The 119596-nt window shown below is 37.3% G+C and overlaps 4 protein-coding genes across 5 annotated transcripts; 1 reads left to right on the top strand and 3 right to left on the bottom strand.

Moving 5' to 3' along the window:
* Position 1: 1 nt before the first annotated feature.
* On the bottom strand, positions 2-1343 carry LOC116178964 (enoyl-CoA hydratase domain-containing protein 3, mitochondrial-like). Its single transcript, XM_031498634.1, has 5 exons — positions 1170-1343; positions 1023-1120; positions 840-975; positions 602-792; positions 2-556 (listed from the first exon to the last, which is right to left on the bottom strand). The coding sequence occupies exons 1-5, from the start codon at positions 1206-1208 to the stop codon at positions 157-159; spliced, it is 864 nt and encodes a 287-aa protein (XP_031354494.1). The 5' UTR covers positions 1209-1343; the 3' UTR covers positions 2-156.
* A 5-nt stretch (positions 1344-1348) lies between these two features.
* Positions 1349-6579, top strand: LOC116178965. The gene is made up of 14 exons (XM_031498635.1): positions 1349-3262; positions 3343-3521; positions 3570-3781; positions 3832-4130; positions 4177-4588; positions 4643-4854; positions 4902-5062; positions 5111-5300; positions 5350-5529; positions 5582-5699; positions 5750-5912; positions 5960-6090; positions 6130-6296; positions 6345-6579. Exons 1-14 carry the CDS (start codon positions 3243-3245, stop codon positions 6547-6549), a joined length of 2649 nt encoding a protein of 882 aa, XP_031354495.1. The 5' UTR covers positions 1349-3242; the 3' UTR covers positions 6550-6579.
* A 3540-nt stretch (positions 6580-10119) lies between these two features.
* Positions 10120-114479, bottom strand: LOC116178399 (protein pinocchio-like). 2 transcript variants are annotated; one of them, XM_031497892.1, is made up of 6 exons: positions 114326-114479; positions 99032-99155; positions 72619-72669; positions 11092-11146; positions 10790-11039; positions 10120-10732 (listed from the first exon to the last, which is right to left on the bottom strand). In XM_031497892.1, exons 2-6 carry the CDS (start codon positions 99153-99155, stop codon positions 10589-10591), a joined length of 624 nt encoding a protein of 207 aa, XP_031353752.1. In that variant the 5' UTR covers positions 114326-114479; the 3' UTR covers positions 10120-10588. The 2 variants fall into 2 exon arrangements, with proteins under 2 accessions (XP_031353752.1, XP_031353753.1); XM_031497893.1 differs by lacking the exons at positions 72619-72669; positions 99032-99155; positions 114326-114479 and adding an exon at positions 26852-26993.
* LOC116178395 (regulator of microtubule dynamics protein 1-like) lies at positions 86593-87846 on the bottom strand. The gene has a single exon (XM_031497888.1). The coding sequence runs from the start codon at positions 87609-87611 to the stop codon at positions 86760-86762; it is 852 nt and encodes a 283-aa protein (XP_031353748.1). The 5' UTR covers positions 87612-87846; the 3' UTR covers positions 86593-86759.
* Positions 114480-119596: the final 5117 nt, after the last annotated feature.

Genomic DNA, 119596 nt, shown 5'->3' with positions numbered 1-119596 from the left:
ATAAGGGTTTCTTATCTTGTTTTATTTTAAGTAACATACACATAATTATTTCTGGTTAGTTATATAAATATATCCAAAATTTGTATCCATATGTAGCCGCTATTATTCTTGTTAGTGTATCCCTGTTTTTGTATACCAATAAGTAGCTATGAAAATCTATTTACTATTTAATGGGTCTGGACGGTGACACCAATTAGGTTTCTTTTTTTGCAGAAACGACTCGATGCCCTCTTGTGTGTCTCTCAAAGACAAGGTGTCGATCATTTCCTGTTCACCCAATTTAAATGCCTCCTTAATCGGCAAATCCACCTGCCTATAATAGAATCTTTTACCATTCATAATAATTGCGCGACTTTTTGACATGATGCTTTGACAAATGTGGTCGACCTCCTTGTCTATATCTTCCTCTTTGCACACTTTAAAAACCAGCCCGTTGTCCTTTGCTTCGTTTGCTGTTAAAGGTAACCCTGTAAGCAGCATGTGACGTGTAACCATAGGGTGTACACAGCGTGCAATTGCAACACCCGGTGTCGAACAGAAAATTCCAACATTTGCTCTGCAATAAGTTCTAAAATATTCAGCCTAAATACAAATCCATTACCCAGGTGTAGCAAATTTGCAATTCGGTGTGCACACTGCAATATCGCACTGCGCAACTAACTGACAACCGGCCGCAAACGCCCCCGCTTTCACCTTTCCAACAACAGGCACGGGACAATCAATTATGGCAAACATCACCTTAGATGCTAAGTGAAAAATTTCATTGTGTACCTCAAGATTATTTTTCGTAGTCTGCAAGAACGGCGATTAACTATATAATATCGATTAACTGATCGTACCATTTCATTCAGATTATGACCGGCCGAAAAAAGTGGACCTTCCGAATCTAAAACAATCACCCGCAAATCGTTATTCTCCCAATCGGCCGATAAATGTTTCAAAAGCTCCCGTTCCATTGGAATTGAAAGCGTGTTTCTGTTAACAACTCAAAGATTAAAAAATGAATTCAAACATTTTCGTACCGTGTTTCGGGGCTAGCCAATGTAATCGTTTTGATTCCATTATTAAACGTCACCTTTGTTAGAGCCTTTGTCGACATAAATCTGTGCAGATTGCCATACTAAAAAATTGCAAGTGCAACAAATTGAAGAGAGAAGAGTGGGTCTTACTCCTGCTTTTTGTAGTATCGATTTTGCAAAGAAATTCATCGTACTTGAGTCGGTTACTTCACTAAACCATCAATAAATGAACATTTAAAATGGAAATTATTTAATGATTAAAATAAAATGTATGTTGTACATCAGATGGATAGTAAAGATAAAATTTATGGCCATTACGTTAAAAGGTTAAAAAATATTATTATGAACAGCTAATGCAACAGGTGAATCATGAGTGTATTTTGAGTTGCATAAGTTTAACTGCCACAATCAGCGGCGGGTTCTTTGAGGGGATACTCAGTAGCGGCGGCATACTTGTCACAAAATTCCTTTTTAATAATTAACGGTAAATTTACACATTTATTTAGTCTTTTTTCTAACTAGGGGGACCAAATATGAAGGCATGGTTTACACTGAAAGTTTCACTAGAACTAGAACTAAATTGTTGTGCATTAATGTACTAGTAGATTCATTTTATACTGTTATGTATGGTGGGTTGCGAGATGTGCTTTTATTTTCGTTTCGCCTTTGTAACTTATTATGAATTGTAGTTGTAGGTATTTTATTAGTTATTTAATTCTTCACAAACAATATAATTTACAAATATACAAATAGAAAATACCAATGTTAAGTTAAGAAGATTTTGAGCGACCTTCTAAACCCCCATACCAAAGATCATAGTGTAGTATGATCAAAGAGTAGCCATACTCTTTGATATGATCTTTCTTTGCCCATACGAAACAACGTCTTCTTGCTCAAGGCACGAGTGTCTGTCCGTGAAGGCTTTCCATAATTTCCTGAAGAGCCACGAGAGTTGCTATGACCCTCAAGAAAAAAACTTCGGAAAATACTCATGAGAGTTCTAAACATTTTGGGTGAAACGGGATGCAGCACCTAGGGCTCTCTGGGAGTATGAAATATTGTATAACGTTTTATTTAAGTTCCAAATTAATACTAGTATTCTTACGCCATCTATATATTTCCTTTGTAAACCCGGTTAGTTTAAATTACAGCATTGTATAAAAAATTCAATGATTACAGTGAACTCTATACAAGACAGTGGTGACAATTGAGCCCGTCCGCCATGTTGTGGCAAATTCAAAAAATAGAAACCTTGATTATGCGATGTGTATAATTAATAATAGAATGTATCACGATAAGGAATTTTATTTGCTGGTTTTTAATTAATGTAAGATATATTTGAGTGAAGGTTTTCTCTTGCGATTTGCTTTTACCGACGCGTTTTGGCGGATATATTGACGGTTTACGGCCCTCTTACTTCTAGCTTATTCTTTTCTTCGTTATTGTCTACCTGATTATTGTTACCTACATCACTATTCTGTGTTGGAACCGTAGAATTTTGGATTTCTCAATATTGCACAATGTCGAATCAATCGCCTAATACCTACATTACCTGGTGACCTACTTCCATGGAAGTTAATTGTTTACACCTTCATTATTGTTCCGGTTTAACTGCAAGTATTTATGAAACCTTTTGACGCTTTTTGTTGCTACGAAGAATAGGTATATCTTCCAAGACCTGATTTGGTCTACGTTACTTTTGTCACTTCGAAGATTCCTTTGTACCACGTCTAAACCTTCAATTTGTACGGACGATTCGTTATCGATCAAAATTCTGCTGTGCTAGTCTAAAGTCATTCTAATTATTGATTCTTATTGAGTATTAAATACTGTTTTAGTATACGAGTACTTGATTAATTTCGAACTACCGCAATGTTTTGTGCCGCGCTATTGGCTATCCCTCTTATTCCTTCCTTTGTGTTGTTTCTGTTACAGATAAGGCATAAACGCGCCTTCTGAGCTCAAAAGGCCGTTACGGTCCGAGTTTCCAAAGTAATATTTTTATTTTCGACAACTCCGAATTAGGTTTTCGTGCAGTGTCTCAACGGGAGGTTCCACGACGAACCGTAATCATTGTCACAATGATAGCCTACCCAATAACATAGAAGAATTGCATTTCCTCTGTGCCAATAATCATTAAAGCCTCAAAGTCGAGAACCATCGTCATGGTGTGATCTGCTGCACCGGCCACCAATCACTGATCACATAACCTGGCCAAGAAGAATGGTAGCAAAACTAAACGAGTAAGTTTCGCCATTTACCGTAAAACAATAGCGCTGAAAACGAATTTCTGTCACTACGAATTAAAAATGACATCTAATAGAAGTTACCCCTCGGCGAGAGTATCGCAAATTAATGTACTTCAAGGATCAAGCCCTACCCTAAATGTTTCCAACTCCTCAAAAAATTCGGAGGAAAGGGTATCGGAAAGTGAATCTTCCGAAGACGAATTTCTTGTGAACTGGGGACCGGAAAGTCCTGACCCCAATATATTTTTTCCCGGTGAGTCTGCCATGTTAGAATTCCTAAGCACGTGATACTTTTTTGTAGTTGGATGGGGCTCGCATGGTTTGGAGGAGGATCCTTGGAACGATAAGAATAAACCCTACGTCAAGCTGACGCGCTATGAAGACTTGGAGTTAAACGAAATGGAACAGCAAGGTGTTTTAACGGACCGCATTCTTGCTGCCTGTTCCTCCTACTTGGATAAATCGCCCGAGACTAACGGATTTGTGCTGTGCAAGGCAAATCTTTCAAAGAAGGTTAAAAATCCACGGCGTGACTTCCCTATGTATTTAATTGCGAATTTCAGTTCCTCAAAGACATTAGGATTATTCAGTTACATCACTTTCTTCAATACGTCGATTTGTCCTATAATGACCTAACAAATGTGGAATCTTTAAGTGAACTGCCCTTTTTGATGTATCTGGATGTCTCACACAACTGCCTTGGAAAATTACTGAACTTCAACCCTCCACTTTATTTAACGTACGTTAATTACTCGTTCAATAATGTGGCAAAGATTAATGATCTCAGCTTGTTTTGGTCACTGGTCCATTTAGATATTTCCCACAACCAAATTAAGGTGATTGAAGGGCTTCAAGAACTTAAGTGAGTCTCGAGTGCCTTACCAATATTGCAATGTGTTATTCTGCAGATATTTAAAACATCTCAATTTGTCTTACAATATGATCAAGTGCATCGAAAATCTGAATCACATGCCGCTGCTGAGTTTGAATCTTGAAAGTAATGGCATAGAGACGTTTGAAGAAGGTGAAGGCCGAGGTTTAAAGACATTGCCCGACATTTTGAAATTAAACTTAGACTACAACCATTTAAGTACAATTAAATTCTGTGAAGGAATGGACACACTTCAGTCTCTCACTGTGCAAGCCAACAATCTTAGAGATCTGTTGGAGTTATCTTACTTGAGAAACTTAAATTCTTTAAGTGAAGTCGATTTTAGAGATAATTATCTGAGTAGTTTAGATCGATATTTCGACGCTTGCATATATAACGTCAACTATATCTCGGTTCTTGATGGAGAGGTTATTGATGCCGAGACTAAGGCAAGCGCTCTTAGGGCACTCAATAAATAAGATAACACTTTTTTGTACCTATAGGTGTCTGCTAAAAATGTTTTTGAGGGATCGATTCAAAGTGAAGCCTTTCGGAACGCATCTACAGCTATGTTTATACAGCAGTTAAACGATCCAGTTTTAGGTCTCCCTATTATTCCATTTGACATACCTCCCGCTCCAATTATCATATTAGTTGGTCCGCCAGGTTCTGGCAAAAGCAAGTTGCTAATCAAATTTTGCCGGTTAAACCCGAAGTAAGTAGCTTTAGTTGATGTTGAAACTAAAGAGTGAATTTATTTAGGCGCACTGTAAGAGGTGTAAGTCACACTACAAGACCCAAGCTTGAAGATAACGACCAACACAGTTGGTACTATCACGTTCATTTGGATGAGTTTTGGTCCATGGCTCGCAATGGAGAGTTTCTCACCGTGTCGCAAGTACTGGGCCATTGCTATGGTTTTGGTAACGGAAACGTACACTTCTTCGTTATCATCACGCTTGCGTTTTTAGCTCAACAAGAATTGGCCAAACCCGTGGGCAGTTCGTCTGCTTTGATACTCCACATGGATCTCAAAGGTGCCCTAACTTTGCGCGCACAAAATATGAAATGTCATCTGGTGCTGGCAATGCCTAGCTCGCAAGAAGTTCACATTAGTAACATATTAGACAAGTACCGTGTTTACAACGAGACTATTATCAGGTAGGCAGCAATACTAAGACACGAAATTGCGAACCGACTCGATTTTTAGTCGGAAAGGTGCACCAGAAACAAAAAGCGCCCCGTTGAAAGCAAAGGAATTGTTGGAGAGGTACAGTACAATCGCACAAGAAATAGAGAAAGCTGCATATTATGACAGTGAAACTTGGTCAGATAAAGTTTCACTAAAAAGTAAAGAAGAAACGGAAAGTACAACGGATCTTGAAAAAACGTAGGTAAGAGTTGACTGAAGTACCATAATTTACTACTCAGTCCAACTTCAGCGCGAAATATGGAATATTAAAGAGCTCAATTCACCGAACCAAATCCGATGGTGCACCACCGCCAATTGGCAAAAGTGGCGGCGTTACATTTCAATCCAGAATGAAGAAAAGTCGGACTGTAAATGCCTCGATCAAGTTTGCCTTTCAATAAGCATGTCTGCGTTTCAGTTACTACACTCTTCGCGCAGTGTCACTTTTAACGAAGAAACTACCTCTGGAGCTCCGACGCCGTTGAATCAGAAAAGCATTAGCGGTACAATTCTTGGGGAAACTGAAGTTTTAAGCGTGCTAAGTAACTCAAGCGCTCCACCTACTGAGGATAAGGCGCAGAGTATTTGACGTCTATCCCTGCCAATTCACTTAAAGTTGCGATTTTAGATCAGTTCCCGTGCCCGGCTAAAACCATTACTGGTCCGAATAGCATGGCATTTTGTGTTAATGAAATACTGAAAACGCGAGACTCATATTTGGCTTTCCATCAGTCGAATCCTGGAGTTCTTTTGAGTACAGTGAGTATGAGCACCGACTTAAATATTCATTGTGATTAGATTTTCACGGACAGAGAAGATGAGGCGTTGGAAAAGCTAAAAGGTCTACTGAAATACTGTATACAAGCTCAATCGAAATCGGCGCCAAATTACGAATTTAAAAAGGATTCTGCGTACCAAGCAATTGTAGGCGCGAGGTTAAAGTCATTACATCGTGAAATCGAGAAGTAGGTAGTATGTCATTCCATCTGCACTCACTTACGGACCGATTTTAGTGAAATGTCTATTGGTCAAAAGCAATTGGATGAGTTTGCTCATAAGACCAAGCAAGGAAAACCGTATGAGAGCCATTTGAAAAGGTCAACTAAAGATGTAATCGAGGTAATGCGAGCCAGGCGTAATCAGGTGTTGGGCTATAAGCTACCCGATGATGTAGGGGTAGTCAACAACCCGTCACCTTTGGATTTATTAGACGATTAAATGTTTCTTTTTCTCAAATAAAAATAGTTACAATAAGCAAGTATATATTTTATCTGGCTACTCAGATATTCACAATGGTATACTTAAGTGGGAATGAGTTGACAAACTGAAACCCTGATATGACGATCATTAAATAATGTAACTCATTTAAAAATGCAAACCACAGTTCAGTTTTGTTAAAATACACATAAAAACAAGAAACTACTTGAATTTCTTTACGCATGGCCGTTATTATTATCAATACATTTACGATACCTCTTAATCCGTATTAAATGAAAACGTCATAGAGATCCAGAGATTCTCGCGTTGTTGACACTAGAGTAAGGTCAGCGCTCTTTGGTAATTGCAGATACTTTAGAAGACATAGAAAAACTCTATGAAAAAAAATGCTGATCGACTCGATGGGATTAAATAGGTTCTCGTTTTTTTCTGCGTGTTTATCTCGCCACAGCAGACACACCGAAACAGTAAAGTTCGCTGCTACCTTGGTCTGATCCTCTAAATGTCATGTTTTTTAAATGGGAAATCAAAACTCTTTCCCCAAATTCGGTTTTAAAATCAACCGACTCGATGAGGAGGAAAGGTGTCTGAACGCTCCTTTTAAATCTAAGCACTTACAAAATGTTTTATCGCAAATAATAAGGTCGTTTAGATGCAAGTTTGATTTACTATCTACCATTTACTTTCGCAATAAGGAGCATCTGTGCCAACATTACCTAACAAAGACAGAGATATATTTTACACTGTGGTAGAACACCGCACATGCGCAGTAGCGTCCGAATGTAAACAGCTGATAACCATAGGCGTCGCAAAAATGGATCACTTCATATTAAGTTACGAAGCCCATATTTTGTAACTTACGCATAGAATGAAATTGCACTTTATTTGCTGCTACGTTCACCGCAAATTAAACGCACCATTTCAATTATTACTTTCGTAAAACCTACTCGTGTTTTCTACTGTAATGTAATAACACCGTAAACCCCTCTATGGTCTACGGAAATAACACGCCAATGAAATGTCGGTAATGTCAATTTGACAGACAACTCAGTGCGCATGCTCGGTATTCTATTGTATAGCTATCTTCTTTCCATAAACCTCTCCCCCGGACAGATTGCCGGTCACAGAACACCTGATCCCGGTCGCGTATTGGCATTCTGTACTATTATTCAGAGCAGCTGTCTGAGTCGCAGTACACTATGGCTTTACGTTATGCGCAAATTGATAATACATTATGTACTGCGATTCAGAGCACCGATATGGTTTAGCCTAAACGCTCTATATAATGGGTTTCTACAAAGCGCGTGTACCTTAGCCAAATTACACTGCAATTTAGCAAATTTATACTGCGATTCAGAAAGAATGTCAAATCGTGCGAGAGAAAAGTTTGGTATCTCTTTTGATTGTCAGACACTTACAAAAAGTGTGTTTTCATTGTTAGCTTTGCAAGAAAAGTATATTTTTTGTGGTTTGTGTGTAATCAAGGTTCTCAAACTGCACTAAAATGAACTATAAAGAGGTTTTGGTTGAAATGTTCAACGAGAATACGTTTTCAATGATCGAATATTTGGAACAGTAAAACATGGATTTAAAGCGAAACTTCAACTTGAAAAAGGGGTAAAGATATTAACAGGGGGGTTTGAGGAGACAAGTGGTTAGCTGATTTAGTAATAAAACAAACACTAAACCGAGCACTAACCCATATCGGTGCTCTGAATCGGAGTATATAATGTATTATCAAATTGCGCATAACGTGAAGCCATAGTATACTGCGAATCAGACCAGAGCTGCTCTGAATAATAGTACAGAATGCCAATACGCATCCCGGTCTACAATGTATGTGTGTTACAGTGTTTTTCTTAAGATGCGAGTGGCTTCCGGGATATTATCGTGTCAATGTTGAACGAAAATATGTAATTGGAACAGATTTAATGGCTGAACGCTATATCTATGGAAGATTGTCTCACATAGTCACCATTGACACGGCCATGGAATAACTGCCATAAGAAATACGTAGTAAACTTCGAGGCAAAAATGCAAAGTTGATTTCCAAATGAAATACTAAGAAGCAAATAATTAGTATTACAAAAGCAATTACTTGAATGTAACATAAATATAACCCCGAAGGTGCAAAATAGTTATTAACTAAGACGCTAAAGAGTTACGGAAGTTGTTTCTTTGTTGAGGGTCGAATCTTGATATCATGACCCGTTAACCCATTTCACAGCGTTTCATTGGCATGTTAACAGAAATAAATATTATTATTATATAAAAAAATATTAATAATATTGTTCTAGTTCCCCCCATTCCTTCCACCCACACATCTCCACTCCGTTCCGTACATAATACCCCTCTGACAACTATCGAACAGCTACGTCCTTGTTCTAAAATAATTCTTGAACCTCCTCTCCCCCATTCACCACACCTGCGAGTCATCGCCCCCCCCCCTTTCCTTAATTTTATTCTCTTATCTGTTCATTTACCCCATTGTTTCTTTGTATTTGATACGATAAATATTTAATTTTTTTTACCTTTTTTACTCTTTCCTCCTTGCATTTCTTTTTTCTCCTTTCTCCTTCCAGGCTTCCACCCCCTTTCCCAAATCTCATCAGTCATCACCTTCGACGTTTCTACATTTAGCTCCATTCCTTTCCTTTCTATTCGTCCCATCATTTCCTTCATCTGTTCTCTCTGTTGTCATGATCACTGCGTCGATCACGTATGCGAGGGACCATATCTTTCTTGTTATCACTACTATCCCTCCACCTTGACCCTGTCTTAATACTTTTTCTCTTAAGTAAAGATTAAATAAGTTTGGACTAAGTGGGAATCCCTGTCTTTTAGTCCTTTACATGTCCAGAACACTACAGACTCCTTCCATCCTATTCTTGTCTCTCCATATAATTTATTCACGAACTTTCCCATCTTCCACACTTTGTCCCTTTCCACTCTTTCAAAAGCTGCCATGCCAAGTCCATGAAAATTTGTTTTAAAATCAAAACCTTTTACAGAAGATCTTAAGGTTGGCTTATTTTTGTTCTCACCTATGGAGTGGTAAATTCTTTCTTATGTACCTACTCCCGTTTAACATAGTTTTTCCTACAAGATTCATGAACTTAATAGTGGTTGCGTTCTTCAATTCCTCCAATATGTTATCAACTTTTTAGGAGAATTTTTCGAAAGGCCCGTGTCCATGGAACACCGGCCGGTGAATACGCCACTGTTACGTTACAATGTTCTGTTGCATGTCTGTACGCGCCTTTAGGCTAAGCGCGCACTTGCGATTTTATGTCGCACGATTGTTCAGTCGTAAAAATAGTCACGCGCCTAAATTATTTTTTTCACGATTACGATTGCGCCCAATCGCAGACAAAAAAAACGCAAGTGCGCGCCTAGAAAAACTCACAAGTTTCTGTATCCGTACGTCCGTAACCGTCATTCAGTGTTGTTTTCTTTTTTCGCTTGTCTTTGTCTCACCCGACGTTTGAAATTTCCTTAGTAAGTATGCCAATATCATTAGCAAAACAAACAAACAAAGCTCTCTAAATGCGTCCTAAATAAGGGTAGGTATTGTTTGCGTAAATTTTTTATTTCATAATACAAAGTGAAAATGTTTACATTAGTAATATAAATTACTACTTAAGTGTATCTAAACTTCACGAAAATTATGAAATTAACGTCATCGATAATAATAATATTAAGTAATGAAGAAAATAATACGCTACACTCTTTTCAATCTTATCACAAAGAGTTTAGGACAATGTGAAGGGGTGAAAAACAGTAGCAATACAGCCTTTTGAGATTTTAAACACAAAAAGCTCCTTTTAAATTAATTGGCTCAAGTATATACAGTCAAAGTACAAAAAAGTTAAGTAAATAAATACATAATTAAAAAGGAACTTTGTGTCGCAGCAAAGTGAAGGCTTACTGAATCTTTTACGTAATTTTTTAAAACAAAATTAATTATGGAAAAATCAGTAAACCCTGTTGTAATCCTTAGCTAAGACTTAAAATTAAATAGCTACACGCTAGCATGGCGTCAAGAGTGAGCCGCCAATTTTTCTAATTTTGCACATACTTCGTGGGTGGCGGCGGTACTCGAAACGAAGCTTTTGGGTGGTTGTGGTTTCGTCGCGGCGCGTTTGCATTCACCCTCCCATTGCGCTTTGCTACTGGAATGGGTCTATAAAAGAAATTCATTCATTCTTTGGAGTTGTGACATGCAGTTTTACGGTCGCACCTTAGTAAGGTCGCGCTTCCACAGTGAACCGCAGGTACCGTCACACTTTGGACATGGCCTCTCCATTGCGTATCCGCCGCATTCTGAGCAATCGAGCGAGACGTGGTCTTCGACCCAGGATACTCCGCAGGTGAAGCAACTGCTCATTTGTAATCGCAGCTCTTCGATTGTTAGAACATGCTCCGAATTAAACTGGGGGCTGCAACAGGTGGTGATATCATCCAGACTGTAGCTGAATGACGATAAGGAACTAGAAAGTAGGCTATTAGTCAAGGTTTGAGTAAGAATTGCGCGTGACTTACCCAGAGTTGGAGTGGTATCCTCGAGGGTGGACTCCTACCAGTGACATGTTAGACACTGTAAAAAAAAATAGGTTTATTAGTACAAGGGAAGTTCAAACATAGATAAGTTGCGGTGTGATTGGGAGGTGAAAGTTTGGGGGGAATGGTTTTCACAATATTATTGAAACCGCGCAAAAATTTTCCGGCGAAACCCTCAACTTCGGATGAAAGTAGGGCGTTGCGCATTAACCGTTAATCTTTGTAAATAACGGAAACCTTTTAAAATTTGAAACGGTTCCGCGGATATTTAAATATAAACGCCGCGATACGGCGCTATCGCGTACGGCTGATTAAAATTTAAATTTAGCTGGCACCCCGACGGCAACCTTGAACTAAACTGTTAAACGCGTTTCATTAAATCCAGCTGAAACCGCGATCGACAGGATTAGAAACACGAGCTTGCGTGTGATGCATGATCGATAAAAAAAAATTCGATACGCTCTATGAGCGCGCGGGTGACCCCTGCTCGTGATCATAATAAAAGACACATGGAAATGCGTCGTTTGTCCAGAAATTATGCAACTAGGAAACGGATCCCAAACATATATCAATATTGCCTTTCTAATTTCTCAAATATCATCGTGAAAGTCATGAAAGTAACAACGCGAAATGGTTACAAGTACGTTTGGGTAGTTCCCCTATCTCATTATTGATAAAACGGTCCTTGAATGATAATGACAACGATTACCTAAGCGACAGGTAAATATCCTTAACGAGCGCAATTTGCAAACAGTAATTTTTTTGGATCTGACACAATTTCAATCGATTGTTGAACGCACTTGATAGGACAAAGTACTCTAACGGTTAATTAAATTGGAGCGCTGAACGCGCCGTCTGGACCACTACGTCAATACCATAGGCGCCGATACGCCCTCGCCACTCTGCCGCCCCTATTTTCTGCCAATGAGCCCGACGTATCGATTTTGCAAATTTTTTTGATTGATAATGCACTCTCGTAATTTCCTGATGTACTTACATGGTTTGGGTTTATAATCCGAAAGGAAGTACTGGCGCCGAAATTGGCAAAAAACTATAACTTGATCAAACAAAGACGTGTACAACACAAGAGAGCTCGGAGGCAACTAATTTAATTGAGCGAAGTACGGTTTATACAATGGGTTTCGGCTACGTCAGCGACGGCGGCGTCACGATGGCGATGGTGGGAGGAACGTTATCGGAGAAAATCGGAAAAACGTACTATGAAATTTCACGCTCGGTAGAAGTGCATGTTTTTTTTCAATTCAATACGTCTTTACCTAAATAATTAGATTCCGAAGAACCTTGAACTCAAGTCATTAGTCAGTTACGTGATTTTTGTTAATTAAAAGATAACAAAATGGGTATAAAAAACACAATTAAAATTTGCGCCAGGTGAAATATTTGTTTAATACGTCGTTGACGTCACACTGTTTGGTTTCCACTCCACAGACATAAACAATAATTAAAAGCGACCGCCTGATTAAAATGGGATTGGATGTCTGCGTCAATTAGTTGCGGATTTACAGAAATGAGCGAACCCAATATGTTCGATTAGGCGAAACGAAACGTCAATTGATCCGCCCAACAAAACAAGGGCGAAGATGATAACAACTTTTTTTAACGATCCGGAAAATTTCGTCAATTACGGGGTCATCGTCATAACCAAAAGTCGATATTGCCGTGACGTATGCGGTATGCCGTCAGAAGTGCTTCTGAATAAACTAGTAAAGCAGAAAATGCGTTCAAAATTCAATTGGAATTTCGGATCTCTGCCAAAGGTGGAGCATTCTTGATTACTCTAATACTTTCGCTAATGAAGTCATTATTGTAAGAATGATTTTTATGATAAAACAGTAAAATCCCCATCACAATCCCCGGGTTATATATGGGCACAGATTTAATCCGTGATATGGGTTAACTGGGCTAGGGAGCCACTTTCTGGGGGGCGGAAAGATGTGCTAAATTATATTTTAGCATTGGCAATTTTGTGTATGGGTATGAATTAGTTACCAGTTTCTCAATAAAACAGAGAAGACAGCGGCGTCGCATCAATTGACAATTGGATTTGTACCGTACTCGACCGTGATCGGCAGGTGAAGGAAAAGTCGCGGATATTGCCATTATTGCGGGAAAAACACGAACACTAGCTGACTAGCATAGTAATACTGTTGAAAGTAATTGTTGGCATCACTGCTACTTTAGTTTAAAATATGTTGGCAATGTAGAAAACCAATAGTTGGTAGATAAGTTGTACCTTGTACTTGTACTTATTAGGTGTGTCAAATAAATTTTACTTTACCTAAAATAAAATAATTAAAACAGGTTATGTGCCCAGACGTTTTCTTTCTAAAATACAATTATTAAAACATAAGCTGTGTGCGTTTAAAAAAAACTGTGCGTGTTAAAAAAACCCAAAAACGGATAAATTTGTTGAAAAATGGCGTCATCGTCGATAATGGGAATAGAAGATGTTACTCTAATAGATAAATTAATGGGAGCTGAAACATTCCAAGTATGGAAATTCCAGACAAGCATACTGTTTAAAGCCAACGGGTCTTATGAAATCGTAAATGGCAACAAAAAGTTTACAGACCTAACAAAGGATGATGACAAAGAAACATGGGTCAAAAAAGACGCGCGTGCACAAAAAGTGATAATGACTACTATCGACAAGAAATTAATAATGCACATCATAAACTGTAACAATTCGCATGAAATGTTTGAAAAATTATGCACTATTTTCCAAAAGGACAGTGAACAACAAAAATGTAACCTGCTACAGGAATTCTTCAACTATAAATATGAAAAAGACTCGGACATGTCGCTACATATTAGTAAAATGGAAAACTTTGCATTCCGGTTAAAATCATTAAAGCAAGACATAACTGACGAGATGTTGATGTCTAAAATATTGTCGACACTCCCGGAACACTATAAACATTTCGCAACTGTCTGGGAATCAACTCCTGTTGCTGAAAGAAACTTAACCAATCTCACTGCAAGGTTAATTGCAGAAGAATCGCGAATGAAGAAAGACTCTGAAGAAAATGTGGCATTCAAAGCTGTGGAAAAACGTACAAAGGATGCAACACCCATAAGGAAACATTACACCGAGAAGATCTGCTATTCGTGCAGAAAACCAGGCCATTTTTCAAAAGATTGTAGATCGAAAATGAAGCAGTGTAAAATATGCAAGAAAACTAATCACAGGGAAGAAAATTGTTTCTTTCGAAAAAAGGAAGAACCAGAAGACAAAAAGGAGGGAAAAGTAGCATTCTTAACAACTGGAAATCTCAACGTCAGTAACAACTTCGTGGTGGACTCTGGTGCATCTTCACACATGTCTAACGATAAGAGGATGTTCAAAAACTTAGAAGAAATTCAAAGTGAAATCTCTGTGGCAAAGAAAAATCAAACAATTGAAGCACAAGGCAAAGGTACAATTGTCGGCGAAGCTTTGTGTGTTAAACAATGTGCTGTACGTACCAGAAATAAGAAAAAACTTGTTATCTGTTAGTGCAATAACAGAGAATGGTGGAAATGTGACTTTTGCAAAAGACAAAGTAGTAATAACTAAGCTTAATAAAGTTGTGCTGGAAGGCAGTAAACAAGAAAATGGTTTATATACGGTAAAACTGTCGTCAACATCTGATGTCGAAAGTATGCTGGCCGAAAACAACGAAAAGGTACAAGATTGGCATAGAAAATTAGGTCATCTAAGTGGGGCAACAATGAAAGAATTGATTGATGTTTCCGACAACCTGAATCTTTCCAAAAATGAATGTAAGGAATTGGAAAAGGTATGCGAAATATGTCTAAAGGCTAAACAAATAAGACAACCATTTGATACAATAAGATATCGAGCCAAAAGACCGTTGGAAATACTGCATGCGGATGTGTGCGGGCCAATTGATCCAATCACATGGGACGGAAAGAAATATTTTTTAGTTATACTGGACGACTACACTCATTATTGTGCAACGTACCTTTTGACAATGAAAAGCGAAGTAATAGACTACATAAAACAGTTTGTGGAAGAAGCGGAAGCTCTTCATAACCTCAGAGTGTCTAAAATAAGGTGTGACAATGGAGGTGAATTTAAAAATGAAAATATAAAAACATGGTGTATAAAAAAGGGAATAATTCTGGATTACACAATTCCTCACTCGCCTCAACTGAATGGAAAAGCGGAGCGATTAAACAGAACAATCATGGAAAAAGCTAGGGCGTTAGTATTTGACTCGCAGCTAGCCAAGGAATATTGGGGTGAAGCAATAAGAACAGCTACGTATCTACTTAATAGAACACCTACCACTTCCTGTGTGACTAAAGTAACACCTATTGAAAATTGGACCGGTAGAAGACCTAACCTATCAAATCTCCAGCTGTTCGGGGCCGAAGCTTATGCGAAAGTTTTAGGTTACCTGAGAAAACTCGATGTACGTAGCATGAAATATATATTCATTGGATACGCTACTAATGGATATCGACTCTTTGATCCTAATAAAAAAAGAGTGGTAATTTCACGTGATGTTATATTTAAACAGAACCAAAACGAAGGTGGAAAGGAAAATGCAGTGGTTCAAGTGGTAAATGACCGTCCACACGAGAACGAAGAGAAAATACCTGAAAACATTGAATGCAGCCCAATAATAGACCAGACTGGTGATACTACAGTAAATGAAGTATACTTACAAGAGAACGCAGAGTGATTAAATTACCAAAACGCTACGAAGACTATGTTCTACTAACGTACAATGAAGCTGTGAATGGGCCAGAAAGTGAACAATGGAAAGAAGCAATCGAAGAAGAGAAGGCATCTTTAACGAAAAACAATGCTTGGGTTCCTGTTGATAAATCACAAATTGAAGGAAAGAAAATTCTAACGAGCAAGTGGATATTCAAAGTAAAATCGGATGGTCGATATAAGGCACGTCTAGTCGTGCGTGGATGTCAACAACAATATGGAGTAGATTACTTTGAAACATTCAGTCCGGTAATAAACATAAGTTCGTTAAGAATAATGTTTGCTTTAGGTGCCAAGAATAGCTACATAATGAAAAAATTCGACATAAAAACGGCTTTCCTGTATGGCGCATTACTTGATGAAATCTACATGCAATTACCAGAGGGATATGATGGAGACAATAAAATCTGTCGACTACAAAAGGCTCTTTATGGCTTGAAGCAAGCGCCATTACGATGGAATAAGCATTTCACAAGTGCGTTACAGATGTTCGGTTTAACAGCAATAAAAACAAAACCGTGTGTGTTCAAAAGTGAAAACGACGACCTATACTTAGGAATTTATGTAGACGATGGTATAATCATGGGCAATGACGAATCAAAAATCAATAAATTACTGGAAGAACTACACACAAAGTTTGAAATCGTTACACACGAAAATGTGAATTCATTTTTAGGTATCGATGTAATAACAAGGGATAACAAGGTTATACTCTGTCAAGAAAAATACACCAAATCAATCCTAAAAGACTTTCAAATGAGTGAAGCGAGGCCTGCCGATACACCGATCAACAGTGACCAGAAGGTTTTGTGCGAAAAATCAACAAAGAACTATCCGTATCGTGAAGCGATTGGCAGCTTGCTATATTTATCGAGTAAAACCAGACCAGATATATCATTACGCAACTAACTACTTAAGCAGAAAAATAGAGAACCCAAGTACAGCAGACATCTCGAATGTCAAACAAATTTTTAGATATCTAAATACAATGAAAAGTAAAGGAATTGAGTTTAGCAACGAAGATGATAATGTGCATCTTATTGCATATTGTGATTCAGATTTTGCAGGCGACGTAGAGACTCGAAGAAGTACCACCGGGTATGTTATATATTACTGTGGCGGACCAATTTCGTACGTGGTGTTCAAAGAAGCAGCCGTTGGTTTCGTTATCTACGACGGAAGCTGAATATATAGCAGCAGCAGATTGTGCGAAGGAATTGATTTATCTGAAAACGTTAATCGAAGAATTAGTGAGTGCTCAAGTGCAAATTACGTTAAACATTGATAATCAGAGTGCAATCAAATTAATTAACAATGGACAATTTACTAAACGCAGTAAGCATATAGACGTAAGGTATCATTTCCTATACGAAAAATTAAGAGAAGGTTTGCTAAAAATTCAATACTGCTCAACAGAAAATCAAATCGCAGATATATTTACTAAACCTTTGTGTAAAAATAAGTTCAACAAATTTAAAGATACTGCTCAACAGAAAATCAAATCGCAGATATATTTACTAAACCTTTGTGTAAAAATAAGTTCAACAAATTTAAAGATTTGCTTAAGCTGAATTTATAGTTCCGTACCCGCAACGCCGTACCGTAACGTTTGGAATTAAACCCTACTTGTTGCGTGTGAACATTTATAGTTCGCGTTAACGTTGCGTTAGAACGGTTACGGTACGTAGGAAATGCCCAAATTTTATTTCTTACGGTAAATCGTGCTAACGCGCTTGTCTTCGGTAGTACTCGGATAATTCAAACAGTTGAGTTTATCCTGACGTTCGTTTCGTTTATTTACAATAATTATTGACACTTTGTTGGTTATTATTATTTTGAAATGCACGTTACTCTTACTGACAGATGACATACAATGGCAGATCTCGTTTTGCATTAACGCGCAAGCTCATGTCTTACCACTACGGTAACTATAAATCGTATAATTTTCGTTAACGTAAAATTATACGGTTCCGTTTTTACGTTCTTACGGCTACGGAACTATAAATCCGGCTTTATTTGCGATGTTAAATAACCATAGAATATCTAAAACAGCTGTCATTTTGTTTTGTAATATTGTAAAACCAGTGAATCTCAACAATTAAGAGAAGGTGTTGAAAGTAATTGTTGGCACCACTGCTACTTTAGTTTAAAATATGTTGGCAATGTAGAAAACCAATAGTTGGTAGATAAGTTGTACCTGGTACTTGTACTTATTAGGTGTGTCAAATAAATTTTACTTTACCTAAAATAAAATAATTAAAACAAATACAAACCTCGCATTCAACAATAGCCGGATTCCTACGTTTTGAAAGACCAGGTCGCGCTCACTCGTGGCCCAAGCTTACCATCCGAAAGGTAGAACGCAAATATCATACATAGTCAATTGGAAAAGCAATTGAAAGTTTATTGAATACTTGATCAGAACTGTAAAATAAATCAAAAAGCCAAAAGAATTCCTACAAAATTATGTTCCCCTAAAACTCATCGGACAAAAGAACCGCGCCGAAGAAAATTCCGAATCATTGTTCACAGAGGGTAAATAGCTATAGGTGAAAAGTTCGGACCAATATCTGCAATATTCAGAAATTAACAATCCGAGGAAGTAGCTCTTGTATTTTAATAAACCGATACAACGACATATCGAAGGATCCTCAGTATTACAATCACTTTTAACGACAATTTATTTTAATCTTACATAATACATTTTAATAGTTAACAAAAATGCATCAAATTCATGTCTTGGTCATTGAGATATTCTTAATCTTGTTCCCAGCGATATCAGTGCAAGGATAACGATTTTGACACGTTTTGAACAAAATCCATGTGGTCGCACAAAAATAGATCAAATTCATGTTTTGGTCAATGAGATAATGTTCTTGGTCTTTTTCCCAACCATCTTGGTGCATAAATAACGATTTTGACATGTTTTGATCAAAATCCACGTGGTCGCCAAAAATGCATCAAATTCATATCTTGGGCATTGAGATAAAGCCTCTAGTCTTTTTCCCAATGATCGTGGTGCATAAATAATGATGTTGACATCTTTTGATCAAAATCCTTGTGACCTCAGAAAAATAATTCTAAAATCTAGCGAAAGTCCGAACTCGATACATAAACCTAGGGAATTAAATATGTTGATTTGTATTATATTGAGTCCGCAGTTTTTCCTGTTCTCGATTCACTCGAAGTCCTATAACTTTTGTTTTTGTTGAATCAGCTTCCATCAAATTTCAAAACAATCGTCCACTTTTAAAAAGAGTTAGAGCGCACACGGGCGGATGGACGGACGACAATACAAAACTATAAAGAATCTGAGGATCCTTAATAATTTAAACCTGAACTTAATTTAATACGAAATGTGATATGCTCAAAAGTAGCAAGCTCAAATAGATTTAAAAGCAACTCCACTCATTTCTCATTTGTGAAAAATAACATTCCGAAGTCGCTTATATAAAGTACATAAAACATTTTGTTATTAGCGGGAACTTTCTGCAGTCCGGAAGGTATCTGAAGGTCCTGGATACGGCAACCTTACACTGAAGTTGTATTTCGAGATGAATCAGACAGCTCAGAGTGGACGAAAATACCATAGGGAACCTCCAGAGAAAAGCAAAAAAAAAATCGTTGAACAGCGAAGAAATAAATTGACTAAAATTGATTAATTCCTGAAGCATTCACAAGCAAATTCCTACAGTTATCCCTAACCATCAAGTTTTTTTAAAGCTCAGAGTCGAGCAACGTCGAAAGATCGATATGAGGGTGCTATCTTTATTAAAGAATCCGAATCTTGTAGGGATAGTGAACTTTCATTTATATATTTTTAAGATGGTTGTCATTAGAAATCCAAGTGGTTATATTAAGCATAAGGGAAAGGGGCCCCTTTTACCCCTTTTACTTATTTCCCAGTTTTTCGATTTTGGATTTAAAGAAATGTGCCATTTTGGCGCCCTACTTTGTGAGCGCACCCTGTATAATTCCAAATATTTTTAAAATGTGGAGAATATTCAACCATATCATAATATAAAAGCACTCCATTGAAAAATTTGATCTTCAAGGCATTAAGCTACTCCGCGCAATCGTTGACTCGCCCTGTACAGTACCTACTGTTTTCGTTAAACCGGTTTACAGAATAAAGAAAGTGCTGTTGCGGTCGGTTTATATGTGTAGTTTGTTTGGTGAGGACAGAGGACTCTAAAAAAGGTCGCGAATACGAAGAAGAACCTGGAGTGGCCAGTGGTTACTGAAGAAAAGTTACCAGAGTAAGGTGTTTAGTAAAAAATAAATTTGTTCTCCGAGAGATTTTCCGCGGGTAGTTAATCCGGGAAAGTTTGAGAAGAGATTCGGTCGGGACCTACCAAGAAGTAACCACGTAATTTCGCCGCGAAATCCGTTCATTCAGCTTTGCCAGAAGAAAGTTACCATTTGTTTTCGGACACCAGAAAATCGAGTTGTGGTTGTAGATATTTTCCTTGAAACGGAAATTTATTAAACGCGTTTACAGGTAAATGAACTAATATCTGGAAGTGAATTAATTCGAGCGCTTCATGAAAAGACGATAGAATACTTGAGCAGTTGGGTAGGCGAATTACCGTCGTGTATCCAGTGAAGGACAAATCAATTAAACGTGCCAGTGGCATATTTTTCTCCGCCAGAAAGGCACTATGGTTTTCATTCGGTGCCAAGCTATTCCGGCGCGTATGGAACAATAAAAAAAAGGGGGATTTAACTTTGATCTTTATAATCGCCCGCAGTAATAAAAAAACAGAATGAAAAAATTGTTACTTGGTGATGGTTTCTCATTTTATAACACTCATTAACAACAAAACGCGTCAACACAAGAGTTCCCCTCAAAAAAACTACGCCCAGAGAACATTTGCTTCAACGGAAAATTTACCGAATGATTTTGCCGAAGGGAAGTTCTACTGTACAGCTCTATTATTTAATTTTCCGCATCAGTGTCTCCAGTCTATTGCTTGCATCAACATCGTCACCTGCAGAAGGACAGTTTTATGAGGTACCATTATTCTATTTACGTAAAATTATTAATAAAATTGCTTATCTTTAAGAAAAGTCATCTAGCTGGATTATATTTGGTGAGAGCTGAACAGATTTGTATTTTCTTAAAGATCAACCTCTGGGCAACTTTGAAGCCGTTTGTAGTGCATGTATTTATACTATTTATGAACCCATTAGAACTACAATTGATCGAAAAAAATCAATACCTTTCATGTTGTGATCCTTCGTACGTCTGAAGCATTTGACTGTTCGCGAACAATATTATTTCTACAGGGCAAGTTCCTAATTTGGAATAAATTCAGTAAATCAAGGAAGGTTTTCTTCGGAAATGTGCTCGGATACGTCCATTAGTGTTTTAGACTGCCCTTTTTTCGATGCAATAAAATTTTATACAGGGTGTCCCAAATTTTAGATAATGACGTCATTAACTATTTTTCTAAATGGCAACCGCAATTGACTATATATTCTTAAAGAGTATGTCAAGTTAGACATATGTGCCAAATTCCAAATTGTTATTTCTTATCTAATATTTCGAGAACGAAAAAAGGCACAAACCGTGGGGGGGAGGCTAAGTGAAAGCGCCCAGTATTTCCCCCAGAGCACTAATTTTAGGAATAGTGAAAGATCAACGCTAATTCTTTAATCTTTAATTATCTTTCGAGTGCGGATGTGATGTAGAAATGATAATGATAATAATGTTTATTATTCATACGCCGAATGTAAATTAAACTCGAAAGTAAATGCGTAATATTATATGTGAAATGCTTAGTGGTGGTCTTTAGAGCAATTTTAAATGCAACCTGTTTACTAAGAAGTATGAGAACGTCCAGAAGTTGCATCAATTTTATTATTGAATATTACGGCTCCTTCATAAATGGCGACTTGAAATACAAGAGTCAATCAGATGCGAAAATGGGAGGTTGTAGAAGAGATCCTTCCATGATACCAAGCGGCATCATAGTGTTCATTGTAGTGTACCACGCTGTATCCCAAATTAGCACATTTTGAATATGAAGCTTCCTTAAAATCTTCCTAAGATCATTTTTGGAAGATCTTTAGACATTATGGAAAAACAATGTGAAACCAACCGAGAGAGTTTTTAAACTTTTTCCACCGAATATGAAAAAACTATACAAAGCTTCAAAAATTTATTTAATTTATTTATTTCTCTACGTAACTTCCATCTCTACTAGGCATTTCTCCAATTGTTCCATTCCATAAAAAAATCATTTGCGCTTCTAAAGATCCGCTAAGACAAATTTTTGGAGGTGGCAGTGACTTTGACAGTTTCAACACGTCATCGTTCGCCAAAGCGTCCAAATGCCCTTGGCGAATTTCTTCCCCAATCAGAAATACAGGACAGACGGATTGAAGGTGGGAAATGAGGGTGATAACGATATACACCAGAGAATGGACAAAAGTGCGTCCTTTTACATTTACGGTAAAAGTAGAACAGAGACACCATTCGCCATCTTGGATTTTGTGACGTCACAAGGTTATTGCCTTGGATTCGCGTTAACACGCATTATTATTAAGAATTTTATTAGTGTGATCTCCTAAACTTTACGTAATTATAGTGGCATTTCTAAGATCTCTTTCGCTTGTGCATAATGTGTGTAAAATAAGAATTTTCAAACAAGAAGTAGAAAAACATTATACGTGTAAGTACAGAACCTTTTTTTTTACTTGCTTGTGCGCTTCGACGCTTTGCTTTTCTTCTTTGTAAAATTTGAAAATTTTGAAATGCATAATTCGTCATTTTTTAAGAGTAGCGTTGCCGTTTTCGCAACCTAACGCTAAATTAGACCAAAGCTTCTGAGTACAGAAAAGTCCTTTTGGTATCCTAAGGTCTTCATTCGTCGGAGAACCCCAGGACAGGGTACGACCTTGCACCATTAAACAACACCACGTCTTAATTATGTAACTGGGGAAACCCCAGACCATGTCCTTGGTGTAGAATCCAAGGCCACGATCTAGGGCCAGAATCCAAAACCACGCCCATGGTCCCAGAATCCAATTGGCCCATGGACCAAAACCACGACCTAGTGACGTCACAAAATCCAAGATGGCGCATAATTCCTCTGTTCTACTGACAAACTTACTGACAACCAAAAACCATTGCCCATTAGCAACTGTTCCAAAAAACAATTGATCATTAACCAAATTGAGACAATGAAAAAACAAATACTTTTTTGCGCGCTTTCCAACAACGCTCTACTATAAATTAATTGTCTCCTAAATATCAAGCAAATCATGATTTGCACTACTCAGAAGTTCAGTAGTCCAAAAGTAAGCAGAACACAAGTAGTAATTAATTCTAATGAAGTGCGAATAAATTTACTAACTGCTAATTAAGTATAACAGAGTCGTGTAATATTTTTAGCACATTTTTCTAAGATTTTCAATTAGTTTTATCTGTTCGTCCGTCCACCCAGTCCGTGTGAGGGACAAGGTCTCACCACTGTAGAATGGTTTGATAGATTTTTGTAACACGAAATGTTTCGAAATGTTTACAGATATTTTTATTAAAGAGCCACCCAGGTCGTTCATGATTTTGGCCTTTCCGTCCGTCTGTGCGTCTGTGTACATGATAACTTGCAAACGGTTTCGAATTTTCAAATTCTGCTTTCAGTATTAGGCAGACAATGGGCAAGGACTGATTATATCTTGGTCATTTAGACGTTCTGTCCGTACGTATGTGTTTGTCACTCGTCTATGTTGGTTTGAAACAGATTATTTATACAATTTCGTAGGGGAAACACCAAGATGACTTGATGTGCAGGAACTATATTTTGTACTGTTCATGTCTTAATCACCGGCTTTATGGCTCAGTGGTAAGAGCGTTGGGTTATAAATCCGGAGGTCGGGTGTTCGAACCTGGGTTGAGGTGAATTTTTCATCTGTGGCGGAGATGGAAATTACCTTAGACCAGTTCCGAGCATTCTACCGGCGGGGAAGGTCTCATCCAAAGCACTTTTCCTGCATTTTCAGTCCAGTGTATGGGTAACTGTTTTTCATATTTACGTAATTAGAATTAGACCTTTCTTCACGCTGACGATATGTTTAGCGCATTTTTGATTCTTAACAATGAGCTTATTATAAATTCCTTTTATAAATCAAAGATCTATGCAACGGAATATCAGGTTTTCGGCATTATATTCGTACTATCGTGTTAATTCTGCATCACTTTGTCTGAACATTGAAAGCCATTTTTTAAATTGAAAAATTGAAGGGCCGAGAGGACTTTGCTGATTGGAAATTGGCTGTATGTGTTTTACTGAGACGTCTGTTATCCTTATCACTCAAAAGACGGCTATAAATTCATTACGTTTTACAGTTGATTACGCAAATTATTATCTAATCCCCAAATACCGTTTACTACGAAAATGTTTAAATTGGGGCAGTAGTCGAGAAGAACGATTCAATATTTACGATTGCGCATAAGTAACCCAGTTAAGTGATTTTTATCTGAAGGGCGCTTTAAAAAGATAATGAGACAATCAATAGCGGTATCAAATCTGCGTCGCTAAGACTCCACCCACCCACTTGTCGTTGCTAATTTATACAGTTCTCATCAAATTACCGACCCCGGTTTGACCAAAGTTACCGTACCACAAAAGCAACCACAAACCTGCCACGAAAATACTAAAATGACCATGAAGATGTCACTTTTATTTTAATGAGAGGGACCGGTACAAAGTACAATCCCCTTATGGCTCTTTTATGTCACAGCTGTGATAAAATTAATTGTTTACCCTTCGCTATCTTTAGAGAAAAAGTACTTTAATACAAATGGAGTTCCACGTCCTTCTGATCAAATCTTCTCGACACCGAGACAGAGAAACAAAAACAAACTCTAAAATGAGTCATAAATCCCCATACAAAAGTAATCCATGCAACTAACCCCATGGTTAACATATAACACGTGTCGAAAGACAGAAGGAGTGATACATGTGTGGGTTATCTTATCTTTATCCGCGAGGTGTTTTGAAAAACTGAGCTCGATTATTACCGCAAGTCTTCTGATAAGACACGCCAATCACCTGCGCCCCCCTTCCGTTTGCTGCACGTTTAGGTATTGTCTGGGGCAATTGTGGCGGCCATATGCCTAGAATCATAATAGTCATGGTTCAAATGAAAAATTGTCAGATCCAAAATTCCTGTGTCTGGTTGTCAGTTCGTCTTGAACGATACCTAGTCAATTAGGGCAATGACCAAGCCATAAGTCCCTTTAGAACCAACCGTGGAGGGGGGGAGTGCAGTTGCTGCTTTGAAAACTACGTTTCCGACTGTGTCGAAGTTTGCTTGCGAGGTGACGGAGGACGTGGGTGGAACAAGAAGGCGATCCAATTCCATTTTCCTTTACATTTTTTTCTGATTTAAAACATGAATTTATTTCCAATGAATACAGATAATACAACACATATCTTGTGGTTAGGTTTCATCCTAAGTTCCCTATCTAAATCTTTTATGCACCATAAACTCCTGGTAATTTTCTTACAAATATTGGTATTTTTCTGTAGGTTACAAATCTTTGAAAAGGTCCCCTCCGAGAACAACTGAAAACTGGATCGCTTTTGGGGCGATATAGTTGAACTGTTGTGACTCAACCTGAACTGCTTCCCCTTTATGGAAGATTGTTGGATGAATTTTAACGCCTTCAAACCGTGCCAAATTTCTCGAAAACGTAAGTCGAGCTCCCAGTGCACAAGAATAGAAAAGTCAAATTCCGGGACCCCCAGTTCTAAATGCCCTCCGAACCATGGTAGTCAGGAGATATTCTGTACCATTAAAAACTGGCAAGTTGTGGGATTCGAACTCACCACCTGTGAGCTGACGGCAGTGTGGATTTTTTATTTTTACAGTTTTTCTCTTTATTTAATGAACGAATTGCGTGGAAAGTTTTTCCATGTACTATTTTCAAGATAGGATAAAGGGGTTGTTATAATTAACCTTTGGTTTTGGTTACGGCACATGTAAATTTCTTATTTTTGTCGCTACAATGTGGGTATAGTATACATAAGAATCTGGTCGCGAAATGAATTTTGTGTAACATGCACGCCACTGATACTTCGTGCATTTCCGGAGGTTCTTGGCCGCTATACCTAAGCGCTCTTTTCGCACCGGTGAACTCGCACGCTATTGCGATCGAGGTTAGACTTGATTCCCCTATTTCCGAAGTTCCTCCTTTTTTAATTTTTACGTAAACGGAGAATTTCCCTCAACACGCAAGCGCAAAGCACCTCTTCGCAGCTGCCCACAGGGCTTTGCCAGTTTCCGCAATTCAAATTGTCCAATCCTAAACATTTATTTTTATCTACCTTAGTGCCGAGTAGAAAATACGAAAACGGATTGAACGCAAATTTCGAGACCAAGCTAGCCTCGGCTACCACTCACACACTTTTAGCTACACACAATGGAGCTTATCTCTTGGATAAGTTTAACTGAAACATGAAGAATCCGGCCAAGTTTCAAAATTCCGTGTTGGGGAACTTCTTAAGTTTGAAATTTTAAGTACCGCTACCGGACAGTTAATTTACATGGAAACGACAGTATTCACAACGGAAGTTATCTACCTGATGTCAAATTTATCCCCCCACCATTTATCTTCTATTTCCTATGTAGGTCTATTTTAGTTTGTCCTGCGTTTTGCAATAAATGTGCGTGACCGTGATTTTCGTAAGAAAACACCATATTATCGGAAGTGTGATAGACCCAGACCAAACTTAGCGGTTCTTTCTTACTTTGTGCATCGACCACGATATTACTTCACATTTTGTACCGTGAAACCTACAGTTTGAGGATTACCCAACCAAACTGACTAACAATCGATCGAGACACAGAGAGCACAACATTTGGTTGATACGTAATGTCTTTCCACAACGAAATATTGATTTTGCCCTAAATTTGGTCACTAACATGCATGGATGAATGGATGAACAGAAAACATTTTTTATCGTGAAATATTATAATACGTACCTAATCTAATAGTTCGTGAAGTGCAGGCTAAAACTGTAAAAGAAGAATGGCGCAGGTGGATAATACTACAAAATTTCGCATGTTTTGGCTTTCTAAAGTAATCACCTTTGGCAGAAAAATATCGCATGAAATTTCGTCCGCCCGATAGTTCAGATCTCAGCACCACTCGCAATACGTTGCACAAGTTGAAAAGAATAAATGTTTCTCAAAATCACGTTTTGACCATAAAAATGCAATACCGATATTGTATACACGTGAAAGTAATGGTTTAGACACGCCTGATAAATATCGTAACTTTGTAAATTTAGTATCATTATCGGGTGTTCACGTGGAGACGAATGTTTATAATAGAAATCGGCGCACAGCCTTGAAATTTGAAATCGTGAGCAATGGGAAAGGTCATGTCTGAATTGTATAGCGAGACATGATCATTTATTAATAATATATTAATGCAAACATGTCGCTTGTCTCTCAGATAATTTTAAATTGATTTATGATTAAGCGTAGGAGCGACACGAGATGGGATCAACGCGCTCCTCAGGAAATTTGGCCCAAGATACAACAATCGTCCCCAAGCCATCTAGCCTCCAGGTACCTCTGGAATCATCTACCGCGGAAAATTCACCCAAGAAATCTGAAACACAGGCACATTCGTCTCCAGAATATTCATCCTCGAATAATTCAACCCCAATAATTGTCACACGCCCTCCCCACAAGAACTCTAATCCTCAAAGGTCCGTGAGATACTATTGCATGTTGGAAAACTTGTCTCTAGAAGAATCCCTCGTCGAAAATTTATCTCCAGTTCCTAAGTATATTCGCGCCTTCAAGAAATCTTCACTTTAAGTCTTGTAGTTCCTTGGAAAATTCACCCTCGCGATAATTCAATGCATCCGGTTACTTGATAACTATCCCCCATTTTTGAAAGAAAATTCGTCCAAGGTACATTCCCACCCTAAGCAAACTCACCCTCCAGGAAAATTCGTTTCTAGCAAAGAATATAATGCGATAAAAGGAAAAGTTGTCATATTTGCTCCCCAGATTCATTCTTTCCCAGTCGTCTAAAAAAAACTGACTTCCGGGACGTTGTAAGATTCACCCCCAAGAAATCTTTCTCTTTCGGAATAGATGAATTGGCTCAAATATACTTCATCCGGAATATCCTGGAAAACTGTACTTTGTGTCCTCGTCCCCTGAAAAACTCATCCGTAAGAACTTTCACCACTCAGCAATTTACTTCCAGAATCATCACTCTTCTCCGTATATATTCGGGCCAGGAAAATTGGACCAGTACTCGAAAGTAAAATTTTCCCCGAGTCACATTTTCCCAAAGGACTGTCGTATCAGGCTCCCAGAATAGTCTCATCAAGAAATTTGCCAGACAGCTGGTATAGGTACTCTAATCTGGAATCACCTTTTTCTGCAAATTCACTGATCCATCACGAACATGTGCCGTCCTCTTCCCTGATCCCTTCATGTGCATCTTCCACCTATAAATCTATCCTAGATGTACAAAGGTCCTCAAGTAAGTACATTCGCTCCGTAGTTGCCTATGGAATTATCCTAGCTAGAAAATATACCCCTAAACAGTCTGCACGTCATGAGCACTCACCCTCCAGATTTCTATACGATGGGCCCTTTCACCTCAGGAAAGTTCGCCCGTGTAATCACCGTACCCCGACAAATCCGCCCTCCAGATACATTAGTATGTGAAGCATTTGCTCCCATATAACAAATCTGCCCTCTGGGCACTTTTGCCACCGCGATATTCGAATCTCGTCGAAAAATGCCCTTCATCCCAGATACATTCGTATTTGGGCAGACAATTTGCCGAAAAAAATCTCGGAGAAATTATTCTTCAGGTATACTCGTCCTCGGAAAATTAATCTTTGAGATATCCACACATGGAAAATCATTTTACTAGGAAAAAACCATTGCAATGAAAACATGCTTTCTCCCAAAACAGACGTTTTCCAGAATATTCTTGTCTGAGGAAACTCATCCTAGGAAATGGAAGAAAATTCGATTTCTTATAAAAATTCGCCTGCTAGGAAGGATGGAATGCGATAATTTTGAAGAACACATGGGAAACACATGTCATATCTGTCAATTCACTTCCAGAATATTTGCGCTCTCGGTGCACTCGCTTAAGAAAAAGATTCCTCCAACAAATCTCCTTCTCGAAAAACTATCTCCTGGAATAATCACCCTCAAAAATTATACTCCTAAGAAATCTGCCCTACGTCCGTAAAAAATCAGTCTCTGGGATATTCGTTCCTGGTATATTCGTTAAAGGATGTCTGGGTACAGTCACCTACGGAAAGTTCCATCTCGTTCCCATGAAAAGCCTCTAATGGATAAATGGCAGTAGGACATTTGCAAACGAGGAATGCTCCCCAGAATATCTGTCTCTATGAAAAACTGTCGCAGAAAATTTGCCTACGGCATTTATATCTGCCGACCTCCTCTCCATTAAACCTCAGAATAGATGATTCTAGGCAAAAACACAACCAATAATATACCAAGAAATTTGCCCTACAAGTACATTCGCTGCAAGAAATAAACTTATAAAGTTGAATTCACGAAAGACGAGCCCTGCGTCACTAGTTTGTGAACCAATGTCTAACTATTTCAAATATTACCATCTCTTTCTCGCTCATGTGTTGACATGCGATAGAGCATAAAGTCCTCGTATGAAATTGGTTCATAAACTAGTGATGCATGGCTCACCTTTTGTAAATTCACTTCGCCTCGGTGCGTAGAATAAGTAGATTCACCTTGGAATATTTGCCCCTGGAATCAAAAGCTCTCGCACCCTCAGGAAATCAGAACCCGTGCTCTCTTAATAGTCACCAGCAAGAAATATGGCTTCCATGGTAGTCGCCTGGAATAAACGCTTCCAAAAAATTCAAACTCAAGAAACCAGATCTCAGACAAATTTACTTCCAGAAATTCACTCCTAGGTCCATTCGTTCCACTTGCCCGAATACTCGAAACCAAAATCATACCATCGGAAGAAACTCCCATTCCAGATACGTCGGTTTATAGAATATTTGCCCACCAAGAATTTGGCCACCGGGTACATCCGTCCCTGTAAAATTCGCACTTCAAATATTCGTCCTCCCGCAAAATAAATCTGGTCTCAGTCCAGGGACAATTACATTTGCATTATTTTCAAGCACAGTGTCAGTGTAAGCCAAAATTATATTCTATATTCCAGTGTACATTACTAGTGATCACAATATCATTTCAGATGTGCCATAATTATCGCCCTCAAGTGGTATATTTGTCTCCGAGATATTCGCACCTGGAATCCTCGTCCCATGGAAATTCAATCCTGCCCTTAGGTACATTCGCATCCCCATTACTCTGCTTTCCAGGTATATTCGCTGCAATGAATTTTTCCTCTGGTATATTCGTACCAGAAATCATCCTCCTTGCCCAAAAAATGTGCCTCCTCGGTCTTGAAAGGTTCACCTCTAAGAAACATCGGCTTTGGCCAGTGGATGTCGAAGACTACAGGTATATTCTCTCCTGGAATATTCTCCAGTCGGAAAAATTCGGGCCCAAAAACAATTGGTCATAGTAATTTGGCCCAGAAGAGCACACAATATTTATTCCTAAACCGTGCTCAACTAAATTGCTATTTCGCCTCTTCTGGTTTGGAATAAATTTGGGCTCTCATGTCCATAAAGTGTCCTTTACTCCCATTATAAACCCACGAATTCTTCCCAAACAAAACCAGCCCTTCAGGCACATTCACATTGATACCTTCAAAACACATGTGCCTTAAAATTATTCAATCTGAAAGACTCGGTGGCCTTGGTCGACTTCCGAAAATTTAAAAGAATTTACTACAGCCCTTTTGATTAACACCTGAAATAAATCTTGGGCACGAATAACATGAAAACTCTATATGGGTCGCACTTTGGATTCGAATAAACACACAATTGATTGATTAATAATGACAAAAATATCGCAACACATTAATAGTTATTTATGGTATAAGTGTGTTATATTACAAATAAGTCACGCGAGAAAAAAGTAAGCCCACGAGGCCGTCAGGCCGAGTGGGGTTATTTTCTCAAGTGACTTATTTGTAATTAACACACGTGCACCATACAAAACTTTATCCAACACCTCCTCAAGCTGGTTTAAAACGTGGAAATCTTAAAAACTGCGTGTTCCGCGAAAAGCTAGAGTGCATGGAATACAAAAGCAATAATTCGTTGCTATGGGGAATAATAAACAACAAAAAATTTAGTCAGAAAATTTATATGGATTTACTTATGGTTCCTGTACTTTATCTTGCTAGTGAGTTATTTTACGTCCATAACTCATTAGTGGGTTATATTATACCTTACTCGTTTAATTTCGTCATGATAATGACTGGATAACATAGAGGTGTTGGATAAAATAAATTAAAACAAAATCCTTGACTTGTTTGGACATATTACCCCGCATACAGCCGGTCGACAATTAACAGAGGAAATCTTAAAATTACGTACAGTTTTTTTTTCTTAATAATCTAAATAATCTGGTCGTTTCAAGTTTGTGATACAAGGCGCATTTAAAGCTTCGGTTTGTTAGAACTATAGGCGCCGCAAAGCCATCTAGAAGACGGGTATCCATCCAGTTTGTTAGAATCTGCTCAGCTGGCTTACTTGGCAGAAAATTATGTGTGCCATTGTTTCTGTCGGTATCAAACTCGTTTTGATTTCAACGCAGCTGAGCGCACACTGAACGTGTATCGACATACAAAGACCCACTAAATTTCTTGTAACAAAACACCCCCTTTTCAAAACCAATAAAGTCTAACGATGCAGATTCTGCTAACCGCGTATGTTGTCTGTGGCGCACAATTCTAACAAAGCAAAGCTTAATTCGCACACAAACGCTGACAGCTTCTGAACTTCACGTTGATTAATCACACAGAATTACATGACAAACAAAACTCACTTGGATAGGATGACAAATTGTCGGTGGCTGCTCAGACGGTAGGTACTTTTAACTTTTAATAAGAAGAAAACCTTATTTAAAGACCTCGCTGTCTGCGTCTTCAATAAAACAAATAGGTCTGATTGCCAGTAATTTACCATAAAAGAATGTACACGCTCTTCAACCGTCGCGAAAACTAGCAGCTCCGTTTTCTCCAGTATTTAAGGAAACACCACTTCCGCCATAAAATTCCCTTTTAAGAATGTTCAAATAAATCGCCCACTTCTCCACCATATGGAACGCGCAATTTTACGAAATACCTGCGTTTTCGATACCAGCACTAGAACCTGTACGTTAATTGGATTTCGCGGAACGACAAAACCTCATATCTCAGGCGACCAGATGATCTAAACTGAATAACAAAAGAGATAAAATTTAGGTAAACAGTACACAGACCAAATAGTTAAGGACGTAGGTAAAAGTAGTTATGTAGAAGTGAAAAGATTAGCGCAGTATAGGAAAGGGTGGAGGACTGCGTCCAAGCAATCCGAGGATTGTGGACTCCAAGAAGAAGTAGGACTTACAGATTTACAAAATTTCTAAAACGAAAAACAACATAGAGATACAAATTCAAAAGAAACGAAGTAATTCTGTGCTGATATTTAGTAAATAATCCCAAAATTTACTTAGTAAATTGAAATATTCTCATATACAGGGTGTCCTGTTTTTATTTTTGGTGCTTAGACCGAAATAACGTCTACATGACGTGACAATGACGCAATATACTCGTCACTTGACACCCTTACTATCAACGCGTACAAGAATTGGGGAAGTAATTAAAAAGAGCATTCTAAAAAACAAAATGATGGAACTCTACAGGTACAAATGCAAAGAAAAAAATGTATAGAAGAAATACATAACCACCGCCCGAATTAAAGTTAAACAGCATAAATATAATAAATATTGTGAAGAGGAGTTGAGAGAAAGAGGCGGAAATCAAAGAAAAGTTAGTTAAACACTAAAACCGCCCACTGTAGAATAAAGACACTTTAAAAAAAGCAACTTCATTGCGAGACTATTTAAAACTTTCACCACATAATAATTATTCTCTTTGACATAGTTCAAGTTTGCTGAACTAGTACAAAGTAGGCGTTTCTTTGTTCAGTTAGCTCCATCGAATTCATTCCTTAATAAAGGCCAAAATCTACAACAATAATTGTCCCCATATCGAACCCTGTGCAGCACCTGCTCAAGACGGTAAGAATGTTGCCTTTTCGAAGAAGTCTTCGGTATGCTTGCAAAAAACAACCGCGTTGTCTCCAGAAACATTACACATCACTTCGATTGAACTTTGTGGGTGGTTTTTCTACGAAATTGACTAACCGCAGTCAAACAATAGGCATTGCATAGGATGCATTAACCAAAGTTCAATGACAACGACACCATTTGTTTTCTCGGGAAGACGCTCGCAACTTCCAAAACGAGGAAATTGTGCGTTCTGAACGAAGTCAAGCACCTTTCAAGTTCTTAAAATACTTTTCACGCATGCTAATTTTAAAAACAAACGAAATAAAAGGAAAACGAGCAGGGAAAGGAATTTTTAGATGCACGTTTGTATAAATTAAGTTCAATGCCTCGAGTTGCAAAGCTTCAAACTGAAGAGAGAATGTTGTTGCTGTCGCCGCCATTCTTTTTGTTCTTCGCCATTCCGTGAAGATCGGCCAATTTAAACCAGTTACGTTCGGATTCAAAGTTCAATGATTGAATTTGCAAGAAAAGGAAATGGCGATGACTCTGTTTTTCAGTTACATAATTGACATTCTCACGGTCCCAACGTCATTGTAATCAATTACACTGTATCGGAGTAAATAAAAAAAATCTCGTTGAGCTAACTGCATACATATGTACAATGCATTGCCGATTGCAATCGTAGATCTTGACAAGGCCGTGTAATGAGTGAAACGTTGCTTTATTGGCGTAGCAGTGTGAGGGTGTTGTAATTGAAATGTAAGTCCGGTGGGTGGAAACGTAGCCGCCCGCGAGGCAACACTTTCATTACCGTTTGTCCATTTAGTTTTTTACGAAGTTCAATGACACAATGTGGGGTATAAATGGTGAATTAACGGGGTGTGACACGGAGAATGCTAATTAGAAAGGTGCATAATGCTTGACTAGGGTGTAGTATATGTAAATTTTGTTAGGCACAACACAAGCCTTCATTATAAGACAAAGGGTGCGGAATCTTCAAAGTGAAATAGTTAATTACATGATTCATTACCGAGATATTCCCAACTTGCAACAGTGTTTTCCTGTTTGAAATCAAAATTTTGAAATTCTAAGTAAACTCGCAAATTCTCCCTCTAAATCGGAAATTTTCTTCGATTAATTCTGAAACGGACAAACTCAAATCCTTTCAAAGAAATTTTGTGGGTTGCTAAACGGTAAAAAATATATGCAAGACTTGAAGGTTGAGCTCTTTAAGAATTTTAATAATAATAATGCTATTTCTTAATCACGTACCTAATTTTATTTTTAATTTTACTTTTTACTTGACTTATACCGCGTGTTACATAAGTGTGTAAAAAAACTTTTTCCAAATAAATCGAGAGTCCAACTATTTCGGAAGCCACCCTCAAAGAAGTAGTGAAATTTATATTTCTTCTTTAATTTTTTCCTCAGCAAACCATAAAAGTTACACGTCATTGAATAGGTTTTGGGATATGCCTTTTTCGATTTTGTAAAAATTCCTACCACGGAAGGGCGCACTCCTAAATGGGGGTACGAAAAAAATTCTGATCTCGACGAAATTTGGTAGTTGGGGGTTTTTGACATGAAAATCACGAATCTGAAATTAGTTTTTGAAAATTCGAAAAAAAATTCCACTACTATTAGGCGGGGGGACAATTTTGTCCCCCAACTCATCAAGTATGTACAGTTGTACACAATAAATTTCGTGGAATTCTCTCCATTGTCGTTGTCCGGCCAAGAAATGCAGTGGATTTTTTTTTCGAATTTTCATAAACTGATTTGAGATTCCTGATTTTCATGTTCAAAAACCCCAGATACCAAATTTCGGCGAAATCAGAATTTTTTCGCACGGGGGTGCGCCGTCTCATGGTAGGAATTTTGAAAAAAATTTGCAAAATCGGAAAGGGCATACGACAAAACCTATTCAAAGACGTGCCAATATCATTTAAAAATTTTTTTTTTCTCTTTCCTACTGCAAAAATTGTCGAACTATGTCTTTTCTGGTATATCCCTCTATTTTAAAAGTTACGAGCAAACCACGATTTTATTAACACCAACAAAATTGGAAACACTTTGCGAGGTTACCACAAGTAACCGACAAAGGGAAGGTGGTAGCCTCCGATAAGATCTTGGCGGAGTGAAAACTTCAAACACGAATTGTGTGTGAGCGGGACGTCGGAAGTGCGAGTACCGACAAACGACAAAGGGAATGTGGCAGCCCTCGACAAGATCTTACTGATTTGGTCCAAGCGAATTGAGGGTGAGCGGAATATCGGAAGAGGGTACCGACCAAGAGAATGTGGTAGCCTTTTTTCATTTTCGGTTCATGTTTTTTCAATTGCGGGCATTTGCACTAATTTCGGAGTTACGTATTCCAACAATGAAGTTTAATCCCCTTTTGTTCACTAACGGTGACGTAACTGAATTTGTTTGCAGCGAAAAAGCGTGTGTTTAGTTAGTACAGTCCTTAATCGAGCAAGACTCCAATTTATGATGGCAAAACGCGAATTGATTAATTTTAATTTACTCTTAACCACGAATCCTCATAATTTTGCCCTAAAACTATTCCCTTCTGTTCTTTATTAGTTAAAGAACGTCTACTAAATGGCTTATTAACGCACACTGCCATCTTTAATCGGGGACAATGTTTAAAAAAGGCCTTCAATACCCCATTACAATACTTTAGCCCGATCGGTTATTGAAAATGGTTTCAGAATTAATCACCGGTTTCAAAATTTTTTTAGAACTTGAAATAAGCAAAAAAATCTGATCTAAAAACTCATTTTGAGTGCTATTTATGAGCATATTAGCCCCTCCCCCGCCCAAAAAACGATATTTTACATTCCGTTTAGATTTTGACGACGAGACTGTGGCGTTAATAAATACTGAATTAACAATTTAAACTTCCAAATCGTTAAGGTAAAGTAAAGTTGTAATGAACAACAGATTTGGGAATTTTCTTTAACTGTCGTCAACCACAAGAATGAATTTTAATGTGGGAATTCGTAAATATTCCACGAGGAAAAATGAGCGAACGAACGGAACCAAATTAAAAAATAATTTTTGCACAGTCATCCCGTACTAAACAAGTTGTAAATCAGCATATGCATGATGAAAGCGCATTTTTGGTAATGTCGATCAGTATTTAATTAGCAAAGTTTAAAATTATCGATCTCACGAGTAACATAACTCAGAATAGACTAGAGCCTGCACATCTACACTATAGAAGTTTGAAGTCTATAGCTATTGCAATTGCTGAGATCTCAGCCGGACAGCCAGCCAGCCCCCCATAACGAATATAATAGCGTATTTTTTTCAAAAATGCGCTAAAAATAAAATAACAGGACATATTGGTTCAATTCAACGATTACGGCAGTTTATACTACTATTTAACGGATTATTTTTTACATTACAGTGCTATTTTTAACTGTTTATGAATTATGAAAATTATTACTTAAATTTTAATATAAAAGGTGTCCGCTTTGATAGAAAAAACTCAAAAATAATGTGTATGTATAGAAACAAGTAAAAAGGTTTTCGTCCTAAGGCATTTTCCATGTTTTTTTTTACTCGAGACATCTACGGTTTTTTTTTTCAAAGAAATATCTTCATAAATAAGAAAGTTGGCATTGCGCCTTATTTTTACTATATGCGATATCTGTGCCTTTACTAGAAGTGTCTGTGTTTAAAATTTCAACAAAATATATTAATAAATAAGAAAGTTGATATTGCGCCGCCTGCGCACGCGCATATTAATCGTCAAGATTTTTCTTGGCTCAGGTATAACAGCTATAAGCTACCGAACTCAAAAAAAAGAACGAACTAAATATATTGAAAACTGTGAGAGTAGCTAAAAGTCTCAAAACTGATTTTTCAATTTTTAGCGCATTTCCACAAAAATAAAAAAAAATGCGCTATTGTGGCCACTTTGTCCGTCCGTCCGTCCGCTCGTTTTGCGACGACTATCTTAAGAGCTATTGTTCTACTTTTTTCGCTATTTGGTTCGTTATGGTGTCGAGTCTTGTACCAAGGAAGGAATTTTTTCTGTACCGCTTACAAAAAAAGTTATTGTAAAAAAAACAAAAAACCGTTTTTTACATGTTCCATAATTTTACACTTTTGCCGTTTATTAACGATCCTAGAGATCGTTTATAATTTTGCATTGCTATCTGTCGCCTGCCGGTTGGTCTCTCCGTCTGTTCCTTTGTCTGTCTGTCCATCTATCTGTCCGTGTGAACGATAACTTTGTTTAGAAATGTTCGATCGCTTTTACATCTCCGTTAGTTATGAACTGAATTGCATGAAATTCAATATGGGCATAGCTTTAGCCATATAATACGCAATGCCAAAAGTTGAATCGAATCGATTCAAAATTCACAGTGCCCTTTTCGCATCTCGACCATTTATAAACCGAATTGCAAACTTTTTTACTTATAAAAGTATTTGAATGAAATTTGATACATAGGCACTTGGAATAAAGGAAAATCAAACGCCAATTTCAAAATTTGGTTTTGCGCATGCGCAGTGCCAACTTTTTTATTTATGGAAGAATTTAAACGAAATTTGATACATAGGCACTTGGATAAAGGAAAATCAAACGCCAGTTTCAAAATTTGGCTTTGCGCATGCGCAGTGCCAACTTTTTTATTTATGGAAGAATTTAAATGAAATGTGATACATAGGCACTTGGAATAAAGGAAAATCTAGCGCCAGTTTCAAAATTTTATTTTGCGCATGCGCCGTGCCAACTTTTTTATCTATGGAACTATTTAAGTGAAATTTGATACTTAGGCGCTTGGAACAAAGGAAAATCTAACATTAGTTTTAAAATTTAGGTTTGCGCATGCGCAGTTCCAACTTTCTTATTTAGAAAAGCATTGAAATGAAATTCTTCTCATAAACTGAAATTGAAGTAGCACGTCAAAAATGGATTGCCCATGTGCAACGCTATCTTTCATATTTGTGGCCGGATTTTTACGATTTTATCAGAAGTTGCATCTTACAAATGGGAAATGAATGCAAGTGGAAATGCGCTTTATGTAAATCGTTTACGATTACTTTTTAACTTGTTTTCTTCTGCAGTACACATAGAACTATCTAGGGTGTTTCAGAACTTTTTACGCAAAATAGCACATTGCTGAACGGTGCTGCAAACCAATTTTTGTCTTCATTTTGTGTCTGTTCTTAAATGTTTTTAAAACTGTGTAAACGTTGTACCGATATACGAAAACATAAACATTCTGAGATTTCAGCGTTTCTCCACAATCTGCGCTAAGAATTCAATATTGCTGTCAACAATAGAAAATTCCAATCTTGGAATATTGTAATTTTGAGAATGTTACGGCTTAACGTCCCTTGAAGTTTAAAAGATTGGACTGAAATCCTCCCATATTGTTCCAGAAATTGGGACGAATATAATATGTATAATGTATACACAGGCTGATTCAAATTCGAGGACCACCATGGGGATCTCGGAAACTGTAAGAGATAGGTAGGTAGTTTAAATTTGGCAAAGTTGCGTATTTTGATGCTTAACAAAATGCCGTTTTGAACACTGAAAAAATTCCGACTACTTCGGTTAACCATAATCAACTTTGTTTTTTCTTATGGAGGTCATTTTTACTTTTTGTGTCATTTGATAGAGCATTTTTTCTGATTTCTAAAATATCACTATTTTTTAATAAGAAATAGCGCTAATAATTCCTAAAAACGTTGCCCGTAGATGACTTAAAATTTAAAACTAGCATCTTGTGGAAGGAAAAAAGTGGCAATATTAATGGATCATTTATTTTGAAGTATCTTTTTGAAAAAATTTTAAAAAATTTTTCAGGATATCTCCGAACGCATTTGGAATTTTTTCAGTCTCAAAACGGCATTTTGTTAAGCATCAAAATACGCAACTTGGCCAAATTTAAACTGTGGTGGCCCTCGTATATAAAATTCCAAAATCGTGGTAATGTAAACCATTTGAAACCAATTTTATGCAACGTTTTAAAGCCTCAATTGTAAGGCAAAGAAGTTAACTGATTTTTGAAAAATATTAAAAAGTTTTAGACGTTTCGGAACATAGTTTCCAAAAGGACCAAAATGTTTCAGCAAGAGTTGAAAAATTTAGTAAAATACTAACTACTACTACGACGTCTAGGGGCCGATCGAGCGACATCATAAGCGCTCCCACTTGTGGATTGTCCTAAAAATAGATATGGCAATTGTATGAACACGAATGTAAAATACTATAATTTATAAGAACTGAGTGAAACAACTTTTTGGAAGTGGTTTTGTTGACTGATGGGAACAGCAAACAGATTCACTTGAAACCGTTCAAATTATTTGAAGAAGCCGATGGTTAAAGGTTAAAAACACATTTTCTTAAAGCTGATAAGACATAGGCAGCGACAAACAACAACCATGAATGAATGAGTCACAAACACAAAAACTAAGAAAATGATTAAAGTGAATGAGTGAGATAAGCATCAAGACGTCAAAAGATACTAGGTACTAGGACGATAAGAAAACGAAATGAACTTGAAGAGGTTTGACAATAACGATGTGGTGTTGTTACCGTCCTCGATGAAAAGAAAAATGATTAGACCAAGAATGCAGTGAATGATCGAGGTTGGGGTAACCACATTACTTACATTTCTATGGTAGATGATATTGAATGGGCCACTCCACGCTAGATTTTGGTATGGCCAAAATAACAGAATCTCTGATGTGATTTTCCACATTTTAAAAGATCTCCATCATACTTGTCGAGATTTCAAAAATCAAAGCTAAGCAATTTCTGATAGGTGCAAGATAACAAAATCACTGATGTAGATTTTGAAGGAAGTTGAAAATAATTTTTCCTACAATCTATTAACATTCAACAACTTTTCATATTCATTATACTTAATAGGCTTAACTGAATTTGGATTTTGCATCTACCAACTTTTCTTCTGCTTTCGCAACAAGCCATTGAATAGACGATGTATTGTATTTTTCAATCGAAGTCACTTTATTTACAAAGACTGTGATTTTTATAAGCAAACGTCAAGTGACATTTCCTTGGCAATCATGGAATTAAGAATAAACAACCCACTTAATTAGACAAAATATGATTTTATTTTATTTCCATTATTTTTAAATTATAATATACTTTTTGAACTTGCAAATGGTCACCAAAAGCTAAAATTTCTTGTCAATCCATAAAGACTTCGAGGCATCAAAATGTTGCATAAACGACAAGGTCTTTAAAATCCCACAGATATATGAATTAATAGTCGAGAACATGGGATTGAAGGATTTCAAACCTATTTCGTTATAGAGTCAAGAGCAACGAATAGCCATTAGCCAGAATAGAAACATCCCTAAATCTTTGGGAGATATTCGAATTCGGGAAATTTACCAATTAACATTTTCTTTTGCAATTTTCAAAAGCTAAGTTTGTATTCGTTATCAAATTTCATCCCTCATTACCAATTTTTTTAAATACGTCCTAACTTTCTACGCCGAAGAAACAATTAAAAAAGAAACTAAAATTTTGGGATTTTCAGACTCCCAAACGAGGAATTTGTGGTTCACGATTTATTTGAATCAAATTTTTATATTGGTTTTCCTCTATCACCCATCTTTTAACGGTCAATAGGGCCCATTTCTGCGGTTTTGAACTACTTTTAAAGCAATTGTCATGGGGGTTCCGGAATTGTTTGCAAATTTATTGTCTTAAGGAGGATCCCCGCATTATTCCTGAGATGCTGTTTCTGAAAGTGAAACATGCGCCAACCAATTTGTTTCAGATTTTTCATGCATACGCATGCCTTTAGTGGTACTAGAAATGGGGGGGGGGGGGGGAGGAAACATGGGATTGGAACGTCTGGAAGAAATATATCCATTAGTGATGTCAAAACATTCAGTGCCAATATCTGCAGAACGGAGTGTCTGAGAAGGATACTCTCAAAGGGCGGTTGGAACGTCTAGACGAGACATATCAAAATGCGCTTTATCTGAAGAAGGGTTGCGCAAATTTATAATTGTTTATATTGTTACCCCTGTTGTTGCCTCTATCAAATATTTAAACGAGATTACAAATTGATCCTCCAAACGGCAAGATTCCCCCGCGTTGAGATCGTTCCCGAGGCCTAAGCAGTAATATACAAAAAGTGCGGTTCCAAAACGACTCTAAAATGACTTTAACGAGGATTTAGACAACATGGGCACCACTTCTGATTGGTCTGTTTTATGGTTTTCGAGTGCCATTATGTTTTGCTTGACATTATTATTTATTATTATCCCTCTCTTGTTTTGGGCCCTCAACAGGCATGCGCCCAATTTCGAGTTCGAGTTCCATGTATTTATATCCACATTTAGAACATTAGAACACAGAAAGACATATAATCATTGAGAAATAGTATCGTCATAATGAGATGCAAAACGAGATTACATTGAATGTATCTTGAATATTTTGAATGTGACATGCTATCCATACAGCTAAAAATAGAATAATACACAATAACTCGAAAATAACACTGTGTAGTAAAAATAATCTTTTATGTAATGCCGTGAAACTTTGTAATCCTCCTTTTCTTCTTTTTTTTTTTGGTATGTGAAAAGTGCTTGGTTGCTTTCGTCCCCCATCTTTTCTAGTGTAGATAGTATTAATTCGTGCGATTTACGAATTCCCACATTAACATTTATTCTGGTTGACAACCAGCCTAAGAATACTTAAACATTGGGCACGCTGGCGTAATTTTGACGTTCAAAGTAACACCGTTTTCCGTATTTGGGGTGAGGGGGGGGGGGGTGCTGTGTTGTTCATTATTACGATTAAGAGACAATGATAATGATCCTTGGAGATCAGTCTAAGGAAATTTGAAGATGATTAGGTACAAAAGTAGCCTATCGCAGTACAGAAAAAATAGTGGCTTTTGAATTCGTAGTCAAAATCCAAATGGAATTTTGCAAAATGTTGTGATGTATCTCGCAAAGATGCGGATACCAGGCGATTATTTGGTACTTTGGCCTAACATGGTAAAAGGGAGGTCTTTGTTTAAATATTTAAATGCACACTTGGCAATTGTCTTAAACATAATATTTTTAGCTATATCGAAACAGGATTATGATTACTGCTCTATTTATGGAACAATGGTTCAAAAGCATATCGCTAAAACCGCACATTTGGTTTGTGGTTACAGAATCTTTGTGATCCCTTAATGGAAAACTGTTGCCAGTTGGATTAAGAATTTAAAACATTAATCTCTAAATAAAACAGTTCGTTCTGCACGTCTCATTGCACAACCTTTTGCCGTTAAAAGGTCCTACTCGAGTGTCAATAAAGAAGCCTTTCTACGCGAACATTTTTCAATAATGCTAGAAGAGGTACTTGGAAAAATTCTCAAATATTACATTTTCTCTTTGTTGATACTTTCCTCCAACATTTTCGAGATATTCAGGATTAAGTTGTTAATTAAGCTGTGAAGTCACCGGTACATATGTCTCGTCCTGACGTTCCACTTACCGTTTATGAGTATCCCCTTCCGATAATTCGTTTTCAATATATTCGCTTCGACCTCGCCAATACATATGTCTCGTCCAGACGATTCATTTTGCCCTTGGGAGCAGTTCCCTCGGACAAACCGTTTTTGAGATATTTGTTCTTAAAGCTTTAACATCACCAATCAATACATTTCTTCCAGACGTCCCAATCGCCCATTGTGAGTACCCTCTTCCGACAATCTGTTCTTGAGATATAACGAATTTTATTCGATCACGATAAGCGGCCGAGGAAGGGGAGGAGGACTATGCAGTTGTTAACGGGATGGAGGGGGGGAGGGGATTTTCTCGCTTGGAATCCGCAAGGTACCATTGTGGCCGAATACGAGGACCAATGGACCTTGGACTGGTCGATCCCCCTTTATTAGACCCTGGGATGGCGCGGAGCGTTCTGAAAGTTCAGAGGCACGTCTCTAGAGTAACCAAGGTGATGATTATGTTATACGGGCTCCGGGATGTCACGGCCACCATCTTGAAGCGCCTCCACAGGCAAAATCCTGGTTTCAGGACGAAGTTCGAACTAAACTGTCTGCGGACTTGGACGATCTTAAGATCGCTCAGCGCAGGTATAAGGACCATATTCGAAGGTCTCAACGAGGGTCATGGATGACCTTCTGTGGTAACATGGAGGGTCGTCCTGAGTTTCAAAAACTTCGTAAGATCCTTTGAAAGCACTGAGGGTTCCATACGGCAGATATACGTCTACCGCGGGTGAAGCTCTCACATGTCTCTTGGAAACCTACTTTCGGACTCACCAAAAGGAGGAACCCGGGTGGGTGTAAGGCTGATCGACTGGAAAGTAGCTGCCCGGGTGGTTATACCGAGAGATCACTGAAATGGGCGGTCAACACGTCGAGTCCATTTAAGAGTGCATGATCGGACGGGATATTCCCGGCTCTACTGTAGAAGGACATGGAGCTGTTGTTCTTACATTTGGTGGACTTCTTTTTAGTCTCCCTGACTTTAGGGCATATCCTCGAAAGTTGGAGAAATGTGAGAGTTGTATACCTACCTACCTAAGCCAGGTCGTACCAAACATGACATGGCGGAGGATTACAGGCCCATCAGCCTATCATCGTTTCTTGTAAAAACGGTAGAGAAGCTGGTGGATGCATACATAAGGAAATTGGGTATTAGTCCTTATTAGACTACTACATCAATTTCAAAATGCTTACAGGGCTGGTATGTCCACGGAGAGAGCTCTACACCGCCTCGTGTGCAGGCTGGAGAACGGAATCTCTGCCAATAGAGGGGAGTGGGGGCCCTGAGACCGTTGCTAGATATCGACGGTCCATTTAATAACACCAAGTTTATTCAATTCGTGAGGTTGCTGAAGGCTCTGGCATTGATGGGTCAATCGTAAGATGGATCCGCGCCATGCTCGGAAGCAGAGTCATTACATCCTCAATCGGGAAGCGGAGATGAGCTCATCGGTTACTAGAGGAAGCCCGCAGGGTGGAGTGCTGTTTCCACTGCTGTGGTGCCTGGTACTAGGAAGGAGCGCACAGGGATACGCGATCGTCATAACTGGCAAATTTCTAAACAACGTGAAAGAGCTCATGCAGGTGGATAGGTAGTGCAGTAGCCGTTAACCCGGAAAAGACCGAATTTACAGCCTATAGGAATCAGCTAGGAAAGGTTCAGTGACTTTCCTGTCTGGGAGTCACTGGAGCCATGAAAACCAGGCCAATCTTTAATCATGGAGGCATTTTTGGGCCTAGAGCCTTTACACTTAGTTGTGGAGGCAGACGCTCGGAAGGCTTCCATTTGGCTAAAACGATTGGGATGAGTGGAAGGATCGAGGCAGCGTTGGGCACGTGTGAATGTGGGAGGAAACCCTCAGATCCGATCCCCTCCTCGCAAGAAGGAATGTGATCCAGGCTGTCTCACTAAGATCAAATTAAAGAGTTGTAAATTGACTCTCGGACAGACTGCCCGTTCCTCAAACCTGAGGGACTCGTGTAATTTACAGACGGGTCCCTAACAGAAAGGGGAACGGACATGGGCGTATATGGTGATCGACCGAGAGCAAACATTAGGTTTTCCTTTGGTCAGCATCGCACCATGTTTAAGGCGCATCCATCATGACCTGTGCACAGGAGAACCAAGGTTATTTTATTTCAAAGGTTACCTAGGAACTATGTGGGCGGAAGCGGGAGGGACGGAATGTATACGTCATCGAGAATACAGACATTGACGTTCAGCGTTGTTTGTAGTCGCGCGGGTGCTTATTTTTGTGGAATTTTCTTGAGTTATAGTTTATTTGTTTAAAATTTGTTGAATTTTGAAGCGCATAAGGATTAGCTGTAGATACCTGTTTGGTGCAATATAAGTGAATTTTTTGGATTTTATGTCATATCCGTGATTGAAAGGTTAGTTCATCAATTATAGGCACTTTTGTAGTGGCGGTAACACTTGTAGCATAGCTACATGTAAAAGCCACTCTAAAATTCCTGATCCTGGTGTAAATAAAATCTCGTTTTTTACGTTTCCCAAAGACCCTACCGTTCTTAAAGAATGGGTAAGAAAATGTTTCACATCCGGCAGCAAACTAAAACGTGCTGCGCCCTCATTGGTCAAAATGGCCAACCGATGAAAGTGTGGCGTCCCTGACCGCAAATGTTTAAAAGTGGAGCCACGAACTCTGCAAAGTGCAACGCAATTCCTGCTTCGACTGCACTTCAAGAAACAAAAAGCTCTCCACCTGCAGAACCAGGTCTCGCCTTGCCAGCTCGACCTCGCGCTACACTTCATCGAAAACCCGCATCTGGACTCACCCCAACGACAGAGCTCGCCGCTACAAGACGTACAAAATGCTTTCAACTCGATCCCGACGAAGATCATCATGGAAGAACTGGGAAGAAAGGGTACTGGCTACTTGAGGAGAGTGGTATATAGTTATCTCAATGACAGGAAGAACGTAGGGAAATTACCGTCTGGGAAGAGTTACCTTTTTGTGTCCAACGGAGGAGTGCCACAAGGGTCAGTGTTAGGGCCACTCCTGTGGAATATTGCGTACGACGGGATGTTAAGACTGGGAGTCCCGACAGGGGTGGACCTTACCTTACGCGGATGACGTTAGTGTAGTGACTAGAGACCGCAAGTTAGAGTGCGCCGCTCAAAAGGCTCAGAGGATCATTTCGAAGGTGCAAAGATGGACGGAGGACCGAGGCCTTAAATTAGTAGGAAGTGAAACCAAGGCAGCCCTGATCGCCGGGAGAAGGAGACTTCCGGAGGTTAATCTGATGGTAGACCATACGAGAGTACCACTAGAAATGTCAATGGAGATATTAGGATTGAAGATAGACAGGAGCCTAACCTTCATACAGCACGCAGAGAAAGCCAGTAGAATGGCGGAGAAGTTAAATCGACTGATGTGGAACACAGGCGGGCCACGAGAGGGTAAAAGAAGGGCGATAGCCTCGGCGGTGAACAACATGATGCTATATGGAAGCGAGGTGTGGGGCAGCGCTATTCGCAGTAGGAAAGTTAGGGAGTTAGTAGACAGGTTACAAAGAAAAATGGCGCTGAGAATACCGCACTGTATCAAATACAGATCTGTTCGTGGTGGCAAGCACACCCCCACTAAGATTGAAGATCAGCGCGAGGTTCGAGGGTAAGAATCTTTAACGCTTGGGAAGCAGAATGCAAGGGCCCGGGAGTCGTGGACAAAGTCGGTCAACAGGTGGACCAAAAGGAAACAGCCGAAACGAATTATTTCGTCGCGCAATTTGTGATTGGACACGGACAAAACGGGGTGTACCTCAAAAAAAGACAAAAGAGGGAGCACGATAGATGTAAGGACTGCCGAGCGACCGACGACGCTGGACATGGCGAGAATGTCAGAAAGGGTCTCCAGCAACGTTCTTAGTACGTTTCCGTGAATTTCGTCCAGTCCAGGAGCTTGGTTTTTGAGGATTCTTGGCGCTTGTGCAGGGACATCTTGCATTGTGACCACGCAGTCTTGTCTGGATTTCAGGTTGAATTGTGGGAAACGCATTTCGGCGTGGAGGGGTTCGTCTTCTGTCGGATCGCCGTCAGAGAAGAGGATATTCCAAATCGCGTCCATCCTTTGCTGTTCGGAAACAACCGTCTAACATTGGAACAAGAAGCGAAGCGAGTTTGCTTTTGAGAGGATATGCGGTATACTACTTTAGAGGGGTTGGCCGACAAAACGCTGCCATGATCCACACTTGACTTTCATCACTTCCAGTTTATATCTTTTGCAGACTGACTTATAGGACCACTGCGGCTTTGACTCCAATGTGCGCACTACCTACCTTTTTAGCCTGTCCACTCTTTCACACCACCAGAATGTTACCGCTCGAGCAGTAAGGATACTTGACTCGTATGACGGACCAACTCTGTCAGTCTCCCTGAGGATCTCTCTTGCGGATCGTGGCATATAGCATCACGGGGAGGATACACAGGAATTGTGCTCGAGCAATACGAGTTGAGCCGGACCGGATCGTATGTAAAAGAGTTTCTATTGGAAAATCCACGTATCAGTCGGTGGTCACTCTCGACCAGGACTTCCCAGACTTCTATCTTGCGCCCCAAGGGGAATGAGATGAGGCACACGTCGATGTTGTTAAACCTAGGTTGTTTGGTAGGTTGGCAAACACATATGTCACGAGGTTTTCAACTAAGACATCTCGTGCGTCCGTCGTCGTGGAGTGCCAAAGCGGCGACTTGGAATTAAAATCGCTTTTCAACTCGTCCAAGACGTAGTCGCAGATGAATGCGGACATCCTCACTTAGCGGTCATCATAGCTACAGCTGTGCAGTTGTTGGTTAAATGAGAAACATGCGGTGATTTTGTGATAGGGAGCCGAAATACCGACTTTATTTTCACATAAGAAGAAAGACGATTGAGAAGATAGGCATCGAAATCATTCAAAAATGAAACAAGACGTTGGTCTGTAAGTGCTATTTAAAACCAAGGCGTCAAACCCTGTTGACGTAGAAGCAAGGTGGACAATGGATTCACAGTTTTGACGTCGGTGTTGCGTTAAAACGTAACTAAGTGCGTATCAAGAAGATGACTGCCGATTTCAAATTGGGTTGTATACTTTTGTTTGAATCTGCGATTGAACGAATCTAAAGTCGCAACGTGACTAGTAATCACCTACACGTGTTGCTATCTTGCGAAATATGGCAATAAATGTAAATTGTGCGAAAATTTGAACTAAAGATTAATTTCGAACACGGCGCATGGAGATTTCGCCAATAAATTTTTCAAGATTGTATTTGTAAACAAAAATTGGCCAACATTCACTTCCTCTCCTCTGTATTTGTACTTAAGATAAATGCCATAAATAAATGGCATAAGTGTTTCCACGTTTCTGCAAGATAGCCCTGTCATTTATTTCATCCTCTCGTCCAAGAATGGAAAACACTCCAAGTTTGTTTTTAGCGATTGTAAACAAACCGTTCGAGAGATAGCGAGAAAATAGCAACTTTTCGACCTTGGCGTGGAAGCCTAGGAGTGGGCCCGTTGTTTTGGCCCGGCCTAGTAACTTAGTTCGGCCAACTGTTCTTCTATTTCTGGCTCAGTGTGATCAAAGTCCGAAAATTGATCATCGATCGTTCGCAAATCGTAATGCGTTTTTCGACCTTGTAGCTTTTTCGAGGATGCGATAGATATTTTGGCAGCCTCTGCAAATGGGACGCACATAATACGTGATTTTCTGTGGAGAACAATAACGAAGAACATTTTGAAAATTAATGTCAAAAGCCGTTTTTAGCACTTTAAAAAATATTTAAATTAACATTGTATCTGACCGGAACATCGCCCATAAATAGAGTTCGTAAACAGTGTGATTACGTGAGTAAGTTTTCTCAAAATGGGCCTTTCATCCGTATGCATATTTTTGCATATTTATTGCTATCTAATTGTTGTGTGCCACCAAATATACAACAAATCTTCTAATTTTAGACCAACAAGTTGTGGTTCCACTCGAAAAATGTGGATTGCTGGAAAATTATAAGACGGCCAGAATAGCACAATATGGGCATAAAAATGAGGTTCGAAAGAATTTTACAACGCATCCAGTAGGTACACAAAATATTTCCCCTGTGGCAAAAAAACGGCCAAAACAAACACAAAAGGTTCTATTTATATAATTCGAGTCGGTCACGGACCTATTTCGCCACAAAAAGGATCCAACGCATTGCGACGACGGGAAGGACAACCTGTAGCAAACTGTTCTGATTGTGGATACAGAAATTTTATAAAATATGCAACATTTTCTCGCGTCAGTTCCAAACGAATTACCAGTTTCGATCCGTTTCAGCCTAAATCTTTTTGTGTTGAATGTCCCTACAGAATTTAAATAGGCAAATTTTAATGACGTTTCGATAGGAGACCTCCGACCATCATCAAGCCGAAATGATCACTGCGCGGCACATCATCTGAGCAATTTTTGAACAATCTCCGAATAACTTTTGAGAACCTCCGTAAAGTCCTCTCCCAAGCACGAGAAATCGACAAAGAATCTTACAAGAGCGATTAAACATCTTATATAAATCGTGAAGTTTCGATTTTAAATACTCGCAGTTTCTAATTTCTAAAAGGAAATAAAGTAGCGATCCGAATGTTTTTTTCAAGAAGCCACCCCTGGCCGCCACGAAAGAATTCAAAGATTACGCTTTGTTTCGTCTCCGTGGAACACGTGTTTTGGCTGACATGACCAGAGCAAAAAGACTACCCTGTGTGGGATTTGAACTGGCCATCCAATATCCAAACTTATTATGTGAATTTATTGTAAAGTTTTAATGAGTGTTTTTTTATATTATGGGAGTTAAATATTAATTCTTTAGAAATTCCATTGGAGTCATGATTTGACATTATATTAATTTACTTGACAACCATCATAATATGCATTCATGTCATTACCGACAACTAATATTTATTTGTTGGCTGGTTTTTCTTGGTCAGTTCTTTTTTCCCAGTCTTGTTTTATATTTGTACTCGGTGAACTACCATTTTCTAAGTTTAATCTTGCAATGTGATTTATTTAATTAAATTTCCGTTTTTTAAAGGAGGTATTTGTTTTATTTATTGCTTGAAATTCCCGCGAATTATTGGTATTTCGAGAAGTATTTTTTCCTAAATATTGTTGTGTAAACAACGCCATGTAGACGTTAAAAATAATGACGGAATATATTATGACAATATTTCATTTTATTAAGTGTAAATCAGGGGGATTATTTACGAATAAGAGCAAAGTTGGTTTATGTTACTTGAGTTTGTGTCTCAGTGTCTATTTTTCCTTTTAGAATTGTTTGTAATTGCGTATTATGTTCTTATTCGAATATTTCATTAAGATGCTTTAATGTAGGCACATGCGGTCGTTTGTGATAAGAGGTTTTGTTATCGGACGAGATTTAATTCGCGCATGTGCTCCTCTCGCTGTTAGAAGAGATAGCGGAGATGCAGATGTGACTATGTGCGCGTTATTTTCGGCGTTATCTATTTCTAATTTCTATTGATGGTGTTTTTGAAATATTTTAAGGAAGGAGATTATTTGAATGTGGAGGTGGTGACGACTAGAATTACTAAAAGATAAAAATTATCACACTCTAGGGTAAAGGTTACTTTGATAGTACAATAAAAGAGAAAAACAACTGACAGTAATTTTAAGATTTTCCTATTTTATTTGTTGAACGCCTGCGTACGGGGTAATTTATTTAAACAAGCTTTTCTTTCTTTTAGGAATTTTATTTTAATATTTCACTCTATGGAATATTTTGGAATAAATGTTTGTCATTGTTAATCAATAAATTAGGTGTTTATTCGATTCCGAAGTGCGACCCAGAGAAAGTTTTCATGTCGAATTTTTCTTGTTTTGTCCAAGAATGCTATTAATTCTTTGGAATTTTCGGAACTTGATGGTGTCTCCCAAATCTTTAACTTAGGTCAATATTGGGATTTTTCTTTGTAACAGACGCCGGAAATGTACGAGGAGAAATTATAGCAAGATACGAAGAATCGAATGATTTTCAGTAGGGAAATGTTTTGACATTCAGATCTCATTCGAACTTTTAATGCGGCTCATATTCAATAACATTGATCCTTGAACTCGTAGAAATCGATTGGTGCAGGTTTGACATCGCGGTTTCTTTTCGTTCACGCGTTAGACGAGGAATAGACAGACAGACAAACCCACAAGGAGAATTCTTTTTCTTTCGAAAAATTCCCCTAAACAGGAATTGAAAATGTTTTGCCCTGTGCAGATATAGTGACCATGCGTTATTTATGGCGGAAGTTAAAATAAAGCTTAAGAGAGTTTTGCCGCAACAAATATGAGAAAACGTAGAGATTAAAATAGAGAAATTGGCAACAGAATGGAACATGAAATAAGAAAGTTAACAGCATTAGATAGCCCTATACATGGGAAATTGTAAGAAATTAATTAGGAAGTAGCGGAAGTGGAGATATAAAAAAGCGATTTATATAGAACTCCATGATAGGCTTTGTCGTGTTAATTAATAAAATCAAGTATAATAAAAACCTATAATGTTAATATTTTCTATGGGCTATCGATTTCGCCTTATAGGGCTTCATCAGGCCGTAGCTGAAATACATATATATGGTGAACGTGTGATTTTTTTAACAATTTATCTTACCGTCTACTGAATTACATTTTTTAACAAGATGGAAATGTAAAAAAAAAAAAAAAAAAAAAAAAAAAAAAAAAAACAAGATTCACCGAACACAACAAAAACAAACCACATTCAGCCATAGGTACCCACATAAATAACACAAAACACACAATATCAATAGACAATACAAAAATTCTACACAAAACCAACAATTACAAGAAATTAACAATACTAGAACACTATGAAATTCACAAAGCGTTACAAGATCCTAATTTCAAATTAATAAATGACATAACTGAATTCAATGATAATCATCTGTATAAATACGTTGCCCATTCACATAACACGCCACTGCCTCATACATAACCTCACTTACTGATACACACACACTGCACTTAATACATGTAAGTAATTAATTTATTTCTGTTATATGATTTACTATCCTTTAATTCAATTTCAGCGCTCACACAGACACATACATCATCCAATTTAATTAAAAATATGGACATTTACATCATACATTTCCATCTTGTTAAAAAATGTAATTCAGTAGACGGTAAGATAAATTGTTAAAAAATTCACACGTTCACCATATATATGTATTTCAGCTACGGCCTGATGAAGCCCTATAAGGCGAAATCGATAGCCCATAGAAAATATTAACATTATAGGTTTTTATTATACTTGATTTTATTAATTAATATAAAAAAGCCTTGGATAACACCAGAAATGATGTATGAAGGAAATATAAGCAACAAAACACTGAGGAAGGGAGCAAATCATATAAGAGACTAAACGATGAGGAGGGAAATAAATAAATTAAGAGAGAAAGGAAAGAAAATGAAAAGAGCTTAAACAATTAGAGACATGATATTGTGTACAAAAAATAAGAGACGTGGTTTGGGATGGACAGTGGGGGTCGCAACCTCTTCTTGTCTAACGATAACACGCCAGAGAATTTTGTGGCCGGTCCGTGCAGAGTACAGCTGGAGTATCAAGTTTAATTCCACATCGAAGACACAATTACCGGGTGGCTATTCTAGGACTAACATATACAAATCTTGTTCTATCTAGGGACGCGGGATGGCTGGAGGGCGCTGCGGGACGGCGGGGTCGCGATGCGGCGTGGTGGCGAGCGCTGGACTGCCTCGAATTGGCAGTGGAAGAAGGAGAGCCGCGGTCACCAGTCTGAGTGGTCGTTTACTTTCCCGGACTCGACTGAGCTTCGTGGCTGCTTCGACGCTGCTTACATTTCCGGCGGACGGCTCGCCGTGGTGTTTGATTGGACGAGCCGCGCTGACCAATAGCAGGCTGGTCCATAACACAGCGAATAGTCTATAGCGGTCCGTGCAGAGCGCAGTTGGAGATCCGATTTCCATTCTATTCTGATTGAAAGCCGTAACCAGAACGCATCTAAAACTCTTGGTGCACGCTGCAGTTTAATCACGTCGTAGTATTCTTATTTTAGTACTTTTCGCCTCGTTTTAGAATATAAAGAGCGTCTTAAAAGTATCGCAGTTCGGTTTATTTTTACTGTACAGAGTGTTTCTAAAATAAAATTAATTTTCTTTAAGCACCTGACGGTCATTAATTATGCAGTGAGTTTCTTTCATTTATAAATAAATTTTTTTTAGCAGTTGCCGTTTTATTTATGTTATTAGCACCTCGTATAAATGAATTAGGTGCACAAGTTTGATTAATCAACTGTTTTTAATGTAACCTGCCTTTCTAAAAAAACACAACGCAATATTTTGCACCTTGGACCCCAACGCTTTCGTGGTAAAAATTTCTTTAAGCATAATCCAAGGATTCTCCCACACAATGTGGTTGTACGGTTTTGGGTTCGACCTTTTAATTAACAATAAAATTTTAGGCGTTTTCCAAAATGGTGTACACCATTCACAATATTCGCCTTGACAGTTTGGTGAATAAATTCGTTTTAAGGGATCTACAAATCTTTGTGCTCACAATAAGTAGGTTTGGCTAAGAAATCAATACGCGAGCGAAAAAAAAATTTTCAACCTGCATAGATTCTCTTCGAAAGGCTGAGTAAAAATTCGGCTCTCCCACCAGATTTTCACTTGCGTACGTTACCGAATCCCAAATACGAAACGACCCCCTTTTTTCTGACCGCAACCTTTGTCGAAAACATGCCCTCTTAAGCAATACAAATCCCGTATTTTCATCACGGACTCGGCTATACGCAAAACGGAACGCAACTTTTGAGGTCTGGGAGATCGCGGAAACGTTTCAACTCTTTTCTACTTGAACCCTTGTTTCTTATTTTAACGCGCTTTATTTTCTGGAATATTAGTTCTGTTCTCTTTCATTATGAAGCGATAAACGTATAACATTTCCTATACCAGCATATGGTAAATTTAACAAAAAAAACCTTTAGAGCCTAAAGTGGCCCCCTTTGTTACATACACCCTTCAATAGTATCCGAATGAATATCTTGTACAGTAAACATTTTTGATGAATCTCTGAAAAATATATTCACTCATGTCACGATCCAAATGGGCTCAGAAACCCGTGTTCGGAGCACCAAAGACCATACAGTACTCTGCCAGACAAAGAAAGTTTCTTTAAAATAATGCGAAATTTAGTTTTTTTCTTATGTTGTCATTATAAACAAATAAATCATCGATTTATGGAGTTTCCCATTTTTAGGAAAGCCTTATCGAACAAAAATATTCCTGAACTTTGGTGGCAGGAAACGTTTATTTAAACAAAAACAATAATGTGCAGTGTCGCCTAATTCTAAATCTACAAGCGTGAAAATTGCATATCGCCCAAGATCATTATTTGGTCTGCTCTATGGTGGTGGTGAGCCTCAAGGGTCAAGCCCAAGACCGTTGCTATTTGCCAACGATAGGTGGCTCGCGTTTATTAGAAAAAGTTTGTTGTCATCCCTGCTTCGGCGTAGTTCGTCTTATCGGGAGATTTGAACTCGATACTTGCCAATATTTACACATACCTCAACTACATTTATCTATCTGTATGTGTCGGTGAATTTATTAACAAGTGCTTTGTTATTACTATCACTCTATCGTCCCAGTAAACTAGTGCATGCATGATTAACTGATAAGTGATAAGCCTTATGGTAGAACGCGTCAATACCGTAATGTCCCCGGTTTGCACTTTGTTCGATTAGTCAGATTATACTAACAACAATTTAAAAGAATTACCAAAAAGGCCACATGTTTGCGTTAATCCTTGATGGTGAAGGTGCGATTATGTTATGTGATAAGCGCGTTTATACTTTCCTATACAAAACTATCAACCGAAATACCTATGTAAATATGACTAAGTACGCGGGCATTAAATGTTTGACATTGTAAAGTCCGCGTGGTATTTTTGCCTCCTTACCGCAGGAATGATATACAAATAAACTCATAAGCCACTGTAATAAAATTGTGTGTTGTATTCAAATTACTTTATTAAGTAGCGAAAACTTTAGATTAAGCATCTTAATTTCTGTCCGTCACTATTTTTTTGGCATACAAAACTCATGTCAAAAAACAAGTCGATTGAGTGACACCTACATTTTAGACAAGGCAAATCTTAGACCATATAGTACATGGACTGCTAATTGTAACTAAAATATGGTCAAGGACATCGCCTGGGTATGTGAGTTTCAGGGTAAACGAGTCTGTCCGAAGTTGTACGATTAGAAACGATTTGACACTGTCAACCTATAAATTAACAAACGTCAATTGATTAATCGCCTAGATATCCCAAAAAGAGCAAACTTATCTTTATTTGTGGACGTGTAGAAGATAATCAAGGGTATTTAAAGCTTCCCGTACTACGTGGTGACTATAAAAGCTACTCTTTACGCGATCCGAGTGGTGTTTAAACGACTTTAGTTTACCCTGAGATTCACATACCCACGACTACAGTGCCCTCTATCCGTGACCACCCATTTTGTATTGAAAGCATAGGGCGAATAGCAGTCCATGTACTATATGGTCTAAGAGGCAAATACACGGTTTAAGTAAGGGTATTAAAAATGATTCTATCGTACGCGGACAACAAGATTTTAAAGTAATTAAAAATTGGATGATGATTCCCGTACCATTTCTTCAGATCTAAGTTCAGGAAGATATTTGAAATACGTTTCAGAACTTGTAAAAATTTTCGAGTTTAATTTTATATCTCGATTAAGTGTTCTGTGTTACGTAAAATTTTGAGGTTTTATTTTTAGGAAGATATTTGAAATAGGTTTCTGAATTTTTCGAGTTTACTTTATTTATTGCTGACTGAACCGTATTTCAAATATCTTCCTAAAAAGAAAACCTGAATGAATTCGGTGCTGAGTTGCGGAGGTATTAACCGTAACGGGTGACCCAATAAGACTGTTCCTCGGCCATATCTCAAGAACCGTTCGTCATATGACTTAGGGGCAAAAAAAATTATTGGGTAAAACGGTCATGAAGAATCGCTAGAAAATATTCTCAAGTTCTATAAATGGCCAACAGAGGGCGTAACTGCCATCTTAAATTTTAAAATTGCATTTTCTTTAAATTTCGCATAATAAACTTTCACATTTTTACAGGGAACCAGTTTCTATCATTTTCGTAAAAACAAAAACTCAGTTATTTCACAAACAAAGATGGTGTGCCCCGTTCAATTGTTTTTGCAATAACCTGCTTTAGCTTCTTAACCGTTTGACCGATTTTAACCAATTTGGTATGGTTGAAAAGAGCATTCCTTGGGCAATGAGAATAAATATAGTAAATACAGTTAATTTAGTTGAATCCTTCACCGCCAGGGAGCTAGTTTTGATACTATGATCCAAAAAAATTAAAAAAATCAAATCGAATGATATGACTTTTTCTTTATGAAAAAGTAGCCAATAACATCCAAAGAGGCCAGTGAAAACCGTTTTTCAAAATCTCGTTTCTAACCTCAAATATTGGGAGAATGAGATTAATTAATTCATTAATAAAAATGCTTAAATTGTATCTTAAATTTACTTTTTACGTATTTCCGGTATTTGTCGATGGCGCGAAAGAAAAGCACCCTACACTTTTAGGTAGACCTTGGAAAATTAAACAAATGAAACACGATGCATTATAAAATAATAGCAGCCATAATTTGTAAATTATTCTGCTGTGTTAACATTCAGAAAGTGCCGTTTTTTGAATTTATAGTCTTTTCTAAAATGTCGATTTCTAACCAAGAAGCATTTAATATTTTGAGTATCTTCAAAATGCGAACATCGCTGCCCGCATCTTCTCGTTATCCGAATCGATCACGAACCATAGCCGCCAGCCAGACGTCAGTGTGGTTTATCGTTCGATGACTCATTAATTTGGAGTCCAGGACAAAAATTCCCGAGTAAATTGCGCCCGATCAAAAACTCAACAAATACCCCACGAATAATAACACCTGGGCAGTAAACCGCCCGGATTTCAGCAATGAAAAATTTGATACTATTCACTCCAGGAAAATTAAGAAAAATGACCTAAACCTTCAAGTAACCTAATGTCCAAAACTGCTGGGTGTCACACTCCCTTTGAATTCCTTGAATTTTTGTATGAGTTTGCTTTAGAAAAGAATCCACATATCTACAAACTGTAGAAAATGTCATAGGGGGAGTTGTTGTCTCCCGGGGGGTTATTGTCTCCTGGGGGTTTTGTCCGGTGGGATTTTGGCCGGAGGTTATTGTCCTATACCGATTAATTGGTGAAGGAAGGAGCGGAAGCAGACGAGAAACGAGGCTTTTTGGTCAAGCTTTATTGTTTGGTGGGCGCTTTTTGGAAAAGACGGTCAGTCTTGATAATCGTAAAGTTCTTGTTATAGAAGAAACTGCGAGAGTGCTATAAGAGAGATTATACTCGCAACTGATCAGTAGGGTGTCACAAAAGGAAATGGCGACATAGAAGTTGTCCAAATATGAGGGTCAATCCTCGCGGTTAATATCTTCTTCATAGCCCGATAATCTGTTTCTCATACGGATTTCACAGAAAAATGGCCGCTTGATATCAGCAGATGGGGAGTTAAGGGCGACGCGACGGCACCCGGTGAGTTTAACCCAAATTTACAAAACTTGTATGTCGAACAAAAATTGGTATGAAACCTAAACCGTGCCTGAAACTTGATCCCTAAAAGAACCCGCTTCTTTGATGACATAAAATTTACATACGTCTTAGATAAGAGGGCTGATCATAGATGAAGTAACCATTGTTTGTTACATAATGTGCTGTTTACAATGAACGTATACGTAAGAAATACATAAAACTTAAAAATTTCGCAAAGTTTAACTGTATAGAAACATACGAAGGTGTTTACAATGAACGTAATTTTTACGTACGTATACGTAAGCGGTATGGAAGTCTTGCGCATAGTCGCAAAAGTTGAAAATGCTTCAAAGTTACGTACGGTTTATTGTAAACAGCGAAGTAAATTTACGGTTACACCAAATTACAACCTAAACATATCTAAAGAAAGTACACGATAAATAAACGAAATGCAACATGGCGGTACTTACATCAAAAGGGTAAAACGCATATGCTAACCTCCACTGGGAGCACACGTGAATCCCATCCAAATTAATCACGTTGGAATTTCCAAATTATGAATTCAATCGTCAGAAAATAAATCGTTGCAAAGTTTCAGAATCTTCATTTGGGTTTCAGTCTAACGAATGTGCGTGGTATTTGTACTCTGACCGTGAGTACTTATTTTTTATTTCAGCTTGATTGATTTATGTCGAGCTATGATTAGCTTTGTGCTTAATCGAACCCAAATTACGACCCAGGGGCCAGGATATAAGAGTTCTCATGTAAAATTTTTCTATTCGTATCCAGGATTAGGTCAGGTGTTAATCAATTTTTTTTAAATAAAACTTTGCGTGGAAGTGCGCTTGCCTTGGAAAGCACACTCTAGTTTTTCCGGCCGTAAACAGCTCCAGAAGAGAGTTAAAATCTCTGAGAGGTTCTATAAAGCTCTGGAAAGAACATTCATGTTTCCAAAAAGCTCTGTAGGACACAATGTATCGAGAAGGGTTTCAAATTTCTAACGAAGACGCCAAAAAACCCTAGGAAAACGACAAAACAGTGTACAAAAGTCTCCTTGAGCAAGAGAAGTGCGCCGTTCGCAAATGTTGTAGTACTTTTCCGAAACGGTATGAGCACTTTCGAAATCCTTGGGTCTTTTTCACAGTGTTTGCAAACTCTTTCTGAAGAAAGCATTGTCGATCTTCCAAAGCGCCGAGTCCCTTTGAAATCCAGAGCGTGGTGGAACTGCCTACACACTTCATCTTGGAAATCTTAGAAAGTGGCGAGAAGGGTCTAATGAGTCTTAGGCTTTCCAATGTTTTTCAGGCCTTTCCATTCTTTTTACACTAATCCAGAAGTATCAGTTACACGTGTCTATTAACACGTGTATACTGATCGTTTAGAGGTGCGAACAGAAATCGAAGCGTGCGTAAATTTGCATCATTTTTAGGGGAATTTTTTGTGCTCGTATAGTTTGAAGTTGAGAGGCTTATATGCACGAGGATGTTTTTTTTCTTTTGTACACGAGTGAATTGCTAGAACGGTTTGATATCTTCCAAGGCCTATAAAGGCTCGTTATCAAGCTACTCAGTCTAGACTCTAGATAACCGTCGCAATATGAGCTATCTGAATCGCATGGCGCCCACATTATCTACATCTGCAAAACCCATTTCGCTCATAACCTCAAAAAAATTCAGCACAGCGATTTGAGGTGCATAAAATAAGACGCGGCGATAATAAACAAACATCAAATTTATTTTGGCGCCACGTCAAGAATTTGGAACATTTCGGTGCAGAAGTTGCGAAGCTCGGCGCTGATTCACTCTTATTCCACTTATTTCCTCATCACAAAATTTCGCACTAAATATTATTACCAGTCGCTATATTTATATTTTATTAGTCAACAACGCCTGTGTCCTAATTAGAAACATTTTAAAACAATAGGTTAAGCAAATACCGTTTCCGCATAGTGCATTGGCAGCGAACAAATAAAGTGTCCTTGCTACTTACATACCAAAACACGTGTAAAATTATCTAATTGAAGGTAGGCGTTTGTATTGTGTATCGGAAAATGTACCAGCCGGAGACATTTAAATAAATAAAAAGACAAAAATTGAGTTATAAATAAGTATTCGACGCAAGTAGGCGTGCAGAGTGGTGAATAATGCATGGAATGGATTATTTTCCCAATATAGACGCGCCGAAATTGGAACTATACCGGTAAATACCCGTTAGGTGATCACCTTGATAATGAAAAAAAGCATTTATCTAACCTTGCCTTTGCATTATGTAACACTTCCACGAGAGAAACTGACGATGAGTAATTGGAAACAAGGTTACATACACTCTGTATTTAAAATTGGAATGGAATCGGTAAATAACTGAGAAGACTGTTAACCAGATGTCTCTTTGACTGCATAAAGGCAACTTGAGAGCTTTCAGAAAGTAGCGAATGACTGATGAAGAAAGTTGCTCCAATCACAGATACATCTGAAGAGAATACTGTATCATCACAGCTTGGTGGAATGGCTAGGAGAAAACAGTACAAAAACTATTTAACAAAGAGATTCAGATGGACCGTAAAGAAGCTCAACAAGGATATTAAAAAAACATGGAGGAGGATGAAAGCAGTTACTTTCCAAAGAAAAAACTGAACTGAGATTACTGAGGGCCGCCCGCACAATTGGGTACAGAAGACGACCATTGCCATAAGACAAAATATAGAATGTTGCTAGATAAAATCCCTTTCCTTTTTCATTCATAATCTGGCAGATATCCGTACCTAGGCGCGGTCTCGGATCGTTCCCGGTGATGAAACCGCTAAATGATCCTATGCCCCAATAGGAAAAATCTAGAGCATCGTAGTTAGTAGTGAACTCGACTGACCTGAGACGATTGTCCTGTTGGTCGAGGGTCCTGGTCAGAGGGCCGAAGCAGGATGTGTATTCGAAAATTGCCCTTTTCACCCTTCTAGGTGTCATCGCAAACGACGGATTACAGCCCAATTGAAGTGTTCGGAGATCATGGAGAGCTCAGCGCTAGCTCAGGGTCGAATGCCACCCCACGCCCCTGTTATGTGCGATACTTGTTTGTATAACCCTCCAGCGTAAAAGAAACCCAATCTTAAAGGCCACCCCTTAACACAGGGAAGAGTTTTAATCAAATGGCGAATTTGTAGTAAATTTGTCACCGAGCTACCCGTTTTGTAATTGTCAGAATAGGACGTATTTCGAAGTACGTGCGTAGAATTTTCCAAAGTAAATTGCCCCCTCGAAAAAAACTGCATATCCGTCAAAACCTCAAATGTGAACATATTAACCCACGTGTTTCTTCCTTTTTGGGCCCAGATCATTTTTCTTTGTTTGAATGTCTTCCACAAAGCCTGGAGTCCTGGAGACTTTTCAAATGTTATTTCTGTATCCCCCAGGCCCGTAGCAAGCAAGTGGCCAAGTGTGGTTTAGCTCCGCCTACAACGAGTTTTTGCCCCCTTTGGAAAATTATGTATCAGTATAATGGTTCTTTTACAAAGAAACATAAATCTACGCAAATCAGCATACTATTTAAGTATATACAAATAATTAAATTCTGTAAACAAAATCCACAAAAATTATAGCCCTGAAGTTCTGAACCGGGAATATTCCTTTATGTGCCTTTAGAGGGGAGCATGTCGGTCCTTTCAACAAAATCAAGCAATAAAACAAAAATATTCCATACACTACAAAAATTACAGCTCGCAATAAACGAATCATTCTGCAAAAGTAAGTCTTTATAAAAAATTTATAATTTTTGAAAGTAAAAGGTGAAATGGTACCTACATATACATTTTTGAATTACCCTGTATATAAAAATTTGCAATAAGTATCACACGTTACAGTGAATAGGTATATTTTTGTAATTAGTATTTGTAATTTAAATTTTTTCGGTTTCGCGGGGAAAAAAAGACGTGCGTGCGCATTCATATTCAGGGGAGACGCGTCAAGGACGTAACACGAGCTTTATGTAAATTTACATGTGCGTTTAAAAGTGGAAAAAGTGCTAAATATAGTTCCACAAGTACTTTTACATACTGTTGTGTAAACTACATTGAGGTGTCGTTTCTCGATTTTTTGCGCATGCATTTTGTTTTCTTTTATTAGGAGGACCTACCATCCAAATTTCGTTTTAATTGTTCCATAAATAAGAAAATTGCATTTCTGCGCATGCGCAACACAATTTTTGCGCATGGATTTTGTTTGCTTTTATTAAAGGGACTTACCATCCAATTTTCGTTAAAATTGCTCCATAAATAAGAAAGTTGGATGTTGCACATGCGCAACTCGATTTTTTGCGCATGCATTTTGTTTTCTTTTATTAGGAGGACCTACCATCCAAATTTCGTTTTAATTGTTCCATAAATAAGAAAATTGCATTTCTGCGCATGCGCAACACGATTTTTGCGCATGAATTTTGTTTGCTTTTATTAAAGGGACTTACCATAGAAATTTCGTTTAAATTGCTTCAGAAACAAGATCGTTGCGTTTTGCACATATGCAACACAATTTTTTGACTTTGACAATTTTTTTCTCCGTTTTTTGATAATATAACCCGGCCCAATTTTTTGTAGGTTGTACACAGGAAAATAAGGTCTTCCAAATAATAAAATAAAAATTTTAGGTTGCTATTTGAAAAAAAAAAGTTCGATGCCGTTACGGCGCTCCAAAATTTTTTTTCAAAAATCCGGCCCGTTATTTTTCTGTTCGGTAGGTATGCCTAAAACATATATACAAAATTTCAACAAAATCAGTCGAGCCGTTTTCTCAGAAAATTGCCAACAAACGTACGTACGTACATACAGACGGAAAAAAATTTTATTCTTTAAAAGTTGCTTAAAATGGTCTAAAACGTCGACATTTGATGAGATTTTGAAATGTTCAAAAAACGGCTATCGCAATAGCTACCTAGCACATGCTAGGAAGCTAAAAATTTGTTGAATCGTCATTTTTTTAAAACTTAATCGGGAATTAATTCTATTTGTTGTACTTAGTTTGTATGACAAATTTAAAACGGGCAACTAAGGGAACATTTAATTTTTACGTCAGTTTAAAGTTTTATCTGGTCAAGTGTTGTTATCGGACAAGAATTAATTGGTTTTTCGACAAATAATGCCACGTACGAGATAAGCGATGCAGGTGTTTTCTCAGTTCTGGCAACGTAGAAGAATTTCGAGTGTCATTGGAGGTTGATACCGATGTTGAATTTCTTAGAGAAGGTGGTTTTGACTTAAATAGGAAGAACGAAGATTAAACGTGGCTGGGGTTATTTTGAAAGCGTATAAGTATACGACGCAAATCTCGGTACCGGTAGTTCGACCTGGTGAGATCGACCATATGCGTTTTCATATAGCGGCTTTTAGAGTCTAAATAATTCAATCAGTGTTCGGGATAACAGAGCTTAAAGAGAAGCAGTTAATCTAGTTTTAAAGCGACGTTTGGTTTCTATTTTATCGAGCAGATTTCTGGAATTTTGCATCAGTGGAAAAGTTACGCAAAAAGTGGAGTTCCAATTTGGAATTATAATATAAAATAGTTCATTTAAATTTTCGCTCCCTTTAGCTGAATCCGTGTGCAATTATCGCATACAGTAGTGTCATTTTGCTAAGAACTAACGTGATACAAAATTACGTCAAGGAACATTTACACATTACCGTGTAGAAGATTAAAAGCGCGCAATCGCCATTCGGTTAGAGGACCCTGTCCGTATTTATAAACAAAGTGCGCATAAAGAAAGTTACTCTAATATCTTGTATAAAGCGAAATTGCGGTAAAGAAAACTGTTAGTAAAGTTAAATAATATTTACGTTCATTTGTGTGCCGCTAAAGTTAAAACTATTCAATGTGAAAAGTTTACTAAAGGGACATCCAAAACATGAAACCTAATTTCAAAAATAAACCTTTAAAATCGAGTTTATGCCAGTGCTCGTTTCGTTTGCCGACCCCAAATTTGCACTGACCAGTAGAATTAACAACCGAAACCTGCACTTAAACATTGATCATCACCAAAATTCCAATCCAAAGAGCTGTTGTTGGAAATTATTTCAAATAGTCGGGTTTAAGAATGCATCAAAGAAATCACCTGTTAACTACCCCAAAGTATTGGTTACTATTAACATTAAACTGTAAAAAGATCGAATTCCACTTAAATGTAATTGTAAAAGGACCAAATTCAGAGGTCATTTATACGTTAATTTGTCACCGTAAAACGAATTCAGATCGCATATAAAGTGCAAATTGTTTCAATTTCAAATTATTGATCGATTTAATATTAGAAAAAGAGATGGCCACGTCGACCTAGAATTTAACTAATCAACGAGATGCATCCTTCAACGTCTTTGATATTTTTCGTGTTTCTTTTTATCAATGTACCGTCATTTCCTATTTCCGTTGTTGTCATTATGTTGGACAGTACAAGCTTTTGTAATAAACAGTTCAGCTAAAGGACTAAAAGGAGATCCTAAAAAGGTAAAGTAAATACATACGCGACGTCGCCGGCATAATTAACTTTATTATTAAATTTTTTATGATGGAGTTTTCTGGTGGCAATATCATTTTCTATAAAAAACCTGGTAAATTGTCAATCAATAAATTGCAGCAGAGCCTTAATATAAAGCTGCCGCGGCACCCATTAGGTCCTGGCTTTATAATGGATAATCTTTGGTTTTTGTTAGTTTTGACAGTTCGCATTTGCAATTGTATCATGTGTTTGCATAATTATTATGCAATTATATGTTATCGTAAAATTATAACAACCTGTAAATCGGTAACGAAGCGTTTGTGGCCGTATGTTTATGAACTTTTGGTCATTTTGCAAAGAATTAGCCCCTTCCGTATGCACATATATTTAGAAACACCCTGTATGTACATTTTATTTGGTATAAATAGCAAAAAGAGAGTTTATCAAAATCATGAACAAGATAAACCGATACAACGAAATATCGAAGGATACTCAGTATTACAATCGCTTTTAACGACAATTTATTTTAATCTTACATAACACAGGTCAACAAAAAAAAATTTTTTTTTGCGCATGGGATTTACATAATATATTCTGACTATAATAAGCAAAAATAAATAAAAAGTGCAATTAGACATTGAAAATATTTGCTTTTACAAAAGTTATAGCAATTTGATTGAAAGCTTTCAGGGGCGAAAATTAAAGCTGGAATCTTTGTTTTCCCTCAAATAAAAAGAAAAATAGAGGGTGATATTTTCCCGCGGTTACTTACCAAAGAGGAAAAAAAAATCCTGGAACAGTTTTAAGGCAATAGTCCATGGTTTCCCGTTCAAAATTATGACGAGCTGAGGGGTTTTGGTTTTGTATCATCGGGTATAGAATGTCTCTAAGGATGCACAGGTTACATTCTCATTTAGATTAATTTAAGGATAATATGGGAGCTTATTCGAAATAACAAGGACAACACTTTCATCAAGACATAATGGAATTTAGGCACGTTACCAAGGCCAGTAAGCTGGAAGCATGATGGAAGATCATATTTGGGGGGTTGATGAGAAAAACTTCAATTGAACATGACAAAAACAGCAAAACTGTTCCATTTTTAAACATTTGGACTTTAAGATAAACAAATTATAAATGTAGGAACGTTACCTTATAATAAACCATGCCTATGTAAGTAAGATTTTATAGGTATTTTTATTTTTTGGTTTTTTGCATTTTTTTCGCACAAAAACAAATACATAACCTTTTTTTGTTCTAATTCTTATTTGTGGCTATACAATCAATACAAATAAGGTATATATGTCCCATGCGCAAAAATGCTGTAGACCGGTGTAATACATTTTATAGTTAATAGAAATGCATCAAATTCATGTCTAGGTCATTGAGATAATGCCCTTAATCTTGTTCCCAACGGTATCAGTGCAAGAATAACGATTTTGACATATTTTGATCAACATCCATCTGGTTACCAAAAATAGATCAAATTCATGTTTTGGTCGTTGAGATAATGTTCTTGGTCTTTTTTCCAACGATCTTGATGTACTTATAGGTAAATAGCGATTTTAACATGTTTTGATCAAAATCCATGTGGTCGCCAAAAATAGATCAAATTCATGTTTTGATCATTGAGATAATGCTCTTGGTCTTTTTCCCAACGATCTTGGTGCATAAATGACGATTTTGACGTATTTTGATCAAAATCGATGTGGCCTCAGAAAAATAATTTAACATCTTTGAATCACACACATGCGGTTATCAAATGTGCACGTGATGTACCTACTCTTTCAGCATCAAGATAATGCGTTTGAAAAGCTTTTACAACTCCAAATTTATGTGTAAAGAATAATTTTGGGTGCATTTTGCTCTAAAACCTTTGACCTTGACAGAGAAGAGTTATATTGAATTATTACACATCTAAGAGTCATAGGGAATAATCTAGCGAAAGTCCGAACTCGATACATGACCTAGGGAATGAAATATGTTGATTTCTATTATATTGAGCCCGCAGTTTTTCCTGTTCCCGATTCACTCAAAGTCCTACAACTTTTGTTCCTATTGAACCAGCTTCTTGAAAACCAATAGCCTCCGTCCTTAATGTCCAAAGTATCCGTACACCAAATTTCAACATAATCGGCCACTTTTAAAAAGAGTTAGAGCGCAAACGGACGGACGACAACACTATAAAGGATGTGAGGATCCTTAATAATCAACAAGTTAAAAAGTAATCGTAAACGATTTACATAAAGCGCATTTCCACTTGCATTCATTTCCCATTTATAAGATGCAACTTCTGTTAAAATCGTAAAAATTCGGCCACAAATATGAAAGATAGCGTTGCACATGGGCAATCCATTTTTGACGTGTTACTTCAATTTCAGTTTATGAGAAGAATTTCATTTCAATGCTTTTTTAAATAAGAAAGTTGGAACTGCGCACGCGCAAACCTAAATTTTAAAACTAATGTTAGATTTTCCTTTGTTCCAAGCGCCTAAGTATCAAATTTCACTTAAATGGTGCCATAGATAAAAAAGTTGGCAATTTTGAGACTGGCGCTCGATGATCCTTTATTCCAAGTGCCTATGTATCACATTTCATTTAAATTCTTCCATAAATAAAAAAGTTGGCACTGCGCATGCGCGAAGGCAAATTTTGAAACTGGCGTTTGATTTTCCTTTATCCCAAGTGCCTATGTATCAAATTTCGTGTAAATTCTTCCATAAATAAAAGTTGGCACTGCGCATGCGCAAAACCAAATTTTGAAATTGGCGTTTGATTTTCCTTTATTCCAAGTGCCTATGTATCAAATTACGTTTAAATTCTTCCATAAATAAAAAAGTTGGCACTGCGCATGCGCAAAACCAAATTTTGAAACTGGCGTTTGATTTTCCTTTATCCCAAGCGCCTATGTATCAAATTTCATTTAAATTCTTCCATAAATAAAAAGGTTTTGAAATTGGCGTTTGATTTTCCTTTATCCCAAGTGCCTATGTATCAAATTTCATTCAAATACTTTTATAAGTAAAAAAGTTTGCAATTCGGTTTATAAATGATCGAGATGCGAAAAGGGCACTGTGAATTCGATTCAACTTTTGGCATTGCGTATTATATGGCTAAAGCTATGCCCATATTGAATTTCATGCAATTCAGTTCATAACTAACGGAGATGTCAAAGCGATCGAACATTTCTAAACAAAGTTATCGTTCACACGGACAGATAGATGGACAGACAGACAAAGGAACAGACGGACAGACCAGCATGCAGACGACAGGTAGCAATGCAAAATTATAAACGATCTCTAGGATCGTTAATAAACGGCAAAAGTGTAAAATTATAGAACATGTAAAAAAACGGTTTTTTGTTTTTTTTTACAATAACTTTTTTTGTAAGCGGTACAGAAAAATTCCTTCCTTGGTACAAGACTCGACACCATAACGAACCAAATAGCGAAAAAAGTAGAACAATAGCTCTTAAGATAAAGGACTAGTAGCGTCGCAAAACGAGCGGACGGACGGACGGACAGCCGGACGGACGGACGGACAGCCGGACGGACGGACGAAGTGGCCACAATAGCGCATTTTTTTTTATTTTTGTGGAAATGCGCTAAAAATGTTAGTGAAGTGTACTCAGGAGTCCATTATACAAGTCCGACTTGAAATCTCAGAGGTAAATCGCGAGAAATGTGTATGAAATCCATGAAATATGAAATTTGGTGTACGAGTACATGATTTTGACTTCGCAAACTAAAAATCTTTCGTCGTAAAAGGTCACTCGAATTTTCCTGTGGAAACAGCCCCGATAACGTTTGGCCCAGAATTACAATTGGGTCAAATCCTCGTTGTGCAAATATGATTAAGTGCGCCGTCTTTTTATGCGAAACAAATCCGTTTTATTGCTAAAGATGCATAAAACTACGAGTATTATTAGGTACAGATTCGAGATCAAATCAACCTCTAAAGGAAAACCTCGCTCAAAGTCAAACACTCATATCCGAGGTGACGACCTCCGTTATCACTTCTTTTTATAATCACATCTACTATAAGCATGCAACAGATTGGGGGAAAAAGATCATTCACCCGATATTTCTAAACATGGAACTCTAACCAGGTAATTATATAACCAATCCACATTGGACTTGGGAATCGCGGTCAGTCAAAAATTCCCACATTCACCGCAAAAGACACGTTGAATGTTAATCTTCCCATTCTTGGTAGTAAATACATAAAATATGAGGACATGGTCGAGCAGTGCAAATAAAATGCAAATTTATGTCGTACCAAAGTTGCTTGTAAATAAGAAATTGTTGAATTAGCTAATTAAATAAGTCATCACGCTCAAAGAACGTGCTCGAAAAGGATGACATCTTATCTGGATATCCGCACGAGTAGTTGGTTTCACAGATTACGGGAGATTTTTTATTTACGCGCATTAAGTCACAATTAAAATCCACGGTCGATGCTGATTAAGGTACCGGGCCTGGGTTTTTTATTGCCCGGCTTCACAAATAATTAGCGGGCTCACAATACTCATTTTTATTTGGAAGCTTGGAGTGGGCAACTTTAACATAGCCCAGAGCCGTTGTTGTGGTTTTACTGCTCCAATCACCGCTATTTGGGATGATAATTGGGGGAGGGTTGCACATTTGGTTGGAAATTTTTAATTCTAGAACTCTGGACATCCGTCACATCAAGCTTTTAAAGTTCTACACTTTCTGATAAATCTTCAATAAAATTAATTTTAAACGTATGGGAGGGCTAACTTACTTTTCCCTTTAAGTCTTTCACAATGGAAGGGACGAATCAAGATCTTGAATCAAAATGGTAAAAAAAAACCAAAACAAGATCATTTTAGTGGTTTTATTCGATTTCCGCTGAGTTACCCTCAATGGAACAGGTGTCGCAAGGTTATCAGCTAATTGTACTTACTATGTTCAGGTAATGCAACAATGGTGCGAAAAATGCAGAGGATATCCACAAATCTTTCGAAAAAATCGAACGCCGTAAACGAAATTCAAAGATTTACTCGATTTGATAGATGGGCAAAAAATATCTGTAAAATTTGACAAATTTCGTTTTTAGTGGAATGGGTGGCAAAAGGAAGGTACAAGAAACTCTTAATCACAACCCAAAAATTGCCAAAAATTACCCGTTTCCTTGGCCTCTTATAACTACATTTCCTATCAAACTGATCGGTGATTTCATCGGATCAATTTCTTTGTAAAGAATTCGAGGGTTTTATGGACTTTTTCTAGTACTTCCTGGAAAATGGAAAATTTCTCCGGCAGGTATTCTCGCACGTTGTGTGTGTGGGGGGGGGGGCACTATGCTGTTGAAAAACAGCAGTTTCCAACTTTTGTTTTTTTAGTGTGTAACACTTATGAAACACTTCAAACTAACATATGCCACCATTTTGGAATTAAACCTCTCGCCAGGAAAAATTGCCGGTCATAGAACACTTGATCCCGGTCTACAATCTATGTTTTTCTAAAGATGTGAGCGACTTCCGGGATAGTATCGTGTCAAAAAGACTTTTCGTTCAACATTGGCACGATCCTATTCCTGAAGTCGCTCGCATCTTTAGAAAAACATAGATCGTAAATCCACACAAGGTGTGCTGTGACCGGCAATCTTTCCTGGCGAGAGTTATAGATATATTTGCATTTGTTTCAAAACTGGTTTCTGCGCCATTATCTTTTAGTTTTGGAACGATCTCTAATAAAAAAAATGCTACTCAATACAGTATGTTACCTACTTTTTACGATATACAAAAATAAAGTTGATAATGATTTCTCCGACCCGAAACGTTGTATTAAAAATCTCTCAACGGTGTTTTTCTGTTCCTTAATTGCGCATCTTTCCTCTAATTTGACCATTGTCTTATTTTCTATGGTTTCAGAGATCCTTATCTTGTACACAGTGTATAACACTGGAACTTAGGGGTATCGTTCAAAAGTGGAAGTAATACCTGAAAGTGTATGATCTGTATTTCGCGTTGTACCATTTTAATACTAGAAACAGTCCATACAATAATTCATGGCCCTCAATTTTGGCGTCAATTTATTGCATTTCTTTTTCGTGATTACATTGAAGAATCATCCTATATTTTTTAAATTAAATATTTTTCAAAATGACATGTTTCTACCGCCCGCCATTTTTATTCATTGACATCGGCTGCCTTAGTTACCATGAATACAATAAACAGAACAAAATCTCCATGGCCTACTATTTAAAAAAAGTAAAAAATAAGGTTTTTATTCATTTTCATCGATAAGATTAAAAAAATATAGGTTGTGATACAGCAATGTAATCAGGAAAAGGTATAAAAAGCAATTGACGTTAAGATATGCAGAGCGTTTTAAAAAATACCAACTTTGAATCAAATCTTAGAAACGGCAATCCAAAAGTTTTTTTTTAGTACGCCGGTGAATTCTATATAACAATATCTAAAATAGCCAGTTTTTATCTTTTTTTCTATCTTATATCGGTAGTAAGGTATGATAACATTCCAAAAAGTCAAACTTTTCGTTTTCACCCTGTATCTTAGAAAAAAAAACTTAGCTAGATTTGTTCTGTTTGGAGTATTATACGTTTCACCAAAAAATGGCCGAGGGTCGCGAAAACCGCAAGTCTCTACCTTTAAAAACACGGCAGTCTCAACCAAAATAGGACACACGGTACCATTAAATTTTCTAATTTACACACATTGCTATGGGCCCGCGTGTTTGGCATGCCTGCACTAGAAGCTAACATTTTAAGTGGGCGGGGTTCCAGTCACAACTGCTCTACCATCTGAACCCCCTACAGACTTAAAAATATCCATTCCCGAACCCGGAATCGAACCAGGAACCCTTGGTGCCGCATTCCAGCTTCACCTCCACTGCGCGACACGGGCCGGCTATCTATCTATAAATAAGAAAGTTATTATTGCGCAGTCTGCGCATGCGCACACTTGATGTTTGCTTTTACTAGAAGCATTTTTACTTCAAATTTCAAAGCAATATCTCCATAAATGAGAAGGTTGGCATTGCTGCGCATGCGCACATATGATTTTTACTATGTCTATCGGGAAGGCCACCATGGGGATCTCGGGATTAAATAACTTCAGTAAAAAATAAAAACGATTTCCAAAATTTCGTTTTTTTCCTGATATCTCCGAAAGTAGTCTGAATTTTTTTAGATGCGAAACTGCATTTTTTTAAACATCAAAATACGCAACTTTGCCAAATTTAAACTACCTACCTATCTCCTACAGTTCCCGAGATCCCCATGGTGGCCCTCGAATTTGAATCAGCTTGTATGTTAGTTTGAAAGTGAAACACAGCAAACATTCTACAATAATATACAGGGTGCTCCTAAATCTGATGTAAATAAATAAATAATAATAAATAAATAAATAAACAAATGTACATACGAAAGGGGCTCATTCTTTGACTTATTTTATTACTAAATGTTCAGGCCTACAAACGCTTCGTTACCGACCTACGGAGTGTTATAGTTTCCAGATTTTTAACGCATTTTATAAGAATTAAAAAAAATGTGCTATTGTTTGCGTTTTGTCCGTCCGTCCGTTCGTCCGTCCGGACCCACTTCTACTGTTTTGAACTACTTCTAGGAAAGTGGTCCTAAAGTCCTGGAATGTTTTGCAGTAGGTAGCCTATACCTTGAAGGTGTGCCAGACGGCCATAAAATTTCGCTGTCTAAAAGCCCCCCCCCCCCCCCGAATTATTTCCTGAGATGCTGTTTTTGAAAGTAAAACGTGCATAACTTTTACATACGACAACCAATTGGTCTCAGATTTTGCATACGCATGCCTTTAGTGGTGCCAAGTTAAACTTTAGAAAATGGGGGGGGGGGATACATTTCCTGAAAACACAAAATACAATTGCAAATGTCCGTCCGTGTAAATCGTCCTATACTTTCTCTAAGAACTATTGTATTCTAGCACTATACGGGATACGCCAAAAGTCCCGGGACTGATAATTATCTCTGTTATCTGCAATACACTCTTTTGCAATTTGCTACTATAGTGTATAACAAAAATGATTGACTATAATTTATGTCAATTATTGTACCTACTCCTGTATATTTTTCTATTTTTGAATGCGCAATAAAAAACTATGACAAAAAATATCAAAGTTTCTGCAATAATAAAAGATACAAAAAAATGTTTCAAAACCCACTCGGGAGTGTTGCCGCGTACCACAACTGTAAATGATGAGTAACGGGCAAATATAGACCATAACAACTATCAATTAGCGAAAACCCGAAGTCTCTAGGTGGCCCAGGGGGCGAGATCTCGATGAAACAGACAGACAGACGACGGAAAATCGAGCACATAAGCGTTATCTCAACTTCGTTGTATTACACTAGACAAAATGGATATTATAGTACAGTATGTTAGTATGTATACATATCACAAATTTGAAAAAGATTGATTTCGAAGATGAAGCGCTGGGTTGTTAGCGCCCCTAAATCAGCACCCCAATTTGTTACCTCGCCAAAATATTGTGCTCATTTTGTGCGCCAATCTCCAAATTGTGTGCGCTTCTCATTTACGAGAAAATCAAAATTTTCAGTTGGGGATCCAACTTAATACTGGAATACCATCATTCTTGTATACACATGACACTAGCCATAGTTTTGTGCTAGGTTTTGTGCTCGCTTTGTGCCAATTTGTGCGCCTTTCCTTTCGGAATTCGGGGTAATTCAACACTTCTAAAGGGGGTGCCAACTTAACGTAGCACCCCTTACAATCGAATCGACTTGAAACATAAATATAATGTGCCTATTTTGTGCCAATGCCCGAGTTTTGTGCACCTTCCGTTTCCGATAAAATCAAAATGTTCAATCGTATCGACCTGTCACAAAGACCATAGTTTTGTGCGGCTTTCGTTTTGGAAAAATTTAAAATTTCTATAAATCCGTCATAATCGATAGTTTTGTTCTTACCTTGCTCAGTTAACGTAAAGGAACTGGACTCGAAGACTAGATTGCTATTCCCTGCAACAACAAAAAAAGACAATAGTTTAGTTTTCGAAACATCAAGCAGTTTGGTTTGGGTGGACGACCTTTTGCAATTGACTACAATAGCGCGCTCTAAATTTAAAACACGCGTATATATCTCAGGATTGCGTGTTGCGAAACACACACCCGCAAATTGTAAACTTGAACTAATTGCACGGCATTAAAAATATTATAGTGTAATTAATATTTTACGATTGTGTCGTAATACATGATTACCAATTTTCTGTTACAGGTAAGCGTAGGATATAAAACTGGAAGTAATTTAAAAAAAAGGGAACTCTATTTACACGCGTAGACAATTTTTTTTACGATCTGTAACTAAATAGCATGTCAGCCGTAAAGAATCGTTTTAAATTACCGCCAATTTTGCCACTGAAACAGACTTACGCATGCGCTGTGAGCGTAATGCAGCATCTTACGTCATTCGTTCAGATACGATATCTCGTGTGCAATAATTAGCTTGCAATTAGTAAGAAAGTCAAAATTCTGCAAACTCCCATAGAATTAATTAATTAAATTCCATTGTACCCGATATAAGAAACGAATGGAAAATTATCATCCCCTCTCTTATAGTAATTGTTGTGTGGAAAAAATGCCTGTCTCCTCTTGACCATGCCACTGGCCACAAATTTAAAGTGCGTAGATTCGTAGCAAATTTGTTATAACTTTGGATACCATACCAAGCGTTAAATCAGCCATTTTTTTATCAGAACGAGTCGGATTTGTTCAGCCCCACGAATCATGTGCGCTCAAAAACCATCAATCAATTACTATTGCCAATTCAGCGCTTCACACAAAAATCCGCATGATATTGCAACAACGCATCCGTTTTCGTACAAGGAATTATACCAATTTTAATGAACACTCGGTACATGGATCGAATCGAACGGGTGCTTTATTAGACACAACTGTAGCTTCCGGACCTCGTTTCTAGAAGGTAAAAGTAATGGCTTTAAATGTGCAGCATTGTTTTAGAGGAAATCAAGAGACTGTTACTAATTTGCCGTTTGTAGCCGTTCCCGTAGAGCAAGGTCGCTCGCTTACACGTAGATAAACCTGATAAAGTAGCCTGTCGCTTGATCCCAAAATTCCGGGACGCGATCGGTGTTAACTGAATTACAGAATTTAAGCCCGGCCAGTTAAGAAGGTAAAATAAATCAAATAAATAAATAATTTTTAAACGTTTTCACCCGAATACTCCTGCCGGCTGGAAAATCCTCTGTTCCCTTTCCGCATTTTTTTGGGAGTTCTATACAAGGTAACAGCGTGTTATAGAAGGGGCCTGCGTCTGTAAGTACCGTATCTTTGCTCTTTTCCGTAAATTTATTTTGCATCCAGACCGTATTTAGATTTTTGCCGTATCAATTTTCGTATTTTAACCGTATACTCTTTGCATTTGAATTTAACCGCGCCGTTTAATGTTGCGTTTGGTCTTTTGTTTTCCTTTGTTTTCTTTCCCGTACCTTTAGTTAATTCCGAGGTTAATTCATTAATTATTTACTGTCCCCGCTTAAGGAAATTGCTGTTTTTCTGTTTTAGAGCTTCCGCCGTTTCTCTGACTAACTACTGGTGGCTGCCGAAACGCCACCCTTGACCAGGAACAAGGATTGAAAATCAACCCCATTAAAGGGCTCCCGTTAACACCTTTGCAATATTACGATTGTTGCGGTATAATAATAAATGCCAGTTTAATTTTAAGATACTTGTACAAAATAACTATATGCAGTTGTGATTATTTAAAAAGTCGCCGAAGAAGCAATAGCATTACTGCCTCCCAAATTCAAAAAAAATACGGGAAACGGTATAGTCTAATACATAAAAATCTCTTGTCACGGTGTTTGTGGTCGTACTCTTTCGAAACAGTTAAAGATTTCAAGATTTCAGATGCGGTTTTCCCGAGCTTGTTTAGGCATCATTTAGCTACTTTTTCATGAAAAAAAAATAGAACCAATACAATACATTTAATTTTTTTGAGAAAATTAACCATTTCTGTCGGAATGTCAAAAAAAGCCCTCAAGCGGTGATATGTGAAACTAACAACACTTCAAACATTATAATATTTGTAGCTGAAGAATAGCTCTTTTGAACTAACCCGAGTTTGTTAAAATCGGCTCAGCCGTTTCGAAGATGCAGGGTGTTCTTTACGGAAACCTTTGAATACCCCCCACCACATAATTTTTAGAGATACAGCAAAAATTGTCAAACAAAAAAGTTTCAGATTATCGTCGACTTCATAGACCGGACTTTTTTTGTTAGGTTAATATAGCGGAATTCACAGAAACATCACTTTTTTAGATTCCAGATTGCAGTTACGTCCCCTAACCGCCATTTCAAAAACTTAAAAATATTTTCCAGGTTTTTCTCGTGGCCGTTTTAGTTTTAACTTTTTTTAACGCAAGCCTCTACGATGGATAGGTTCTCAGGTACAGTACCTCGCATTCTTAGTTGGTCACTCTATACATCTTCTTACGCTAATTTTCGGGCAGTCGGCCCTATTTGTTTAATTAATGACACAGTTCGCCATTTTTATAATAAATTTGTGCATGTAGCAAGTTAACCAAAGTTGTGTGAGAAGAAGAACCCACGCGTGTTGTCCGATTACGGAAAATGTTTCGACGAGTTGAAAAAGCACGCAGTTTTAGTATAGCGAGGTCCCCTTCTTATTAAAAGTTAATAATTTCTACCCTCCGAGCAGCCACAGAACATTTCTCATCTTATTCATCAAACCAGTTTTGTTTGTGATCTAGTTCTGTGATATAAAGTAAAGTGAAGTTCAGAAGCTATCAGCAATTTGTGTGTGAGATTATTTGGATTTTTAAAACTGGAGTAATTTACAATTTTTAATTTTTAAATAATATGTTTATGTCCAACAGGCTTTATAAGCCTTTCACTCTTACAGGGATTTGGTTTTAATTCTTTCATATGTTTCGGAATAAATTTTTACCATTGTCAATCAATTAATTGTGTGTTTATTCGAACCCGTAGTGCGTCCCAGATAGAATTTTCATGTCAGATTTTTCTATTTGTTCCCAAGATTTATTATTGATCGAGGCCACCGAATTTCGAAAACTTTAAGTCAATATTCGGAATTTTCTTTATAGCAGATGCCGGATGTTTCAAGTTCCAAGAAAACGAGATTTCCTGGGAGTGAACTTTTATCACGGGTCAACGTGGAACTCCCGTATAGGTAAGGTGATAAAAAAGGCAAATCTGATCGTTAAACGTAAGACCGCACTAGAATCTGTCGAAACCAATTAACCCGTCTGCCCTTGAGAAGTCTGAGTGAAGTTCAAAGGAAGTGTTTGTACTTTGGTCAAACTTCTACCAACCACGCACAATTTAACTAGCGCATTACAAAAAAACTAATCAAATGGATAGTTGATGAATACTTTCTATTCCACCGAATTAAAGATATCGTCCAACAAGACTTTTCCATTGCCAAAACCATGCAATTACTTCATCTTGATGAGGTGTCCCACAACAATTGCTCAAATGTAAGGAAAAGTTCCACAATGACGAAAGGTAAATTATTTGCACTTAATTATTTGTAGTGTCCTCCACTCCGCCGCTATGTTTGAACGTATCGTTGTACTATACTGCGCCATAAAGATTATACAACTAAAGCAATACAGAATCGTTTATTTGCAAATATCAGCATGAAAACAAACCGAAGTGTTTAGCAACATAACCTTTGTCCAATATCGGTTTAAAATAAATTATCATCGAAAGCAATATCCGAGATGATTCATCTCCAAGTTATGAGGAAAAAAACTACACATTTAGAACTTAATCGAAATCACACTACACACTTTGTACCAAACGATACACATTTAGGATGACCTGATAACTTTTGACCCGTAACGCAGATAAATTTCATAGCGACCAAGTCCTTGTCCTTCCAATGGAAAACCATTGCCAAGGGTATGTTGTGTGAAATTGGCTAATTAGAAATTTTAACACCATGCTTAAGCGTCACGAAGACCAACAGTCATCCCATGTATCTCCATCAGCAAAATGAAAATCTTTGAGGGCGACCCATTCAGGGCACCTGTGTGCATCTCTTCCTCATCGTGTGGCAACCTAACTGAGCAAAAAAAGTCATAAAAAAGCGATCCTAGGATCCCCCAGTTAGGATATTTTCTCCTTTTTCTGCCTCTTAGGGAAATGACTATGCAGCAGAGCCCGCAAAAGGGAGAATCGTTTCACATGATGCTCCTACATTTGCCCTTTTGAGAGTTTTGTTTTGGAAAAGTAGAAAATGAAAGTTAAGAATTCCACACCTTCACCATGTAATTAATTAAAAACATGGGAAACGTTTACAGTTTCTAAAAGTCTTGGATTTCCTCTAATATACAGGGTGAAACATTTAAGTAAGTCAAAAGAATTGAGTGCTAGATGGGAACTAACACAAGCGTACTTTTCAAATAAATAGAAGGGCCAAAATATTTCGTTTGAGAGCTAATCGCTTCAATAGTCCCAAAACTTTCTCCTTTTTTGCTCAAAAACCCTTAGCCGATGGTCTAAAAAACCTCGCTGTGCATTACTACTGCTTGCCTTTTCAACGCAAACGGACAACACGTGTTAAACTTCTCACTTCCGCCCATAATTTAATGTAAACAAATTTACACGGTCTTTAACCGTCGCGAAACAGCAGAAGCTTGTTGTCTCCAGTAATTAAGAAAGCACCACTTCCATCATACAATGAATTCCTTCTCTAAGAAAATTTCAAATAAATCGCCGTCGCGCCAAACGTACCCACTTCTCAATATGAAACGAGTAATTCTTCGAAACACCTGCATCTTCGTTATCTCTTAGCAGCGATAAAACAAGTGCTTTAATTAATTTTTGCATGGTAAAGCTCCTTATCACAAACGACCAGATGTGTCTTACTTCTAACACCTTATCTCCACCATCAGCGAAAGTTGCCATCCTTTGGTGGCTAAGGCATAACTTAAACTATCTGCCAATCGGCACTGCCTAATTATGATAATGATAAACCAATTACCGGTTACACTTTTCGCAATAAGTAGAATGCCACATTCAATTGAAGTTTCTGGTATTGTATTATTTTTAATTAGAAACCTTTCTCCAATTAATTAGTGATTAAGATAGTAGTGTCAGCAAATAATGAGTGTCTAATTAAAACCAATTCCTCTAAGCAGTCTGGTTCCAAATCTATTGATTTCTATTTTCTTTAGCACCAATTACTTTTAAAGTTTTTCAGTTGAATTATTTGAATGTAAGCTGTGACGATAAAAGCTAATTAAAATGAATTACCTAATTCGTTCACACGTTTGACAATAATTAGTTAATTAAACAGACCTTTGAACTGAATTTCTCTTTTTTCATTTGCACTTAATTTTGAGGTATGAATTGATCTCCAATTAGGCATCTGTCACCAATTAATTAGTGGTTAATTTTTGTGAGAAATGCTGTAAGATATAATTAAGAATCTTTGTCCAATTAATTGGCGATTAAAATACTAGTGTCTACATATAATTAGTGCTTAATTACACCTCAGTTATTTAAATACCAATGACCTCCTACAGATGGCGATAATTAGGGTGCCATTTCAGATAATTAGGGTGCCCAGATTTTTATTTTAACACAAAACTCTTTTAAAATTGCTCAAATGCATTCTTTGATGATCGAAACAATTACCTAATACGGGTTATATTATAGGTAGAATAACTTAATTACTTTAATTGCATGATTTTACAAAATTCAACTAGGTAAAGATTAATTAACTATTGAGGGAGCTCCCAAAATTCGAAAGAATTAATTAACAATGTTTTAATTAACACCTGATATAATTTTGGGTACGAAATCAAAAAATTTTACTTAAGAACTCTTATCTCGGTCGTAGTTTGGGCTCGTTAAAACACAAAACTAACCATTTACAGATGAAGCAAATTTATTCGAGATAAATAAATCATATAAGCTGAAAGAAACATAGGCGCTCAGGGTCTGTAAAACAAATACCATACAACACGCGATCGATAGAACAAATTAAATTTAAATAAAGTTTTAATTACCTTAAGTTAAAATAATTCTTATAATTGTGCTTGTCAACAAACATACAACAGATTATTCAAAAACTTCACTTCTTTGATTTCCCGTGCATCTCTGACTTGGTTGTCATTACAATTGTAGTCTTAGCCCTTTGATGGTGGAAAACACTCTTTAACTGATACCTTGAAGACATTAAAGTAAGGCTTTTTTCAGCAACGAACGCTCGGTTACCATAGTGACTCCGACTAAAACTTCTTCGTAAACGTCAAAACACGCCTCCGCTTAACTAGACTTAACGTTCAGATTGATCACGACGTAAAGAAAATTCTCAAAGTACTACACAACTTTACAATTAAACAAGACAGACTGCCTTTTCAAATACGCTCAAATACGGCTATACACCAAAACAAACGGCTAGCAAAATACTGCGTCTTCGAAAGACATCTGCTTTTTTCGGCCATAACACCTACTTATCTTGATCAGTTTACGCCGCGATAGCAAAACTTCTTATCTATGACCGGAGAAAACCTGTGATTTGACTAGTACAACTGGTATTCCAATTAAGGGTCTCAACAAAAGGAACTGTTTTCTACCAACTACCGCCCTACTTTCCGAGTCCTTATCAAAAGGGGGAATTGAGAGGGGGGGGGACTAGTTTTATCCTTCTTGGTATTCTAATGAAAGGTATCACCGGAATGAATTGCTTTGTACAAACTATAACTTTCCTACGCACCTCCTTTCCGAGCTCACAAAGTGGGCGGAAGGAGGAGGGAGGGGGTAGAAATTAATTTTATCTTTCATGGTAATGCAATTAAAGTTCTCAACAAAAAGAACTGTTTTCTACCAACAACCGCCCTACTTTCTGACTCCTTATCAAATTATCAAAAGTGGAAATTGGGGGGAGGGGGGGGGCTAGTTTTATCCTTCACGGTACTCTAATGAAAGGTCTCAACGAAAGGAATTAATTTCTACCAACCATAGCCTCCCCCTCGACTCCTTATCGTGGACGGATATAAATAATTCCTTATATCTCAAGAACAGATTGTCGGAGGATGGTACTCACAAAGGGCGATTGAGACGTCTGCAAGAAATATATCTATTGATGATGTCAGGGAATATCTCGAAAACGCTTTGTCGGAGGAGAGTATCCACAAAGTCACAATCAACGAGACATATCTATTGGTGAAATCTCCCCATTAATCATCTAACAAGAAAGAAAACATTTTAACTTTTTAATAATAATTAAAAATAATTTAAATTTTTTATAATGAAGTTCTGCATGTAGCCTTATAACAAGATAGGTTTATTATATTGAACATTTCACGGGTTTTCTTAAATATTTCCAATATAGACGAGAATATTTGTTGGTGAAATTTCGGAGTTCTGGCCACAGTTCCGGAAGTTATAAGCAACTATTCAATATTATAAGATTTTGCTGTAAAATGTATACAAGGTCAAGAAAAATATACAAAATATACAAAAAAGTTTTGGGGTTTTTCAATATCTAGTAGGCAATAATTTTAATTATATAGGGTTGGTCACAAAAAATTGCATTTTTTAATGGGTATACTATTCGATATTTCAATTCTGCTCTCAATTTTAAACAAGATTTGTAAGAAGCAAAATAAACGCCGTTTCTAAGTTTATTAAACTACTGAAATTTCAAAAAAATGCAATTTTTGTGTGCCACGGTTGCGACCAACTCTGTATAACTCAAATTATTACTGCCTAGTGGACAATGAAGAACTGTAAAACTATTGTATACAATTTTTTTCGATACCTTGTATATTTCGCCGACAGTCGACGATTTCCTGACTTATCAGCGACCCAATAGTCAATGTTGGAAGTTTTTATTCGACGAGGTCTTTTGTATTCATTTTAATGATTTAGTGATAATCTGTTCAGAACTCTACATAGTTCACTTTTGACGCAATAGAGGGCTGCGTGAAGTTGGCCCTCCATATTTTCAAAATTCATTTTTATGATTTCATTGTCAGAACTCTTTCTATGAAAACTTGATCCAGAAACCTAATTCGATTGGTCCATTGCAAAATTTATAAATGAAGAACTATAATTTCACATCTGGAACGCTACCTTCATTTTTCCTGCCGAAATCTGCGTAGTGATACATTGTTCATGTACATGATCTTCAGTTGGCAGGTCAAATAGATTATCAGTACATTCTACGAATCACAAGTCGAAGTTTCATACATAATGTTGTATTATATATCTCTGCAACCTAGCATATTTCTAATTTTTTTTTACGTTACACGAGCCAATCTTCTGTGAAGCTTTCGCCGTGACAAGAAAAATCGTGCTTGGTACAAAAAAGTCACATTATACCAAAATTGTTCAAAATACCTTCCGAATTTGTGGGTGGCAGGTAAGAGTTGGAAAACGTCAATTTAGGAAACCATCTTCAGGCACAGCAAACTAATACCTGACCAAATTTGCAATAGGTACATGTTTTTACGTGACACAGTTTTGCAACACCCATCATAGTATTCTAATAACGACATGCGTATATGTAAGAGACTTACTCAACAAACATCAGCGTATTTATTAAACTTTGGACGTTTTACCTAATTTTCGCAAGAGCAGGTTAGCAGCTCGACAGGCACGTGTAAAAAATTTGCAAAACAAGAGCCGTTAGTAAACAACGTTGTCGACACACTTTCGTTGATACAGTAGAGATTACGAAAATTAATTGCCAGTTCATGAGTTTTAATTAGAACGAAGGTCGCGTTACAAGCGCAAGGCAGGGTGTATTTCCATTCACCAATTTTAGATCGACCCAAAAAGTTTCCAAATTTTGTAGACAAAAAAATAGATTAGCAATTTAAATAATTGTCCAGCACGTGAAATTTTGTTGTGAGTAAACAAACACGACTTCATCATGAGACCCCCAACGATGTAATTTATGTGAGTTTATCAGTTTGCTCTGATAAACTTTCCTAACCAAGAAACAAACACAATGAAACTATGTACTTTTCTTCTACGCTATCTTTTAAGCTGGCTCAACGGACCTAAGAATCTTGCGAAGTAAAAAATAAGAAGACCGAAGGCAATCGGTTGGAGTCTTTTTTGATTATGGAGTGTTCAACTACAGTTTCTGAACGAAAGTAATTTCATCAGATGAACTGAACAATTTTATTCACAAATTCAAGTTTCTATGTTAAGAACCATATTTCTTTCGTTAGTTTAGGATTAGTTCTGCGTTCTTGAGATCTAGGATTACTAAGATTCAGGGTTAGGTTCTAAATTTAATCTGTCCGTTTTCTAATAAAGTCCTGTGTGATAACGATGGTGTGAAAGGTGTTCTCCAAAAGCGCCTTGAACCGGCGCTGATTGAGGAAGGGTAATTGGAAAATCTCGAACAAATGATAGAAAAATGGAAGAGAATTATAGAAGGATGGAACAAAACATTATGCGTTGGCCCGAGCTCTCCAAGCAACTCAAGGTGCAATAAAGAAAAGCGTTAGAGTTGTAGAAGAGGAGGACACCGTTCAAAACAAATTGTCGACGGCATTTACTGCTGAAATTCAAGCTGTCAAGGCTATGGTGACAAAGAAATATTCCGTTGTTGGAATTGCGGAGAAATCGGACATTCCAAGACGCGATGTCGAAAGGCTCGTGGAAGACCTGACGAATGGAGTCAACTACAAAAGCGGGGAAAACAATAAAAAGGTCGTTGAAAGAGAGTAAGCTTCGATCTGCTATGTTAAGGCTGCAGAAGTGGATGGAAAACCAATGTCCATACTTGTAGACGAAACAAGAACCAAAATGGGCCCCGTTTTGGTAGCCGATATTGAAAACGATTTTATTTCCAAGTTATCCAAGTTTTTTCTCGAATTTGGATTTAAAAAACGGTTATTGGCAAGTGGAACTGGCTCCAGGAGGTCGAGAAAAGACGGCTTTTACGATCTGATCGGGATTATGGCATTTTACAATCATGCCGTTTGGATTGTGTAACGCACCCAAAACCTAAGTTTTGCCACAATTGCTAATCCTCTGACTCACTTTACTGAAGATGCCAACGATTTTGATTCCGCTGCGTTTCAGGAGTTGAAAAGGCGTTTAACGACCGCGCCTATACTGTGTTAACCTAGATCGGATTCATTTTGGATACCGACGACAGTAACGTCGCAATTGGAGGTGTTTTGTCTGAAAAACAAGATGGAGAAGAGAAAGTTGTTGGATACTTCAGTAAGGCGCTTTCTAAGCCGGAACGAAATCATTGTGTTACCCGGTGGGAGTTATTAGAATTAGCCGCTGTAAAATCCAACAAGCACTTCTACCTGTACGGAAAAAAACTTACGTTAAGGAGATATGCAGCCTTAAAATGGTTACTAAATTTCAAAAATCCAGAAGGCCAGATTTGGATCGACAAAAAAACAAAAATACGATTTCACCAACATAGAGCAGGGAAAAGCCATCGGAATACTGATGCAAATGGCACCGATTCGGTGTGTAGAACGACGTTGGTGGACGAGTATTGACAGCCAGTAACGGTTTATTTTCTTCATATTTAATTGAAAGATCCTCGTACCTTTTGAATAGATGGCTCCATCTATTGTTGGAATACCACGCGATTTTAGCGGGCATTTTGCGGCGCCGGGATTTGTGGTTATCGATTGTCCACATTCATTTTCCTCTTTCTTGTGTGAACCGGGACAAAGTGTGCTTCATTTTAATTAAATAGCTGAGGCGTTAGATGAGAACGCATGGAATTTTAATTGCCATAATCCATATTTTATTAATCTCTAGCAATTAGATTCATTAAATTGGGGATTCTGAAATAAGTAGTGAACGGATTAGCCTTTATATCCGTAGGAGGATATAATTGCGCTTTTTCTTCTTTATCGTAAGTACCGCCATTTGCATTTCATGTACTTAAAGTGTACTTTTTCTTGAGGTTCGGCTGTCATCTATTATACGACAATTTTTCCATCAACAATTGTTGCTACATCTATAATTAGCCCTCTTATTTAGAGGTATGTACATTTTATAAAATCAACAAAAAGTGTTACCTTTGTTTTCTTTTAGGGTTCAAGTTTTAGTTTTAATGTTCGTTAAAATTTAATCCAACTGCGAGGGGTTAACCACTATTAAGAATTGTGACAGTATTGCGCGCAATCGATGCGATTTCGCAAGGATTTCGCGCAATTGTACATAAGGGATTTCGCGCACTTCCAAGAGATTTCGTGAAATTGTAAGGGATTGCGCGAAATAGTTGCAGATTTCGCGAAATAGTTAGGGATTTCGCAGCTTTTAAAAGATTAGGAAGATGTCCTAGGAATTTCGCGAAATAATCGGCGAGTGCTAGAACCTGCAATAGATTTCAAATACCTTTTGCTCATCGACGATAATCAAAGAAACACCCTCCACTGTAGGCGCAATCGCAATAAAGTTCTCAGAAATGTAACGATTTCGCGGATTTCGCAAGTTTTAACGTGATTTCCAGAGTTCTTACAAAGATTTCGCCATTTCGCATGTTTTATTGAAATTTGTGACACGATTTCGCGAAGTGGTTTACCCCTCGTCCAACTGTCAGGATCAGCTTATGTTTCGGAGACGCTTTACCTACAATTCTGTCGACGTACGAGCATGTAACCTTGAATTAAATTTACCGCTACCTGCGAGTGCCAACATCTTTGACAAATCTTCTACCTGCTGATGACGAGCTGCGAAATGGGTCAACGAGTCGGGAACGAGATTTGACATCGGGATTCGATCCTCAATAAAGGGACCACTTCCGGTTTTGCCTCTTCAGGGTTATATGCTATCACATTCAATTAATTTGTTAACTTCTGTACCTATTTAATATCATTGCTACCTCGATTAAGTTATGATCGAGTTTGACACGTGAATATTATTGTAGGCGGCCACTTCCTTCTGAAGCGGCTGGCCAATTAAATACCGTGCCTATTATAGAAGCAGATTACGAGCAGAGCAAGGCCCTTCAGGCATTAGTCAATTAATTATATACCGAGCTGTGCGGCCTGGGAGATTCTCTATTTTGGATGCGAGAATTGAGCGGAATATCAATGTTTATTATTTGTGGAAACTTGTTTTAAGATTCCGTAATCAATTTAAGCGATCATTCTTGATTGGGGGTCGTTAAACTGGAAAATTTCAATTGTAAAGTCAAGTTAGTAAGAGTTTGTGAGTAACGTAATTCGTAATTTGGGAGTATTTTGTGTGTTACGATATCCAATTGTGGAGAGAATTTTTGTTTGCCATTTGTTTGAATAAACCATTCTTTCTTTTGGTACCTAAATTAATTTGTAATGTTTTTACTACCCTTGAATCTTCTCAGTTTCATACGGAGAGAGTTCAGTTAGAAATTGAGTGGCGCTCAACCATTGGTAAGTGCAACGAAGGACGAAGATCAAATGAACTGGGTGGGTGGACAAAGCATTAGAGGTGCAGGATAGCCTCGAGGATAACGGACGTGTCGTTTACTACAGGTTCTCAAATGTTTGAGGTCAAAGTTCCATAGGACAGTTCTCTCCCCGGACGCACCTTAAATGACCCCCTTACATTTATTTACGGTATATCAAATAAAATGAAAGGATACAGTCTAACAAAGGAACTGAATCATTTTCAGTTATATCCAAGATTGCATATCGGCAATAGCCCTTGGAAGATTGATAGAAAATCAGAACTGAAAGTTTTAAAACTTCTGCTTTTACGTCAAATTTAAGTACTAAGGTAATTAAAGTGGACATTTTTCTTACTAACTTAACTACTTAACTTTTCCTTGATAAATAATGCAATGGTTTGTTTTTTCCTTTACTAGACGTCGTCTAGTATAAAAACAGTTACGTCAATCGTCGCAGCACCCATTGCAAAAGTGGTCGCCTGTGAGGTTTACACCAAATTATAGTATTATATTTTTATCTCTATCTCGCCCATGCGAAGAAAAAGACATACGTTTTGCAGTGGGCGGCTACCTGCGACTGTTTTTATACTAGACGACATCTAGCGATGTTGAACCGGATTCTCGTTATCTAGTAATAAATTCAATGACTAAAAAAGCAAAATGCAAAATTTTATACAATTTGATTCATTTTTTGATTTTTCAAACAGGTTAAAGTAAATGCCCGAGCCTAAAGTAAACGGTACTGTTCTGAATACAAAAAAATAGTTAGCTTAAACACCAGTACGATGACGATATCCCTGGTTTGTTCACTTGCGAAATACAGATTGATCTGGGGTCTCGTATAATGAGAGGCAAATTACGAAATCCGACGTTAAACGCCAATGTCGTATACAAATATTATATGCGAACAATTCACCGCTGACGTCCGAAAAATAAAAACATGAAATGTGATAAGGCCTTGAATATTAAGATGACTTGACTTAAACTTCGGGCTTCGAATTTTACGTTGTTGTCCGGATTCGCAACAATACCCTCTATTTCGCAATTCAACTTTATTTAATGGTACACAATTTTTTTGTGCGTCCGCTATTGTTCGCATTCACTGTAATACGCGTAAATTATCCCTTGTAACTGACGATCACCAAAAACTATAATGTGCGCGTTGAAACATATGTTTCACACGTATTCCGAAAATAAAAGAAGCTTTCGATTATTAGGGTGTCACACGAATATATAAAACCATCCTGCACTCATTTTATATCAAAGTCACTCTTCTAAGCGTGAATTAAAACACACCACACGGTAATATACAGGTGGTTAACTTGACGTCGCTCGCGGCTCAGCGCAAATTCTATCGCAAAATATAGCACCACCCTGCAGTAATTTACGGGGAGTTGATCTAACTACGCTCGCGGCTTAAAGCGAATTCTTCGAACTAATTTCCCACTATTTTATTTTTTATATTGACAACCAGCCTTTGACACAAATCTTTTCCACCGATCAACTAACTGCACACAACCAATCGGATTCGTCGACGGCACCCTTTTGGTGCTGTATTAGTATTAGCAATTATCCCAGTACGAGAAATACGACGGGGGTGTTCCACCGAGAGCCATGAATGAGAAAAGAAGGGAAGAGTTGGCACCACGATTTAATAAACATTACAATGTTAGTCACTTGGCGAATTTTGTTCCAAAAGTGGTTTATTCAGCCTTCTGGCAGCAACAACGCATTCGGTTTCAAAACGTGTTCGAGGAGTACAGTTAGATGCGACACTAAGGTAATACCTCGCCCTGCAGAAGTCGTTCAGATAAAAACTGGTACATCCCAACAGGTACAGGTTGGGTATGTAAAATCTCGGCTTCGTCGTTTCCGCCTTCACAAAGTAAGCGTGCGCTTCGTCGTAGGTGGACGTGGGGCAGGCGGCGAATAGCAAACTGCAAATTTTCCTTTGGAACCACGTCATGTTGCTCAACGCAAAACACCAGTGCCCCAACATGTAATAAACGGTCACGTCGTTCGGGTTTAGTTCGGCCGCTTTCAGCAGATGAATTTTGACCATTCCGTAGGAGTGAATGCGCGAGACCGTGCCTTCGGCGCCGCTCTTCGCGTCGATTATGATCGCCGCCCACTTGTGAATGTTCGCGTTGTTCGGACACAGTTCGAGGGCCCTTCGTATCAGCTCGTATCCTTCGCTGATCATCTCGTTGCGAACGACCTTGGAGAGTGAGTTATTGCTGGACATTTTGAAAAGCGCGCGGCACAGTCTCCAGTGCACCTCGGCGTCCTCCCGAAATTTCAACCTGTTCAGCAGCTCGTAAACCTCCATGTACTTCTCGTTCGAAAACAATTCGTCCGCGTCCTCGATTACTTCGGGCAGTGATTGGCGCAACCAGTAACGATTCGCCTTGCATTTTTTTTCGCAGAAGGGGTTGCAATTCTTAAGGAATGACAGAAGGGCCAGGATTTGAAATTGTACGAGAATATTTTGATTGTTTTGCTTACCAGTTTTAGAAATCATGGTTAGATTGGACGACAGCTTGTGACATGATATGAGCTCACTATGTTTTATTGCTCTTTGTGGGTCTTTGTATCTCACCTCATTTTTATAAAACGCTTTTGTTGCATCTTCCCATCTTCAAAAAATCACACAATGGCCGTGTTCCTCTTCACATCCCTCCTATTTCTTTGTAAAACGACGACAGTATTCCAGTTGTCATATTGTCTGACAGATACTCCGTGTACTGTGAAATGTGTATTTACAATAGAAATCACTGAAACAAAGTTTGTCTTCACCGTTTGGACAGGGGCAACATTTTTGGTTTTCACATTAGAAAAAATTGGAAACCATTAACACCTAACCGGAGGTCGGGTGTTCGAACCTGGGCTGAGGTAAAAATTTTTCATCTGTGTCAGAGATGGGAATTTCCTTAGATCAGTTTCGAGTATTCTGCCGGCTACTCCGAATTAGGTTTTCCTAATTCGTCAGGTATACAGGATGTTTCGAATGTCGCGCACACGGACTGTGGGATGGTGTTATACAACGAAAACTGAATAAAAAGTTCCTTTACCAGTTTTTGATCAGACCGGCACTTTTTTTTCGACGTGCTGAAGCTTGTTTACTAGCGGACGACGGACATTTTGAACAACTGTTGTAATTACGTACTTCCTCGTCATAATTATAGTTTATTTTGAACCTTCTTTTGTTTTTAAAAATGTGTTATTATTAAGTTTAACCAGTGACGCAGCGTACGGGGGGGGGGGGGGAGATTTTTAAAACCGCGGTAGCTCGAAAAATAGCGATCTGATGGAAAACTGGTAGAGGAACTTTTTGTTCAGTTTTTGTCGTATAACACCATCCCATAGCCCGTGTGCGCGAATTTCGAAACACCCTGTATACCTACCGGAGTAGTATAGAACAACTTAAGACCATCTGCAGGGGCACCTTTAAAAAGCATTATGCGGGTCACTCTGCAAATAGCCTGTTTATGCGTGTTTATAAAAAAACAACAAATTCAGTTATGCACAGCGTAGATTACGGAGTGGTTAAGACAACGATTCTGGTTTGGCGAAGACGATGCTATCGACGAATGGTTTCACGTTGTGCTACAAATTGGTTCGACGAAAATGGCGTGCTGCTTCTTAACAGACACGCTCTTATTATTGATGGTAGTACGACGACATCTTTTCTTCTTCGGTTGCATTAATTCTAATTTCGGCGGCTCATGCGCCACACATAACAAGTGAGAATATACACAAGGACGGGCAAAATAGTTATATACAGAGCGTGCTAGGATAATTTCTTTCACAGGAATAAACTAAAGGATAATAATTCTAGTATATACATATAGCACACACAATTAGTAATATATTATAGAAAAGTGATGAAAATACACTGTACATTTAAACATCTCAACTGCCTTCTTAGTTAAAAGAAGTGTTGGTTTATAATGATTGTTGAATAATCTGCCGTTTTCAAAATAAGTAACCGGGGCCAGGTAAAACAGTTATCGGATCCATCCTCATTTTTTTTAAATCGAACACCATGTATATTTTAATCTAAACAAATTGCATAGTGAATTCTCTTTTCAAAAATATAACACTAAAAAATTACAAAAAATTGATTCAAAAAGATCAAATTGAAAAATTCAAAAATATTTTTGAAACTGGTGTTATATTTTTGAAAAGAAAATTTAATATCGTATCTTTTGATATTAAAATATAGGATAATATATGATGTTCCATTAAAAAAAATGCGGTTAGTCCGATAACCTTTTTACCCGACCCCGTATACTTATTTCGAAAAGGTCAGATTATTTAACAATCACTCTTCTACCTAAGAAAATGAAATGGACATTTTTTATTTTCCCTCGTAGCTTAAGCGAGCGAATATTTTGATTTTAATTTTAAGTTTCACCCAAAAGGACCAAATGACACCTATGACAGTTTCAAAAATGGGACACCCTGTACAAATGCACATCTCAACTGCATCGGTGAGGGATGGATTCATTCTTCCTTGTTTATAATTAACAATATTAAGTTTTGCACAAGAGATACGAAGGAAAATTTAAAAAGGCGCCAACTGCAAATTGACCCTGTATTATATTTTCTTATTTAAAAGAACAGAAAAGTTAGGAAAAAAGGTTATCGGACCTGATCTCATTTTTTAAGTGTAACACCCTATAGATTTCAATGTCAACAAATTGCATATTAAATTCTCTTTTCAAAAATTAAAATTAAAAAATGCAATATTGATTCAAAAAGAATACAACAAATTTTTCAAAAAAATAAAAAATTCAACATTTTTGAGATTTTAGTGAATTTTGTTTAATCATTTGAATATTTTTTTATTTATTTAAATTATTTTGAATATTTCTTTAATTTTGTTGAATCACTTCAGCCTTTTATTAAATATCATCACTGGTGTGTTTATTTTTGAAAAAAGAATTTAAAAAATGTCAATTTCAAAAAGACCCAATATTTTTTTAATTTAAAATTTTATTTATTACAAACGTTTCTCTATGACGATAGACTGAATAAGCCGTTTTCAAAATAAGTATAGGGGGTCAGGTAAAAAGATATCGAATCTAACCTAATTTTTTTTAATCGACCACTGTACATTTTAATCTAAACAAATTGTATATTAAATCCTCTTTTTGAAAATATAACATTAAAAAATGCAATATTGATTCAAAAAGATTAAAGAAAGATTTTCGAAAAAAAATTGAACAATATTTTTGAAATTTTATTGTATTTTTTGAATCATGTGAATCTCTTTTTAATTTTTTACATCTTTTTTAATAATTTTGAATATTTTTGTCGCTGAATCACTTGAGTCTTTTATTGCATATCATCCCTGGTGTGTTTATTTTTGAAAAGAGAATTTAAAAAATATCAATTTCAAAAGGACCTTATAGTTTTTTAATTTAAAAAAATGTTTATTACAAACGTTTCTTTATAATGATAGATTGAATATCTGCCTTTCAAAATAAGTATACGGGGGTCATTTTTTTAAAGGGACACACGATACATTGTGAACCTTTTTTATCTTTGTTTAAATCTTTTTTTAACTTTTATTAATATCATTCTCGAGTGTTATATTTTTGAAAAGAGAATTTAATATCATATTTTTCAGATTAAAATATGCAAGATGTTCTATTTAAAAAATGAGGTTAGGTCCAATGACTTTTTTACCTGACCCAGTATACTTATTTACAAAAACATATAGTCAAAGTACCACTCCAAAATGGACAATTTTTTTATCTTCCCTCGTATCTCTTACGCGAGCAAATATTTTCAAATTTTAATTAAGTGCAGTGGCGTCCCCAAAGTTTTTCTTGAATACAAGTGCTTGAGGGCTCCAAGTATCATCGGTTTTACTGTTTTAGGCCTTCTTATAATGAAAAATCAGATCTGAAAAATGAATAACCATTTTTGACAACTTGAAGACACGTTTTTTTGATTTTTTTATATTCACCACAGCACCCTCCCATCATTATGGTGAATATTGGAAAATCCAATCAAACACCAAATCACTAGTGGGTATATTTTTGAATGTAAAAGACCAAAATCAGCATCACATCTATCCGCATTTTTTTGGGAGGGTTCCGAGGAAGATTTATATCTATAATTACAGACAAACATCACCTAATTTGTTTATTGTCAAACAGGTTCAATTCAAGGTTGATGCGAATTTCAAAAAAAGCCCGTGTGACATTCGCCCTATTTTAACCCCAAACCTCATGTCGGGTTTGTGTTAGGTCACTTGGTCGATATTGATTCTGCCCCAATTGGAGCTCAATTTCATTCTCAATACGTTTTTCCCTACAAAGTAATGGCATACAGATTCACAGAACTAGTTTACATACTTGTATTATAATACCCAATTAGTAAAACCCGTAATTTTTGTAAATTGTGTCACATCACCCAATTGTAAAAGTGAAGGTGCCCCTTTAATTTTAAAACCTCGGCGAGCGTCCTTACTTAGGATCAGGTTGGAAAGGTTATTGCCACCGCAAGTGTGTTAAAAAAATATCGCTCTGAGACAGGAAGTTGACGGATTATTTAATTAATAAGAAGTGTTTATTGTAAACACTAGACGTACTTACCTTTGGCTGTTTTTTTTTCCTAACAAGTTTTACGTGGTGAGGTAATTCCCCGTAAATTACGCAGCGTCCGGTTCAAGGAATGAATTAGGATAATTATTTATTCTTCTGTGATTAGAACCGCTCGAAACTAATACAAAAACAAAAAGGCCTTGTTAATGAAGTAAAAAGCCCCTATCTTGACAAATGGGACCACAACCAAATGGGCCATATGTTGGATTGGTCACTGGTTTGCACGTTTTACCATGAACATTGGTGAAAAGTAACGATTTTGACAAATCCTATACATTCTAAAATACTTGTGTGCCAAATCTGATACCCATTGAGCTGCTTGGGAAAGGCCGACTCAAAATCTATTTACCATCAAAAATTGATCATTATCAATGCTACTTATCCAAATATTATTCATTAGTTACATGCACTTAGTGTGCCATAAGTACCTAAAAATTACATGTCATGAATTCAGATCAATATACATTCAGTGATCGCGTGAAAGTTTTAAGGTTGCACAGGAATCTCAAAATTCAATTAGTAAGATAAATTCAGATGTTGAACTTGGATCGTACATACCTATCCGTACTAAAATAAATAGCTAGGCGCCAAGTCGGTTATGCAATCGCGAGAGCCGATCTTATCTAATATCCCTACTCCCTACTTATACATACAGAACAATACCACACATCATTTCCATTTTTTTGTCAAAATCACAGATACAGGAAAGTACTCAACTTTGGAATCACAAGCGCAATTAGCCAGGAAAAATTAAATTAATTTTTTCCCTAAAGACGCTTCTATAAAAGATAAATACATCAAATAAAAAAGTTAATACCAAGAGGAGGGGGTGGGGGACGTAAACAGAGACGTGTTGAGCCCATACTGAAAGGAGAAGGAGGAATAAGTAAGAGCGTATATCTTTAAAATCATGCGGAACTCACTGCTCCCTTCTGAACCAGACCAGATACGGTTGCTACCACTTATTGAAGAAAATGCCTATAAAGGCACTAGTATTCTTGTCCTTAATTGAGCATGCCGCCATTGAAGCACCACTGCTCTATTAGAATAGTGTCATGAATGAAATCTTTCACATCGACCCACTGTAACGGGAGCTCCATAGACCGTTTAAATTTGTTACAGTGTATGGGGTATTATAAGGTATACAGGGTGTTTCCATTAAAGGATTGATCATTACTAAACTTTACCACAGATATACACAAACAACAGGCTACTCTTATGCATTTCATGGGTAACACAGCGGCCATATTGCATCGAAATTCAAATCGTCAAATACAATTGAAGTGTATGCAACACACAATACATAACCATAAACATGTAGCAGAAACTCGATGTAACATGGCCGCCGATCTCAACAACCAATCAAAAATTAAACGTTCGATTGTCGCCACTGTCTCATATAAAATCACTGTATTTAAGTAATCAGTGGCTTTATACTAACAGTGTGGCCATCTCGGTGGCCATGCGGTGGTCAAGTTTTATATTGGCTGCGCCTTGTTTTCTCCAGATTTCAATGTAACCAATGGGAGTCTGTATATTTAAATTTAAAGTTGTCAACCGATGACGTGATGCTCAAACAAGTTTAAAATTCGTTCGCCAAATGAGAATCACTGTATTTAAGTATACAGTGTATGATGGTTGGGAAATCCGCCATGTTTCAACCATCTACACAGGATTGGTAGAAATTAACCTGGAAACCAAGGTGACGAAGGTATCGTTCTGGAAACAATTGTGGCCATATTATTGTAACCATAGCAAATTCAACCAATTCGCTTAAAGCAATCTGTTCAATGATAAATATGAAAAAAAAAACATGGCGGACACGAAGCATATAGCCACACTGTCTTTATGCAGTCACTGTATTTAGGTATACTTAAAAGCGCTCTCTATTGAACAACAGTATAAACATGTCCAGGTAAGCACGAAATTGCATATTTTGTTTGAAGTAATTTTGATATTCCTGAAAAAATCCACCTATGAGAAGTACTTAGAATAGATTTTGTATTGTATTTATTGATAAGAACTAAAACCCAACACAGGATATTTTTATTTTGCTCCATTGATTGAGAAGATTGCATTTAATATCAGTGATACCATTCCTTTGGTTGAATTAAAATTTTCAGAGGTTGTATGTATATGTTGTACAGAAGAATGTACAAATAATCCATGATGATAAAGATAAAATATTTAGGTACGGATCAAACTTAGCGTGGACACGTGATTACGAAATAGGCATCACATTTTTAGCGCATTTTTTAAGAATTAAAAAAAAATGTGCTATTGTTTGCGTTTTGTCCGTCCGTCCGGACCCACTTCTGTCGTTTTGAACTACTTCTAGGTGAATGGTCCTAGAGTCCTGGAATTTTTTGCAGTAGGTAGCCTATACCTTGAAGGTGTGCAAGACGGCCATCAAATTTCGCTGTCTAAAAGGGCCCCCTCCCCCCACAAATCTCAACGAAAGGAATTGTTTTCTACAAACTACTTCCTTTCTTTCTATCCTCTTATCAAAGTACGGGATGAAGGGGGAGGGGGGGAGAGTAGAACTAGTTTTATCCTTCATGGTACTCTAATGAAAGATCTCAACAAAAGGAATTAATTTCTACCAATCATAGCCCTCCTCCTCGACCTCTTTTCGTGATCGGGTATATTCCCTTATACCTCAAGAACGGATTGTCGGAAGAGGGTACTTACAAAGGGCGATTGAGAAGTCTGCAAGACATACATCCATTGGTGATGTCAAAACAAAAGCTATTTAGGTTAAAAAAAATGCGCTATATCTGCACAAGAGTTGTGCACAATTTATACTTGTTTGTATTTCTCTTTATGAATCATACCCATATTTTGTATCCAGCTACAAGTGAAGAAAAATGGAAATTGATCACCTTTGCTTTTAATATATTCAATCAACTATTACAACTAGCATTAGTTCTTAGGCGGAGATAAGAGGCCAATAACTCCCGCAACATTTTTATTACTGAGCTGGCCGTGGATAAATTAAAAATTAACTCTCACATTAAAACTCTTGCCCGTGCCCAACAAGGTTCAATTTTATTTTATACAAGCCTTCGACTCTTGTTACCGCAGTTATACGTCCATTCTAGCAAATACCAACCATTTTCACCCTAATAAGTAATAAAAAATGTATTCCAAGTTGTGAGTAATTCTCAGTTTGTTTCTTCTTCTTGAAATAGTCAACGCTCTAAGTTGTGTAACAAAAGTTAATAAACAAATATAAAAGGGGTCCTTACAAAATTAATTCGTGATTAAGAACTGTTTTGATAGATTAAAACCATGAAAGGAGATTAATAGGGAGAATAGTTTTTTTGGGCTTTCGGTTTTGAGCCGTCGAAGAGCTCAGGTCGAATTTGGATTGGAACCACGGGAGTGTCACCTAAAGTGGTTCGGGGATGAAATTTTGTCGGGCATTTTGTTTCTTGAGCGTTAAAATTCGCGCGAGTTTTCCGCAATGTGTTAAGTATGTTCTTTCTGATGTTGTTAAACATTTTTCAAACATTCCTACTCCAAAATGGTATACGCCTAAATTGGCGTGCACAAAATTTGGTATTTGGAAAAAAATTTCAACAAAAATCGACTGCTACTCTTGGACCGATAACGAAAAAAATAGTCAGATTTAAGCACTATTCCGAATCGCAAAACGCACGTCAGCAAAATTACTACTGTACTAAAATCGATCTGGGCAGGTGTGACACATTTAGCCACCCACATTCAAAAATACTTAGCGATTTACACAATGGAATAACTTTTTTAAAAAGGTCGCATGCAAAAGCTGTTTCAGTTTGGTTCTTAAATCCAAGTGTATTATGGAATCTAACCATTTTTGTTGCCTGGTCACGAATTGATGTTGGAATTCTTTTCGAATTTTCAAAAAATATTTTGGATTTGTTATTTTCATGTAGCAAAACCGCCAATTCCTAAATTTCCTAGAGATCGGAATATTTTGCGCTCTCGATTAGGAATTTTTTAAAAATATTTGTGAAATTGGAAATAAACCCAAAATCAGGTAAGGCTACTATAGTTCTATATTTCTGTTATAGCTTCTAAGCAAAAAATCAGAAGAATCTTTTGAAGAGTGAGCTTCATGCTTCATAAATGAATCGCAGAACATCAAAAAGCGAGTCAAAAAGTATATAGGTATCCCAATCTGCCGAAACGCATCTATTTCTAGTTTATGCCCTTTCAGAAAAGTCAATCGTTTACCATTCTTTCGGCATCCAGTCTCAAAACAACTCACAACATACAACAAAAAAACATGTAGAAGCATCTTGGTTGGATTCAAGTCATGGTTTTAGGAAGAAATCTCGTGGGAAAAAGGTTGTGGAGCTGAGACAGAACCTCAGGGCTCATTTCAAGTTCAAATTTAAACTTTGCTTTTGAGAAAAAGGGTCGGTTGGGGCATGTATCCCTTCACAACACTTACGTTCGTGTATACGAGAGTAATTGTTTATAAATAAAGAAACTGATGACCAGCACACTTAGAATCGTATTTGAAAATTGTGACGTGTATAGGTAATGCAAACACAACAAGTGGATGGATAGAGAATAGTTACTCATATTGCGTGCTGTAGATCAGTGACCGTCCATTGACACATTTACTTATATAGCTGTAGGTAGACGAATGAGGCGAAGAATAGAAAAATGAAGAATGCTACACCACAAGATCTTGCAATGTTACGTCTAGGGGTAATAAAACTGTTTCTTTTATAAACTTATCGAGCAGTGTCAGGTCTGCACGTGCCTTAGATAATTACAAAGTCTGCCGTAGATCAGTGACCGCCATTGACAATGCACTCTTGAAGGCTTTGGCACTTATCTTTTGCTGCAGTTGCTGTCTAGGTAAAATGAAACTTCACACACTTTCCTATTTAGTCTTTACTTACGTTGCTTTCAATACCTAATCATATTTTTATGCTAAACGGAAAATTGTGAAAGGAACGCCATGAGAATTGTGAAAAATTTTTGATACTTAATGCCTAAAGGATATCGGTGCCCGAAATTTTCTTCTCACCAAAACCCTCGAATGGAATTATTCAATTGTACGTCCTCCTAAAAAAACCCTCGTCTTTAAACAATAGGTACAATGTCATGGCGTGATCGCACAGAATAGGAATTTGAGTTCTTAGGAAGTTGACCCCCCATTTTTAAATGTTGCAAATTGTAATTAGTTCTGATGCCCCCCCCCCCCCCCGCTATAAAGTTCTATAGCTGTTAAGAAGTCTTAAAAAAATGCCAACAATTAAATCAATTTTTAAAATCTTGGGAGCCAACATCACGCCCTCCCCCAATTGCATCAACAGTGAAGTTTTAAGAGTTCTGCGCGAGTAATCAATGCAAAAGCGACCTATTATAGTTTACCAAATATACACTTCACACCAAAATCTTATAATGAATAGGTGCATAACACAGGGTCATTAGAAGTATCTCAGGAACGGTTTGGGATTTCGATTCGGGACCCATTACCTTTTTTGAATAATCGATCAAAAGGAATCATTTCAAAATATTTTCAAGATGTCAGAACGATACCGGAACTTTCTTATTTCAAATGGCACTATTTTTTCTGATGACTTTGTCAATATGATTCTATGTCTAACTGACATGGTTTCGAAGTTATTTGACATTTTTTCACGGTTTCAGAGGTTCAGTAAATTAGCCATATCACTGTTATCGGACTACTTAGCAAAATGCTTTTCTCATGAATTGACAGCTAAAAGTCCACGCTATCAAAATAATGTTATTGGTGTGATTTTTAAATGTGATTAAAAAATAATACCAATAAGCATTCAAAGTTTAACAATCGGTTTTTGGTCAAAAATTCGACATTTTCAAATGGAAACCATATCTTTACTATGCACCAATGAAAAGATAATAGAAAGAGATAAATGGAACCATATCTTTACTATGCACCAATGAAAAAAGAGATAAAAAGGGTAAAAAATGTTTTTGGAAAATTGAAAACAAACATTTCCACTTTCGAAAAATTTTGCAAGTACATTTTTTTGCCCATTTGCTCTTGCCATTAATGCATGTCCACTTAAAAACATCGCCCTGTATAGTGTGATCCTGAACTGTGGCCAGAACTCCAAAATGTTAGCACAAAATGTTCCCAATTATATTTCTTATTTAAAATTTAAATAATAAATTAAAGTAAGGTGGGTTGACTACGTGTTGAAAGGTATGCATTTCAATAATCTGACGATTTAAGCGTGACGTGAGGGAACGGGAAGGTCACAAATTTGCAAAAAAAACGTTACCTCGACATCCTCGAGCGCCTTGGATTTTTTTATTTCGAAAGAAATTATGCTAGAATAACAGAAGTAATATAAAGTAGTTCAGGAAATGAAGGTTTTGTTTTACCCTGGAACAAATCGTCAATCAAGTTTAGTGTGTCTGAGACTGAGTGCCCCTAGTCAACGACATGAGTCATCTAAAAATCGTGTCGGCGTTGAGGGCATTAGGCGAAGTGTCTCGGCCCCATCTTGAGGTACTACCCGGAACTCGAATCGAACTTAAAAATTCTAACCAGAAACAGTGCTGAATATTTCTTTATCACTAGCAATTCGAAAAAACCTCTTATTTTGAGCCCAGTTTCCAACTCATGTTGGTAGCCGCTATTATGGCCACTTTCTCCGTCCGTCCGTCCGAGGCCTTCATGATTCCTACAGTTTTGAAGAGATGTAGTTTGGTCTGTTTGCATTCAGTAGTTTATAGCTCTGGCACCTCAACCAAGAAAAATCTTGACATACATACAATACATACAACTTTCTCATTTATACAGATTTTATTTGACATTTTAACCAAAGCTTTTTCTTCTAGTAAATGCAAGAATATCGCATATTTTAAACATCCTTCAGTTTCTTATTTATTAGAAAGAACTAGTTGTGCCGGCTTTAGGGAATCCCGTTTTTTTTCCGTACCCCGATTCTTTTTTCACCGTTCCCGTGGGAACCTTGGGAAGTTTTTTCGGAGTACACCTTGAGGTCTTCGAAGAAGCCTACCATTTTAACTAAAACTGTGCTAAGCCGTAACCGACAATGAAATCGCGACAACAAATCGTGTCATGTAAACAGTACTGACTGATTTATTGCAACAATAAATTGGACAATCACATCGCGTAGCCGAGAACGTAGCGTGTAAACTACCCTTAACAGTTTCCAATGGAAATTCATAGGGGTGGTTTGTTTTTAAGGGCTAAACATTTTCAATTCATCATGTCAATTCTTTATTTTTTGTAAACTTTTTAATTGCTGTATTGATTGAAGTTTGGAATGATTTACATTACAATTTACAATATTAGGCCACCACTTACCTTTGCAAAAAATTGGAATAGAGGGAGTATGATGGTCAAAGTCCGGATCGTCGTCATCAAATAAAATGTCCTCCTCGTACTCCGTATATCCCTCAATATTCGCATTGCTCCGCACTCTAAGCATCTGAAAAATTAAACTGAGCATTAGTTGGGAGTATAAGGCGAATAAAGTTATCAGGTAATTGTATGGTATTGAAATTTGTACAGTTTTCTTAGCATGTCCTCTTCCGTCTAAAGAACTTTCATTTACCATTTACCATCGTGGGCAAAAGTCGCAGTAAGTAATTTCCCTTTTGGAAGCCATATTGAACCGATAGCCAAAAGACCATTAAGTAATTAATTACAGCCAATACGCAATAAGCGACGGTCTACATCAAATAGTAAACGTAAACAGAGGAGGGTAGGGGGAGGCAATGTAACAATAGCCTCCTCTCCGCCCCTTCAATTAATCCAGTAACCAAATGTTTACGGTACTTTCTAAATATTTTTCTCCTGGAGTTGTATCGTTCTCCAGGAGAAAAATATTTAGAAGGCGGTATTTTTCTCTTGGAGTTATATTTTTTATTTTATTTTGCCTTTATTTTTGAGTGGGCGGGGTTTCAGTCAAGGCTGCTCTACCAACCCAACCCACTATACATTTAAAAATATCCATGCCCGAACCCGGATTCGAACCAGGGACCCTTAGTACCACAGCTCAGCTTTAACTGAACTGCGCCGCACGGGCCGCCTCCAGGAGAAAAATATTTAGAAGGTACCGTCAAACATTCTCTCCCCTTACCCTTACATCCATTACTTCTTCTGTTGCTCCAACTTCCATTACCTGCGACTTCTTATGGTTTATTCTCAATCCAGTCGTTACAACAGTTCATTCAATTCCCGACTGAATCCTTGCCTATAACTCTTCCTCCTATTCCAGACCATTCAATCCACCTTCTGCTTCGTGTACAAATTACTGATAAATCTTCTTTCTCTCCAATCCCTTGTTCCTTAAAATTTCTAACATTTTCTCGTATTCACACAATCGAATGCCTTTTCCAGACCTACTAGGCGCAGACTTACAGTTCTTTCTCGTTCTATATATCTTTCTCCAATTGTTTTTACTACTGCGATTGCATTCCCGGCTCCCAAACCCTTTCGGAATCCAACCTGATCTTTCCCCCACTGCCTCCTCCATTATCCTCCGTAACTCCTATCCAACATCCGCAACAAAATTTGAGCAGCATTAGCCGATGGTTCTGTGTTCCTCAAATTTGTTTGTTCCGTTCGGTATCATAACGGTTCTACGAAAGTCTTCGGGCCACACTCCACTCTCGTAAATCTCATTACACAACTCCCCCAGTATCCTCATTTCTTCTTCCTCTGAAACCTCTTTATTAAGTTTAGGTACCTGTAGCCCATCTATCTCAGCACCCTCAGAATTCTTCGTATCTCTGATACCACCTTTATTTCTGACATCAAAATACTCCCACCCTTATCTTCTTCTGATTCTTTCTTTATATTTATTCCTTCAAGGTTCTCATTAGCAGTCTTTGCTCCCTCGCCCATTTAGTTTCTCCTCTTAATTCATTATTCAGTCGTCGGTATTTCTTTCTTCCCTTTGTCGTTTATACTTCCTCTTTTCTTCAATCTTTCTACTCATTTGTTTCGTAGCTCTTTTTCCTCATCCATAGCCCACCTCCTTCTCAGCCACTTTAGTTTATCATAATCTTCGTGCTCTTTTATTTGTCTTCTGCAGATTGCAACTTCCCGTTTCATTTCAATTCCCATTGCCTTCCTATATTTATTCTTTATCTATCTCTCTTAATTACATATCCCATTCCTTTTCAATTTTATATCCAACTCGGCCAACAAAAGAACATGGTCACTATTAATATCTGCACCTGGCATCTTTAAACAATTTCTGTATTTCTCTTCAATCATGATGAAATCAATCTGCTTTCGACGTCTGTAGAATTTCCAGGTGTAAAGTTTCCTTTTATGATGTTCGAACCAGTGTTGGCAATGGCTATCTTTCTTTCCTTGCAGAATTCTGTTAGACGTACACTCCTTTCAGTCTTTGCTCCCAATCCATAATCTCCAACGACGCTGTCCACTCTGCAATACTAGGGTTCCAGCTCCGCATCACTATTTTGCAACACCGTCTCCCTACTTTCTCCGTCCTATTTTCTCATACAATTCATGCTTTGGTCATTGAAATAATGCTCTTGGTCTTTTTCTCAACGATCTTGGCGCATAAATAACGATTTTGACATGTTTTGATCAAAATCCATGTGGTTGCCAGAAATGCATCAAATTTATGTCTTGGGCATATACTTGAAAAACTGTCATTTACTATACCAATGTATTCTACCAGGCATTTAGACACCTTCACTTATCCTACTCCAAAATCCAATCTTCTTCGTAGAACTCCATCTTTAATAATGGCATGTAATTATAATATGAATTGTCAGAACTGTGACATTAATTATAATTCATTATCGAATGTTTTAAGTTCTATTTTTAATTAACATAATTTTGTAATTATTATTTTGCCTTCGTTCATAGAATTGCTTTCTACTTTGCAACATTAATTATATTCCATTTATCTTTTTTTTTATTTTACTTTTTTATAATAATTTAATAATAATGTATGTATACGCTTCTATATTTACTTTTATGATTGTTCATTTATGGATTACCTACTAAGAATCTGTTGAACAATAAATATTACTGATTACTGATTTTATTCCTATGCATAATCACGATCCTGTGTATTACTTTCGTAAAATTAAAGCCGGTTTGCGCAGATTTGCTATAGCTGGGGACATTTTTGTTTTGCATTAATTACGGAGTCAACTGTACCAATGAAACGACCTGTTTCCATATTTCTAAAGGGAGTAGCAATTTTACCAACGTCAAATTTTTCATTTGTATAAAGTAATGGTCGATTATTTTTAGGAATTTACAGAATATATTTTATTTGAAAAAATTTTGATATTCTTAAAGGAATCGACCCGAGAAAATTATTAGCACGAGACAGATTTTGTATTTATTCATAACAATCGAATCCAAACAAAGGATTTGGGTTAATTTCAGGTATATTATTCCTTCGATTTTTATTACGTATAGAAAAATAACAGTTTAGATAAGTATCAAATTTTAGACCTATACCGCAGAGAAGAGTTATATAATTGTTACACATCTAAGAATCATAGGGAATAATCTAGCTAAAGTCCGAACTCGATACATGACCTAGGACTAGGGAATGAAATATGTTGATTTCTATTATATTGAGCCCGCAGTTTTTCCTGTTTCCGATTCATTCGAAGTCCTATAACTTTTGTTCCTGTTGAACCAGCTTCCTGAAAATCAATAGCGAAGTGGATGCAATTATTCAAGAAAATCAACAGTTGAACTAGATGAAGAAGGGAACTTCAATTTTACCTGAACAAAAGGCAAAGTTAATGCACGTTTTATAATTTCACAATTTTAAAGCTGATGACTACAGTTTTGGTTGCCAACTTTTTTCCCTGTAACCCATGTAATTACCCCAAAAGCAATAGGAATTGGATTATGATTTGGAAATACAACCTAATCGACACTGAACGAATCAAATTAACAAGCAATTCAAAAAAGGTACAAACTTCACCACCTTCAAACGTAATTTATTTCTAGAAACTGTTTAAAACCTCGTTAAACTACAAAATTAAGACTTAATGTAAAAGTGAGCCACTTGGCCAATCAAACAACTGGTTAATTAAACGAACAAAGGCGACTACACCGAATGCGTGATAATTAACAACTGAAAACGTCAATAGCATTTAATTGCACACGTGCGTCATGGTTTTGATTCAATATCGAAATGAAAAAAAGAGTCGCCAAGGTTAATTTCGAAAAAACCCTCAGTCTGATACTAATTAGCATGAAATGGGATGTTCAAGAATCCAATTTCCGAAGCATTTAAAATTACATCAGCATTCAAAACAAGTTCATGTAATTGATCAAGAAACGACGCGACGAAGTGACGTTTGAGATGATCAGGTACCTGATGCCATTTTGCGTCAATCTTAAATTGACGACAAAAACCGTTAGGTATCACGCAAGTGGATTTGTAGGTCTGCGTTGTTTATCATACTATTACGCATAAAATACATATTGATTGTACTATTTTTGGAAGTCGATAACAGCGACAGGTACCTACACAATACATTTATCACAGATACATATAGTAATTTATACGTAAATGAATTGAGACAGAGTTAAGGAGGGATTGTTTGGGTCGACCTTCAATTAAAATTTTTGAATTACAGATTCCATTGTAAAAATGGTACGTGGTTGCTCTGTTGGTAACCAGCAGTCAATTAAATAAGGTTACGCTTTTCCCTCGTTAAAATGTAAATTCTTAACTCCAACACGTTAACTTTTCGAAAAACCTTTTGGATGGAAAGATGACAATCGTTAAAACTTCTTGAATGCCCCCTGGTACTTTACCATTTGTATCAGCACACGCGGCCATTTGCGAGCAAATGCTTCCTTGTACTTCATTGGTCGCACTAATGATCGGACTGATGGACACCGCTAGTGCTGCTTGGTGCCTTTTTCTTGGAGAAATGGAGATCGTCAATGGTTTTAGAACAAAATGTAAAAATAATTCATTAATAGTCGCATATTCGGGACTCTAACCGGAACTCTAAAATTCCGCCGGAAAATGTTTTGAAACAATTTTCTTCGGGAAACGGCTATCCAATTCTTTATGCAGAATTTCAATGCGAAATGCCAGATATCCCACCTTACTCATGTGAAGTTGTAGCTTGGAAGTGGGCAATACGACAGCAATAAACTTAATTACATGCTGAGTAACACTGACGACATTTAGATGACCAGGTCCATTTTCCGTCGAAAACCTGAATCAGTTTTAATTTCGCGCGTCTGACTTCCGCTATTGTTCGTGTTACGCAATATTTTTAACTTTATTTAATCACATATGAATTTAGTTCACATTTTTAGCGCATTTTCCAACGAAGTTAGGTGCGCTATTACAGCCACTTTCTCTGTCCGTCCGTCTGTCCGAGGTCTTAACTACTACAGTTTTCAAGATATTTAGTTCGTTCTTTTTGCATTCGGTAGTGTATAGCTCTGGCACCTGCGCTAAAGAAAATCTTTACGATTAAACTGTGCAATGTTACCTTTCTTATTTATTAATATATTTTGTTGAAATTTTAACCACAGATACTTCTAATAAAGGTGAACATATCGCATATAGTAAAAATCAGATTCAACTTCGGCCGCTTCGCGCAGATGCCGAAGAACAGGGATTTTCGAGGCGAAGTTTGACAGAAGTTTGAGTTTTTCTCGCTGTTTATTTTCTTTCTTTTTGTTTTGAAAAGTGTCATGACAAGTAGTATCATTTTATTTTTTCTCGTACTAATCATCAATCTTTGAATTTCGTATCACAATTTGTTATTATCTACCTTTTACACTGAATGTTGATATTTGTTTATTGAAGCATAGCGTGCTCCAAGCTTTTGTTTTGTACCGTTAACCGTTTGTTGGTTCATAATGTACAAGTGGTTGGGCCTTAAATATTGATGTATAAACAACGTCACGTACACATTATTTCGGTTTAAACGCCAAAAAAAACTACACTCTGTATATTATATGAGCAATATTTCAATTTAGTAAAGTAAATTTACGAATAAGCACAGAATTGGTTTGTTTCATTTGGATTTGTATTTCCGTAGTTGTTTTTCCATCTTGGAATTGTTTGTGATTGTATAATTTATGCAATTTAGATAAGACGCATTAAGTAAATCTGGTTAAGTGTTCGTATTTTATAAAAGGTATTTAAGTGTTTGCGATAAGAACCTTTGACATCAGGTGAAAGTTTAATTAATTGCAACGAAAATGCACATCTGAGAGTTCTGAGACGCACGTAAGGATTATTTTATGGTGGAGATGGTGTTTCGCGAAATATTGTAGACGAGAAAACAACGTGGCTGGTTCGCGGCGGTTGGACAGCGTGTACGTTTTTTACGCTTTGATTTTTTTATTCGGGCAGTTCGTCCACTTTGTTTAGTTGAAGACGTAGTTCTGACTTTATTATAATAATTTTTGGAGAAGCAAATTAACTAAAGTTGTTGAGATGTTTAAAGCGGTTTTAGGGAAAGTGGAATTCAAAAGTCGTCGGCGTTTATGTTAAGTTGAGTCGCCTTATCGCAAAACTGTGTACGACCAAATTATTTGGATTATTTAAAAAGAAATATTGTAAATAATATTAAGATTTCTTATTTTCACTATCGACCGCCTGCGTACGGAGCAACATGTCCAAACAAGGTTTGCAAGTTTGTGTTTCTTTCAGAAATTTTATTTAATTTTCTTTTCATGAGTGTCGGAATAAAATTTTGTCATTGTCAATCAATTGATTGTGTGTTTATTCAAACCCATTGTGCGATCCGGATAATCTTTAGGTCAGATTTATCTCCTCGTATCCACGATTTATTTCAGGTGATCAAAATGTGTGTAATACATTATTTGTCTTATATACAGGGCGTTTCATAATTTACTTCGAGGTTACGAAAATTCGGTACAAAAAAAGGATTTTACTTATAACTGTATGAAAGAGCAGCTCAAATAGTTTCTTTTCCGCATATATAACCAGTTAGTTAACCGTTTGGCCGCTAGGCGTAAACAGTAGAGATAATGGCTGCAACGGGAAGAGAGAAGTCATTTTGTGTGTTACAATTTCACGTGTCAAACATGCCTTAACACAACATTGCCTCGGGGCTGGATAGGACGCGCGTTTGAAGACCACACATTATGGTGTGACCACTAAGATCACCGGACCTCACACCATGTGACTTCTTTCTCTGCGGTTATGTGAAAGACAAGATATTTATCCCACCAATCCCGAACGATTTTGCCGACCTGAATAATCGCATAATCAATGCAATCAATTTGATCGAAAGGGATATGTTAGAACGTATTTGGCAAGCGCAAGAGCAAGAGCTAGATTGAACATTTATAGATGTTAAAAAAACCACCATAGTATAACCGTTGAGTATTAATTACTCAATGGTATAACACAAAGTAGTAGTTGTATTGGTACCACCCGGTCCTAGCCGATTATTATCAAACTTTGAAAGTGATGCCAAACATTCGACATTTCGACATTAAAGTTAGATGGCTCTGCTTGTAGTTTTTCCGCCGAATTTTCAACTGTAAGTATAGCGTAAGTCAAAGATTGCAGTACTGGATGGGAAACCCCCAAGATCATCACAAGTTTAAATATCATTTCCTAAACAGAATCAATCTAGCCCCGTTTGTTTCTGAGATACAGGGTGAAAACGAAAAGATATAAAAAAACTAAACTGCTTATTTTAAAATTTGACTTAAAGTTGGTACTTTTTAAATGCAACACCCTGTATACTTTAACGTAAATGTTTTGCATTCTTGTTCCTGGTTACTTGAATGTATCCAAACCTATATTGACACCTTAATCGACGAAAATTTGCTCATAATAATTTAGCGCAACGCTTTTTTTTTTAATCGACCCGCAAACAGTCTAGTTTATTTCCCATTCTTCGCACTTAAAGGTCAAGCCATCTCCACATATCCATTCCATATCGTTGTTCCCTGGCGATTCTCGTAACACGGCGTTCATTGCCGGTATTGATAAACGCCTGCCTTCGCTATCTCGCACATGGCGTTGTTAGTAAAATAAAGCCAATTAATTTGTCCGATAATTACTTATTTATACGTTCTAAGATTTGTGATAATAAATACAATTAACTTTTCAAACGAAATTCCCCAGGTCCTATGAAATAATGAAACATTTTACATACATGATGTCCCGACTGCTATTTCTAATGCGTAAATCGGAAATTACGTTGACAACACGTAAATTTTTCACAATAGGCCGACGGACAAAACGCAAATTTAATAAAAATGCGCTAAAAATGGAAATGTTGAAATTTGTAAATGTTATGGAACTGTGAAAATGTTATGTTAGGTTAAGTGGAAGAGCAGCCGTAGGCTGAACTGCGCCTTTTCTGAAATAAATACGTTTATTATTATTATTATTATGTGATCTGCTGTTAGCCATCTTTTTGATTAGACGCAGATTTGCTCAGTTTTCGACATTGTTACTGGCAAAGATGTGAGGATCACGCAAACGGTCGACGCCTCTTAAATTCCATATAACCAAAAGGGGGCAATAATCCGGAAAAGGTATCGCTATATTCTACGAAGTTATACATAGATGTTATAGTTTTTGGCACGAATGCGCGTACACCCACGGTAAAAATATGAAATATTTTAAATAGCAGCCTGAATAACTCCCTGCAGCTTGCACTGGTGCATAATCAACTAACAGAACAATTTTGTCATCGCCCGTTGGCAATTACATTTCGGTCAAATTATGTAACAAGTAATTAGGCTCACGTAGTTTTGGCGTGAATAACAAAAATATACAGTTAAACGTTCTGGGAAAATGTTTGGCATTTTTCGTTAGTAAATGCAATTTTTTTAAGGCACTGGGCCATTGTCAGATAAGCGATACTAATAAACAATTAACAAAATTAATATTCAAAAACGGTGTAATAGATGGGCACGTGTGGTAATTATCTGTCCAAGGACACGACGCGCGTTACGTAAGTTGGGAACTTTTTGAACCCCCATGGAATTTGTCTACCTAAGACATTTGTTATTTTCAAATTTAATTGGGACCGATTCTGGCGAAACTACATAGTGAGACATTTAAAATTTAAATTTAAATGTGAAACATCCGGTATTTCAAATTTTGAAGCCAGAACATCCCATAAAAGTTCGGTAGTGGATACTGTCCATTGGATAGTATAGTAGGTATATTGTGCAGTAGATACCATTGAAAGGGAAAATTATACCAATTATGACAATGAATGGATATTATCTATCAGCTGCAACTTTAATGCCTATTCACTGCATATAAGTATTCCATTTCTAGCTTTTAAATACAATGAAATGGCTAATTACTATACTTATGATGTAGGTATACACAACCGGTTGATAACTTGTGCTTGCAAGATCCTAAATGTAGGCAACCAACATTACACCATGACATACCTACACTAAATCCTTTGAATAAATGCGTCCAAAGAGGGGGACCGCTATACACTGCGCTAAAAATGGTGAGGAAAGGTAAACCAACCAGGTGTCAAGAAACCAAGTGTGGAGGCAAAATGTGAAGGTTCGACGCAAAATAATGTGATAGAAAAGCACAAAGGAGGCTTCAAAAGGAAAGGAAGTGTAAAAACGTGTGAAACGAGCTAAGAGAAAAGATGGAATAAGGGACAGGAACATGGGAGGGAAAAATGCGTACAATGAAGGAGGAGTCAAAAAAGCAGAAATGTGATGGATCAAGTTGATGTAGAACGACTTGCGACACTACTTTATTCCCTTTTCTCCTCCGTTGAGGAGAAGACAAATAGAACCACTCCCTGGTGGAATAATGAGCTAGGAAAGCCAGAAGAATAGTTTTTTTCAAAAATCCAAGCGCACTGGGTCCTAGGATGATTATAGAACGCCCCTTACTGAGTACAGCAAGGCGATTCGGAAATCAAAAAGAGCGCCTTGGGAAAGATTCTATGAGGTGATTCTCATAACCTCCCGCCTACGAAAGATCCTCTCAAAAGAGAAGAACGACCCGTTGGGAACGATGGTGGGACCAGACGGGGAACCCACGGGCTTCAACAAGAGAGACTTTGCAGATTTTGATGCGGACTGACTTCCGGGTTCCGTTGAGAAAGACGGAGGACATCAGAAGGCATCTATCTTCCCGTCCTGCCAACAAATTTGACTACGGTCTGAAGTCTGAGTGGCCGTATGCTCACACCAAATGGGGCCCGTTTGGCAATAGGCTAGCACAAGCCTTATAAATCAGCCGGGGGACATGGAATTCTCCCCATTCTTCTAATAAAAGGAATTGAGACATTAATGTTCTAGTACAACTTTTTAGCTCCAAAGACTAGCCCAAGAGCCAATGGTCCTTCATCCTTAAAACGATGGAGAATGGGCATACGGCAGTTTCTTAAAAAAAACCTTCACACCAATCCATGCATACCAAAAGGGACTCTCAGGGGGTGCATCCGAACAATATACAAACAGTGCGAATAAAACTTTGTCTTCAGAAGCTATGATTGGGCATGCAAGAGCGGGAGTACACTCCATAAAGCAAATATAGAGGAGTCATGCAGGACAAGAGGCTAACTTGGAAGTCTCACAATACCATGGCGGACAATAAGGCCACCACGCCCTTAATGAGCTGTCGAAGCCTTGTGGACAAATGGTAACTAAATCCCCGCCTCTCCTTCTGGCTATAGACCACTGTAATTAGGCTTATACCTTGCGGTGGTATCAAAGAGTACGTGGAAGCAAAAGTAGCCCAGACTCAACTAAACAGGCTGCAACGAATATCACTTCTATTGCTGGAGAAATGAGTACTACACCCACAGCTGCCATGGAGTTCTAGTTGGGCCTCCTTACTGGTGAAGAAGGAAGCAATGAGCAACCAGATTTCTCCGAAGTGAGGTGGGAGGATTACAGAAAGCTGCAAAACACTTAGGAGTTGTACAACAATTTAACATTCCTGAGTACATATAGGTACAGAGTACTCAAGTACTGAAGTATACAATATCGTATATGTAAATCGCAGGTTTAATAAGTCAAGTTATGCATTTATATACAGAGTGCACCATAAGTCCCGGAACGTTCGAATTTCTCGGTTATCTTTGAACCAATGTTTTAAGAATTAGAGCAAATCAAAGAATAGTGTCCATTGACAAAGCCATAATGACAATTTTGTCCACCTCCGGTTTAGCCCAAACTTTTGATTAAATAGAACACACTGTATATATTTTTTATTTTAGAATACACAATAACTTTTGATTTGCAGCGTAGGTACTGTGAATAAAGTTACAATTAAACGATTTTATTTCTTGAAATATTAATTAAGGCTGCCAAAAGAGCTCTTGTTCCCCGATGGCGCCTATGCTGCAGAGCCAAGCGCCCACGTACTTGTGTCATCATCGCCTGAAGCAATTTCCTTGTACCTGGGTGCATGAAATTTGAGGACTATAACTTAGTACTACAAAATTACCATACCGTTTAAAACTGATATAGTTATTCGAAGGTTGCCACTAGCCGATAGATACGTAGCGTAATACATAATCCACAACGAAAATTACTGTCCACTATTCAATTCAAATAATTAAACAATGCACCAATTTACATCCTCAAAAATGTTAAATTTAACCTTTATTACATGCAAATATCAACATTGACATCACCGCCACATTGTTTAATGGGGAAGTGAGAAATCGACGCACGGACCAAGGTTCGCTTGGTGCCGTCCGAGCGTCGCTCATTAAAATAGTGATATATATTATGTAGGTATCGAAGTTCTAATTGTTGAAGGTCATGGAATTGTATTTTTTCAACCTAAAACATTCTTTAGAACCGTATTAAAGAATTAAGGAGCTATGTACGAAACGCTCAACAGAACTCAGTATTTGTATAAAAAATGTTGAAGGTTTTCCTTGATATTTGAAATATTAAAAATCATTTTTCATTGTAGGCTTATAGTCAAAGTTTCAACACTTTTGCGAAAGTAGACGACATGTATCAAGAACAGAAGAAATTAATACATGTCGCCGTAGAACCTTTTGTAATAAATCTGAATGGCGATAATGATGATGACGCTGAAGATTTTGAAGAAGATATTGATAATGAATGTCTATAAGCTAATCAATAAAAACTAAAATTTTGTGCATATATTCCTTTGTACTTAACACCAAAGACTATACTAACACATGTGCCGCTTTATAAGAATTATCGGGTGCAACTTATTATATAATAATAAATTATATAATTTGTCAAATATCATTAAATGGGCCCCTCCATATAAATAATATTTTATATAAATCATTTTTTTGGCATCACCGCTAGTTTCCGCAAAAACCGACTGTCTCAGGACACCCTGTATATAAATTAAGTAACATTCAAATATAAGATTATGAAAGTAGTAGTCGCAAAGTTTACCGCAACCGCAAAAGAAATGACCGCTTATGCAGGTGCAGTTAAACCCATGGTTAAACCCCAATAAGTCCTCTCCTGAAATGAAATGCTTGCTTCAAAAGTATCATTAAGTATATATGTATAACTTGCTATTTATTATCGTTCTGTTCCGACTTCCATATCCTTGTTATACTACGACAAAGACGAATTTACCCTATAATTCTAATTCGAGATAGTCGATAAACGTTTTATGATACATTCTCTGGTAAATACCTTCGACCGGGCCCCACGTTGGCAATTTTTCGATGGATTTTGTTCAAATTTTGGATACGTTTCTTAGGCATACGGAATTGAAAAACATCGGGCCGGATTTTAAAAAAATTTTTGGAGCGCTGCAATACGGCAACGAATTTTTTTTGAAATAGCAACCCAACGTTTTTATTAAGTTATTCAAAAGACATTATTTTTCTATGTACAACCTACAAAAATTTTGGCTTGGTAGAACAGCCCGTGACTGAACCCCACCCACAAAAATAAAGACCAAACATAATAGTATATTAAGATACAAGTGTATAATCAAGTCTTTAAAGCACGCGCAACGAGTTTAAGGGCACGACGCAAAGCGGAGTGCCTTTAACGTTGCAAGTGCTTTAAAGACCAATTATACACGTGTATCTTATAGTATTTTTTATTATACCTGCAGTATAATTTAAAAATAGGAAATACAATGAAATCATATTGACGTTATACTCGAATACATGTCTAATTAAGTGGGCTGGGTGTTCGTAATTTCACGATTGCCATGGAAATGTCACTTGACGTTTGCTTATAAAAATCATCGTCTTTGTGAATTAAACGATTTCCGTTGAAAAATATAATACACCGTCCATTAAATCGATTGTTGTAAAATCTAAACACACGTTGGTAGGTGTAAAATCCAAATCCAGTAAAGCCTATTATAAAGAATATGAAAAGTTGTTTCCATGGATGGACTCGGAAGTTACTTACGAATAAAGTCTTAAATGCATCCATAATGCTGGAATATATGAAGGAAATGTCAAAGGTATTTAAATCTTCTATATTTTGGTGCATTCATTCAAAACTTTAAAGCAATGCTGCGATTAAAAAGTGGAACAGATTTGGAAGCATACCCTAATTACGCGCGTTTGTGAAAGCTTCAACCAAAGGATAGGTACAAAAGCCAAAGAAATGTTCTGCATTTACAGAAAGCGACCTAAGAGGATTTTTTATTTCATCCAGATGACAGTTTCAATAGTCATACTTGAAGTATCGTTACTTAGCAACTTTAAAGCACGTGTGTTTTAAAGGCCCTTTTTCGCACGCATTTGAGTGTTTAAAACGGAGATTGTGATTCAGGTATAATAAAAAATAATTATCAACGACAGTAAACATATACCGTCATTTTTTCACACCAAAATACACCTTATGGCTAACAAAGTTGAACACATTTACTTGGACATTCTCATAGACTGAAATTTACCAACTCAAATTGAAAAGTTTATGCGTGATAAATTTACAGAAACGGGAGGACATTTGAGTGACAGTAAATCGCGAATGTCAATGATATTATTCAATTATGGGTTATTAAGGATCACTATGCAAATTCATGAAAAAGTCTCACTTTCAAAACTAGTTATACAACTATTACACCAATCATTACATTTTTTATACAAATCAAGAAAATGTGTACATTACCTCACGAATTATTTGGAAACGATGATTTTCGTATAATACAAACTTAGTGCGGCCCTATCATGTAGAGGTACTTTCTAAATTGATCAGTGATAATGGAACGTGGATCTAAAGGATGACACCGTCGTCGCCTTCAGGATTCTCTTGGAAATTGAGGCGCCTGACATGATTTTTCGGGCATTGAACTGTGACTGTCGCCCTATTTCTTTATTGATATGATACAAATCGTTAGCTCAGCCCAAAACCGAATACCTGACATTTTGTGACCGAGAAAAAAACTATTATCTTGGACCGCGTACTTAACTATCCGGTGGCCCAATACTGAATACATTCTCCCTCTTAATCCCCCTCATGGTGTTAGTCTATCAAAACACCCACAAAATGACGGCAAGACATTCTTAATAATTAATTCCGTAAAAACCAATAGGTATGGCGTCCATAAGAAATAGTAGTCTGTAGTGTCTAGTGTCTACAATCTACATCTAGCGTGTTATGGAAATTCTGATAACAGATTCGGATTCTCTGAAAATATGTCCATAGAAGGTGTTAACAGGAATCGTCGATTTCCGACCAGTTAAGCTAGGGAAAATCAAAAACGAAATTTCACATTTTCAGTTTTTCGGTGATATCTCAGTTAATTTCAAAGTATTCACCGTTACGGATATCCCAATGATGAGACGCGAATTTGAACCACCCTGTACATATATGGTTATTGGCTAAAAAGTTAAAACAAAATTTGTGAACACGTACGTTGAAATAGTATACACTTTTATTTGATACAAATGGGGGGAGTAATTTTTTTTATATTCTTCTAAAGCCATATGCATTTAGAAATACCAAGCATTCGACCTTATTCGACGTTTATGTGATCGCAATCTTTAGCATCAAAGCAGATAGGGATTTGCCCAATCGCCCACTACACTGAATGACTGAAACATTCCCCTACCTCAAAACCATTGAATTTATAACTTCAATGCTCAAACCAATGATCTTTGCTCAACTCAGTCAATTGAATTTTAAAGGAATGTCCTCTACGTAACATTCGTTATATCGAAAAAAGGCGGACTAGGAAAAATAACTTTAAAACTGAGATTGAAATCAAAGACTACCTAATCAATCGTCTTACGTATGAGACGGGATCACTTATCGTTTGTATTGTTAATGTAACCTTCATTTATAATTAATAACACTCTAATAATAGCGTTGATATTAACCACTTGTTAACATGAGACTTTATCGCTCATTCGACGCATTATTTAATTTATTAAATAACGTTACTCTTCTGGCAGAAAAGTGGTGAATTACCGATAATCACCAACCCCTCGTCGCGTATTTCTACCCTTCATCACTGTCATGTTATAATTACGGTCATTACGGAAAATGCGTTGTACGCGACGAGTTAAAGCACGTGTTGGGTTTAAGTAACCCCTCTCAAGGAGGCCCACAACCAATCAGAAATTATCTATCCAGTTTGGTGTTTGGATCATTCTTTTGTTTGGATCGTTTCAAGTTATAACCTCAAATTGATTTCCTATCTTTTAACTGGACACTTACCGTGTGGCCTGATCGACTTTTTTTCAAATTAACATGAAACACGTAAAGATAACACTAAACGCGCAGCTGTTACTTAATTTAAACTCGACATAACCCCACGACGATTACTACGAACGCGTGTTACGTTCGAACTGGTTGGGGATAGCATGGAATTCGTCTCTCTCTCAACATACCAAGACGTTCGATAGTAGTCGCGTTTTGATTATAAAAATATCAAGTTTGTCTTGTCCCTCTCAGTCGCGACAACGGCAACCGAAAAATAAGGCTCTGAGTAAATTTTAATTGTTGTTGTATTCCGTATATCAGTAGTTATGTAAACACTATACCTACCTCCTATACCTACCTAGACCTACTTCGTGTCGTAGCCAGTCAATCGCATTGCAGCATAGCATAACGGCCACACAAATTGCTAATTATATAAGTAGGTGTATCTTTTATTTGTATTTATTGTATTTATTTGTATTTACACTCTGAACAGTAACAGTATCTGTGTCAGTATTTCTTTGCAGATAAGTGTTGTACCGTGTAGTGAGTATTATAGTCGAGATTCATAATCTGTTCACCCACCCATTGACCCATACATTCATGATCAAAGAATGTTTTTGCGGAACAGTAGGCGCTACTGTTAAAAATATTACTTTATTAATAGAGTGATTTATTATTGGTCATTATTTTATTTAATTTTTCTTTATTTAAGTGTTCGTTCCAGATGTAGAATGAGTCTTTCTCCTCGTTCTTTTATCAACTAACTGGTTTATACAGCGGAATAGTCAAGGGTTACAAAGGATTGAGGGGTTAGGTAAAGACATAAAATTGCTCCAAGCGACAGATGGATGTGATACCAGTTCAGAAGAAGAATGTTTTAGATTTAGGAACATGTACTGGCTCAACTGGCTGTCACCACAAAGATCATACCAAAGAGTACCCTCTTTGATCATACTACCAAAGAGTAAAGTACTCTTTGATACTACACTATGTAGTATGATCTTTGTGTCACCATCTGCACAGAACACTGTATAAGAAAAGAATATTGGACAGAATATATGGACTTAGACAGGGAGCTGTAATTTACAGTGACTTTATGCTGCAATTAAAAATGGCCCGCCATCTCGCGTATGTTCTGTGATAACCCACCCTGATGGTTAGGCAACACACATTTACATCCGAAACAAAAATATAATATGCTCTGTATATAACCAACGACCGTTTTGCGCAGATGCCGAATACTAGGGGATTTTCGTAACGAAGCTAGGAGAATGGAGAAGATGGCGACGAGGTCGACGGAAGACACATGCTTTCCCGGTTTTTTTTTATTCTTGATTATTTTTGGTGGTGGTGTTTTGAAGATGTATTTACAGGTAGTAACCATTTTATTCTTTCTTGTACTACATATTTAATCATTGAATTTCTTGCCACAATGTGATATTTACATTTTGCTGATTTTGCATAAACTACGATATCTGAATCATGGCGTACTCCATGCCTTTGTTTCGTGTACCGCTATACGAATGATTTGATGTTTCGATGTTTGTGTGTGCGAGTGGGTATTTCTGTCTCCGTGGAGTAGGTACCTAATGCAGTTAGATTTTTCGCTGTATCTGTTTACTCGTCTCGTGCGGATTGTAGTTCTTAACATCTTAGCAATACGAGTGGGGGCCCTCTCATTTACATTTCCTCTATTTAAAATATGTTCTGCTTGAGCGATAATCGATTTTCACATGAATACTTGTGACCAATGGCATTCTCACATGTACTTTTCGTGTTAAATTAAATTATGTTAACTGAAGGATGGAGTAGAACCACACCATTTACATGTTTCCTATGTACATGCAATTGTTTATTTGACGAGTTGTGTTATCTCTATTGATCGTACAGGTATTTTGATGTTTTTTGCACTGAATTGATTTATCATGTTTTCCACTGCATTTATGATGTCTTGTGTATTTTGTTTTTATGAACTTGTTTAATTGCATTTGATTTGATTATCTGATTTTTATCATACCATTTGAGATGTCTTATTTATGTGTATTTTCTCTTGCATTTTATTGCTGTAGGTGATTTATTTTATGTATTTGTATGGCCTATGCCAGGGTTTTAGTCCCGTAGAAGGTTTCCCTGGCATGGTCTTGTGTGTGCGTTAATATATTTATTTGATCTTGTCATTTCTTACGCACAAAAGTTCTGTCTTTTATTTAACTCCCTTCCCGATTATGTCTCACGTCCCAACACATAAAAGAACCGATTACACAACGTAGGAGTCCATTCGTGCCATCCCATATCGAGCCGACTGTCATCCAAATTCAAAAGTGCCGCGAGACTACCATCGTTTCGACTTGAAAGGTAGGTGGCTCTGCTTGTAGTTTTTGCCAGAGTTGCCAACCGTAAGTATAGGGTAAGTCAACGTTTTCCGTGTCGGCTTGATAGATCCCCCTAGGAACATTACAGTTCTCAGCAGTTTTTGCGTGGGTGGCGCCAAATTTAAATATTACAATTAATAATTTATGTAACACTACGTCCCCATTATACCTACTGAATTTCGCCGGATGCCATTGGATCTAACCAGTTGAAACCGAAAACGTAAATGAAGCCAGTCAGTGAAATCGATGTTTGTTTGTAGGGGTTCAGATAAATTCGGTTACACCTCAACAGTCATGTGCTTGGATTATTATTCGTATTCCACAGATAAACTTAGCTACAAATTCAAAGGGTGCAGAGCACTTGTTTCATAAGTAACAACTCCAATTAATCCAATTAAGGAGATATTTAATTTAATATGATTATACACAAGATAGAAGATCAACTTCATGGAACTTTACTGTATAATTATGATCTCGAGATCGTTTTAAAACAAAATACGTAAGTAGTAAAAATTATTACAATTCAATTAGTATTAATGTGGGCACTGCCAAACGCTTTAGACCTCTTCATGTTCTGGTTCTAAAGGCACAGCTAGAAATGACGTTTACCTATATCTTTGTCATGGCCACAATAGTTAAACCTTTGTATACAATGGTTTAGCCCCCCTCACCCCATCCCAGTGGGAACACATAAAATTTTTCTGTTCTTATAAGGTTTCAGTTGTTTACATTTGCCACTCAGGATCAAGCTGGGTTCCGAAACGCTGAAAAATCTTATCACTGATTACTTATCAAAATCTTGAAGTTCCGGAAACTCGTAATTCAAATGAAACAACACTATTGATTATACAGGAAACGACCATCGGCTAACTCGAAACAAGAAATTTTGATTTATTAGCAAAAACGAACTATAAGTATCAGGATCGATTTTCTTTACTTTTACTGGAACTCAAATCGACACGTAATTTTCTGAAATCACAAACAAAATAAATCCTCATTATCATTTGTTCTATGACGATTGACATTGTTGAAATGGCAGCTCGGATACAAACTTTAAAATTGACGAAAGACCTCCTTTTCTATAACTTTTAATGCGTGAACACTAACTTTGGGCAGCAATCGGAAAACTAATCCTGTATCACTTCTTCTTAATTTTACTGATAAAACAAAACTTCGTAACACCGACTGATTGCCAGAAAATTGCGTATTTGAAATTTACACGCAACGGACTATTACGTGCGCTAATAAGTCAACTGACCCGAAACGCCCCACACATCAGTGTGCAGCCCTTTTTAGCGCATTTCCACAAAAATAAAAAAAAATGCGCTATTGTGGCCACTGTCCGTCCGCTCGTTTTGCGACGCTACTAGTTCTTTATCTTAAGAGCTATCGTTCTACTTTTTTCGCTATTTGGTTCGTTATGGTGTCGAGGTGTCGAGTCGAGGAAGGAATTTTTTCTGTACCGCTTACAAAAAAAGTGATGGTAAAAAAAACAAAAAACCGTTTTTACATGTTCCATAATTTTACACTTTTGCCGTTTATTAACGATCCTAGAGATCGTTTATAATTTTGCATTGCTATCTGCCTTAATCAAATTTTGCGTTAATGTTTAAATTCAAGTTTGGACTATGTTTCGTGTTATCACGAAAGGTAATTTACCTAGTTTTAATTGTAATTAATCGCTTTACTGTAAATTATGTTGCCTGCAGGTGCGTGTAATTAAGCGGGTGGTTAACCTTGAATTTGATCGTTTTACATTAAATCTTGTACCCATTTGGTTTGTATTACGATTTGGTCATATGTTAATTTTCATTTGATGTTTAGGAGATCTATGTTATAGTGTTTTTGCCTGCTTTTTGTTACTGCGAGGGCTTTCAACTTGCGTACATCACTAGTCACAAACTATGCAGATATTGTAGCGCTTTTTAGGGGAATTTTTCTTATGTGATGGTTTTGTCCGTCTATCTGTCCGTCTGTACCTCGTTTAACTCGAGAACGAAGGGACAGGAGAGCGATGTCAAACCTTCGTCAATCGATTTCTACGAGTTCAAGGATCAGCAGGTACCTACTATTGAATATGAGGCGGATCAAAAGCCTGGTTTCCGAATATGAGCTGAGTGGCATAAAATTCCCCTACTGAAAATCGTATGCGATTCTGCGTATCTTGATAACATCGCAAATAAAAAAATTGTTATCACTTCAGTTTAACCCCACCATCTCCTTTGTATCTAGGGGATGAATATTTCGACTACCTAGAGTGGCGATTAAAGGTTGCAGGTGAAAGTAGGTACAGCGGTCATTAATTATATTATGCTCACCATCAGGAGCGAGCGAGTTATGATAGGTAAAAATTGCAATAATTGCGTCTATGAAAACTAGGCTTATTATTATTTAGAAGAGATTTTAAAAACAAAAGTTTGGGGTAAGATCTTTGGGTGGTAGATGGCCATTTTCACCGTTGCCGCAGTTTCCGCGAAAGTACCTTCCATGGAATTGCTTGGTTTTCTTGAAGTTTAGACCTTCCCTCTTTGACGACAGAGGGTGGAGTGTCTGCATCTCAGCGCAGCTTTTGTTCTGAGACGACCTTGGATATCTCCTAGCCAGTCAATTTTGGCCTCTTTGCTTCCCATTTCGGTTTGCGAATTGCGCTTGAAACTCGGGTTGTACTACTTAAGGCCCTTTTCTCTACAGAGGCTGCAATCATCTATGACTTAATATCTTGACTGCCGGCTATCCCAATGATGAGCTTATCTCGAGTTACGATGTCTCAGAATATGGCCTAGGCGGGTAGAAGAATCATCCCGATGATATGGATTTCATGTACAACCGGATTCAATAAAAAGTAGTCATTATAGTCTGGCCGGTTGTTTGTTGTCCAGACTACAGAGACCTAGCACACTATTATTAACCTATG

The sequence above is a fragment of the Photinus pyralis genome, unplaced genomic scaffold, assembly GCF_008802855.1.
Source record: "Photinus pyralis isolate 1611_PpyrPB1 unplaced genomic scaffold, Ppyr1.3 Ppyr1.4_LG8, whole genome shotgun sequence".
In the NCBI taxonomy this organism is placed as follows: Eukaryota; Metazoa; Arthropoda; class Insecta; order Coleoptera; family Lampyridae; genus Photinus; species Photinus pyralis.
This window is presented reverse-complemented; position numbering and strand designations above follow the sequence as displayed.

What these genes read in the sequence shown, in the direction of transcription:
- LOC116178964 (XM_031498634.1), bottom strand. Translation starts at nt 1,208, where the DNA reads ATGAATTTCTTTGCAAAATCGATACTACAAAAAGCAGGA. An exon ending in CGATACTACAAAAAGCAGGA is followed by an intron (nt 1,121 to 1,169) that starts GTAAGACCCACT and finishes GCAATTTTTTAG; the next exon opens with TATGGCAATCTGCACAGATT. An exon ending in TTGGCTAGCCCCGAAACACG is followed by an intron (nt 976 to 1,022) that starts GTACGAAAATGT and finishes AGTTGTTAACAG; the next exon opens with AAACACGCTTTCAATTCCAA.
- LOC116178965 (XM_031498635.1), top strand. Translation starts at nt 3,243, where the DNA reads ATGGTAGCAAAACTAAACGA. An exon ending in TTTTGCCGGTTAAACCCGAA is followed by an intron (nt 4,855 to 4,901) that starts GTAAGTAGCTTT and finishes GAATTTATTTAG; the next exon opens with GCGCACTGTAAGAGGTGTAA. An exon ending in ACAACGGATCTTGAAAAAAC is followed by an intron (nt 5,530 to 5,581) that starts GTAGGTAAGAGT and finishes GTCCAACTTCAG; the next exon opens with CGCGAAATATGGAATATTAA.
- LOC116178395 (XM_031497888.1), bottom strand. Translation starts at nt 87,611, where the DNA reads ATGATTTCTAAAACTGGTAAGCAAAACAATCAAAATATTCTCGTACAA.
- LOC116178399 (XM_031497892.1), bottom strand. Translation starts at nt 99,155, where the DNA reads ATGCTTAGAGTGCGGAGCAATGCGAATATTGAGGGATATACGGAGTAC. An exon ending in TATTCCAATTTTTTGCAAAG is followed by an intron (nt 72,670 to 99,031) that starts GTAAGTGGTGGC and finishes TTGTTGTTGCAG; the next exon opens with GGAATAGCAATCTAGTCTTC. An exon ending in GGATACCACTCCAACTCTGG is followed by an intron (nt 11,040 to 11,091) that starts GTAAGTCACGCG and finishes CCTACTTTCTAG; the next exon opens with TTCCTTATCGTCATTCAGCT.